The sequence below is a fragment of the Myotis yumanensis genome, unplaced genomic scaffold, assembly GCF_028538775.1.
Source record: "Myotis yumanensis isolate MYYU_CA2020_CCGP unplaced genomic scaffold, mMyoYum1.0.hap1 SCAF_22, whole genome shotgun sequence".
NCBI lineage: Eukaryota > Metazoa > Chordata > Mammalia > Chiroptera > Vespertilionidae > Myotis > Myotis yumanensis.
In genome coordinates this window covers 3,658,262-3,780,929 of record NW_027223773.1, presented here as the reverse complement: position 1 = coordinate 3,780,929, position 122,668 = coordinate 3,658,262, and the positions used below count along the sequence as shown (strand labels likewise).

General features: G+C 48.8%; 7 protein-coding genes, 1 long non-coding RNA gene and 1 other non-coding gene across 25 annotated transcripts in view; 4 read left to right on the top strand and 5 right to left on the bottom strand.

The window, feature by feature from the left end:
* Positions 1-9,829: 9,829 nt before the first annotated feature.
* Positions 9,830-22,544, bottom strand: TSNAX (translin associated factor X). Its single transcript, XM_070401480.1, has 6 exons — positions 22,414-22,544; positions 21,896-22,000; positions 20,106-20,220; positions 18,778-18,908; positions 14,445-14,572; positions 9,830-11,692 (listed from the first exon to the last, which is right to left on the bottom strand). The coding sequence occupies exons 1-6, from the start codon at positions 22,427-22,429 to the stop codon at positions 11,315-11,317; spliced, it is 873 nt and encodes a 290-aa protein (XP_070257581.1). The 5' UTR covers positions 22,430-22,544; the 3' UTR covers positions 9,830-11,314.
* Positions 21,902-24,374, top strand: LOC138999379 (uncharacterized). Of its 2 annotated transcripts, XR_011469375.1 has the most exons (4): positions 21,902-22,076; positions 22,157-22,234; positions 22,755-22,791; positions 24,089-24,374. It is a non-coding gene; the product is annotated as an uncharacterized lncRNA (long non-coding RNA). The 2 variants fall into 2 exon arrangements; XR_011469374.1 differs by having other exon boundaries at positions 22,157-22,791.
* Positions 24,375-36,628: 12,254 nt separating this feature from the next.
* EGLN1 (egl-9 family hypoxia inducible factor 1) lies at positions 36,629-63,618 on the top strand. 2 transcript variants are annotated; one of them, XM_070401478.1, is made up of 5 exons: positions 36,646-37,940; positions 55,729-55,848; positions 56,571-56,707; positions 60,055-60,122; positions 61,151-63,618. In XM_070401478.1, exons 1-5 carry the CDS (start codon positions 37,038-37,040, stop codon positions 61,213-61,215), a joined length of 1,293 nt encoding a protein of 430 aa, XP_070257579.1. In that variant the 5' UTR covers positions 36,646-37,037; the 3' UTR covers positions 61,216-63,618. The 2 variants fall into 2 exon arrangements, with proteins under 2 accessions (XP_070257580.1, XP_070257579.1); XM_070401479.1 differs by lacking the exon at positions 60,055-60,122 and having other exon boundaries at positions 36,629-37,940.
* Positions 63,619-64,961: 1,343 nt separating this feature from the next.
* On the bottom strand, positions 64,962-65,068 carry LOC138999388 (U6 spliceosomal RNA). Its single transcript, XR_011469382.1, has one exon. It is a non-coding gene; the product is annotated as a U6 spliceosomal RNA (small nuclear RNA).
* A 5,057-nt stretch (positions 65,069-70,125) lies between these two features.
* Positions 70,126-79,180, bottom strand: SPRTN (SprT-like N-terminal domain). Its single transcript, XM_070401477.1, has 5 exons — positions 78,606-79,180; positions 77,748-77,847; positions 76,018-76,146; positions 73,513-73,765; positions 70,126-72,360 (listed from the first exon to the last, which is right to left on the bottom strand). The coding sequence occupies exons 1-5, from the start codon at positions 78,821-78,823 to the stop codon at positions 71,630-71,632; spliced, it is 1,431 nt and encodes a 476-aa protein (XP_070257578.1). The 5' UTR covers positions 78,824-79,180; the 3' UTR covers positions 70,126-71,629.
* A 238-nt stretch (positions 79,181-79,418) lies between these two features.
* Positions 79,419-84,514, top strand: EXOC8 (exocyst complex component 8). The gene has a single exon (XM_070401118.1). The coding sequence runs from the start codon at positions 79,510-79,512 to the stop codon at positions 81,697-81,699; it is 2,190 nt and encodes a 729-aa protein (XP_070257219.1). The 5' UTR covers positions 79,419-79,509; the 3' UTR covers positions 81,700-84,514.
* A 2,585-nt stretch (positions 84,515-87,099) lies between these two features.
* Positions 87,100-106,373, bottom strand: GNPAT (glyceronephosphate O-acyltransferase). Its single transcript, XM_070401371.1, has 16 exons — positions 106,208-106,373; positions 101,703-101,885; positions 98,906-99,082; positions 96,842-96,971; positions 95,497-95,624; positions 95,127-95,202; positions 94,479-94,630; positions 94,229-94,359; positions 93,368-93,591; positions 92,963-93,205; positions 92,032-92,111; positions 91,193-91,333; positions 89,772-89,871; positions 89,601-89,694; positions 88,769-88,830; positions 87,100-87,390 (listed from the first exon to the last, which is right to left on the bottom strand). The coding sequence occupies exons 1-16, from the start codon at positions 106,283-106,285 to the stop codon at positions 87,347-87,349; spliced, it is 2,043 nt and encodes a 680-aa protein (XP_070257472.1). The 5' UTR covers positions 106,286-106,373; the 3' UTR covers positions 87,100-87,346.
* A 221-nt stretch (positions 106,374-106,594) lies between these two features.
* Positions 106,595-114,684, top strand: FSAF1 (40S small subunit processome assembly factor 1). The gene is made up of 7 exons (XM_070401372.1): positions 106,595-106,731; positions 107,866-108,209; positions 110,478-110,534; positions 111,265-111,360; positions 111,476-111,562; positions 112,831-112,883; positions 114,029-114,684. The coding sequence occupies exons 1-7, from the start codon at positions 106,635-106,637 to the stop codon at positions 114,165-114,167; spliced, it is 873 nt and encodes a 290-aa protein (XP_070257473.1). The 5' UTR covers positions 106,595-106,634; the 3' UTR covers positions 114,168-114,684.
* Positions 114,685-121,043: 6,359 nt separating this feature from the next.
* Positions 121,044-122,668, bottom strand: part of TRIM67 (tripartite motif containing 67) — a 12,173-nt gene continuing 10,548 nt past the window's right edge. For all 15 annotated transcript variants that reach the window (XM_070401073.1, XM_070401074.1, XM_070401078.1 and 12 more), the window contains 2 exons: positions 122,522-122,668; positions 121,044-122,228 (listed from right to left, as the gene is read on the bottom strand). The exon at positions 122,522-122,668 is cut by the window's right edge and continues 16 nt beyond it. In XM_070401073.1, the coding sequence (XP_070257174.1) occupies positions 122,163-122,228; positions 122,522-122,668 (213 nt within the window). In that variant the 3' untranslated portion in view covers positions 121,044-122,162. The remainder of the gene's footprint in view (positions 122,229-122,521) is intronic.

Below are 122,668 nucleotides of genomic sequence, written 5' to 3'. Positions count from 1 at the left end.
TGATCCCCAGTGCAGGAGGCAGCTGATCAATGATTTTTCTCTCATTGATGATATTTTTATCTCTCCCTCTCCTTTCCTCACTGAAATAAATAAAAATATTTTTTTGAAGAAAAAAAAATAGTGGGTAAGGGTGGGAGAGGGCAATGGAGGGAAAAATGGGGACATATGTAATATTTTCAACAATAAAGATCTATTTTTTTAAAAAAAGAAAGAGCCCTAACCGGTTTGGCAACGCCTAGCAACCCAGGATGTGGATAGAGCGTCAGCCTGCGGACTGAAGGGTCCCAGGTTTGATTCCGGTCAAGGCATGTACCTGGGTTGCAGGCACATCCCCAGTAGGAGATGTGCAGGAGGCAGCTGATGGATGTTTCTCTCTCATCGATGTTTCTAACTCTCTATCCCTCTCCCTTCCTCTCTGTAAAAAATCAATAAAATATATTTTTTAAAAAGCGCTTCTCCATAATGACCACTAGGTGGCAGACTTGCATAAGAAATGCTCTCTGTGCTGCCACCCTCCCAACCTCTCCCATGATCTTTTCCTTTTGCAGCGGTTCTCAACCTGTGGGTCGCGACCCCTTTGGGGGGTCGAACGACCCTTTCACAGGGGTCGCCTAAGACCATCGGAAAAACACATATATAATTACATATTGTTTTGTGATTAATCACTATGCTTTCATTATGTTCAATTTGTAACAATGAAATTGGGGGTCATGAGGAACTGTATTAAAGGGTTGCAGCATTAGGAAGGTTGAGAACCGCTGCTTTAGGGGGCGCTCCTGTGAGAAAGGGGGGTTTGCCTGGTCCTGTCCTGCTTCACCCGACACCCCTCCTGCCGCCCCTGGCTTAGGCTGCGCTTTGGTCGTTTGGGACTGAACACATGGAGATTCGGGGACCAGCATCTCACCTCACCTGCCAGCAGGACCAGCCATGAACCTGGCCGACCTCAGGGGCCGCTGAGTCCCCTTCGGCGTGTCCCCGGGGCTGCCTCCGACCCCGCTTTCCACCCTCCAGTCCCACCACTGGAAAGGTGCCACCTGTAAGACTAGCTTGACTTTCTTCTTTTTTTAAAATATATTTCTATGGATTTCAGAGAGGGAGAGAGAGAGAGAAACATCAATGAGAGAGAGAATCGTGGATCGGCTGCCTCCTGCACGCCCCACACTGGGGACAGAACCTGCAACCCAGGCATGTGCCCTGACCAGGAATCGAACCATGACCTCCTGGTTCATAGGTCGATGCTCAACCCACTGAGCCACACTGGCTGGGTGAAACTAGATCTTGATGAAGGCCACCTGAGGCTCGGGAAGGAGGAAATTTCTGAAAAAAACAAAAACAAAAAATAGCCTGGACTACTGGAGACAGTGAGTTAATTCAAGTCACAATTTCCAGAATCTCCATTGCACTTCAGTCTGTGCTCATCGTACACAGTAGGTGCTCAATAAAGACCTGTTGTTTTGACCTAATCTCAACACCACATTCCTCAGGCACTGAGGGAGCCACTTTCCATTCGTCAGTGGTTCCTGGAGCCAACACCAGGGCCTCGACAACAGGAAGAGAAAGGTCTTAAAGATAAATGGAATGAGAACATTCTCCACACTTTTCTCTATGACCAAACCGTTTCGTGACTTCTACGTTTTGAGAACAAAAACAGTCAAGCAAGAAAGGGGGGAGGGGTGTGTTCCAATCAGGAAAATAAATAACTATGAACCACCCTTTAACCCAAGAATTTTAGTCCTAGAAATGTATCCTAGGGAAATATTCAACGGAGGTAAAAAACAAACAAACAAACAAAAAAAAACTACAAGAGGAAAAGAAAGAAGTGAAAATACAAACTTAAACATGCAATGATGGATGGTAGTTCATTATATTAATTTACTAGATCACTGTAGTGAAAATTATTATTTTTTAATTGATTTCAGAGAGGAAGGGAGAGGGGAAGAGATAGAAACATCACTGATGAAAGAATCATGGATCGGCTGCCTCCTGTACGCCTCCTACTGGGGACGGAGCCTGCAACCCGGGCCTGGGCCCTTGACCGGGAATCGAACGTGACCTCCTGGTTCCTAGGTGGACGCTCACCACTGAGCCACACTGGCCGGGCTGTTGCCACACTTTGCTTCAGATTCGCAGTCTATAATGAAATGTCTGCATGTCCTTCCTAGACAGCGAGGAGCTGGGTTACCCACGCGGAGGCCCAGGCCCTGCCGGCAGCCACAGGCGACGGCGCGCTCCCCCGAGGAGCAGATAGGCGATTGATGCCAATATTTACATGGGAGAACGCGAGACACTCGAATTCATACTCTTTTTAAAAAAAAAAAAAAGGGAAATGATCCTCTTCTAGTTGTTATGCGCATGGACTTGGCAAGGAAACCGCTTCCTGGCCGGGCTCCCGGACCTGCAATCCCAGGCCCTCTGCGGAGTCCAGGGGGCAGCGGGGTTGATTAAGCCCAGCGGACAGCTCGGTTTCCTGGCGGTTCACAGACGCACAGCCTCCCAGTGAGAGAGGACGGGGAGGAGAAACCAGCACCAAGCCTAGGGCCTCAGCACTTTCCCATCATTAGATCAGGAGGCTAAACGGGCCACTGAGCCCCAGCTACGTCGACCTATGAACCCTGACCTATGGACCAGGAGGATTGCGGGCTCGATCCCCAGTGTGGGGCGTGCAGGAGGCAGCCGATCCATGATCCTCTCTCATCATTAATGTTTCTCTCTCTCTCCCTCTCTCCCTTCCTCTCTGAAATCAATACAAATACATATTTTTAAAAATACATATAATTATAACACATTTCCTCCTGACAATGCCTAGAAATGTAATAAAGGAAATATATATCAAATTTAAAATATTATGTATTACACAGGAAGTGTATACACAATTGAAAGAGAGATTTTGTACAGTATTTTCTTTCTTTTTTAATATATTTTTACTGATTTCAGAGAGGAAGGGAGAGGGAGAGAGAGAAACATCAATAATGAGAGAGAATTATTGACTGGCTGCCTCCTGCACGCCCCACGCTGGGGATCAAGCCCGCAACCGGGGCACGTGCCCTTGACCAGAACCGAACCTGGGACCCTTCAGTCCGCAGTCCGACGCTCTAGCCACTGAGCCAAACCAGCGAGGGCTGGACAGTGTTTTCAAAGCTTCTTGGAGACGGCAAATTCTTTGCAAATAGGAATCAGAAGCCAGGTGCCTATTCCAGGAAAGAGATTTCTGAATTCGAAAGAAAAACACAAAGGCCTTACAGGCAAATAAATAACCGCGCATGTTCAATGGAAGGGTCAAAGACCAGTTTGGCAGCTGGAACAAAGAAAAATTTGTCATCAAAACTCTTTGGCCCTTCTCGCCTAAAGTAAATTTGGAGCTAATTAGCTTTCAAGACTTTTCCGGGTTTTTTTTTTTTTTTCCACAGTGACAAGACAAAGAAGCACAGCTAAGAGGAAAACCAGATGTGGGAGCTTACTGGTCATTTGTTCGTGGACGTTATGTATTTACTTGTCAGCGTTAGAGCTGGGGTCTGGCCGAGGTCCAACCGCGTTGGGTGGAAGGGCCTGGGCGGGCGATGCTCTGGGGGGTCTGAGTTAGTGTGCAGGCCGCATGGCTGCATCCTTCCCGGGTGACCGACACCTCCCAGCTGTGTTAGAGGTTCCTGTGCCGTGGTCTTGGGGGCTCCGTGAAGGTTTCCAAAAATCACAGGGACCGGAGAAATGGCATCAGGCCTTTCACACTGGTGTGGGGCCTTCCCACATTCCTGGCACCATCTCTTCCCTGTCAATTCGTGAACTTGGGGTACTCCGTACTTGGCTATGAGAATCCAAGAAGAGAAAAAATAAGGCGGTTGTTTCTCCCATGGAGATGTCTGTGAAAACCCAGCCGAAGAAGAGATAAAAAGATGAGCAGGCCCTCGCCGGTTTGGCTCAGTGGATAGAGCGTCGGCCTGCAGACTGAAAGGTCCCGGGTTTGATTCCGGTCAAGGCCACACAGGTCGGTTGCAGGCTCCATCTCCAGTCCTGGGTGGGGCACGTGACAATCAATGTGTCTCTCTCACGTTGATGTTTCTCTGTGTCTCTTCCCCTCCCTTCCACTCTCTCTAAAAATCAATGGAAAAATATCCTCAGGTGAGAATTAACCAAAAAAAAAAGTGGGGGTGAATTAATTGATTGGTTGATTCATTGATTGCAGGGCATCAGGTTGGGGGAGCCTTTGAAAATAAGACAGAAAACCCACAGCCTGCAAGCATGCTGCCAAGTTTGCCACATAAAATGTTAAAGTTTCTGTGTCCCCAAAACCACACCAAAGCAAAACAAAGCAATAACTGAACACAGAGTTAAAACACAGGCGGCAAACTGGGGGAAACAGTTGCGAAACACAATGGTAGACAAAAAGCTAATTTCTTTTATTTATAAAACCCAGCCAAGTCATAAAGAAGGATGTGGAGGCCAGTGGGAACCTGAGCGTAGCAGAGGAATAAGCCAGTTGACGCATAAGAAGATCTTCAACTTCATTCACATTTTGGGGAAGGTACACATGTAGGCAACCTTTTCAAAGGGCAATTTGACAAAACGTACCAATATCTTTTTTTTATTTTTTTCATTGATTTTTAGAGAGAGAAGGAGAGGGAGAGAGTGAAGCATCAACATGTCAGCTACCAGGGATTGAGCCTGCAACCCAGGCATGTGCCCCAGCAAACAGTGCATAGAACGATGCTCAACCAGCTAGCCAGGGTGACCAATTCCTTTTTTTTTGTTTGTTTGTTTGCCAATATTTTTTTATAATTTTCTTTAAAAAAATTATATATATATATATATATATATATACATATATATATATATATATATATATATATATTGATTTCAGAGAGGAAGAGAGAGGGACAGAGGGATAGAAACATCGATGATGAGAGAGCATCATGGATCGGCTGCCTCCTGCACGCCCCACACTGGGGATCGAGCCCACAACCCAGACCTGTGCCCTAATCGGGAATCAAACCGTGACCTCCTGGTTCACAGGTCGATGCTCAACCATTGAGCCACGCTGGTGGGGCAGTGGCTGTAGTTTTTTTAGTGTCCACGGAGGTGTTAGCTAAGCTGGGGGATCCTGAATCACTTCTGTTTTCTTTCTTACGTTTCTGTATTTAAAAATAACTTGAGGGATTTGTTATTGAAATGGGTTATTATTTTCTGCTGACCTCCCGGCATGGACATGCCAGATGCGGTCAAAGAGGATTCCAGATGCGCCAGGGCTGCTGCCTCGGCACGTAGTGGGAGCCGCCGGAGCCGCCCCGCCCGCTCGCCAAGTCACCCCGGTCCAACCTCAGGGCTCGAGAGCCCCACGACCAAGGTCTGCGCTGAACTGACTGCAGGTGCGCGAGGCAGGAAAGCCTGGGGCTTGAAGGAGCAGCGTGTGGGGAGCGCTGGGTACACAGGTGGCAGGGCGGGCAGAGCCCTACCTGGTCCTTTACAAGCCCCTAGCCCAGTGGTTCTCAACCTTCTGGCCCTTTAAATACGGTTCCTCATGTGACCCAACCATAAAATTATTCTCGTTGCTACTTCATCACTGTAATGTTGCTACTGTGATGAATCGTCATGTAAATATCTGATATGCAGGATGGTCTTAGGCGACTCCTGTGAAAGGGTCGTTCGACCGCCAAAGGGGTCGCGACCCACAGGTTGAGAACCTCTGCCCTTGACCCTTTCTTCCAACCATTTGCCCTCCCGAGCGGATTTCTTCCCGAAACCAAGTCTCCGAAGGGCACCCCCAGCGTAAGCAACAACCCCAGGCAGGGATTTCGGGGCTTCTTTCTTTCTTTTTCTTAAATATATATTTTTATTGATGTCAGAGAGGCAGGGAGAGGGAAATAGAAACATCAGTGATGAGAGAATCATGGATCAGCTGCCTCCTGCACGCCCCACACTGGGGGCCGAGCCCACCACCCGGGCACGTGCCCTGACCGGGAATGGAACCCTGACCTCCTGGTTCCTAGGCTGATGCTCAACCCCTGAGCCTGGTTTTATAGTTTTCTCACAGAGTCCTAAGCACAACTTCACACAGGCAGCGAGGAGAGGGCTGACACCACTTCTCCTGCCAGCACTAGATGGCAGATGCTCCCAGAAATCCTGTCACACCCTCCCTCCTGCCCCCTGTCCTCCTCCCTCCTTCCTGCCTCCTCCCTCCTGCCCTCTGTCCTCCTCCCTCCTCTCTCCTGCCTCCCTCCTGCCCCGTCCTCCTCCCTCCTTCCTGCCTCCTCCCTCCTGCCCCCTATCCTCCTCCCTCCTCTCTCCTGCCTCCCTCCTGCCCCCTGTCCTCCTCCCTCCTCTCTCCTGCCTCCCTCCTGCCCCCTATCCTCCTTCTTCCTCCCTCTTGCTTCCTCCCTTCTCCCTTCTGCCCTCCTCCCTCTTCTCTCCTGTCTTCCCCCTCCTCCCTCCTGCCCTGCCTCCTGCCTCTGCCCCCCTGGGCCCTGGGAGTAGCATTTGCTCCTCCGGGATGAACAGGAAGAACGCTGTCACTTTAGCTGAGGACCACAGTTGACTCAGGATGGAGGGCGTGTCAAGGAGTGGGGCTGGGGCACAAAAAGAGGAAACGGGTCCCCATTCTTCAGCTGCTCCCCGACCCGCCTCCTTTTAACACAAAGGCCGGTGCTGCTGGCAGATGTCAGAGGGGGCGGAGGGGCGCACTGCGGCTGGACTTCCTGCATTCAGGGTGAACTCCGCGTCGCCTTTATCAGTGGCCACAGCACAACCTCCGGCGTTTGGCTCCCCTGTCCCACCCGCGGTGCCCCATCCTGGCTGAGCCACCCCCTGAGCCACCTCCTGGAGTCTCCCCTGTGGGCCACCAGGCATCCAGTGTCTGTCCTCGCCATATCGGTCCACACGTCAATTGTCACCTTCACAGCTGACCCCTTTTATTTTTATTCACTTCAGAGAGAGGAAGGGAGAGGGAGAGAGAGACATCAGTGATGAGAGAGAATCATGGATCGGCTGCCTCCTGCACGCCCCACACTGGGGATGGAGCCCACAACCCGGGCCTGTGGCCTGACCGGGAATCGAACCGAGTCCTCCTGGTTCCTAGGTCAACGCTCAACCACCGAGCCACGCCGGCCGGCCTGGAGGCTTCTTACAGAGCATCCTGCCACAGAAATGGCTTCAGAAGAGCGCAGTTAGACTGTAACCAGGAGCTGGAAGACCTGAGGAATGTTTCCCAGAGGTTTTAGTCCGCCCCATCCCTGTTCCCTGCCCCAGTTCCAGGAACGCCGGACCCCGACAGCAGGCTGATGGGGATTAAAGAAACAGCATCTGCTGGTCTCGTTAAGCTCCTGGAGGCAGGATGGGGCTGGGTGCTGGCAACCGAGGCGGATACATGTGAGGGACGGACACTTTCTTTTTCATGTTGAAAAGCAATCACAGGGCCCGTCCTCCCCGGGCGCACGTACCGCGGCTCGGGGCGCGTGTGACACGTGGAATTGCGATGAACTGCGGCGGGGTGGGGTGAGGTGGGGGAGCCAGGCCAGGGACCACCCCTCGGGGGCCCTGGAAGGAAATTGGCGTGTGAGGCCGACAGCTCAGCGGAGAGACGCAGAAATGTACGTCCATGTCATTTGGATCTTGGGAAACAGGACTTGAAGAAGGGAGTTTTCAGGCAATTGAGGACTGTTCTAGAAGAAAACAATTGAGCTTGTCAATAAATAAGAACATTCCTATTACCCAGCTATTCTATGTTCAGCAATTTATCCTAAAGAAATAAGCAGAGATATAGCTGGACATGCAGTTATTAGGCCAATTGTGACCGGTTTTTTGTTTGCTTGTTGTATGTTTATTGATTGCAGAGAGGAAGGGAGAGGGAGAGAGAGAGAAGCATCAATGAGAGAGAATCATGAATCGGCTGCCTCCTGCACGCCCCCTCCTGGGGACCGAGCCCTCAACCCGGGCATGTGCCCTGAACCAGGAATCAAACCATGACCTCCTGGTTCATAGGTCAACGCCCAGCCACTGAGCCACGCTGGCAGGGCCACTTTGTGTAAGTTTTGTTTGTAATCACAAGCATTCAAAAATAACCCTTAAACCATAAATAAATAAATTTAAAATAAAATAGAATTGTTGAATCCATTCATTATAGCATCAGGATGGGAAGCTCTGTAGCCATGAAAAAGTGCCTCGTAGGGAAATGTTGACCAAAGTGCTTTGAGAAGACAAGGCCTCAGTGAGCCCTGACATCTTGTTCGATTGATAAAGAAAAGATTAATAAAAATGCACAGACATGCTCGGGTTGTGGGCTCGATCCGCAGTGGGGGGCGTGCAGGAGGCAGCCAATCAATGATGCTCCCTCATCATTGATGTTTCTATCTCTCTTTCCCTCTCTGAAATCAATAAAAATATATTTTTTTAAAGTATTGGAAGGATTACATTCCTTCTGAAGGTTTAAAAAAATAAAAAACCACGTGCATTTCATATCTACCATTGGCTCTATTCACCGGCAGTCAGTCAGGAAAACAGAAAGCTCTCTGGGTAATCCACGCAGGAAAGATTTAATCCAGGTGCTTCCAAAACCTGGGAGAGGCCGGGAAAGCTGCCAGTGAATTCGGGGAGTCACGGAGTCACAGGAATGACAGGAAACCGCAGCTGCCGACGTGGGCTGCTCGCTGCCCTGAAGCAGGTGACGTGCCTGCAGAAGCTCACGTCTGCATCGAACAAGCCCTCACACCTGCCCTCGGAGGCCCCAGGAACAATAGCGGCCTCGGTTCTCTTTTGTTCTTCGAATAGTACCTGGGCCTCTCTCATTGGTGGATCGCCAGTGAAACCCATCTAGCAAGACAGTCAAGGAAGGCTGGCCTCCAACTTCCGACAATAGAGAGTTGAGAAGGCAGGTCTAGTCCGGAGCATCAACAGGCAACGCCCGGCCTCGTCCACGCCTTTGGGTACTGGGCGCTCGCTCACCCCCTTCCCGCTAAGCTTCCACTTCCAAACGACACCATGCCTTTACCTGATGTGATGCGACAACTGTCCTTCATGCAAGCAAGGCACTTCACACTCTTCCCACGGGGGAGGGACCACGTCCTGTCCGTCACTATCCATCTCTCATGTCCATTCCGCTTCCAGTTCCAAGCAACTTGCCTTTGCCACCCTGTAACTCGAAGACTAAATTAAAAGGTTACCCACCAACAACACACCCCGTAGGAACGAATCAAGGCCCGGCCGGCGTGGCTCAGCGGTTGAGCGTCGACCTATGAACCAGGAGGTCACAGTTTGATTCCTGATTCCCCGTCAGGGCACAAGCCCAGTTTTTGGGTTTGATCCCCAGTATGGGGTGTGCAGGAGGCAGCCAATCAATGATTCTCTCTCATCACTGATGCTTCTCTCTCTCTCCCTCCCCCTTCCTTTCTGAAATCAATAAAAGTCTATTTTTAAAAAGTGTATCAACCTAGATCGGGGACAGTTAACTACCTACTCAAAGGCAGCCTCCACCCTCCTAATCTTGTCTTCGCCCTCCTCCTCTCAATAAGGTGCACGTTGGCCAGTCCAGGTGAAGCAGTTCTCCTTTCCAAGGACGGGCTTAGAGGAATGAGAGTGTGACCGGGTCTGGGTGAATGAGATGGAAGATGTGTCTTTCCTGAAACTCGCCAACCTCTGGTCCTATTTTAAGAAATAATAAATCTCCCTATCAAGCTAGTCTATATTGGGTTTCCTGTTTGGGCCAAAAATTATATACAACAATGGACAACAGTGTGGTGATTGGGGGTGGGGAGGAGTGGAAGAGGGCATCGAGGGGATAAACGGTGATGGGGGAGGGGGGAATTATGTACAACAATTTGATTAAGTATTTCTCAACATAATAAAAAATAAGATTAACTTTATGTTTTAATATTTTATTCAAAGACTTCAGTTTTAAACATCTGTAAGGTATTTTGCTTTTAACATAAATTTAACTTCAAGTGGCAGAAGAAACAAAAATATGTAATGAGACTACATTTCAGCGATCTATCTTTGAACAGGGAGACAAAAAAGTCACTACCACCAAAACAAACTAACAAACCTAATTTATTCGGCATGCCTGTGTTTTTTTTTCCTCTAGGTAATTTGTTGGGGGTAAATTACACTTTCAAAGAATCAGCTCTTACAAACAGAGCAGCTAGTCTTTCAAAAAATAAAATCCGGTTTCTGATTTTTCAAAACTTACAAAACCCAGTGGAAATGTCTGGTTGTCACCAACAGCTCAGGTCATGCTCAGGTCAGTTTCACATCACAGGGGATCATCTACAACTAATTTCTGCAGGCAAATGCCAACGCTAAATGTAACTAGAAACTACCATTGTTGTTCCCAATGTGTTGACAATTGTCTTATTGCTGAATTGTACAGGATCAGTTTTCTTTGGCAACTTTTATACTATCGATGAACACAACTGGACAACTAGACAACTATAAAGGTTTGGGTTCACTTAGTATTTCCAAAATTTCAAAACTTCATTATAATTACTTAAATATAATTTCTTATAGATGCTAGAATTAGGAAAGTCTCCAAACATGCCTAATGTCAATATAACAGACAACAACAAAAATTGCCAACTACTCACCACTAAAAGTTTTACATTTGTATGTACAAGCATATAATTCAACTAAAACACCAGTAAAAATATTACAATATTAATTCCAAGTCTCTATCCGATTTTCTGTGATAAAGCACAAAAGTTAAAAGTAGAAACTGACATCTGGGTATCTGTCGATTTTTCTGGAAGGCTATTTCATCACAGGGATTCACAGTGGCCTAAATTAGCCAGAACATACTGGGAGTTCTTACCACGATGCCACATAAAATTAAAGTATATTGATAACTTTGTAATTTTAATTCTGTTCTATGGAGTAAGCCTATTTTGGAGGCTTGGCACAATACTACCAAGAAATTTAAACAAAAAGCTCAAGTCCAGGTGTATGACTAGAAAGTCTTTTCTATGTATTACAAAACCACCGACTTAAGTTATGATTGGCTTCCACTAATTACTAGCACTCAAAACCCACACAAAGTGAAGCGAAACAGGTGCAGAAAGCGCACGCAGGCACACTCACATGACAGAGACAAGTGATGGAATTTAGCCCACAAAAATTCAGACAGGCCTCTAGGCAAATACTTGTACGCAAGCTTTCATGAGTAAGACGTAGAAAATGCTTCATTTTGATAATTTTATGTACAGCTTGTCTATAATTCCAAACAAGTGAAACTGAAAATGTCCTATGTAAAAGCCACAGTAAAGTCAGATACAATACCCAGTAACAGTCTCACAAACGGGTCTCTCTTAGGAGTTCAAGAGAATAACAAGAGGGTGATGTTATTCTAAGAAATGCCCTCTTCTTGATCAATCATTTCAGTTTTAACTGAAAAGACATCTGCCAGCATGTGTTTGGGAATTTCTGAGCCTCTGACTTTCAAGGCGTAACAGGCATTCTCCACCTTGGCCAGGCTCTGCTTCAAGGTATAGAGCTTCTTAGACACCTCGTAAGGGCCGGTATTGCCAATGAATGAAAACCCATCATACACCTGGCGTAAGAACTGGCTCACTTCAAAGGGGGTGTCGATGTCCCCGTTGCCCACGCTGTTAATGCACATCCGCATCAACTCGCCAGTCAGATCGGCCACTCCCAGCAGGTAATCGACAGGGGTGATTCTCAGTCTCCAAGTACCAGACTCTTTATCGTGAGTGTCGGAGGAGGGCTGGTAGAAGAAAACACACACACACACACACACACACACACACACACACACACACAGAAAACACCGGTGAAAAAAGAGTGAATTTGCAGGTGTCACATGTATTATAAGGCACAAAACCAATAGCCCATCATCAGCCATGCTAATCCTCTCTAAATAAAATGATCTATTTTGTTTAAAGACTATTTGTGATGTTCCAAGAGGAATTCATGCCTTGGGAAGGGAGTTTAATGAAATTCGTTCAAGATAATTTTGAAATCTAATACTGTATCATTATAAAGTCAACTATTTCCAACTTCACTTGACACACAAAATAAAGTTAAAGCATTCTTAAGCAGGGCCCAATCACTTTACTGCATGACGAACGTCCTTATTTAAATAACACATCTCGAAGTCTCCATGTATGTGATTGGTTCTCCTCTTCCTAAGCCACTCAGCCCTTTCCGGCCTCTCTCTTATCCCTATCCAGCACTGACCATCCTCATTGATTACTCCCTTGCTACATCCTCCTCAGTTCCTTTAGGCTCCTATTTTTCTACTGCACCCAGAGAAAACACAGCCTGTATCGATGTTAAAACCTACTTTTGTTAGTACTTTATTCAAGAGGTCGAGTCCCACTGAGCTGAAAAATAATAATAATTACATCTGCATCTATAGTTTGTTCCACTACAAATGACTCACCACTCCTTTCACTTTATCTGAGATGATTCTCTCTCCAGTCTCCTTAGACATTATTCCAAACCGTCATCACTCTCCTCAGCCCCCTACTTAATCCCAAACCTACGGTCAATGGCCTGGTCATGTTGCCAGGTCACCTGGCACAGGCTCTCTCAATGGCCTTATGCCTATAAAAGAAAACTCAGGTCCACACCCGTCTTTACCTTCTATCCTCCAGTCTCAGGTGATGAGTTGTCCCTCCTCTTGTTTGAGGTTAACTCTTCAAATGACCTTGACCCATCTCCTCCCACCTCTTCCAGGACCTTGCTTCATAAGGTGTATGCCCTTGGGCAAGTTATTTCATCTCTCTAAACCTCAGTTTCCTCATCTGTAAAATGGGATAACAGTACCTACCTCAGAGGTTTTATTTCAAGGATGAAATCATATTTACCAAGTTCTTGGCATGGCGCCCAACACAAAGTAAATACTCAATAAATGTTAGCTGCTATCAATCACCGTCACCATTACCATGTAAATCTCCACATCCATTTCTCTCTACACACTGCATTCTTTCAGGAAGAGGCGATGCTTAAACTGTTACTAAGAGTCTGTATGAGACGTAGGGGAAGTAATTACAATGGAGGCCCCTTTAGAGAGGGGCTGGCTGCAAAGGCCTGTGGGTGACAACGGAGCTCACAGCTGAGAAACTAGAGGTTTTCTTCCAGGTCAGGGTTAAAGGAGAAGTAGTACAGGATGAATCTAAGGGTATAAGGCACATTTAGGAACTTGAACTTTATAGATAACAGAGTCGCTGAGAAGAAAGCAAGGAAATGGCAGTCAAATGGAATATTACTGAGATCGTTCAATGCTGTTGGACTCTCTTCTGAGACCAGCTGGTCCAATCCTCACAATGTCAAGTATGAGATGAGATGAGATCCAAGAAACACCAGAGGGAATACAGCTAGTTACTGACAGAAACGAGTAAGTATCCAAAGTCAGCTTCCAAATTATTCTGGTGCCTTTAAAACTACAGCATGACATAAAGTACCTGCTATGTTCCGTTTCTATTAACTGTTAGAGAAAAGGCATCTTTTTAGGAAGGACAGGGAAACTGTAGGAGTGGAAAGAGGGCTCCATTGCATAGGTCACTTATAAAAATAACTTTTGCTTAAGAAAATATTAACGTTCTTATTTCTATCATTAGACAGAAGGAGTTCCCTGGTTATAACTAAAAGTTGATTTCGGAGAAAAAAGCATGCTAAAATGAATTTCCTCTTTTATAAACATCATATAGTTTAAAAATTGAGAAAATGCGTACCTTCCTTAAAGTTTCTACCTGTCATATCAAAATTAAGTCCCCCACTTTCAATATAAACATTTTAGCTAATATTCAAGAAAACACTATTTCTGTAGCTTCTTACATTGTCTGACTCTGAGTAATTTTTAAATACTAAAACAGAAACAAAGATAAAAAAAGAAAAAAACTTTAATTTTACCTTTAAGTGTACTAGTATCTCAGGAAATATCACACATTTAAAATCTCACCTCACTGCTTGAATATTGTATCTTGAGACCCAGGGCACCTACTTTGGTTGCAGGCTCGATCCCCGGCCCTGGTCGGGGCGTGTGCGGGAGGCAACCGATCCATCATTGATGTTTCTCTCTGTCTCTCCTCCTCCCTTCCCCACTCTCTAAAAATCAATGGAACAATATCCTCAGGTGAGGATTAAAAAATAAAATAGATGTATCTTGAATTAAAGCCAATAAAGGCAACACATTTTTTAAAAAAGGATGAAATGAGATAGTGCTTATAAAGGGCACACAGTAAATACAGCGACACCGAAACTGAACTTACAGGAATGGCTCAATAGTGCTTCAGGTGGACAGGGAGATCTACTCTCCCTCAACACACCCACCGCTGTCCTCGTCCTAGCCACCAACTAAAATAGTCAAAAAGGCATTTCCCTGCATGGGAATCTACGAAACCACGCTGCCAGCTCCATATTCCTACCACCATCAGCCAGTATAAACCTCCTACAATCATTACACCGTTACATGAATGAGGTAATAAATGTGACATATGGCTTTAAATTCTTACCGTCTTGTTTTCTTTCCCACTGTCTTCCGTTGTAAATACCAATTGCTTATTGATTTCCTCCATACTGATCAGTGATCGTGTTCTGATGAAGTGTTGAAAAGAGACGGCCTCCACATATTCCTGGAGCCCTGAAAAACCAACCCGAAAATGACTAAGGAAAACCATTCCGTTAGTAAGAATGTCATAAAGTCGTCACGTGGAGCATCACCTGGCTAAACAAAAGCTCAGTGCACGCCTACGGAGCGCGAGCACTGGGTCTGGTATTTAGTGACATTTGCAACAGCATGGATGGGCCCTGAGAACACTATGCTAAGTGAAATGAGTCAGACAGAAAAAGCCGAGAACCATATGATTTCACTCCTAAAACTGAAACTTGTGAACACAAACAGAAGAGTGGTGGCTGCCAGAGGGAAGGGGGTGGGGGGAGAAGGGCGTTGTAATACGAGGTGACAGGAGATCTGACTTTGGGTGTGGGCACACGGTGAAACATACAGATCCTGCAACATAGAAACCCACACATGAAGCCTGTATGTTCATGGTGACCAATGTCACCCCAATCAATTTAATAAAAACTGTTTAAAAATTCATCTGTGGTGTCAATCTCTATTAATGTGGGTGGCTATCAGATACTACGTTTTCAAGCATATCTAGTCATTATTTAAGTTGTCTGTGGGGTGTGTTTGATTAAAGTTACTGCAGAGATGAGGTGGTCAATGCTACTCCATAGAAATTAAGTTTCGTGATATACCATGGAGAAAGTTCAAGGCCATCTGGCCCCCAACACTGAAAAGCAGTTTTGGGTCACATGTAGGTTAAAGGATGTTTAAACAAGTTATGTTTCAAGTTGATGAAAAGAACATCCGCTATTTTCAGTGCCTAATCCCCAAGGTGAAAAATTTCAACCTACTGCCATATCCCATCAAACAATGCCTTCCCCTTCTGCTTTTGCCTTGGACGAGATCCAATTAGAATTATTTACAGAAACAGCTGCCAGTAAGAGAGAAGCTTGTCGGCTGCTTTTCTGCAATTTGTTATTTTTCTCCTCATTCTTCCATTAGAACGTATACAAGGAAAACCAATTACAGGCTTCTGGGTATTTTTACTTATTCTTATGAAGGTGAACAGACAAGACAAGAGCTTTCATTATAAATTCCAATTTCATGCCTGCACTTTCTTTCCAGGTTTTCAGTTGTTCAAAAAATTGTTTGCCATCTGCCCCCAGCTCCTCCACTCCCGGGTGGGTACCCAAGAGAACTGAGGGTATATATTCACACAAAGACTTGCAGGTCAATGTTCATTCATAGCAGCAACTTCACTGAACTTCAATAGCCTCATTTGTTAAGTACAAACATCAATCTGCCCTGTAGGATTTACGTAGAATAATAGATCGGGGTCCCAGGGCCCTCCTCTGAGAATAATTAAAATAAGAATGACAGGTATTAATTTTTGTTAGAAATATTTTATAACTTAGAATGCAGTGGGGCTTTTTTGTTTTGTTTTGTTTCAATGTATTAACTCACAATTAAAAGAGCCTTTTATTATTCCAAAATGTTAGTCCAATATGCACTGTAACAGTAAAAAGTAATAGGTAAGTTATGCTAATGGATCCCTATTCTTTACCCTATTAAGGCACTGTAAACTAAGACAGTTTGTCAAGGAATAAGGACCTCTTTGACTTAGTGCATATGTTAAGTCCTATGGAAAAAAGAGCAACATCAGAGCTGTAATGTGGGTGGGTTTATAAGGAAAAGCTTAATATTGGGGGGAGGAGAGTTTAAGCAGGATAAAGCCTTTACCAGGGGTTAGGTTCTCAAGTCAACATGCAAACTCATGTGGCATGAAATCCATGGCAACACTTACTAGCTTATGACCTTGGGCAAGCTGCTTAACTCCTGGGAGTCTGAATCCCCCCTCTTAAGAAGTAAAAATTATACCTTCGTCTTAGGGATATAATAAAGGCCATGAATATACAGAACAGTAGCTAAGAATAGCTCTAACTGGCCCAAAACATCCACTTAAGCCATCATTCACATTCTCGGGTAAGAGAATGAAAATATCAGGTAGGGTATGAACTTAGCTTCGTACACCAAAATTAAATGACAATTTTTATCCTCAGAGTGACATGAACTAAATATATATATATATATGCAAATATACAGAATTTATTTTCTTTGACACAAAGGACATTTTCCTCCAACTGTTAATTTTTCAACAAGAGAGAAAAATAAAACAATAACATGACAGGGCACAAAAAATGGTTAAGTGACTTATTTCGAGCCACTAATGATCCGCTCATTTGTTTAACCACCCCTGGGGACAACCCGTAACCTCCTCTGATAAGAAGCGTGTAGAAAACAGACCAAACCTTTTGTTGTTGTTCAATTATGAGTAGGATGCTAAGTGCTGGAGCTCACACAAGGGTCCCGTAGGGACTGCTCTGCGTGCCATTAGCACTATTCTTAATGAGGAAAAGCACAGGACTCCTTTAGTTCAGTGCCAGGATTGTTTTATCTCCAAGTCAAAAGAACAACTATTTGGAGCAACACCAAAACAAGCATTGAACAATTACAAACAGCAAGCTATTCATAAGCATCATGTTGTTAATGCCACGCTAATGATAAGTAACCTGTGTTTTTATCAAATAAAATATGTCAGCAAATTTTTAAGTCCTAGATACCTCTTCATTTGACTGATTTATTACTTAACTTTAAGGGGAAAAAATTCTTATTGCTTCAACTTAAAAAACCTAGTTTTATTTTAAAGACTTGTTATGAGCCCTAGCTGGATTGGCTTAGTGGATAGAGTGTTGGCCTGCGGACTGAAGGGTCCCGGGTTGGATTCCAGTCAGGGCACATGCCCGGGTTGCAGGATTGGTCCCCAGTAGGGGGCGTGCACGAGGCAGCCGATCCATGATTCTCTCTCATCATTGATGTTTCTGTCTCTCTCTCCCTTCCTCTCTGAAATCAATATATATATATATATATATATATATATATATGTATAAAACATAACATATGTGTATATTTTTTGTTATGTTAAACTAACATAATATATATATGTATATGTGTGTATATATATATACACATACATATATACATATTTATTTATTTATTTATTTAAAAAGAGTATTATTATGGATGTAATCCCCCAATACAAAGAACTGCTCTGGAAAAGGAGCTAGGAACTCATTAGTCAATAGTGATTTTTCTATTTAAAAAAAAAAAATCAGTTACAGCCCTGGCTGGTTTTCTCAGTGGTTAGTTAGAGCGTTGGCTGATGAACCGAAGGGTCTCAGGTTCTCTCTCCCTCCCTTCCATTTTCTCTAGAAATTAGTGGAAAAAATATCCTCAGAGAAGGATGAAAAAAAAAAAAGCTATAAATCACAAACAGTAAAGTGTACAAATCTTAAATGTCAAACTCAATGAATTGTTACATATGTGCAGGATGATGTAGCTCTGTCCAGATAAACATGTAACACATCTCTGACGCTCCAGAAAGCTCCCTCGTGCCTCTGGCCAATCACCCTTTCCCAACTCCACCAGGTCACCCTAGCCTGCCTCTCTCCCTTGGTTAACGCTGCCTCTTTCTGAACTTCACGGAAATGGAATGACCAGCAGATACTCTTACGTCGGCTCATTTTGGCCAAGAGAATGCCTGTGAGATTCCTGTTTGCTGCTGTGTCTGTTCAGCAGTTTTTATCGCTATGTGCTACTACCTTGTACAGCGACACCACAATGTACGCATTCTCATGCTGATGGCACCGGGGACATTTTCCAGTTTTAGGGTATTATGACGATGGCTGTTAGGAGCTTTCTCACACACCTTTTGGCGGCATAAGCCTCCCTTCTCTTGGGTACATACCCGGAAGTGATCATAAAATAGACACATATTTTAGCTCGATACTACCAGTTTTTTAAAGTGGTGTTTATAACTGTCATGCTGGTGAATGGTATTTCACTGTGAATTACTCTAGCACAGTGGTCGGCAAACTCATTAGTCAACAGAGCCAAATATCCACAGTACAACGATTGAAATTTCTTTTGAGAGCCAAATTTTTTAAACTTAAACTACACAGGTAGGTACCTTGTTATTAACTTAGGGTCCTCCTAAGCTGGCCTTTGCTAAAAACGTCCTCAATCTGATTGAGGTACGTTCGCTGAGGTCAACCCCTTCCAACTCTCCCATCCACACTCGTCTTGTATACTTGTTTCGCCTATCTCCTTCCGTTCATCCAATAATATGTTACCAAGAACCCATTAAAATTCATGCAACTCACACATCAATCGTGTGACACGTTATTTTAAAAGTAAAGTTAGCGTTGAAGAGAACTCACCTGTCGTAATGGCTCTATGGAATTGATGCATCTCTTCTCCCAGGAGCTCCTGGGCCACCTGCAGGATCTTTTGTCTGACACCATCCAATTTAATTTCCGACTCAGTCAATATTTCCTCCATATCAGGAGTGCTAGAACCAAGATATTGGGAACTTTTAGAACATCAGCCAGATGCTTTATAGAGAAAAACTGAAATCATCTAATGATCACTTAACATAGGCCTAAATAAATATTGTATGTATTTAGATGCTAACTCAAAACTGCACCTGATTTTATTAAAACTATGTAAACACATGGAAAATACTGCAACATACTATTAAGTGAAAAAAAAAGTACACAAAGCTCTATGTGTGTTATAATCATAACTATAAGAAAAATCATAGGGGGGTGGGAGCAGCCGGGGAGAGGTCAATGGGGGGGAAAAAGAGACATATGTGATACTTTCAACAATACAGAATTTAAATTTAAAAAAAAAGAAAAATTATGTTCATAACAATATGACATCTGGATCTGTCTGCTTTCAGTCAGGATGGAGTAACGGGCAGACATTATCCTCCCACCAAAAACAACTAAAAAGAAAAAAAAAACATACAAACTATGGACAACACCGGACAACAGGCAGCACGGGACAGCGACCCAAGAGAGAAGTGAGGAAAAGGACAGGTGCCACGGACTGTCCTATCTGAGCACCTGGACACTTCCCAAGTGACAGCGCAGGAATGAGAACCCTACACGGAGTTGGGAAGCTCCCTGAGAAAGTATTCTGAATGGAATGAAAATGAGAACAGCCTATCCAAGCTCACGGAATGCAGGGAAAGCGTACTTAGAGACTCGCAAGGGAAAGTTACAGTACTAAATGTCTACGTTAGAAAGGAGCGTTCGTCTTTGATCTCAGCTTCTACCTCGAGAAACTAGAAAAAGAGGAGCAAAGGAATCCAAAGCAAGCATGCAAAGGGAAAATGGACGTAACGTAAGTAGGAAAATGGACAAAGTCATAAAACCAAGATCCTGTAAGATCAGTAACATGGAGCCAGGCAGATCAGGAAAAACAACACAAATACGAACATCAGGAACGAGAGGAGATGTCACTACAGAGCCTACAGAAATGAAAGGATAAAGAAAAAAATTCCTTGAGAGACACAGCGACCAAAGCTCACTGATAAAGGAAAAGACACCTACCTATATCTATTGAAGAAAATATTTATTCTTAAAATGTGCCTGCTGCCAACGTCCTCTGACCCAATGCTGACAAAAATAAGTCACGGAATATTCTAGCAGCTAGTTAGAATTGCATCCAACTGTCGTAAAAGTCAGAGGTATTTACTCACCTTGTAATCCTATGGAGCAGAAAGATTATCCTTTTACTTTCTACGGTTATATCCCGACTGAGTTTTACAAGTCTCTCATATTTGTCATGTCGCGCATCGAGTTCCTGCTGAAAGGCTAAGAATACATTATTTTGACCATCAGCATGATTATTCTATACGTAAAGCCTATCACACAGAATTGTTACTATTCCTGACAAAGCAACTCTTATTTACTCTATACAGAGCACAAAGTCATCGTATTTATTTTTAAAGTAGTTGGAAATTAAAGTCTCCGCTGGTAACTAAAATATCCTTTAAGTAGACGTAGGTCTTAACTGGGTTTTACCCCTCAGAGCCTTATCATGAAACGGTGCACACACATCTACCCATCCAAGACTTACTGAGGGACAGGCGTTCCCACTCTGGGCAAGGTGCTCCCGTCAAAGCAAAAATACAACCTGTCTTCAGAAGTCTAGTTGAGGAAACAGAACCAATGCACAAGGTGCCCTGGGACCAGCGGGTCTCGGGTTCAATTCCCTGTCAAGGGCACGTACCTCAGCTGCAGGTTTGATTCCCGGCCCTGGTTGGGGATCGTGTGGGAGGCAACCAATCCATGTTTTTCTCCACCCCCCCCCCTCCACTCTCTCTATAAAAAAATAAAAACTAAAAAAATTTAAAAAACCAATGGAAAAAATATTCTCAGGTGAGGATTAAAAAAAAGACACACTTAAAAGATTAATGAGATGTACATACACACCTAATGTGTGTACCTATGTGTGTGTGTGTGTGTCTCCCTGACACGCATACACACCTGATACACATAACGACATCCTGGTCACCAATGGCCCTCACAGACAAGGGAGGTCCTATCCTATATAATAAAAGCCTAATATGCTAAGCGTCCGACCGCTCGACCAGCCACTACGACGTGCCCTCGTGCCCAGGAACTGCCCTGGAGACACACATCCCCCCATTCCTCCCCAGCCTCTAAAATATTTCTTCTAATTGATTTCCTTTCGATGTGCACAAATCCGTGCACCGGGCCTCCAGTAAGATTATAATGGAGATGAAAAATCCCTCTTGCCTATTGACGCCATGGCCATGGTACTTAGTTACACAACCCAGGACCCAGCGTCTGTGGCCTGGATGTAACCACTCCGCCAGCACTGCGCCCAGCACATGCGATTACGGTGGATGCGAGCACCCATGCATGGCACCCCGGGACCACCCAGTGATGGAACCACCTGGTGACCCGCCTCTCCCATCACCAAGCAGCACAGGTGACTGTGCCTGTGCTGACATCTATGGACACGCGGTTATTTCTGGCCAGATGGCATTGTCTCATGTCCATTCACCAACGTTTACCTGGGGCGGGGGGGGGACACGTAATGGGGGGAGGAGGAGGAGGAGGAGGAGGAGAAAAACCAATATTTTTGTCCTCTTGACCTTCACAGCAGACCTCACGGCCACCCAACCCCAGGAAAATGAATCGACGCACTTAGGCGCATCTTAAACCGCTCGGAAGCCCTTTTCTTAGGCGCACAAATGGATAGAGCAGCGGTTCTCAACCTTCTGGCCCTTTCAATACAGTTCCTCATGTTGTGACCCAACCATCAAATTATTTTCGTTGCTACTTCGTAACTGTCATGTTGCTACTGTTCTGAATCGTCTTGTAAATATCTGATATGCAGGATGGTCTTAGGCGACCCCTGTGCAAGGGTCGTTCGACCGCCAAAGGGGTCGCGACCCACAGGTTGAGAACCGCTGCGGGGTTCCTGGCTCCGACCTCTCCCGCGCTCCGGGGAACTCACATTTGAAGGCCACCATCACGGGGGACGACGCGTTCACGTCCTTCCCGTCCCTCCGCGGGCCGTGGGGGAAGCTGTCGTGCTTCCTCTTCCGGAACCCGCCCGATCCTGCCGCGGACAAGGAGACGAGTCGGACAGGCCCGGCCACCACCCGGAGGGGACCCCTTCCTGCCCTGGGAGCCAGGTAGACGCCCGCGGGGCCCCACTCGGCTCTCTTCCCCCCCAAACCTTCCAACTCGCTCAGCCGGGCCACCCCCCCAACAGGCTCCCTCATCGAGCACGAGGCGGAGTATCACCCAACCACGTTGTTTAAAAACAGCGCGTGCATGGAAGGAGACGAAGGTGTTCAATGGGGCCAGTGTGCGTGGTGGTGGAGGATATGGGGGAGTCACCAGGACCGCCGCCCCCCGGCCTGGACGGGGCGAGGGCATCCCTCGGGAGGGGAGGGGGGAAATCCTACAAAAAGCCTGGCGATCCACCCGCTCTGGGTAAATAACGCCCCGGGCTGTGGGAGACGCCACCTTCTTTGTTGCTCATGTCGTCACGGCCGGAGGCGAGACGCGTAGAGACAGAGAGGGTCTCGGACCCGGCAGAGAGCGGGAGGCGGCGGGGGAAGAGCCTGCCAGGGTCCCTCTGACGTCGACGCACGAGCCGGAAGCGCGCGGCCGCAGACACTCAAGTCCCGCCTTCTCCTGTGCACACTTCCGGTCTGCGTCCCAGTCTCGCAGCCCCGACCTCCGCCCCGCGCCAGTCCCGGAGGACCTCGCCTCCGCGTGCCCTCTGACGTGCCTGACGACAGAAGCGACTCGACACGCTTCCCAGGGTGCGCTGCTAATAAATAAGACGATCTGTTCTCCTGTAGGTGAGGTCTGTGTGAAGGTGGAAAAGCAGGGGAAAAGGTGCGTGATTTTTTTTTTTTCTTGAGGTGCCTTTGGAACACCCTCGAGTTCCCTCAGCGAGGACCCAGCCTCCAGCGCGGTGCACAGTGGGAGTTGTAGTTCGCCAGCGCAGCCGGTCCTGATGGGCTCAAGCCAGACTGGGAGGAAGGAACGAACCCACTTGGGCCCCTATGGGAGGTCTTCTTAGGATGGGGGTGGAACCTTACCGAGTTACTTTTTATTTTGATTTTCTAAATAGATTTTTTATTGATATTAGAGATGAAGGGAGAGAGAGATAGAAACATCAGTGATGAGAAAGAATCCTTGATTGATTGCCTCCTGCAAAGCCACTATTGGGGATCAAGCCCGAAACCTGGGCTTGTGCCCTAACCGGAACTCGAACCACGAACCTTTTGGCTCATGGGACTATGTTCAACCAACTGAGCGACACCAGCCAGGGCAGATTAACTTAATTTTTTTTTTAAATATATTTTTTATTGATTTCAGAGAGGAAGGGAGAGGGAGACTGAGAGAAACATCAGTGAGAGGGAATCATTGATCAGCTGCCTCCTGCACGTCCCCAGTAGGGGGCAGAGCACCCAACCTGGGCATGTTCCCTGACCTGGAATCAACCTGTGGCTTTTTGGTGCATGGGATGATACTCCAACCAACTGATTCACACCGGCCAGGGCATGGGCTGCCCTCATATTGCCCTGAGACACCTGCCTATTGCTTCCATGGTGATCTGCCCAAGACGGTGTAGGGGAGAAGCCAAGTTAGAATGTAAAAGCTCTGGTCTTGCCCTAGCCGGTTTGGCTCAGTGGATAGAGCGTCGGCCTGAGGACCAAAGGGTCCCAGGTTCGATTCTGGTCAAGGGTACCTACCTCGGTTTCAGGCTCTTCCCCAGCCTGGGCCCTCGTCAGGGCTCCTGCAGGAGGCAACCAATCAATGCATTTCTCTTGCAGCGATGTTTCTCTTTCCCTCTCTTCCACTCTCTCTCTAAATCAATGGAAACATATCCTCGGGTGAGGCTTAAAAAATAAAAGCTCTGGTCTTGGCCCCAGGCTGAGGCCCCGCTGGCCATCCCCTCGGGTGGGTCCAGTCCTTCCCACACAGTATGAATCCTCCCGGCTACACCTGGGTTTCTCACAGCTTCAGGATGGTTCCTCTAATCCCTGCTTCCCTTTCACTTCTGACTTGGAGGGATCCATGGCTCGCAGCAGCCTGTCCTGGCTGCCTTCTTACAGGAGCCTGTCCACCTACATCTTCTAGGCCTTTCTAGACAAACTTGATTATCAAATATAGTGAATTTTTTCAGCGAACGGGACTTTGAAGGATGCTGTCATTTGGAAGCTCAGTCTGACTTGGACTCCTTGAAACAGGGCTCCGAGGAAAGATGACCACACACCGCCCCCACTCTTCACTCTGGAGGAGATATCTCATCTTTTTCTTTCGTTCCACTCCCCCTTTTTTTTTTCTCTTCAGTGCTTTGTCCATAAGAGACACTTGATAAATACATGGAGACTTGCTTCAGATATATATATATATATATATATCTAACTCTTGTTAGATGTTTTCCAATGAGCTGATTAAACTATCTGTAATGGAAAGTGCTGCCTTTCTTTTCTTAATTTTAAGTCTGAGTACCTAAAAGTTCTGAGGAAGGGTGTGTACCAGTGCAGAGCAAATTCCTGATGTGATTAGTCAAGCTACCTGACTTCTAACAAGTTTTATTTCTGTCTCTGTTCCTGACAAACTGCATGGCCTATTTCTGCTTGGCCCAGATCAGGTTTGATTGACATGTTTGGCCAGGGAAAATTGGTAAATCCCCAATTAAATCAACTTGTTTGGGCAAAACAAATGAATATATTATGACATGAGCCAAGCAGGAACTTCCCCTGCAACTTTCCTATGAACATGACACATGTTCAATGTCTAGAGGTTTCTCCCACGACGGCAGGGAGCCGAGTTGTACCTGCCTGGGTGCACGTCAAAGGGTTGCACAAGTTTAGGAGCCGGTGATATGCTGACTTGACTCGGAACTGAATGATGGACTGAGTCATGTTACCTGAAGAGCATCTGATGTTAATCTCCAGTCTGCCTCTGGTTCTGGTGAGAGTGCTTGGTGAAACTCTGAGATGGAAAACAGAAATGGTCTCTAATCAGGACCTTTTATTTTTAACGGCCCTCTTTTGAAAGTGCCTAGATTAGCCCATGAAAGTAGTCATTTCTGCCATATGCATCTGGCTTTCAAGTTTACTGAGAACCTACTTCCTCTCCCGTGGTATTTCATGAAGCATTGTTTTGGTTTTCAGTGATGAGTATGTACCTGGATAACAAGAATATTGTGGTTCTATATATTGATTTCAGACAGGAAGGGAGAGGGAGAAGGAGAGAGAGAAACATCAATGATGAGAGAGAAGCATTGATCAGCTGCCTCCTGCACGCCCCCTACTGGAGATCGAGCCTGCAACCCGGGCCTGTGCCCTGACCGGGAATCCAACCTTGACCTCCTGGTTCATAGGTTGATGTTCAACCACGGAGCCACACCAGCTGGGCAAAAATATTGTGGTTCTTGATGGTTCATAGATAGCCTCAGAAATCTATACCCAGTTATTGATATTTGAGAGGATCACTGACAGCCAGATAAATTCTTGGATTGCACTAGGGCTTATATTTAGAGACAGCACCGTGGAGCTAAGTAACACAGTTTGGGGAGTTAATTGGCCCATGCCCTCCCATATCTAGGTTATAATTCTGAAAATGCTGAGAGTTAGACAAAGCCAAGACTATGGTTTTATTCTGACACAAAGAAAAAATTTGTTTGTGGGGTGGATGAAGGGGGTAGGGAAAATGTCTGCCAACATTTCAACATCATATATTAACTATTTAATAGTAATTAAGTTTTCCATTCTTCAGTCACCAAATTTTTTTTTTTTTACCTTTTTTATTCCTTTTAAACTGAGCAACTCACTTGGTTGCTTTTTTCTGACCAAACATTTTTTTAAATTGTTGACATTATTACAGATGTTCCCCATTTGAACAAATATTTTTAAACATCTGTCATGTACTAAGTAAGCAAGAACACACATTCTGGTGGAAAAATTGAATTATAAACTAATACTTTTAGAAAGATTATTCTGGTAGAATGTATGACAGATGGGAAAACACATGTGCTCAAGACGGGTATTATAATAATCCAAGTCAGAAGCAATGAGAACTTAAACTGGAGCCCTAGGACGAATAACAGGGGAGAACTGATTGGAGAGAACTTTCTGGAGTTGACCAGAACTGGATTAAGATACAGACCAGCCCTAGCCAGTTTGGCTCAGTGGATAGAGTGTCGGCCCGAGGACTGAAAAGTCCCGGGTTTGATTCTGGTCAAGGGCATGGACCTCAGTTGCAGACTCAGTCTCCAGGTCCCCGGCCCAGTCTGGGCCGATGCGGGAGGCAACCAATCAATGTCTCTCTCTCACATAGATGTTTCTCTCTCTATATCTCTCCCGTTCCCTTCCACTCTCTCTCTAAAAATCAATGGGAAAATACCCTGAGGGGAGGATTAACCAAAAAAACAAACAAACATCACTATACAATGCATATGCACATTATGTATCTATACTTCATACACATGCATTATCTATATTATAAAAGGCCTGTGGCCATAATGACCAACGAGCAGCAGCTCTCCCAGCGGGTGGGGCGGGGCGGGGCGAGGTGTGAGAGCTATGAGCAGCGATGGGCAGGGCGGCCAGCTGAGGCAAGCAGAGGCAAGCTACTCGCGCACGATTTCGTGCACGCTGGGCCTCTAGTGTATATATAATATATATATCATATAGCCACACGTACTACTATAATGTGTATACATACATAGCACCCACTATGGTGATGTATACTGACCTCCAATGTAGATAAAATGCAAGCATGTCTGCTTGGTCTTACATCCGTCCATACAGCTATAGAAATCGTAACTAACGAGGAAGCAGTGCGTAGTGCGCTGAGGCTCCTGAACAAGTGGGTTATGATTAATTGTGAGGGGAATCTTAATCGCCCACGGCAACCACAACCACAACCACAACCACAGTGTTTTGGGGTGCAGACTGTGGCTGCCCTCAGGAGGTGACTTGCATTTTAACTCCCCACCCCCTGCCTCTACTGTCATCCACCATTTCAAGGAAACTCGGGGTCACTATTACACATCCTTTCTGTAAGGGTTCCCTAGATAATTCCTATTGGGGAACATGCTTTTTCTCCCATCTTTCAAAAATTGTCTTGCTTGACTCCACTACTCCCTTTAATCACTGCTCCATTTTTGTCCTCTTTGGAGCAAAAATCCTATACTTGTCTCCAGCCCCCTCATGGGTTCGTCACAATCTACTTAAGGAAGTTGTACATTCACATTTCATTAAAGTGTTCGTGCCAAACCGGTTTGGCTCAGTGGATAGAGCGTCGGCCTGTGGACTGAAAGGTCCCAGGTTCGATTCTGGTCAAGGGCATGTACCTTGGTTGCGGGCACATCCCCAGTGGGAGGTGTGCAGGAGGCGGCTGGTCGATGTTTCTGTCTCATCGATGTTTCTAACTCTCTATCCCTCTCCCTTCCTCTCTGTAAAAAATCAATGAACTATATTTTTTTTTAAAAAGTGTTCGTGAAACTTATCAAAGAGAACCTGATCACAGATCTCAATGACATACACATTCCTAAAGAGTTTTGAAAGATTTTGATTCTTTCGAAAATAGTTTTCGAAACCGAATTTAATATAAAATCAATTTTCTAAAATGTATGCAATGTAAATGCAAGGGAAAGGCTTTAGACATTTCATTCGAAACTTGTTCAGGAAGTAGGTCTTCTCTAACAGCAATGAATTTCTCATCATCTTCACACTGCATCACATTCAAGTGAGAAATGTTCATTTGCCTCTTCCTTTACTGTTTTGCATGTTCAATTTGAAATCTGATTGAAATTCATTCAGCACAGAAGACAATTTCATTTTCATGAAGGCTCTTTCAGACTCGGTACCGTTGCAAAAATATAAAAGAAATAACCCAGACCTCCAGCAACTGCCAAAGAAGGATTTTTGTTGGAAACATGAGAAAGAAAGCATCAAAATAAAATTAAATTTAAAAATTTTAAAACCCTGGGGAGCCAAAACCGGTTTGGTTCGGTGGATAGAGCGTCGGCCTGCGGACTGAAGGGTCCCAGGTTCAATTCCAGTCAAGGGTATATACCTCGGTTGCGGGCACATCCCCAGTAGGAGGTGTGCAGGGGGCAGCTGGTCGATGTTTCTCTCACATCGATGTTCTTAACTCTCTATCCCTCTCCCTTCCTCTCTGTAAAAAATCAATAAAAATATAAAAATTTAAAAAAATTTAAAAACCCTGGGGAAAATGCAGCAAGAATTGATCAAACTCAGAAAAGTAACTAGAAGCTGCCTCACACAGATTGTCAAACTGCAGCGGGAAGGCCGGGGAGGGTTGGGGGGCAGGAGGAAGCGGGGTAAGAGATCAACTGAAGGACTTGTATGCATGCATATGAGCATAAGCAATGGACATAAGACACTCGGGAGATAGGGAAGCCGGGGTATTGTCAAGGGCGGGGGAAAAAAAGGACACATATGTAATACCCTTTGTAATGCTTTAAGCAATAAAAATAAAAATAAAAAAAGAAAGAAAGAAAGAAAGAAAAAAAAGGAAAGAAAAGTAACTGGAGAAAAAAACATGGTTCTAAAAAGTGAAGAATAAACTGCAAGGTGCCCAAGGAAAAAGGAATTCAAATAAAAGTCTACTGAGAATCATGGAAGAAAGCTAGTAAAACAGCAAAAGAATGAAACCGAGATAAAGACATTTTAAAAGGGATCAGAGAGGATGTGATAGGAATAGAAAACAGACACGCACATAAATTAAACATACACATACTTGGAATTTTTGAAGAAGAGAAATAAAACAATGGAACAAAACTAGTGTTTAAGTTTTTTAAAGTAACTTTCCAGAAGCAAGAAAACTTAAGTATTACAGGAGCTCACCACATTTATGGAGAAAATGATCCATTATGAATTCTGAGACATATTTTGGAAAAATCACTAGATTCTAAAGACAAAAGAAAAAGCCTCAGAGTCTGCAGGCATGAAGATAAAATACTTACAAAATAGGCAAGAAAATTAAACTGGCATTAGACTTCTCAAGAGCAACATACAAAGCTTTTTTTTAATATATATTTTTTATTGATTTCAGAGAGGAAGGAAGAGGGAGAGAGATAGAAACATCAATGATGAGAGAGAATCATTGATGGGCTGCCTCCTGCATGCCCCCTATTAAGGGATAGAGCCCACAACCTGGGCATGTGCCCTTGACTGGAATCGAACCTGGGACCCTTCAGGCTGCAGGCTAAGGCTCTATCCATTGAGCCAAACCAGCTAGGGCAAAGTTTTCTAAATGTTTCAAAATGTATATAGCTTTATGCCAGAACATGTCCAGCCCTCTTTAAGAAAAGAAAACAAAATCTAGCACTCAACAGTAAGTTATTCACAATGTTCAAAATCCAATTAAAAATTACTACAGCCCTAGCCGGTTTGGCTCAGTGGATAGAGCGTCGGCCTGTGGACTGAAGGGTCCCAGGTTCGATTCCGGTCAAGGGCATGTATGTTGGTTGTGGACACATCCCCAGTAGGAGGTGTGCAGGAGGCAGCTGGTCGATGTTTCTCTCTCATCGATGTTTCTAACTCTCTATCCTTCTCCCTTCCTCTCTGTAAAAAATCAATAAAATATATTTTTTAAAAAATTACTAAACATGCCCCAAAGGGAATACATTTCCATAAGCAAAGAAAAACTGGTCCAGTTGAATCACACGCAGAAATAGTGTGGAATTAGCAGACAGATCCTTTAAAACACCTTTTATAAGTATGTTCAAGGATGTAAAGAAAAGTGTGGTGAATCTATATCAACACTCATCTCTACCTGCGGACTCATTGAGAACCCACCTTACACAAGTAATGCACCACCAGAGGCTCTTTTAGCAACTGAGCTGGCTGGTGGAGGCTGGTGGAGGCAGGTGGAGGCAGGTGGGGGCAGGTGGGGGCTGGTGGAGGCTGGTGGAGGCTGGTGGGGGCTGAGGTAGGTGGGGGTTGGTGGGGGCTGAAGCAGGTGGAGGCTGGTGGGGGCTGAGGTAGGTGGAGGCAGGTGGGGGCTGGTGGGGGCAGGTGGAGGCAGGTGGGGGCTGGTGGGGGCAGGTGGAGGCAGGTGGGGCAGGTGGAGGCAGGTGGGGGCAGGTGGGGGCAGGTGGAGGCAGGTGGAGGCAGGTGGGGGCAGGTGGAGGCAGGTGGGGCAGGTGGAGGCTGGTGGGTGCAGGTGGGGGCTGGTGGGGGCAGGTGGAGGCAGGTGGGGGCTGGTGGGGGCAGATGGGGGCAGGTGGAGGCTGGTGGAGGCAGGTGGAGGCCAGTGGACGCAGATATCAGGGTGTCTTGAGCCTTGGCTAACCTGCCTCCCGAGTTGGTGCCGGTGGAAGTCAACCTCGAGGGCATTATTATGCCAAGTGAAACAAGTCAGACAGCAGAAGACAAATACCATACGATCTCACATACATGTGAATCTAAAAAAAAAGAGAGAGAAACTGAACTCAGACACGGAGAACAAACTGGTAGTTGCCAGAGGCAGGGGTTGGAAGCGGGTAAAATGGATGAAGGTGGTCATGAGTCCTGGGATCTAATGCACCGAATGCTGACAACAGTTAATACTCTATTGTTATTTGAAAGTTGCTAAGAGAATAAATCTTCAAAGTTTTCAACACTCGGAAAAAAGTTGCAATACATGAGGGAACGGGTGCTCACGTATTTCAGTATTCACATATATCGAAGCATTGTGCTGCACACCTAAAACTAATACAATGTTATAGGTCAACTATATCTCAATAAAAATTAAATAAATAAAGACAAAATGGGAGGGGAGACAAGAATGCAAAAATGTTGATAATTGTTGAATGAATTCAGTTGAGGTTGATTATACTATTATCTCTATTTTTTGTGTATGTTTACGTTTTTCACCCCAGAAACTGTGACTGAAAAAATTACTTAACTGTCTCCAAATTGGATTGGTATATGTTACTGATTGCAACCACACTAAGAGTCTGTTCAACATCAAGGCAATGTTTGTTAGGAAAAAGAAAACCTCATCGCGTAATTACATTAACACATACTATGTAGTTTCCCATGTTTGTAATAAAAGACTCACTGTAGCCCGGCTGGTGTGGCTCAATGGTTGAACCAGGAGCTCACTGTTTGATTTCCCGTCCCTGCACATGCCTGGGTTGCAGGCTCGATCCCCAGTAGCAGGTGTGGGGGATGCAGCCCATCAATGATTCCCTTTCATCATTAATGTTTCTATGTCTCTTTCCCTCTCCCTTCCTCTCTGAAATCAATGCAAAAGTATTTTTTTAAATTTCACTGCAATGAGAAATGGTTGCAAAGTTTTATGTTATATTTCCTGAGATGAGATGATGTATTTTTTTCAAATATATTTTATTGATTTTTTACAGAGAGGAAAGGAGAGAGATAGAGAGTTAGAAACATCGATGAGAGAGAAACATCGATCAGCTGCCTCCTGCACATCTCCCACTGGGGATGTGCCCGCAACCCAGGTCCATGCCCCTGACCGGAATCGAACCTGGGACCTTTCAGTCCGCAGGCCGACGCTCTATCCACTGAGCCAAACCAGTTTTGGCGAGATGATGTATTTTTAACTGGACTGGTGGGTAATTTTTGAATTGCAAGCTCAAAAAGTTGGGCGATAAATTCCCTGAATACAGAGAAAGCCTATTTAATGATTCTTTAAAAAAAAAAATATTTTATTGATTTTTTTACAGAGAGGAAGGGAGAGGGAGAGAGAGAGAGAAACATCGGTGAGAGAGAAAAATGGATCAGCTGCCTCCTGCACACTCCCTATTGGGGATGTGCCTGCAACCAAGGTACATGCCCTTGACTGGAATCGAACCTGGGACCCTTCAGTCCACAGGCCAACGCTCTATCCACTGAGCCAAACTGGTCAGGGCCTATTTAATGATTCTGTGTGCATAGGGAAGCGAGCTTATCGGACAGGGAAGCTGGCTCCGTGCGCGGGGAGGCACACAGCTCATGTGTGCAGCTGGCAGAACCCCCAGTACAGAGAGGAGCAGGTGCTATTTCCCGACGACACCTACTTGTGCGTGTCCCAACACTATAGTTAGAAAATGGCTCGCATTTTTAGCTGCTTTTCCCAGAACTCAGAGTTCATCTTCCTGTTTATCTTGGTGGTATGCCTATACTTGTGCTTTTTCTGTTCCCTATGAACGTGTGAAGATGAGATTTCACAGGCGAGGAGACGAGGGGTCACTAATTAACACTCAGATGTTTGATTTCCTGAGCAGAACAGACACTCTCTTATGAGTTTTTAAAGTATTTTTCAAGGAGAAATCGGTCTAGTCCAGCGGTTCTCAACCTGTGGGTCGCGACCCCTTTGGGGGGTCGAACGACCCTTTCCCAGGGGTCGCCTAAGACCATCGGAAAACACATAGATAATTACATATTGTTTTTGTGATTCATCACTATGCTTTAATGATGTTCAATTTGTAACAATGAAATTGGGGGTCATCACAACATGAGGAACTGTATTAAAGGGTCGCGGCATTAGGAAGGTTGAGAACCACTGGTAGTCCCTTTAAGGTTAAGTTCTGTTCACTGGGTTTTCTTCAAGAGTCAACACGGTCATTCCTAACTTCATTTCCTCATTTTAACTCTGTTCTTTGCAATCAATCTCAGCTTTGCCTCCACTTTTTAGTAAATTTCCTATACGTCTGTAGTGGTTACTGCTTTATAGTTTAAACATAGCAGGAAAAGCAAAGGGAAGCCAAATACTGGTAGGTGCTCAATTAGCTTTGGCCCCAGTTGGTGTGATCTGGAGACGATAGCACTTAAATTTAACCCATCCTTTGGCTTCTAGAACAATTTGTTAGGTTGTTGGCAGGAAAAGTTTTGTAGTAATTCCTGGTTTGGGGAGACATAAGCCTTTGTTCTCCCCGGTGTATTAGGCAACAAACCTAGTGTTACTGATCGTATAACTGAAATGGGAGGGACACTCGCTGTCTTGCTCTTGCTTCATTTTCTGTAAATGGACTAATAGGAGTCTCAGCTCAGAGTGTTGTTATGAGGATGCAATGAGTTAATATTTGTAAAATGCTAGGAACAGAGACTGGGCCCGGCCGGTGTGGGCTCAGTGGTTGAGCGTCAACCTATGAACCAGGAGGTCACGGTTTGATTCCCGGTCAGGACATACGCCCAGGTTGTGGGTTCCATCCGCAGTGTGGGGCATGCAGGAGGCAGCTGATCCACGATTCTCTCTCATGATTGATGTTTCTATCTCTCTCTCCCTCTCTGAAATCAATAGACATATATATATATATTTTTTAAAAAGAACAGAGATTGGAACACAACCCTAAGCACGAAGTAAGTGAATCCTGTGTAACTCTTGCAGAAGTGACATCTGCTATAATACTGGTAAGAGCTCAGAATCTTGTTGGTGAAGGTCATCGGCTGTTGCATTGTCAACAGATAGTTTGGTGAAACCTCACTCATTTCGAATTAGTTCACAGATTATTAAGCCTGAATCGGCTAAAATTCTGAAATCATCAATCTTTGTCGTTATTTGAAATGGTATTTTATATTTGACTGTTCTATTCATGAACCGTTGTGTCATATTGGACTGTTTTCAAGACACACACGTTCTGTCTGTGATTTTGTATAGTTAATTGGGACAAAATAAAAACTAATAAAAGTTTTGATATGAGCCTTGGCCAGTGTGGCTCAGCTGGTTGAGTGTCGTCTCGTCACATGCACCAAAATGTTGCCGGTTCCAATCCCAGTCAGGGCACACGCCTGGGTTGCAGGCTGGGGCGTGGCCAATGGATGTTTCTCTCTCTCTCTCTCTCTCTCTCCCCCTTTTCCTCTCTCTTTGAAACCAACAAAAACATATATTTTTAAAAATCTTTAAAACAAAAGGTTTTGATATAGACATTTATTCTTTTAAGTAGCTATCCATGAAGATATATGAAAAGAACAAAGGGATGTAAATACACTTGTTTGCACATCTTAGACTTCAGTACTAATTTTTAAAGAAATCCTTGGGCTACTTTTAATATCTACAATGACTAAACTTAGAAAAGTCAAGTGTTTGTGAATGAGTATTCCCTAGTAAATTCCTGCCCTTGAGAATAGTTGAGAATCATTTATAATTACTATAAAAAGGAGGCCTAAGTAGTGTTAGATATTACTTATATTGGCATTATACTCTATATAATTAATGTATATCAAAAATGTTTTAAAAGTTGACTTTCCTTAAGCAACTTTCAATCATGTCTAGATTAATTTTCTTGGAATCTTGATTAGTACAAAGGGCAGAGCTAGCAATTCCTTTTTCTTTGTTACCAATCCCTCTCTTAGGGCACTTCCTCCAAACTCTAGGTTGTCATTTTTTTAAAAATATATTTTATTTTTTACAGAGAGGAAGGGAGAGAGATAGAGAGTTAGAAACATCGATGAGAGAGAAACATCGATCAGCTGCCTCCTGCACACCCCCTACTGGGGATGTGCCCACAACTAAGGTACATGCCCTTGACCGGAATCGCACCTGGGACCCTTCAGTCCGCAGACCGACGCTCTATCCACCGAGCCAAACCGGTCAGGGCTAGGATGTCATTCTTTGTTTACATGTCCACACTGGACTGGATGCCTCCTGGGTGCCTGTAGTGTAACCACTTCATTTGTGTGACAAGGACAGTGTGGCATGTATTAAATAAACCTCTGGGTAAGTTGGATACACATCTGAGGTGGATCCAGGTCTTGATTCTTTACAAAAAGTTGGATTTCAGTTTGGTCTGGAATTTGAAGCTGTGAGTATCTTACTTATCTCAGTCTCCCAAGGACTAAGCTCATTGGAATTGCTATCCTCTTCCACCAGGTAGCATCCCTAGAATACTGTTTATTTATACAGCAGATTTTTTTTAAAGTGAGGCTCTTTTTAAAAAATATATTACTGCTGTCAGAGAGGAAGGGGGAGGGGGGAGGGAGAGAGAGAGAGAGAGAGAGAGAGAGAGAGAAAGGTCAAGGATGACAGACAATTACTGATTGGCTGCCTCCTGCATACCCCCTACTGGGGATCTAGCCCTCAACCTGGGCACCTGCCCTTGACCAGAATCGAACCCGGGATCCTTCGGTTCCCAGGCTAACGCTCTATCCACTGAGCCAAACCGGGTTATACAGCAGATTTTAATGACGGTTTGCAATTCTGTATTGTTGATGAAGAGCTTTTATGTTTTTGGATACAGGCTATTTTTTTTAAAAAAATATTCTACAAAGTGGTTTAAAATAATTTCTTTTTTGTTTTTAATTGATGTCAGAGAGGAAGGGACAGGGAGAGATAGAAATATCAATGATGAGAGAGAATCATTGATTGGCTACCTTCTGCACACCCCACCCTGGGGATCGAGCTTGCAACCAGGGCATGTACCCTGATCAGAATTGAACCGAGACTTCCGGGTTCATAGATCAATACTCAATCACCGAGACACGCCAATCGGGCTATAATAATTTCTTATATTCTTCAGGCTTTGCGCTACACCTTTCAGCTCTTGTGTTTTAAGTGTGGCAGGATCTCATCTCATATGGGCCATTTAAGTTATTTGTGGTCTATTTACATGATACACAAGGCTAGCACAGCACTGCCCACATTAGCTGGTTTTCAGTCAAGTTTTGAAAAATCGAAAATCATGGCCCTTTTTATTCTTAAAGTAAATGGCAGGCGGAAAAAAAACACCCTTGTTTTATGTTGGTAAGGTTTGCGTGTCCTGTACAACAAAAAATTACACTCATCAACATAGCACAGATTCTATTAAGTGATTAAAAAATTTTTTTAATCGTGAATGTAGTGATGCTTGCTCATTTATCACCCGAATCCAACCCGCAGGCGTGATTCCATCAGATAGAATTTAAGTGCCTGAACGTGGATATTGGAATGAGCATGGATTACTTTTTTTTTGCGTATTTTTTTAAATTTCATTTTGTTTTATTTCTTAAAGTATTACAAAGAGTATTACACATGTCTCCTCCCCCCCCCACCCTTGACATTCCCCCCGGCCTCCCCCACCCCCCAGTGTCTTGTGTCCATTGATTATTCTTATAGAGCATTGATTACTTTTAAGTCGGTAAAATATTTAAGCTAAATATTTTTTCTCGAGGTTTCAAACTTGGCAGGATTTTACAGGGTTTGAAAATGGTAAAAAAAAAAAAAAAAAAAAAAAAATCAAATGTCAATACCTTCAAATGACCAAACCCGGCACGAGGGCTTGGGTGAACACCGCAGCAATACTCATTTTTGTCTGCTGTCATTTCAGACCTTGTTGAGACAGGGGCTGCGCTGGTGTCATGGAAAAAAACAGCTTTGGAATCTGACAGTTGATTGCCTGGAGCCGGTCCCAGTCCTGCGCGACAGCGGCCGAGTGAGTTACTTGACTTCTCTGGATTTCCGTTTCCTCCGATGCACAACGAGGGCTGCGGCAGACACGGTGCAACCGCGTCCGGAGAGCGCCTACAACACACCGGAGGGTTAAACAAACAGCAGCCATACGGCGACCGGCCCTCCCGGCCAGCGCTGGCCCAGCAGGTGGACCGTCCGGGTCGTGGGCCCCGCAGCTGCGCAGTGGCCCCGCCCTCCCACGCCCCGCCCCCTCGGTGTCTGTGCGCATGCCCGGGGCGTAGCCGGCGAGGGGCGGGGCCCGCACGCAAGCCCAGCGCGTGTGCGCGACCCCGCCCCTAGCCCCGCCCCCGACCCGCCCCGACCCCGCCCTCGCGCGCCGCCCGCCAGGGTCTCGGCGGGGCCGTGGTGTACGTGCCGAGCGCGCAGAGCGAGTGGCGCCCGCACGCCCTGCGCTCCTCCACAGGCCGGCCGGGCGCCCGGGAGACGGAGGCGGCGGCGGCCAAGGAGGCCGGTCTCGCGCGCCCGAGCGGAGGTCGCGTTCCCTCCGCCCACCGGCCCGCGGGGCGATGCGGCGCTGAGACGCCGCAGCCGGCGCTCCGAGGTTCCGACCCGAGGACGAGGAAGCGGCCGGGACGAGGGCGGGGAGCCGGCCTGCCCGAGGCGAGGGGCGGCGGGTGCATGGCGCAGTGACGGGCCCTGCCGCTCCGTCCGCTCTCCGGCCTCGGGTGAGGCCGTCCGGCCGCCACCCCTCCAGCTCGGCCGCCGCCGCCGCCGCCGCCATGGCCAATGACAGCGGCGGGCCCGGCGGGCTGAGCCAGAGCGAGCGAGACCAGCAGTACTGCGAGCTGTGCGGGAAGATGGAGAACCTGCTGCGCTGCAGCCGCTGCCGCAGCTCCTTCTACTGCAGCAAAGAGCACCAGCGCCAGGACTGGAAGAAGCACAAGCTCGTGTGCCAGAGCGGCGAGGGCGCCCCGGGCCCCGGCCCCGCGGCCGCCCCGCTCCCGCCCCCCGGCCCCGCGCCGGCCCCCGCCGCGCCGCCGCCCAGGGCCGCTGGGGCCCGGCGGGCCAGGAAGACGGCGCCGCGCAGGAACAGCGCCGCCGCCGCCGCCGCCGGGGACGCGGCCAAGGCGAAGGCCCAGCCCGCGGCGGCCGCGTCCCCGCCTCGCGTGGTGCCCGGCGGCCAGGGCCAGGGCCGGGCGGCGGCGGCGGCCGAGGCGGAGTCCGCGAAAGAGGAGCCGCTGGTCCGCGCGTCGCTGCTGCAGGAGAAGGCGAACCTGTACCCGCCGAGCAACACGCCGGGCGAGGGGCTGAGCCAGGCGGGCGGCCTGCGGCCCAACGGGCAGACGAAGCCGCTGCCCGCGCTGAAGCTGGCGCTCGAGTACATCGTGCCCTGCATGAACAAGCACGGCATCTGCGTGGTGGACGACTTCCTGGGCAAGGAGACCGGGCAGCAGGTGGGCGAGGAGGTGCGCGCCCTGCACGACACGGGCAAGTTCACGGACGGCCAGCTGGTCAGCCAGAAGAGCGACTCGTCCAAGGACATCCGGGGCGACCAGATCACCTGGATCGAGGGCAAGGAGCCCGGCTGCGAGACCATCGGGCTGCTCATGAGCCGCATGGACGACCTGATCCGCCACTGTAACGGGAAGCTGGGCAACTACAAAATCAATGGCCGGACGAAAGTAAGTGTGCGGGGGCTTCGCCCCTGGCCCGCGCGCGCGGCAGGGGCCGCGTCCGCGAGGGGCATGGAGTCTCTCCACCGGAAAGGATCTCCTGGGGGCAGAACCCCGATAAGAGGAAGGCTGGGGCCCGTCTGTAGGTGTTGACCTAGGGAGCCCCTTTCTCTCGTGTCGTGTCCCCCCGCCCCCGGTTTTCCACCTCCTGCCCGTTGGCGAACTTCCGTCCAGTTGCATAGTTTTCTGGCTGAAGGTAGGCTCGCCCTTTTAACTTGTGCCTTCTCTCTCTTTCTTGCATCGCAATGCACGGTTAGTTCCAACCTCATTGGAGTGTTAGCCGCCCATTGGGGTGGGGTGGGTGGGGGGGGATTAAAGCACTGCTCCGAGCAAGTGCATGCATTCGCTCCTCCATTCTCGGTTTTGGAACCAACCACTGGTCAGATACCGACGTGCAGGGTCGAATGCGGTGCTGAGTGAGGAATCTGCACAAAAAGATAAGTGTAAAATGAGCGTGCCGTCAGACGCCTCACTCAGGAAGAGTTAGGGTGCTCCCCTCCTTCTCCTCCTCCCCCTCCCCGTGTCCCTCCTGTTTTGACTCCCACGACATAAGCGGGGAACGCAGTGTTTCCGTTTCCAGACCTCTCGGTGTAGGTAGGTTACATTTTTAGCACAGGTTTCCTTTATTTGCTTTGTTGATCCCTTGGTTGAAAAAGAACTGTTGTGTAGCTTCCTGGGGGAAAAAACAAACAAACAAACAAAAAACCAGGCCACATATGGAATTGGAGCAGGAGTGAGGGCCCATCCTAACATCTCAGTTTGGTGACATTTGTTTGTTTGCTCTTTACTATTGTAGTTTTCCCCCCACAGATTCCTCAGTTCCTCCCTACTGACCCCGCCTGCCTCCTCCTCCTCGTATGGTAAACAATGGAGCCATCCCTCCTTAAGAACCTCTTGCAGTCCTTTTGCATTTTCCTTCCCAGGTCTTAATATTTCCTTTGTATCCAGGTTCACTCCAGGCCACCCTGCTCCACCCTCCTTCATCCATCTCTGTCTGATTTTGTAAGTTCCAAGGGCTTATCTTAGGAGATCATCACACCGGTAGGTGTTTGTAGGAACACACTGACTCTTCCTGGTCGTTCTTTGTGTGGGTCAGACCATCTATTTTGATAATCCATGTGGATGACTCTCAGATGGAGCACAGGCAGCTAAGGAAGTTCTAAACCTGGGGATTTTACTGAGGGAAATACGGTGGGAAGTGATTTACGTATTGGGGCTTCATTGCTGGGTGAAGGCACGTCTCAATATGTTGTCTCAAAAAAATGAACAGTTGCTTAATATTAAGCTGCAAGAAAAAAAAGGGGGCTTGATTCAACCTTCACGTTGGTTGTTAATCAGATTTTCATTGATATATTTTTAAATGACTTTGTCATGGATTAAATGTGAGCGTAGTCATGAACCCTAGAGCAGGAAAGGAACTAGCTTGAGGGAATATTAATACAGCTCTGTGAAGACTGATCAAGTATATTTATTGTTGAGGCATAAGCCTCAGGTGAAGTCATGACGAAGAGGATGTCTAAGACCTTCTGCGGTTAATTTAGGCTCAGCCCTCTCCTCTCCTCTCCACTGTTCACCGTCTCCTCCTGGAGGGAGAGCAGCAGCCCCTCAGGGCAGTTGCTGCTTCTGCAGAGGCGGTTAGCAAATAGCCATCTCCTTCCCACATGTCCCGGTGTGAAGGTAGCTTCGGCTTTAAATTATTTGACTACACGTGTGTGAGAAAGGACTAACCGAAGGCAGGATGGACTTTAAACTCTTTAGATTTGATCTTACGCTCAGGATCTAGAAATGATTTTAGGGAATCCCTTTCATTGTACTTCTTGGCTGAGAGACGTTTTGCTAAACACCCATATTTAATGATGTGATTTAACTATTCCTAAAAAATCGAAAGATATTAGAGAATGGGAAGGCAGTCAGATTACCAGCCGTCATACTATCGTGAGCAACCATGGTGTGCTAGGCACCAGATTAATTTTAGTGCAGGCATGATTATGATCATCTTAATCCTAATTTACATCTGAGGATATGTCAGCTCAGACTTGCCCAAAGCCTACACTTAGGATAACCTGCAGGATTCACACTTGGGTCCTTCAAATATCAAGCTACATGCTTTTTTAAAAAAACTACACTGCACATAGATAGGGTATTAGATGGAAAAAATGTAGATTATTAGCATACCACTGAAACTAAAATTTTATACACATTTTGTTGATAGTGAATGAATAGCATTAGCCTTGTATGTGAATAATTGTATGTTACCATTGGGCTATATAAACTTTTGATTAGGTGAATATACAATGTTTATTTTGGATAGTGGCTAAAAAACCACTGTATAGTTACCCACCTCTATCATGTTCATTTCAGTATAGTAACTTGAGAGAGGCAGAATTTATTTTATCTACAACATTTTAGTGATTTGAAAAGTTACTTGCCCCAATGTATAGTATTTTTCTGAGATAATTTTCACAGCAACTATAAAATAGGCGGATCATTGTGGTATTATTTCTGTTCATAGATAAAAAAAAGTGAGCCCCAGGAAAATTAGGTCATGTGTTACAAGAAATTCATGCAGCATACCAGGCCTTAAACTCAGATTTCTGAACAAGAAGCTGATGTTTTTTCTCATTTACATTATTCTGTATGGCCTTTGTGTGTGTCAGGGCCTGATAATCACGTGATGTGTGATTGGCTGTGGCTCGTTCAGTGAAGGCTTTGATTTCCCCCAAGTTTCTACTTCGACATGCTTATCTGGCCACAGTTTGTCCAACTACTTTGAAAGAGGAACTACAAGGGAAGGATGAAGTCATACAGAAGAAAAACGGGAACCCAGATGTAACAGCTCCTATACCAGGGGTCCTCAAACTTTTTAAACAGGGGGCCAGTTCACTGTCCCTCAGACCGTTGGAGGGCCGGACTATAATTTAAAAAAAAAAACTACGAACAAATTCCTATGCACACTGCACATATCTTATTTTGAAGTAAAAAAACAAAACGGGAACAAATACAATATTTGTATTTGCATGTGGCCCGCAGGCCGTAGTTTGAGGACCCCTGTCCTATACTATATACTTTCTGTGGTCCTTTTTGGGGGATTTCACACACACCCCCCCCTCTTGCCCTTAAATTGCCCTGTGATCCTTGATCCTGTCTTGCACCCTTTCTTCCATCAAGGAGACTTGTAACGATGTCCAGTAGGGTGTAGTCGTGGTCTGCTCATTTGGGAAGAGGAGTGTCCCTCAGAAATCATAGGTGCCTTTACCTGGGGGCGCAGGAAGAAGAGGAATGCTGAGGACTAAGGATCATGGGAAAGTGTCAAACTATTATTCAGTTGGAGAGTCTTAGCCACTCTAAAGGGGAAAAAATTGTTAAGATAAAAATGCTAAAATCATATACATATTGTTAGAATTTTATCCAAAACTTACTCTGTTCAGTTCAAATGTACATTAAGAAAAGGAGTGAATTTTTTAAAAAAGGAGTAGGTTAGGTTGAGACCAACAAGTAGCAGATGATATTCCTGAGATTTTTTTCACTTAGTACTGCAGTCAATTACTTAGCTTCGGCTGATTATAGCTTTTAGAGCGAAGAACAGGATGAGAAAAATTCTGTTACTTTATCACTACTGTAGGGGTGGTGGTGACAGCCCTCAGATGTCACAAACAAAACTCGGTCTACTCCTGCCGCGTTTTCAATACTCTTGGCATCCAGCACTTACAAATTGAAGCAGTTTTTTAATGTTTTGATAGCTGTCTCATAATTCAAGATCCAAGTCCGTTATTCTGAATGCAGAAAGGCTGAAAATATTGATACTTCAATGATTTTTATTTAGCGCTTTAAAATGGAAGACATACACGTGGACTGAAAGAGTAGCCTGAATAGTAGGCTGTGAATGAGCCAAGTTCAACTTTAAAGGAAAACATTTTGTGTAGTGAATTGGCTTACATGTAGTTTATGTATATATAAGGTAACACCTTTCATCCTAAAGGATTTTATTTTAGATTGAAAGGGTGTTTTGTGTGTGGTGTGTTTTGGGGGCATGTTTATAACTCTGGACTTACCTGTTACCTAATATGCCACAAAAATACCCTGCAAAACCTTAGTCACAGGAGGGCATCGAAACGCAGCTGGGCAGTGGACTTTGTGCTGCTGTCAGATCCGGGTGGAATCCTGGACCTGCCGCCGCTTCTGTGTCCTTGAGCCAGTTGCTTCATCCTCCCGGGCCGCAGGTCCCCCCTTTCTGGGATGGTAGTGAGTGACCCCTGCCTCTGCTCTCGGCTTGCTGTGAGTGCCTAGATGGAAAAGCACGTTTAAATCGTAAGGACTAATGCAAAACGGTTAGCTCTGACTCTTTCCATTTAAATTTTTTTTATTTTTCTGATTCTTTTAAGAGTTCTGTGCTTTTCCTATCTTTCTCCCTCTTATAAACTGGAGGGAAAAGACTTAGAATTATTACCCATTTTTGACCTAACCACTTCATACACACACACACACACACACACACACTTTTTTTAAACAGGCAATAATTCCCAGAGGGGTTAAGTGACTGACTTGTTCAAGGTCACGGAGCTGGTTAGTGACAAAACTGACTGATGTTCGATTTAGTTCATTCTCATATTTAACTTTATGCCGCAGCTCATGTAAAAATTACTCATTTCCACTTCACTAATTTGGATGTGTTTTATGCCGTTTTTTTGAGGATTCTTGAACATTTACGACTTCCTTTTCCTGCTTCCATTTACCCTTGTCATTCTACACTTTGGTTTATTTGACATTCTTTCTAGGTTAAATATTCTTCCTGTAGATAATTCCTCCCCAATTTCCCTAGATGTTCTTTACTCACTCTCTTTCCCTTCCTTCAACGTAAAAGCCATTTTCCCTGAAACAGGCCTGGCCTCTGTGTTTCCTGCGCCTTTCTGCTGTGTTTCTGATTTCCATGTTTGTCCTCTGCTCTCCTTCCCCTGTGTTCCTCTGTCAGCCTTGACCTCTAGGGCTGTTCACCTCCACCATGTTTTCCGATGCCCGCTCCTTTCTGCATGCCTTCGGACGGATGGTATCAGCTTAGTTGTTTTTAATGTTTTGCTTGAGGCCTTTCACATGCCACCGAATGTTCCAGGCTCCCTTTCATTGGAGCACATGCTCACACAGTTTTCCTGGGTGCATTTTTCTACCTGCTTGCATTCTACCTCCTTTTCCACTCTGCCCTTGTTTCTGCACTGGAAACATTGTTCACTCTTGGATGACATTCAGATCATTTCTTGAGCCATATTCATAGCTTATCTTTGACTCTGATTCCAGCCAAAATCTTTCTGTTCTAAAAAAAATGAAAGAAACAAAAAACCGATAGATGGTTAACCAAAGTCTTCCCTTACAATACTTGACTTCACGCCTGTGTTTTCTAGTCCAAACTCTGAACTATTCTGCCACCTTTATTGGAATATTTGATACTTCATTATCACATCTTTCCAGAACAAGTCGAAGCTTTATTTCTGAACTACTTGGATAGTATCTGTAGTCCCTGTTTGCTTGTTAAAAATTTTCAAGTGTTTGGAATTCCTATTTTCCTTATTCATTGTCCCAAATTCTATTTCTTTACCAAAGGAAAATACTTATCTTTTTGGTTGCTGCTTATTCTATTCTCTGAGTCCTGTTTGGTAAGCTTTTCATTCATTTGTTCATTCAACAAATATGAAGTGAATACCTTCTATGTATAAACATTGTTTTAGGAGCTAGGAATAACTGAACTACGGGAACAAAACGCTCCTGTTCTCAAGGAACTTAAATTCTACTGGAGGTAGGTGAGGGGGTCAGTAACATATGTTTAAGTAAATACAGGACAGATTAGGTGGTTAATGTTAAGACAAAAATAAACAAGTTAAGGACCGGTACTCCGAGCAGTACCTGCGTGTGTGTGGACAATTAGTTGGATTCTGGATGTATTTTGAAAGTGGAGTCTGTGAGCTTTGCTGACGGACTGTATGTGAGGAAGGAGAGAGAGAGAGGAGTCAGGAACGACACCAGGGCGTGTGGCTTGGGCAGCTGGAAGGAAACAGTTATTCCTTTATCTTGCCCTGACTCTTCTGTCTTCTTCTTTCGCCCCACTTCTTCAGTTTCCATTTATAGCGGCCTCTCGATACTTATTCTCCGCCAAAGCCTGAACAGAACAGTTCTGTGCTCTCTTTTCCACATTCCTTCACGTGGGCTGTGCTTGCTGCTGCTGCTGTTGACCTTCCAGCCCCATCCTTTCTCCTCCAAAGGCATATGGCTTCTTGGCACAGCGTGCCTTCGTCAGCTCTGCCACCGGGGCTGCCTGGGGATGACTGCAGGGAATCTTAGCACTCCTGGTGTTGACAACAAGAACATTTTCCCTCCCTCCCTCCCTCCCTCCCTCCCTCCCTCTCTTCTTAATGTATTTTTATTGATTTCAGAGAGGCAAGGAGAGGGAGAGAGAGAGAGAGAGAGAAACATCAATGATGAGAGAGAATCACTGACAGGCCGCCTCCTGCAGGCCTCCACATTGCTGGTTTTCTGTGCTAATTGTGAGCCACTTGAGGGTAGGACCCTGGTCCAATTCTGAATCTTTCCTCCTCACATAGGGGCCTGCCTCCTCTATTGTCTATTTTCAGTTTGTTACGTCTCACCATTCTCCTTTCAAGCCCCAGCTACCTCTCCTAGCTCATATCTACCTAGCTGCCTATTCTAACAGTTTGATTCCTATGTATTTATACTCTCAGCTGCTTAGGCCCACTCTGACCTGTTACTTATCTTTGAAATACAACTGCTAGTTCAGCCAGACTAAGTTCTTCCCGATTGCTCCCCTTCTCACTCCTGCCCACACCTCTGTGAATTGTTTGACTCCCAGCCACTCAAACCTCATACGTTCTTTAGGATCGAGCTTGAGTCCCATTCCCAACTCTCTCCCTCAACTTTGACCTCCACTGAGCTCTCTTTTCTTGAGACTTTATATACCTTTTCCTCCGGAAGTAACTCCTGGAGCTGTTTGATGCGATTCTGTCTCATCATGTCAAACACCTTTGGTGGTTCTTGTGCCTTGTTACTTGTGTTCACACTAGTGAGTGCCTCAGCCAACCTGCCCTGCACCTCACCTCTGCTTCCCCTGCTTTCAGTCCAGTTTCTAAAACTACGGCGAGACCTTTTGAAAGTCTATGAGGGTTTTTGTCCTATTGTGGTCAACTCCACGATGCTGTTTCTAGTCCCTGTTTTCCTGATAAAAATAACCCAGGCCAACACGGCCTACACTATTTTTAACTCCAGATACTGGGAGAAAGGTCTGCTCTGAAGGTGAAATGAAGTTTTACACCATTGCCTGGGCCCGGTCTCAGTTGGTCAGGTTACAGCTGGTGGTAGAATTCTGCCTGTCCGTGAACCTTGAAGGGATAGGACCTGCGTGTCTTACCGCCCTCACCCCCCACCAGTGGTGTGGGCACGCGTCACTTCAAAACAAAGAAACACAATGGATGACCCGCAGGGAGAAGCCTGAGCTCAGTATCGCTGCACGTGATCGAGGTGCAGAGGAAAACATTTCAAGAGCAAAATTTTAAGCTCCTAAAATTATCATAGAATCATCATAGTTTTGATTTGGCTTTAGAACAAGAATTTCTTCAAATTTTCAAATAATATTAAAGGAGGTTTAAGAGTTATGTTTAACAAAAGAGCACATGGGTTAATCAAGACCAGAACTATTTCTTCTTTGTTTGTTTGTTTGTTTTGTTTTGTTGTTGTTTTTTAAGCCAGTCAAGCAGTGGGGGGTTCGTGATACTAACTTTAGGTAAGTTCTGGTAACCCACTGCCATCGGACCAGCCCAGAACTATTTCTTAGGATCAGGAAAACCTTTGGCTTTAACCACATTCATTCTTATGATCAGGAAATCTTTGGCTTTAACCACATTCAAGCATTTAATCAACTTCATGGAAACAGTTGACTTAACTGTTTAAAGAGGGCACTGGTGGTGCTGATCATGGAAACTGGCCAGCATAGAGGTCATTTGAAATTGGTCTTGAAATACATACATACATACATACATACATACATACATATTTATGCTTATAAAGGATTTCTCATGCCAATTTTGCTTAATTTTTATATTTAAAATGTTTTCATTCTCTTAATACAGTTTTTTAGTTGGTAAAGGAAGTAGCCTGAGATTTAGTGTTTACCACAAATTATTTATGTACAAAGAATGGTTGTAGTTTATAGTGGTTACAACCTAGAGTATTTTGGAATCAAATTTCTTGAATAAAGAAAATTTGGCTGAAAATTATGTGACAATAGATAGCATCCCTTCCCAAAAGCTTACAAGTTTTTCCAAGGTAATTATGGTAGTGTTGTTTGTTTTGCTCTGGGCCCATTTAGAAATCTGATGGAAGCTATATACCTTCTCACCCTAAAAATGAACATACAGGCAAAGTTTTGCTTATAATTAAACCCATCCATAGTCCCTATATTAAGAACCCCTGTTCTAAGAAGAGTTCTAAAGAACAAACAAAACAAAAAACATTTGTAAGCATTTCATGCCTGGCTATGGGAGAGCGAGGGCCTGTGTTTACTCAGTTGCTTGCCCCCTGTCTATGGAATTATGCTTTGCCTCTCCCTCCCCCACCTTTATAGTTGTCAACTGAAGTCATAGCCTAGTGGTGTACATGCACACACTCTGAAAGATGTTTGCCCTGTACGGTCTGCTGTAAAATGAAACAAAGTTAAGTGGTAAGTACCAGGATGGAAACCATGACCTCAGTGAGAAGGTCTTCCCTGGGAGCATATGGTTCCAGGCACATCTGCTGTGTTTGTGCAATTTTCTTTTTTTTTATATTTTATTGATTTTTTTTTTACAGAGAGGAAGGGAGAGGGATAGAGAGTTAGAAACATCGATGAGAGAGAAACATCGATCAGCTGCCTCCCGCACATCTCCCGCTGGGGATGTGCCCTCAACCCAGGTACATGCCCTTGACCAGAATCGAACCTGGGACCTTTCAGTCTGCAGGCCGACGCTCTATCCACTGAGCCAAACCGGTTTTGGCTGTGCAATTTTCTTATAAAAGACTTTATCTCCAGTGGTTAATACAGGATTGGAATTCTTTCCCTCTTCCCTCTACCCCAGTGGTTCTCAACCTTCCTAATGCCGCGACCCTTTAATACAGTTCCTCATGCTGTGGTGACCCCCAACCATAAAATTATTTTCGTGGCTACTTCATAACTGTAATGTTGCTACTGTTATGAATCGCCATGTAAATATCTGATATGCAGGATGTATTTTCATTGTGACACATTGAACATAATTAAAGCATAGTGATTATTCACAAAAACAATATGTAATTATATCTGTGTTTTCCGATGGTCTTAAGTGACCCCTGTGAAAGGGTCGTTCGACCCTCAAAGGGGTCGCGACCCACAGGTTGAGAACCACTTCTCTACCCCTTCACAATGTCCTGTTCCCTGCTCCTGTTCATGTGTCTTATCTTGTTTTTGTACTTGTTACTGGCAGTAAGATTAATCTGAGTTTTTATTTTTATTTATTTATTTATTTTTTTTTTAAAAGATATTTCTTTTTTTTTTTTTTTTTTAATATATTTTATTGATTTTTCACAGCGAGGAAGGGAGAGAGATAGAGAGAGTTAGAAACATCGATGAGAGAGAAGCATCGATCAGCCGCCTCCTGCACATCCCCACTGGGGATGTGCCCGCAACCCAGATACATGCCCCTGACCGGAATCGAACCTGGGACCTTTCAGTCCGCAGGCCGGCGCTCTATCCACTGAGCCAAACCGGTCTCGGCAAATCTGAGTTTTTAAAAAATGAAAACTTTATAGTACACGAGGGCTGGGGTGGAGGAGTACTTTCAACAAAAGTGAAACTAGAGTTCATATCGGTTGGTTTTGTTTATATTATTAATAATTTCTGTAATTGTTAGATCGGAGGCATCTCTTGGTAGTGCAGGTAGGAAGTGTCTCTAAAATATGGAAGAGCAATTTGTTCCTGTGGCTAGTTCTCAGGAACGGCCTGGTGTTGCATAGTAACTGTAAGGTTTTCTCTCATGCACATTTCCTCTAAAGATTCTTGCAGGTGTTCTTTATCCTGGAAATCTCTCGGGAAGGGAGAGCAGTAAGGGGGCAGGTGACTGGACAGGAATGGGAGCAGGGCCTGCTGACACTGCTCTGAATTCTAGTTACCTGGGAAGTCACTCAGCACCTCTCCTGTCTCTCCAGCTATGACATTGGAATAATGCTGACCTAATTCATAGAAGAAATGTTGAGTAATTGATTATTATAAGAAGCTTTTAAAGAAGTGATTATATTTTTTGCTCTCAGCAGTGCCTTTTCAAAGTATTCAGACGTGACCTCAGCTGCCTTAATTCTAAACCTTTGCTCGCATTCATTGTGTTGGTTAAAGTTCAGCTTAGATTCAGAATTCTTGACTTGTTTTTAATGAACCTTATTTTTAATGAAAACGCATCTGGTTTTGCTTGGGCAATTGGCACATGGCCTTGGCTCTGTGAACACAGAAACTGGTCAGTTTATAAGGGTCATGGATAATGAAGTGATTCAAACTGAGGGAACCCCTCCATCAAAAGATCTTTCTCCCTTCACACCTTCCCCTTAGCAGAGTGAAGTCAAATGGCAATAAATATTTTATTAATAATCATTAATTTAATTATTTAAGGTACATTTTAAGAATCAAAACTCTTAGATGTTAATTTTGTTTATTTTTAAAAATTTTAAAGAGTATATTTGAGCTAAACCGATGACAAATGCCAGGAAGCAACATCTCAAATGCTCCTAGATGTTAATTTTAAAAGCTAGTCATGTGTACAAATAAGTTAGTATCTATGTGAAAGATTGGATCAAATCACATACAAATGAGCTTATACTTACAGTTTTTATTGATGTAAACATAGATTAGATTGTTTTGTAACTTGTTGCTATTATTTTTAAAAAATATATAGGAAGGAAGAGGGAGAGAGAGATGGAAACATCAGTGATGAGAGAGAATCATCGATTGGCTGCCTCCTGCACCTTCCCTCCCTACTGGGGGTTGAACCTGCAACCTGGGCATGTGCCCTGACCAGGAATTGAACTGTGACCTGGTTCATAGGTTGATGCTAAACCACTGAGCCATGCTGGTCGGGCGCTATTACTTATTTGGTATTTCTTTTATCTACCATATAGTCTATAATAGGAGGCTTTTAAAACAAAATCCTAAAAGTTAATTCTTTCTTTCCTAAAACAATATGGGATGTTTGGGGGCTAGCTATCTTTCATTCATGCTTTGTAGCTTCTTTAACAATATCATCTTGTGGATATTATCAACTCATAGAATTACTTTAGTGTCATCACTATTGAATTTGATTCATTTAATAATCCTATATAATAAAAGGCTAATATGCAAATAGACCAAACGGTGGAATGACCGGAGCTGCCTATTGGTGGTCAGTGCACTCCCACAGGGGGAGCACTGCTCAGCCAGAAGCCGGGTTCACGGCTGGCAAGCGCAGCGGAGGTGGCGGGAGCCTCTCCTGCTTCTGGGGCAGCGCTAAGGACCTCTCAGGGGATGTCCACCTGCCGGCTTAGGCCCGCTCCCTGGACCTAAGCCAGCAGGCGGACATCCCCGAGGGGTCCCTGACTGTGAGAGGATGCAGGATGGGCTGAGGGACCCCCCAACCCCCAGTGCACTAATGTTGTGCACCGGGCCTCTAGTAAGCTAATATAACCAGAGAAAATTTTGGCAATAAATACTTTTCAACCTCATAATTTCACTCCTAGGAATTTGATTTTAGGCATCAAGGATATATGTACAATGATAGAGCTTTAAAACTATTTTACAATATTATTTATAATAGCAAAAAGTTTTAAAAAACATTTTTAGGAGAAATCCGAAAAATGCTTGATAAGTTCTGTTTTATATGTTTATCATTTACAATTAGTCAAAAATCACTTACAATGAGACAACTATTGACCAGTTGTCTGACCGTTTTCCTGTGACCAGGAAAGCAACAAAGCTAATGAGCTCTTATTCTCCATGACTTATTCCATGCGAATCTGTCCTTTGTTCTGTTCTTCTCTCCCCACTCTCTGCCTTGGCAATCTCTGGCAGCCCATGCTTCAGCCATCCCCTATGAAGATGGTTCCTAAATCTGCATCTCCAGCCATGGCCTCTTTTTGGAGTTCCAGACTCACATTATCAGCTGCGTTTTGAACATCTCCACCGGGATGGCCCACCAGCCTGGCAAACTCAGTATGTCCGAAAACTAAACTCCTCCCCCAAACCCGCCTTCCCGACCTCCAGACACAGACCCTCTCAGCCGCCTTTGATGCAGCCTGTCCCTTGCTCTGTCTGTGAAAGTGCTTGCCAAGTCCTTTCACTTCTCTCCTCCCCCTTCCACTCTGCCCAAGGCCCCCACTTGTATCAGAACGTCATTGCTTGGTCTGCTGAAGTGCTGTTCTCACTCGTCTTCTCCGTGGCATGTTTTTCCTGCCCCTTCCCAAATCCATTGCCTTCTTCTTGTCATGCTCTGAAGCAGTTGTGATCATGTCGCTCCCTGCCCAGAAAGCAATGGCTCCCCTCTGCCTGCAGCATCACGGCCGTTCTCCGTAACGTGGCCCCTCTTGGCTTTTCCCACTTCCCCCCTTTTCTCAAGAGCTCTGTGCGTTAGCAAACCCGAATCTTCCTCCTCACCAGGTATGTTCTGTATTTGCATTTAAAACTTCCTTATGTGACCCACTCTGTTGGAAATGTCCTCTTTGCCAACTTTTATCTTCTTTTAAGCGTAGCTCAGACACTGCTTCCTCCATAAAGTCAGCCCTGAGCTGTCGCAATGCTCGTGAAGGGCTTCCTTTGACGGTGCTGTTTCCTGCTTGGAGTTGGTGGAGCAGGTCTGACTCCTGCTCTTCCGAGTGGCCCTGCTGGCCCTGCGCGCACTAGCGGCCGGCAGGAGAACTGCCCTTTTCTTATCGCTGGGTCTCCTTTCAGTGCTGGTTTCTTTTTGGCCAGGATACAGGCTTGACATTTTTACTTCTCAAAACATAGTCTGAGTTTATTTATGGTGAGATATGTTATTTATAACATGAGATTTAAGTATACAAAGATTGCCCTTCCCCCCATGCAATATGCTAATTAATGCAATGAACAAAATGTATAACTCTTTTTTTTTAAATATATTTTATTGATTTTTTACAGAGAGGAAGGGAGAGAGATAGAGCGTCAGAAACATCGATGAGAGAGAATCATCGATCAGCTGCCTCCTGCACATCTACTGGGGATGTGCCCGCAACCCAGGTACATGCCCTTGACCGGAATCGAACCTGGGACCCTTCAGTCCACAGGCCGACGCTCTATCCACTGAGCCAAACCAGTTTCGGCAAATGTATAACTTTTTATAAAGTTTTTAATTGTACCTTTAGGAAGTGAGATTTACATAAACTACACAGGTATAATTGAAATCTGAAGTTTAAAAATTTTCTTCCAGTAAGTACCTACTTGCTCTCAGTCCAGTTCTTTCCATGACCAGTTTCCCCCCTTTTGAGCTAGATTTATATAAACCACAGGTAGGCATGGGGGTGGGGGGCGGTGCTTTGGGAGTGAATGACGACAGGTGTGAGTAGAGTTGGGAAAGACCTTACGCAGTACATCCGTACGTGGGAGAACTGAGCATCACGCGTGACGTGTGTATCACTTAGGAGTCACTTAGGACCCTGTGTTGCCAATTTCATCTGCACTCTTGGGTCAGACTAAACACAGCCTCACTGAGCCAGGAACTGAGCCAGAATCCAGGAGGCGATTCCACTCTGGATATCTCACCTCTGCCCCTCGTCTCTGTGACCTTGACAAGGCGTTTATTCTCCTTGCAGTTCACTTTTCTACTGTCTCAAATGGAGAGACTGTGTCTGTCTGCCTCCTAGATTTGTTGTGAAGAACTTCTTACTAAATGTCAGCTCTCAACACTACAAAGGGCAGAGTGTAAGCCCAAGGCAATGTATTTTCATAGAATTTTCAGCTAGGAAACCATTTCCTCTTGTTCAGGGCAAACATAGTACAGTGACAGCTCATAAAATGTTAGTTCTCTTAGCTTTGAATCAGTGCTTTAAAATAATTTAGTTCAAAAGGGAAATTTTTTTTTAAAAAGTTTCCTGGTTCAACTTCATATTGAATGCACGCCTTCCAAGGCCAGAAACACATGTCTTCAGGTTCCAGAGAGGCATCCCAAGCCTCTTCCTTCCTTTCATTCTCAGAGTAAGACAAATTTAGGGTTTTTTTTAATCTTAAGAATGTCCTCAATCATGTATATTTTCGTATCAACAAGGGGAAAATAGTATTTAATGGTTTTGCTCATGTTTAAATAGCCTTTTCCCAATGGGAAACAGGAACATTTAAAGTTGGTGTCTCAAAGGGATGGCAGACAGGAACCTCCCTCAGGATTCCGTAGTGGGCGGCTGCGTTGTTTCCCTAACAAAGGTCTAGAGCAGGGGTCCTCAAACTTTTTAAACAGGGGGCCAGTTCACTGTCCCTCAGACCGTTGGAGGGCCGGACTATAGTTTAAAAAAAAACTATGAACAGATTCCTATGCACACTGCACATATCTTATTTTGAAGTAAAAACACAAAACGGGAACAAATACAGTATTTGTATTTGCATGTGGCCTGCGGGCCGTAGTTTGAGGACCCCTGGTCTAGACTCTAGACCAACCGTGGGCAAACTACGGCCCGCGGGCCGGATCCGGCCCGTTTGAAATGAATAAAACTAAAAACAAAAAAGACCGTACCCTTTTACGTAATGATGTTTACTTTGAATTTATATTAGTTCACACAAACACTCCATCCATGCTTTTGTTCCGGCCTCCGGTCCAGTTTAAGAACCCACTGTGGCCCTCGAGTCAAAAGGTTTGCCCACCCCTGGTCTAGACCCTTCGTGGCCTCCACCCCAGGCCCCGAGTGTGTGGTCCTGCTCGGGGAGGACCCAGGATAACTGGGCGTCTCCCGGGCCCTAGCACATCTGGGGGGCGTGGGGGGAGCCTTTCCTTTTTCTTGATGGACTGGGATCCATTTCCGTATCCTGAGGATGAGGCATCTGATGGACATCTCTTGGAATAATTGTATCCTTTACAGGTGTGTCCTGGTAGTCCTTTCGGGCTAAAATACTGCAGGCCGGGAAACCTATAAACAGCAGAAATGTGTTACTGCTCCCAGTCCTGGAGGCTGGGGAGTCCGAGATCAGGGCAGCCTGCTGGTCTCCGGTGAGGGCTGCCTTCCTGGTGAGGGAGCTCTGCTGTGTCCAGGAGGATGGGGCAGGGGTCCCTCCAGAGCGTACAAGACACGCATCCCCCTGAGCGCTTCCCAGAGGCCCTCCCGTAAATTCTTGGATCTGTGGGCCTCAGGGCTGCCTCACAGGAGCCTGAGGTGGGGGAGGGGACACCACAGACCACAGCAGTACACTTACCTATAAGAATAGTCTTTTATACAAATCGTAGGATAAGGCAGCTGCCTTCTTAAAACTTCTCATTGTGACTGTCCCCACTCAAGGACCAGGGAGCTCACTGTTGGTTACCTTTTACATCCTGTTTCCTCTGCTTAATTTCCAAGGTTTTATCCTAAGTCTATCAAATTCTTTTTACCTATGAAAACACCTCACTGCCATTTAACTGCTTCCTGTCTTTGTTCTGCTCAGACTGTTTGCTTTTCTTCCCTTCAGTTTTTCAAATCTCATCTGTCCTTTAAAGATAAGCTTAGGTGTGTAGCTCCAAGCCTCGTGCTATTGCTTTGTCCCACACGAGTAGTTCCTCCCCCCCCCCCCCCCCCCCGAATTCTTTTTCTCTCTGTGATTTGCTGAGCATTTGTATTGTGTGTGCCGGTGTTTTCTTTCTTTTCAGCAAAGTCCTTTCAGACGGACACCATGCTGACGCTTTTTGTCGTGTGTCCGTAAATATCTTTAATGCTACTAATGACTTTAGGTGCCTAAGCAGGTGAAATCACGTTTAGAAGGAGTTATTAGTCACTTTACCAAGAGATTAAGAGAAAAGAAATGGAATTTACTAAAAATACTGTGAATAAGAGTATGTGAGGGTCTTCTGCATACGCAATACAAACTAAGCAAAAACATAGATTGCAACATCAGAGTCTTTTTCACCCGTGTGTATGAAGTCCACCAGCACAACCAAATTACCAGTTAAGAAGTCGAGCATGAATATGACTTCAAAACTGGAAAAGCTATGCTACATTTAAGGAACTTTACATTTTGACTATCCAACCACAGCTCAGGATAACTTTGTTAACATACGGATCCTCGTTTAAACATACACAGTAGCCACCAGATCTCATGCGGCTTCCAGAAGGACCTTTAAAGCCGCTAGAACCCCAGTGGGGACGTCCCAGCACGTGCAGGATCACTCCATGAAGTCTCTCCAGGTCATTCCCTGGCCACACGGTCATTGGAAGGAGTTCATGACCCTTCCACATTTTTGCAGGTTTCCTACAAAATTCCTCTTCCCTCGATCCTCCAGGAGCTTGGCTCTTTTCCATCTCCAGTTTTTCTTGACAGTCTGGTTTTTCCGGGTGAGCGTGGCTCTCCCTGTCCTCAGGCTCCCAGTCTGGGGCCTGGGGGCTGGTCCAGGGCCTGGGGACTGAGGGCCTGAGGGCTCCTCTGTGTCTGGGACTCTTCTTCCTGCTGGAGCAGGACTGCATGCTTCTCAGTGAAGAAGAGGAAGGGCTCCTGTTGGCAGTCGCCAGCACAGAGCCCAGGCACTGATGGGCTTCCTGGCTGGCCGGTGCGCTGGAGGTTTTCCGTCTCATCCCTGGTCTGTCTAGTGCTGCTGCCCTTCCCAGAGCGGCACTGACAGGAGATGCAGCTTAAATGCAGGCCCTGGGAGCACTCGCCCCCTTCTCCTTCCTTCCTCCTCCTCTGGCAGAGTCCCTATCACCAGAGCAGAACTAAGGGGACCAGGGACACCAGATCAGGCTGCAGTGGTAATGGCCACCTCAGATAACACATTCAGATGGAGGTCACTGAGCTATCACAGGGATTATAAGATTTAGTTAACAATTGTTTAGAACTTCTCTTTTATGGCTCTTTTATTGCTTTATTTTTTAAAAGTCTCAGTTGGCATTTAAATAAAGGAAACAGATAAATGCAGCCCCTAGTTGAAGGTCATTTCACTGCATGGCCCACCAGTCGCCCCATGTACCTCCATGTAGTACTCGGGCTCTAGAGAAGGCAGTTCAGGAGTGAGTAATATTTCTGTTTTAGTAAACAGTTAACTCCATTCATTCAGGTACATAGCCTGGTGCTGAGAAGCAGGAGCCACAGACCACCATTGCTCACCAGCAGACATGGTGTTCTCTAAAATAGTATCAACACAGTATCTTTGCCTCTTCTGGCCTACAAAATGTGATATTTTTATTAAAGAGAAGGGTCTATATATATTATATAAAAGCCTAAGCGACTGTTAGGACCGGTCAACCGAACGACTGGTAGACTGGTCGCTATGACATGTACTGACCTCCAAGGGGCAGATGCTCAATGCAGGAGCTGCCCTCTGGTGGTCAGTGTGCTCCCACAGCCAGCCAACCTCCCGCGGTCCCTCCCCCTCCCCCGACCGGCCTTGATTGGGACTGGGCTAGACAGCCCGAGGGATCCCAGTTTAAGTATAAGAGTGGTAAAAAACCAGAGATCTCTTTCATAAGCTGTTTTCTCCTTTGATTCATGCATGGACTTACAAAACCATCTTTATTACTGCTGCAGGCCATGGTTGCTTGTTACCCAGGCAATGGGACGGGATATGTGCGTCATGTTGATAATCCCAATGGAGATGGAAGATGTGTGACATGTATATATTATCTTAATAAAGACTGGGACGCCAAGGTATGCAACTTCATTGAACATTCTTCTTTCTCACAGGCATTTACGCTCCCCGTAGGTAGGACTGTCTTTAACACATGTAACAGTCAAACATTTCTTAGATTTGTTTCAGTCTTAGGTATTAGGCGCAGATCTTTGTAAAATGAAACAAATACTAATAATACATCTCAAAAAGTGGGTTCCTTTATTTCAGATATTGAAGTGTTCACCTAAAATTTAACTTTTATATAAGTGTTTTATTAAAATACTGGAGGCCCGATGCACGAAATTCGTGCAAGGGGCTCAGTCCTCATAGCCGCAGCGGCTGCCTTGGCCCTCACAGCCCCAGCTTCTTGTCCAGAAGGTCGTTCGGCTGTCCAGTCTAATTAGCATATTACGCTTTTATTATTATAGATTTTCCATATGGACAACTGTAAACCTAGTTGTGCCCCGCCCTATAAATAAGAAATGTTTACTAATTTAAAACTTCATTTTAAGACTTTTGGATTCAGATAATACTCATCTGTTTTAGCCAGTACTCTCAAAAACCCAGGAAATGATTTTTTTCTTGTATCAGTGCATTTACTTAGAATTTCAACTCACCTTCAAACCTTGTTAATTGAGATATATCTGTGAAGAATCCAGTTAAGAATTTTGAGTCGCTGTAATGAACTCCCCTCTCCCCTTAAAGTTAATTTTATAGCATTCTTGGTTGTTCACACTTAGATATTTGACTCTTTTCCTAGGTAAGTGGAGGTATACTTCGAATTTTTCCAGAAGGCAAAGCCCAGTTTGCTGACATTGAACCCAAATTTGATAGACTGCTGTTTTTCTGGTCTGACCGCCGCAACCCTCATGAAGTACAACCAGCATATGCTACAAGGTAGTATTCCTTTAAGAAACAATTGTTAAGATGATGGCAGGACGGAGGGGGTAGATAAGATAAACTGGAGTTTTCTAATGAGTATTTTCGTGTTCTTCAGTGACTTGTATTGTAATGCTTCGGTCATAACTTTGAATGTGAGTAATTTTATAAGATCTGTTCACAGTTAGTACTGCATGTGACTCTGCACAGCCGCTCCTTGTTTGGGGTAAAAGTGGACGCACGGGCCCTGTCCTCTTTCCAGCTCCATCTCCTTGTTTGTCCATCTCTTATCTACTCACCCTCCTGTGATCTCGTGAGAGTAGAGTTGGCCCTTGACCAGTGTGTGGATAAAGGGGTACAGACTCCCAGGCAGTCACAAATCCCTGTGTAAGAAAAAGAAAAAAGAAAGAAAAAACAAACAAAACAAAACAACAAAAAAATCCGTGTGTGACTTTTGACCCCCAAAACCCGTAACTGCTAATAGCTTAGTGTTAACCAGAAGCCTTAGTGATAACAGAGTTGATTAGCACATATTTTGTATGTTACATGTATCGTATACTGTATTCTTACAATAAAGTAAGCCAGAGGAAAGAAAATGTTAAGAAAAATCACAAGGAAGATAAATATATTACAGTACATTTTGAAAAAAACCTGCGTGTAGGTAGACCCATGCCCTTCAAACCCGTGTTGTTCAGGGTCAACTGCATTCACTTGGAATAGAAAGAAGAGATAGAGAAGGAAAAAGGAGCTTTTCAAAAGGTGGGGTTGGGGGAAGAGAGAAATGATGTAGGAGAATATACCAAGGAGAGAAACCAGAGAGCAGGGAGCAGAAGTGAAGAGAAAAACGAATAGAGGAGAGAAAGGCTGTCATGTGTGGGAGTTAAGGTTAGAAAAATAACCGTTAGCTTTAATAATAGCACCTCTTTCCACATTATAAATGTATTTTTAAACAAGGTTTAATATTCTATAACTAGTATGCTGTTTAATGTATTTCTTAAATTCTTTTTTTTGCATTTATTGTGGCTCAATTGTTTTTTTTTTTTAAATATATATTTTATTGATTTTTTACAGAGAGGAAGAGAGAGGGATAGAGAGTTAGAAACATCGATGAGAGAGAAACATCAATCAGCTGCCTCCTGCACATCTCCTACTGGGGATGTGCCCGCAACCCAGGTACATGCCCTTGGCCGGAATCGAACCTGGGACCTTTCAGTCCGCAGGCTGATGCTCTATCCACTGAGCCAGACCAGCTAGGGCGGCTCAATTGTTAAGACTTAAAGTGGAAGATGATACAGACATTGTAAAAATAATATTTGTAGAAAAATAGCACAATGTATTAAATACCTATTTTTTATTATCAAAAGGACTTTGAACATCATGATAGTGGATTACTGTCATGCAGTTGCTTGATATGCTGACAAGAGGCATACTCTCATACACCGGAGAAGAGCAGGCTTTTTAAAAAATACATATTTTTACTGATTTCAGAGAGGGAGAGAGAGAAACATCAATGGTGAGAGAATCATTGATCGGCTGCCTCGTGCATGCCTCCTACTGGGGATCAAGCCTGCAACCCAGGCATGTGTCCTGACCGGGAATTGAACCGTGACCTCCTGGTTCATAGGTCGACGCTCAACCACTGAGCCACACCAGCCAGGCCCAGCTGCTTCTTTAGAACTTTTCTGACCTAGAAACTGCTTCACAGACCTTCCTTTTCATGGAGTCCTGAGTGTGGTCTGTTTGTATCCTTTCCAGAGGAAGAGGTAACAGACATTTTTAGGTAGTAAAGGAAGTAATTGCCAGGCGATACGGAGGGTAAGGGCCACAGGCGTTTGGAGGGGGGACAGTGTGTGAGTTGGTGAGAAAGGTCCGTGTCCAGCAGAAAGAAGAGCTCAGCTGGCCTGGGATGTCAGGAAGCAAGGACAGTGGTGTCCCTCGGGCCTAGGGGGGAGGGACAGGCCGCCCAGCTCCAGTGCAGAGGTTCCTGTGAGGGGTTCTTACGGAGGCCGGGGAGATGAGGGAGAAACAGATCCATGTGGTGGCTTACCAGTGTGTAGGTCAGGACTGAGGGCCAGAGAGGGGAGGTGATCCAGTATCTAGAACTGTGATGACTAAGAAACTCCAAGTTTGGGGCATGGGCGAAAGAGAGAAACCACATACCTGTGCCCCATTCCTCTTACCAAGGCCTCGGAAAAATAGAAGAGTCTAGATGTTAAGAAAGGTGTGGGGAAGAGCAGAGGCTGGACTGCAACTTCGGGTCTGTCCCTCACCGTCTGAGAGGTCCACGGGCCTCTGTTTCCCCAGTTGTCCAAACTCTCAGACTCTGCTCTGCCTTTGACTCTTCACTTCAAATATTTTACACGATTTAGCTCTGTCCCATGTACTGGCTCTTCATGCGATCGGGATTGCTTTCCCCCAATGAATCCTGGCAGAATCTGCAAGGTGCTTTACCCGCCTGCTGTGTTCTCTTTTACAGAGAGGAAGGGAGAGAGATAGAGAGTTAGAAACATCGATGAGAGAGAAACATCGATCAGCTGCCTCCTGCACACCTCCTACTGGGGATGTGCCTGCAACCAAGGTACATGCCCTTGACCGGAATCGAACCTGGGACCTTTCAGTCCGCAGACTGAGACGCTCTATCCACTGAGCCAAACCGGTTAGGGCTGCTGTGTTCTCTTAAGGAGGTGACTGCAGCACGCGGTCAGGAAGTGTGTGTACATTTCCCCCATTTTTGGTACCAAAAGGGGTAATGTTCTGGATAGTATCTAATAAACCAGAGGTTCCTCATTTATTTGTGGAATATATTCCCAATAAGTGAAAAAATCTCAGAAAGATGAAGTTTAGCTAAGCTGTATGTCTAAAGACAGTATAACTGTTACGATAAAAGTCCTAAAAAATTCCTGGCATCATTGAAATCTCTCTTGGTGACTCGAGGTTATAAAATGGTGGGCATCCATCCTGACTCTCCACGGTCATGCAGTGCTGTCCTTCCTGCCCCTGCAGAGCCGCAGCCCTGGGTCCTCGGCTGTCCTCTGCCCCCGGAGCCCCTGCTCGGGAAGGTGCCGCGGCCGTCTTTACCCCTCAGTGCCTGTGTGTCGGCTGTGGGCTGGCCGACCATCATCATGCAGCTCAGGCGGCATCCAGCAGCCATAAAACTCCTCCCTGGGCCCCCCCTTCAGCTGCCCCTGCTTCCCAGCTGAGCTTTTGAGCGTCATGGAGGCTGGCTGAGTGGGGGGTTCTCCGCTCATTATCCCGGTACTTTCCGACGGAGACGTTGTGTTGCCATGACACGTTCTATAGACCATTGCAACAGCATGCACCTTCCCAGTGTGATCATTCTTACCCTATTCTAAATTTTCTTTTAGGTACGCAATAACTGTTTGGTATTTTGATGCAGATGAGAGAGCCCGAGCTAAAGTAAAATATCAAACAGGTAAACAGCATTTGGGGCCAGGGTGCACTGGAAGGACATGCCCACGGTCCTTGTTTGGTCAGAGTCCTTGATTCCCTGATTTCAGAGAGGACTTCTCCAAAGTCAGCCTCAGTGTTATCTTTAACCAAAAACATGGTCCAAAGAATAGGAACGTTTGAGGCACAGAAGCCTGAGAAAATCACAACCCAAGCTGAGTTTTGTGTGATTATCCTGCTCAGTCACAAGCTGCTGAGCTCCGGCAACTGCCATTGGGCTTCCTCTCCCGGTGCCCATAGAAGGAAGTTAACGTCTTTTCCTTTTTAAACGTAATGCTCTACCGAGTACTCCAGGCCTTCCGTGGCTAACGTGGCCGTGAAGAAAAATGACACAAAGGAGAGGAGTGGACATGCCGGCATCAGTAACACAGGCAGGCGTGTGGCGTTGGCATCTGCCACGGTGGCCGTAGGTCAGCACCCTTGTGCTAAGCCTGAGGGTCCTCAGAATGCCGGCCCTCCCCCCCTTGGGGCCTGTCTCCCAGAGCTGCCGGTTAGTTCCCATCTGACGGACCCCTCACCTGTCCTTTCTCTAACCTTATATCTCCACAAGTCTGCTCAGTCTTCACGCTGCTGATGAACTAGCTGTGTTTTCATGAGCCTTGATAATCCCAGATCCTCCTTTTATGAAACTGTAAAGATTGGATGTTCATAGGTTTTAAAGTCATCATTTTTGGCAGAGCCAGTAGTGTGTGTGCTTTCAGTGATGGGGAACACACTACTCTTTTATAACAAGTTAATTACTTTTTAAATCAAAAGACAAAGCTCTGTGTAGAGAATGTCTTTTCCCCTCGAAGGTTTGCTAGCTCAGAGTAACGCATTCATCACAGGACAGTGCCCAGCGTAGCTTTTGGAAGTGAAGGTGTGAGTTTTCAGATGACGTATGTTTGCAAAGTTGAGACCTGTGCATGCCGTTAGGAACTCGGTGGGAAGCAGTGACAGCAGCTGGCTGGTGCTTGATGAATGAATTTTTGTTGTTTTTTGTTTTACCTGCAGGTGAAAAAGGTGTGAGGGTTGAACTAAATAAACCTTCTGATTCGATAAGTAAAGACGTCTTATAGAGAGACTGATCCAGCAATACCCTCCTTCACCTCCAGTGACTGTTGGCGCTGTTTGTTAACTTGTGACTACAAATGAATGGGATAAAGAAAAATAGACAACCAGTTGGCATCTTAATAAGGAAACGGAAACAACCTTTTGGTGTTGCATCAGGAAGAAGATTTGACCGTGTGGCTTTGTACTGCATGACTGACTCCAAACCTGTGATTGCTGATGGAAGAATATAAGCTACCAGCTGAGAATGGTCTCTACCCCTGGACATGATAAGTGCCCTCGGTAGCATTGTTTCATTCTTACATTTTGTCAGATCTGCCATCTAGCCGAGTTCATTTCATCTCTCCCTTTTTTATATAGTCAAGTTCGAATTTGGAGTAATTTTTGTATGATCAGGTACAATTTATCAAAACTGAATTGAGAAAAAATTACAGCATTGTCCCCCAAAATAGCATCAATCTATTTTTGTAAACCTCTTCGTACTATTAAATTTTGCCCTAAAAGACCTCTTATAATGATTGCTGCCAGTGACTGACAATTTTCTTTTTACTTACAAGAAGGAGCACTTTAATTACCAGCTGAAAAATCGGATTTTTTGTAGTCCTGTCTTACACTAATTTGAACTCTTAAACGTGGCTTCTGTTGTTTTTGTTGACATTGTTAATAATGAAACATAACAGTAAAACCATCACCATTTACTACCAATAACTTTTAGTTCCGAATGTTTTCTAAGAAAAAACACACAGCAAGAAAAATACAGGTTTATATTTTAAGTTAAATTTTTTTAAGAAAGCTACAGTGACTGGCACTACGTGAACTTGAGGGTATCTTCAGCCTCAAGTTCCCGGGATAAAGGGCTTTCCTAAGCTCTCAGGTGTGTCCTATGGAGCAGTGGTCACCAGCCTTTCAGACCTCAAGGACCACCAGGGTCCGAGGACCACCCGTTGGCCACGCTGCTATAGATAGAAGAGCCCCTTCTAAGGCTTTTCCTTGGGCTTCCCATTGGTTGGTTGCATGTTGAGCTTTGCTATTACGTTTTCCTGTTCCTACGACCCCCCCACACCCCGACCTGCAGGTCAGAACCTGGTTCCTGTTGGGTAGCCTCTAGGGGAGGCTGTGCTTCGAAACTGACCTGTCACAGACGGGATGTTGGTGACACCTCAGTCTGCTGCTGAGGGGGTCCCCACCCGTGAGGCTGGCCTCTTGATCAGCACCCAAAGGTGTGTGGTTTGCGTGGAAAATCAAAAGATCATTTCACGTGTGAGTTTTCCTTTTTACTTTTCAGAAAAAGAGGGAATGTTCCGAAATCACACAAGGCCTCCCAGACTTGGCCACATAATGTATGAACCAGAACGGGTGTCCTAGGCAAAGCGCACAGGGTGGCACCCGTATCCTGCATGCATTCTGGGTGGAAGGCCCACTTCGGTTTCCTATCTCTGTCCTTGATCTTCTTGGCCAAAACAATGTGAGTGTACAGAAATACTTCTGGATATTTCCACTGACAACAGTTTTAAGCATTTGTATCGTTTGTATTCACGTAGAGACTTTTTCTATGGAAAGCTCAGTAATTTTTATTAAAAGATCAATATTGTTCATGTAAGACATGAAAAAAAAATGTAGTGAAACCAACAGTGTGGATCTAGGGGGGGACTGAGACTCAGTGTCGCGGCCTCACTGCGGAGAACTGCAGGACAAAGCTGCAGTTTATGTCTTTTTCATAGCCCGTCTTCAGTCTTGTCCCACTTCCTCTCCTCATCCCGATCATGCAGTGTAACATCTCCACAGCTAGTGCCTCTGCAGCCTGGCCTGGGGGCGTCCCAGCCAGCTCGTCTCCGCAAGCGCTGCCTCGTTAGGTGTCGAGCAGGTTGTGCTGTGTGGATGGGAGGTCTGTCTGACTGTCAGGTGCTCAGCAACAGCCTCCAAGCCTGGGAGTCCCGTGTCACGCTCCGATGCCCACCTGCAGCTCTGCTGGGTGGGCTGTGCTGCCAGGCAGGGCTGACCTTTTGTAGTTTGGGGGAGGAGTTTATGTAATCCCTTGGAGGTCATTGTGAAAGGATCAAGAACCAGAATAGCCATTTCTTTAATGTCCATTTAAAATCTGCTCATTTCTTGTTAGTGGGGTCGTTACGTTGTCACCAAGCAAGACTCTTGTTCAAAACAAAATTTAAAATTATTTGTGGCCTCTATGTGTTTAATCCTGGTTAAAGACAAAGCTTCTAATACTGTTTTTCTTCAACACATTAACCAGCTGTAAAACACAGACCTTTATAAACAGGCAAAGAATCTCAGGATTCATACATAGACCGTGCAGTCATGTTATTTGAAAAGCAGTGTTGCATTATGAAAGAGCGCCCAAGCTGCTTGTAAAGCTAAGCTAATTAAAGTGACGTATAAACGTTCCTGGAAAAAAAGTATGCTTGTTATTTCCACCTGTCTTTTCCTGTTTTTTTAATCCTTTCTCAGAGACCGACTTTCTCTGTATCCGATACTGTGCTTTACTATCCCACACCTCTGGCGTGGGCCAGAACGTCGGCTGTCACTTTCTGTAAATGGTCAGGGAAAGAGGGAACCCAGTGAACACGGGGCCCCATGTGAGAGGCATCCTGGGGGTCATTGCGCTGCCCCTGGGGCCCCTGAGCTCTGTGCTGAGATTCTCAACGTTTGGGTTCTGCCCCTTTGAATAGGATTTTTAGAACGACTCTTAACACTGATGCTCTGGAGCACACCGGTGTCGCCCTGTGCTGCAAAAGGACGGGGCATTGGCCCTTTGTCCCTAATTGTCAGAGGTGTCCTGTTGGGTGGGAGTAGTTATGAGTTTGTGTGTCATAGACTAAACTGTCTGAGCTCTTATAAAATGAGATCAGTGGACATGTTCACTTACCTCTCCTTTAAATATCTTTAGTGTGAGTTTTCCCTACCCAGCCCATATGAGGGCGTTTGGAAAATTGTACTGAAATGCAGCTGGGTGAATTCAGGGAGAGGACAAATGAGTTTGAGATGAAGACTAATTAAATCAGGCAGTGTAGTAAAAAGAGCAGACAGAATTGACCAATCTGTTTAGTTCTGGCTCAGCCACTTAATTGTGTGACCCTTAGAGCCATTTTAAGCACAATAGCTACAGACTTAGCCGTGTAAGACCTAATGAAATACAGATTGCCCAAGGGGCACCTGGGCCAAGGGTGAGAACTGAGTACCGTATGTTTAATAACATAATTGTACATCAGCTTGTTTTCAGTTGTTTAAAAACATTCAGTTGTTTAGAAACACCGTCTCATTGCTTCAAGGATGGTTTTGGGGACATCTGAGGTCAGGGGTACACCCCCCAGATTCCGATTTTGGTTTTAATGCAGATTCTTTTCACCATCGCCAGAAAGTCAGTTTCACCTGAAACACGGCCATGTTCAAGGATCTGCCATGGGGTCAGTGATGAACATGAAGGGCAGGGCCTCGTGAGCTGGAAGACTTGTAAGTAGAGGACACAGGCCACTTCCCAAGACAGGGAGCACGCACACAGCTACAGGCAGCTAACGCTCCTTTCATCAAATGGATTGAGCTCTGAACAAGGTGTCAGAGGTTATTGGGTGTAAGGTCTCCTTTGCATCGAGATGAAGTCTTTTCCTGCCCAAATCACTCTATTTCTTTGGTGTTCTATAAAATACCCTTACAATTTTTTCCCAGAACACACAAAGCAAGCAGAGCAATCTTGATCTCCACTTACAAATAAAACAGGACCAGAGAAGTGACTTTTATTAAAAAAAAGGGGGAACGCTTCATGAATTCGCATGTCATGCGTGAGCAGGGGCCGTGCTAACCTTCTCTGCATCGTTCCCGTTTCAGCGTCGGGGCTGCTGAAGTGATCCCTGGGCGTTTGCCTGGCTCTGAGTTCCGTTGCGACATCGCTGCGCCTCAATTTTGCAGCCCGAGGCGTGATCTCTAACTTCCAACGTGGGAGACACGCACAGGCCTCTGCAGCCCCAGCTGCTTGTCGAGCTCCTGCCACATCCCCCCTCTTCCTCATGTAATCGCGCTGTAACTTGGGTTCACGCCAGGTTAATAGACTGCGAGCTCACTTAAAGCTGAGACGCGTGCTAGTAACCAGGGTGACTTGTCTTCCACGGTGGACTGTTCTCCGTCCTGCCTCGGTTCCTCCCTCTTTTCCCTGCGGCCTCCGACCTGGGGCAGGGCTCGTGGAGCCATTGCCCTTTATGGGGGCTGAGCGCCGTCTTCCTCAGGCGCCTCTCCCCATTGTTCCGGGGGCCCCTTCCCCGCTCGGTTGGATCTTGGGTTTCCTGGACCCCACGCTTCCTCTTTCTGGGTTTACTTCCTCGATCTGGCGCGGGTGCCCTCAGCGCTTCCTGTGGAGCCACGTGGGTGGCGAGTTTTCCCAGGCCAGTGTCTGTTGTCCCCTTCGTGGCTCATTTGAGTTCCCATTTCCAACTTGGCCTTGGGTTTCCTTCAGGATTCGGAAGGCATCGCCTCCCTGCTTCTAGGTGGCGGGTGGGCGCTGGGCCGGCTGCAGCCCTGGCCGGCTGTGTGTGTGTAACCTGCCTTTTCTCTGCGGTCGGACGCCCATGGCATTGCCCTTGGTCCCAGGGCGCTGTAGGCTTCCCGTGTGCTTTGACGTGGGCCTGTGTGTGTGCCCTACATTTGGGGACATTTTATTTTTTTTTAATTTAAATTCTTTATCGTTCAAAGTATTACATAAGTCTCCCCTTTCCCCCATTGACCTCTCCCTGGCCACCGCCCCCCCCCCCCCCACTCCCCCCACCCCCACCCCCCACCAACATTTTCTTAAATGATGACATTTCTCTCCTGCATCCTTGGCTCGTTGTGGAGCACCTGCCGGTGGGCCTGCCACTTCTCCTAGTCGCTGTGTATCTGTCCTTTATTTCGGAGACTCCTATCCCCGTTTTCCCAGCAGGAGTTTCATGTCTGTTGTTGGGTTTTAATCCAGGGCTTTCTTTTGTTCTCTCCATTTTTTAAAAAAATACATAAGGTGTTCCATTTAATGGATAGTCTTCAACCTTCCTGTTGGTTTTCGGTTTTGCCCTTCCTGTTGGACGCTCTTCTCACCCGTCTGGTTATTCTTGCTGTGTGTTCATGTTTAAGGGAAGGTACTTGGGCTTGTGGGTTTTCAATAAATATTGGCCGCTGCCTAAATTCGAATCTTGCGTAATCCTCCCGACACCATCCAGACCGGGGAACAACGTCACCTTTCCCTTGTCCCTGCAGCACCACTGAGACACGGGAAACAGTTCCATGACAGCAGAGAACACGCATCTGAAGAGCCAGCACCAGGACCCACGGGAGAGTGGAGTCAGGTGGAAGCTCTGGTGGAGGGGTGAGGGCCATGGGGCCAGCGCGGCCGTTCACGGGGACAGCAGGGACCCCACCGCGAGGGAAGGAAGCGCTGATGAATCCGACACCAGCTGCACGAGAAGCGGATGTTGGGAAGTTCCTGAGATCGCAGCTCGCCTGTTGGGGAGCCTCCCGTTTCTGGGAGAGGGGAAGGTACCTCCTAGAGGGAAAGTGAAAGAAGCAGCGAAAACTAAAATAAAGGCCTCAGAGGAGACTCCAAACCCTCCCACCTCACAAAGAAATGCTGTGTTGCACCGTCCCAACAGACGAGAGAAGCCACACACCCTGTCCTTGCTACCGAGAACCAACTGCAGTGCCTTTCAAACAGGAAGAGGAAGGCAGGTGGTGTGAACACTGTGAGAAGAAGAGACAGGATCCACACAGCACAGGGACATGTCTCGCCAGCCACCGGCAGAAGAGAACTGGAACCACCCCGGGTCTGAAGGAAATACCTCACCTCCCACAGGACTGCAGAAATCGAACTGAAAATGAAAAAGCTCCACCAAAAATGGACCCAAAGAGGAAACAGAGAAACCTCAGGGAGCGTTGAAACAAGGCTTGATGTAACTCGGCAAAAAAAATAGAAAAAGACAAAATTATCTCAAATTAACGTGAAGTTATAAAGGACCCAACAAAGAATAGCGGCACCTGAAAACACAGTGAAATATAATAAAGAGGAGAGCGGCCAAGAGTTCAAAACAGAAGGGATGGACACAGGTGCACTGTGGAGGGTCACCCCGCGCAGCCCTGCCCAGCACTGAGGAGCAGCGGTCTGCAGACGCACAGCCTGCGGGTGAGTCACAGGCCTGCTCGGAAGCGCATTTATATGTATCTATTGAATTGTTATAAATGTATGCAAATACGTAAGCGAGTCCTCTGAGGAGTCTCTTGTAGAAGAACAAATACCCTCTCGGTTTTTTTAACGCTGATGCGGATTTTCATACGCTGTTGGCCCATGAACAGTGCAGGGGGCAGGGGCGCCAATCCCCAGTCAGAAATGACAGGTAATGACTCCCCCAAAACTTGCCAATAACGAACAGTTGATTGACATATATTTTGTATGCGTATTATAGACTGTATACTCACAATAAAGTTAGCTAGAGAAAAAAAATTAAAATCATCAGGAAAATACAGTATTTATTGAAAAAAGAAATCCATGTGTAAGTTGACCCGCACTGTTCAAACCCATGTTCAGGGGTCAACTGTATGTAGTTGGCGAGGAATGCTGACAACTGGGAGGGTTTGTGTCTTGCGAGGAATCTAGGTTGGAAGTAGGCAAACCTTGATTTTTCGGAGAACTATGGAGAAGAGCCGGTGCTCCTTAAGGTGTTTGTGAAAAGCAGATAATCATGGAATTTGAGCAATGCCCAGCCATCACACTTGCTCACACCAAGAATCTAAGAGGCTCCTCTTTGTTCTCTTAGCCTGGAATGCAGGGGCAAAGGACATACCGTGGAAACTTCCAGACTAGTTGAGATGACACAGAGCCGTGACGGACATGCTAAAGGAGGGGAGTGTGATCTCAGAAACAGTGGGAAAGCCTGGCTTTCCGTGTCCGGCAGACTTCCTGTTGGGCACTGCCATGTGCTTTGTTTTTTTAAACATTTTTATTTTCACATGATTACCTTGACTCAGTTTTCATTTTTGTATCTATTTTTAAAATATTTTATACTTTTAAATGTTTTTATTGATTTCAGAGAGGAAGGGAGAGAGAGATAAAAACACCAATGATGAGAATCATTGATCGGCTGCCTCCTGCACACCCCACACTGGGGATCGAGCCCACAACCCAGGCATGTGCGCTGACGGGGAATTGAACTGTGTGACTTCCTGGTTCATGGGTTGGCGCTAAGCCATTGAGCCACACCGGCCAGGCATTACCATTTTGCTGTATGTGAGTCCTGGTTTCTTTCTTGCATAAGACTCTTGTGTTGAGTGGAAGGTGAAACAAGTTTGGGGAGATGAAGGTGCCCTGTAGATGAGTCCTTGGTTTGCTGTGTCCCTCTCCCTGGACGTGAGATCATGAGCTATCCTTTCCTTTCTGTGAATCAGAACTGGCAGTTACTGTTACCCCTGTTGGCAAGTTTCTCTCTGATCCTTTGGGTTTACTTTGCCCTGGGGTATTTCCAAGCAATTGCACTTACCAAGAGCGCCACCTGGTGTTCAGTAAACAAGAGGGTAAATCTTGCAGGTTTATCGCCAGCAGGTTTCTGCATCACAGTACACAGGTTGTAAAGAAAGTCTTTTACTCTTTATTTCATGTGATGATGAAGTATGTGGTCATACAACTTATAATATTCTAGTGGAATGTCAGGAAAAATAAAAGCAAGCCAGAGCTAATCTGTTCATTTCCACTCCCGAGGCAATCTGACCTGTAATGATTGTACATTAGAGTTTCTCATGTGGTGGCTCTGCTGCTAGTCAGCCACAACAGATTGCTAGAAAGGCAACGACTGCCTCAGTAAAGATGATCAAATCACAGTGTTTAGCTTTGTCCTCCCGCAGCCCAATGAGATGCGATGCTGGGTGGGCCTTGGGCTCACAGTTGGGCACCACGTTTGCCAAGACCCAGCGGCTGTTTCACGTTGACTTTCTAATTTACTTTTTTAAAAAACCCTATCAGCTTCTGGGAAAAAGTAGTCTCAGAGCTTTGGAACCGTCAGAGAAGTTTTTGTCATCAAGACAAAACACTAACTTTAGAGTTAGTTTTGCTAGGTAGCGTATAACCTTGACTTCAGAAATCCCAAATGAAGTGTACTCCCCATCTACCTAAACGAGGGAGATAGTGTTTAGAGGTGGACCCAGAATCACCAGCTCCGGATTAGGGTGGGAAGTTTGCTGTAAAGGGGAAGAACCTCAATCAATAGAACAGAAAACGATTTCTTTGATAGAGTAAACGACTCAGATTTGGGAGTAACAGAATTCTTAAAAAGTATTTAGCAGGTTAAAGTGAAGACTTAGTTACAAATTTAATTTCAGTATTCTCTATAGCTAACCGTATTTCTTCCATCATTGCTTGAAACTGACCAACTCTTGATTTTACACCTAAATATTTCTCCATTCCATCCTCCATCCCACTGCCTTCTTCCTCCCGTCTGTGTTGCCCACAGAGAATCCATCAGACACTTCTCAGACGTTGACTGGCTTACAAGCTGGAGTCCCGGGCAAGCCACCCCACCTGAACCAACAGGTGTGTTTTCAGGGACCACACGGACAACGTAAGATAGGGTCGCTGCCCTCAAAATTCTCGCTATGTCCCTCACATTCACTCTATTCCTGTGGAGCAGCGTAGTTCTTCTGGTAGAATGGGCTGCTCTATTTCCTGGCATTTTCTGTGTTCCTTCTCTTTTCAACACTTTCCATCCTCTTACCAGGCCAACTTGTCTCGCCCTAGAGCAACTCGGACGTCATCTCCAAGGACCCTCCCCTGAAGCCCCGGGCTGTCCCCCGATGTCCTAAGTCCCACGGCACCTGGTAGGAACCTTGGCAGCACTTACCATATGGAAATTAACCTGCCTTTGTCTCCTGTGTAACCACATATATTCAACATAATACACACATTTCAAGTAATCTGTATTTATTAAATACTACTTTTCAACTTCACATTTGAGAAATATCAAAACTTGTGAACTGTCAACCAGATAGGCTAAAATGACAAGGACTGATAATAGTGTTAACTGGACAACTGAAACCCTCACACATTGCTGGTAGGAGCATCAACTGGCAACATTCACTATAGCTAACCATAAATACACCCTGTGAGCCCGCAAGCCAATCCTGGGTACATGCCCAAGAAAACGACAATGTTCTTAGCAGCATTATTCGTCATCGCCAGCTCCGACTGGAAGTAATTCAAACGTCCATTAATTTAGAATGGATGTATACATGTTGGCATATTCACATACATACTACAGAGCAATTTTTAAGAAAAGAATGAACTTATGCTACACAAATCAACAAAGGTTACTTTATGAAGTTCAGAAACGAGCTAAACCAACCTGTGGTGAGAGAAGAAAACAGTGGTCACGTTCAGGGAGTGTGGGTGTTAGCTGGGTAGAGGCACCGCGAGGACCCCAGCTGCACCCCGAGGATCTCTGCGCCTCATGTACATACAAGTCATGTTGCACCCAAGTTCAGAAGAAAGAAAACTTGGGGAACTCACGTCTTAGGAATATGCCAATATGCTGGAGGAATAGCCAGGAGACAGAAGTAAACTGATAAAAGTAGGTTCCTTCACTAAAATATTCCTTTGCTAAAATATTTCTATTATTAGAATGGTTTCAACTTTGGCTTATAGCATCATACTACTACTTTCAGACAATGGTTCACTGTTGCATAAACTAGGCAACTAACTCTGCTACGTTAAATATATTAATTACTTAGCACCAAGTTTTAGCCACACATTTTGCCACACATTTTGCTAAATTTTGAAAAAACTAAACTCTGGCCTAGAAAATTATAGTGGCTATTTGACTAGTAATACTCCAAAAGAAATCTACTTTCACCTAAAATCAGTTACCACCAAAGTCAAACAAATAAAATTCAAGTATATAAAATGTATTTCCTGTTAAGATTTGGGAGGAAAAAAATCTAAAAAGTTTTTTAAATAACCTTGAGTACCCTAACACAGCTAACTTTGTATTCTAGATTGTGTTTTGGTCAATATGCTTGACACTATACACATGAACAGTACTAGGAATGAGTTTTAATATTAATAAATACTCAATTTAACCAAATATTTAATTCCTCACTAAATATTTTGAGGGAAGTACACAAAAAGATTAAAATATTTAAAACCTTTAAGAGCAAGAAAGAAGAGTATCTGAAAACTATGCATGTAAACACGCAGAGCTGGGCTGCAGTATACGTAAGGCACGAGTGAATATAAATATAGCACCTTGGACAAATAGTTTACATTACAGTGTCGTAGGTGTATGTAAAATAGAACATCTGCTGGGGACTACAGCTAGACTATAACCTACACATCTTAGTATTTCCCAGAACTTCCTGAGTGACTGACACGAATGGTGAGGTCACACTGGTGGTGTATGAGACCCATTCTTTTTAAAGATTTCTTCTTCTTTTGACTTTGCTGCTCTCGCCTTCAAGGCACACATCTAAGTGCTCGTTAATCTGAGCCTCCAGCACCTCACTCTGACACACAGGACAAGCCACTGTTGTGCTCTGGCTGGTGGAGCTGCCGGAACTCTGCGTTGCAGCCGCAGGGCGTGAGCTGCACTGGGGATCACCGCTTAGCGTTTTCTCTTTCTTGATGAAAAAATTGTCAAAAACCGTCTTGTCTTCCTGCTGGCGCTGTTTCCTGGGGGGTTCGGCTTTGGCCCGGCTCCTGTCCTGGGCCGCAGTCGCGGACGTCGCCTCCACCGCTTTGAGCGAGTTCCTGAGGGCGGCCTTGGAGGAGGAAGTCCTTCTCTGAGAAGCGGCCGAGGCAGAGCTCTTCCCCGTGTCGCCCACCGCGGCGCCCTTCGTGGGGGACCCGCTCACGCTCCTGAACGCCTTCTGGTTGGCCACTGACGCTCGGGGGAAGTAGTTGCTCACCACGCTCTGGCGACTGGTGGTAAGCACAGGGGAGGCCGTTTTTTTCCTGGAACCGTTCTGTTCAAATTTCGCCTCCGTTTTCACATTCCATCTCTCAGCACTGGCTGAGTGGTCTGGACCTGAAGGGTCCTGGGTTTTATTAGCACGTGAAGTGGTGAACCTCCCCGAGGACAGGAGATTGTTTGTTTCTCCCAGGACGTGGCCTCTCCCGCTAAACGGCACCACTCCATTCGTTTTATCTGCAACAGAGGCAAGTGAGACTTTTCCTTCACCCCAATAACCCAGTAACAAACACTAAAGGATTTCATTCTAACTTAGATCCATATAATTACCTATTAATGAAAGAAAGACCATCTTCAGCAGCGCGTACTCAGAGAACATAAAGGATAAAAAACATGCTCTCATTTTATCATGCAAAGACCTGCAGCGACATAACTTTACCCTGAATGTTGCTTAGCATCTGAAAGCTTTGTTCCAGGAGGGGAAAGCCCACCACATGCCACAGCCTCCTCCTAACACCCAGGTGTGATCTCCCCTAAATCCCTCTACAGCTCCTCAACCGAGCGTTGCGGATTGGGGAAGTGCAGCTTACATGCCCGGTCCCCCATCAAACCAACAACTTCCCGGGGAGGAAGCATGAACTCTAGTAACCTGTTCCCTCTTCAAAAGGCAGGGACTGGACTTGTCAGGAAAGGGAGAAACCTGACGACGAGTCCTTGCAGGCACATGTCACATCCTGTCCCCGTTCTCCTCCCAATGGAAGGACACACATCAATAGGAGAGTCAGCTGGACAGAATCCAGCTGATAGGAAGGGATGTAGGAACGGCTCACGTTCCGGGCATTGTTGCTGGAATTAGTGTTTTTGTTCTGACAATCTTTTTGCCTTCTGTTTCCTAATGACTCACTGAGTCATAGGGAAGGGGGACCCTCAGATATTTACCCGTGGAAACGATTTCGACTTTTACTTCCATCTACACGTGTGTTTTTCTACCATCATTCATGGGCTATAAGAGTTTTATAAGCTGCCGAAACCGGTTTGGCTCGGTGGATAGAGCGTCGGCCTGCGGACTGAAAGGTCCCGGGTTCGATTCCGGTCAAGGGCATGTACCTGGGTTGTGGGCACATCCCCAGTGGGAGATGTGCAGGAGGCAGCTGATCGATGTTTCTCTCTCATCGATGTTTCTAACTCTCTATCTCTCTCCCTTCCTCTCTGTAAAAAATCAATAAAATGCATTAAAAAAAAAAAAAAGAGTTGTATAAGCCCACACTGGAAAACTTCGAGAAACAATCCTTAAGATTCTCTTAATATTGTGTGCCAGCTTTCTAAAAGATGGTACTGTCTTTACGCTGTAGCTACCGTTGTGGAAAAGCTGGCATGTAACAGAGTTACCTTTATTCTCCGCTGCTGCGAGCTTTGTCTTTCCTTTGCCTTTCTTGGAGTAGTTCTCCGGTTCCTTGATTTTGACGTAAGTGCCCCCACAGGTGCTCTGGTGCTCGGCCCACCAGTAGTCGTGCGCGGAGGGAGCCCTGTTGGTCGCGCGCTTCACGTAGCCATAGTAGGGTTTTTGGAACTGGCACGGCCCATCGCAGCGCCACCAATGGCGCCGGTACTCGTCCACCTCGTCGTGGAAGGTGTGGTATATCTGGTTTGAAAGAGAGGGTTTAGCACTGAGTAGGCAACTTAACAATTTAAGGGCTGAGGGCTCCTTTCCATGCTGAGCTCCCTGAACACAAGCCCCTCGCCGGTGCAGCCTCCGCGGAAGCCTGCTCTCCGCTCGTGTCTCTGAAGAAGCCTGTGGGTTCATTTGTCTGCTGGAGGGGGAAACTGTCCAGAATTCTAATGTTTTCACCTCTGCGTCCTCGGTGGCTAATGTACGTGTGGCCCATGAAGGGCCAGGATTGGCTGCCTGCCTGAGGAGCTTCATTCAATGAGTCCAGGTTCCCTGTAAACGCGCTTTTCACTCCTTACCCAGGATCACTGTTTCGCCCTGAGATGAGATCCTATTTAGAGCCTAAGCAGAGGCAGATGCAGACTTGGGACTGAAGGAAGGCCAGCCCTCCCGCCTTGGTGGCAATGAGGGTGGCAGGGCACCATTTAAAGACGGATTCTCCTAAATGACTACGAGTCCCTTTTCTTCTGTCTCCTCAGGGGAACACGACTATCTGTCCAAGATAAGGAGCATCTGTATATGAGATTTTTTACTTTTTTTATAAGACTTTTTTTTTTAATACATTCCCCATGTGGGAAAGAATGCTAAGCTTCCTGTAACTCTAAAGATCGTTTTATACTTCCCATCTCTCCATCATAAGCAAGAAAAACCCTATTGCTCGGCCAGCATGCAGACAAGGCGCACTATACTAGGTGCGGAAGAGACGGGCGACAGAGGCTCGGGGCAGAGGCATGGATGTAAGACCTGCCTTCCCTCCTGTTGAGAATTCTGCTTACTAATTGGCCACAAAATCTGGGAATTGGATCTGTTTTGCTTCCACCTCCTGTAACTCCTACAGCCCGGGAATGTCACTTTTAACAATGTGGTCACTAAAAGAACATGGTTCCGCAGTGTGAAACTGGAGGCCTGTGGAGTTTGTTATAACAGGATGTAACCTGAAAAAGCAAGGGTGTCCACTCGATCAAACCTCTCCGACCTAACAACACACAGGCCTCCAAGATAAAAGAATATATCCTCTTCCCGCTGAGCTGAAAGTGCAAATCCTAATGAGACCAGAAGCCTTTTATACTGGCAGCTCCACGATGCTTTTGCTAATCTGGGCTCTCTGTGATTGTTCTTTAAGGAAAGCCACTTTCTTGATGTTGAAGTAACTCTATACTAATTAATGAGCGCTCTAGAAAGTTAGCACTGACAGCTAGAAAAAATACATCAAGGGGAGCACTTTGTTTTTCATCACACTGGCATCTACTACCTATTAAAGGAAGGCGATACCCCAAATACCAAAGAATTTATGCAGGAATGTCCTATTTGGTTCACTTCCGTTCAAAGTCTGTTCAGTCCTTCCAGAGGTGCTCACTCCATTAAGCGTCATACACAGAGGGCTAGGAAGAGGGAGAGCGCCCTGGGTTGAGAAGATAGAATCCTGCAGAAGGTTCAATGTCTGTTGAGACTTAGGACAGAGAAGTCAGAGCCCACTGGGCAGATGAACATGCTGACAGCAAACAAAAGCGGCACAGTTTAGGGGGGTTTGAGGAGGGGATGGAGGTGGAAAGCTCAGTTAGCAGCACAAGACCTATCTAAGCAGGGGAATGTGGGAGGTAAGAAAAAAAGGAACAGAAAGGTTATCTGCTAAGACCAATTGATAACAATAAAAACAAGTAATATTTAATTAGTACCCAAACGGGGCTAAAAGGTTCTGCATGTATTTTCTCCTTCCACCCTCATAAGGATCCAAGTTATTGGGCTCATCCCCACTTTCCATGTGAGTAAGATGAGGCGGAGAGGAGTTAAGTGGGCCCACAGTTCAGACCAGCACCTGAACCCACGCAGTCTGACCCTCATGCTCTTCGGGCCCCAGGCTCTGCCACCTCCTACAATATTACGTCGAGATAGAAATGGAAGACGACTTGGGAAAGGGAAGGCCGTGAAGCGGCACAGAATACAGGGTGCACTGAAGGAGGAGACTACACTAAGGAAGCACGTGGGGGACCGCCGTCAACAGCCCAGAAGAGGGACTGCAGGCCTGATGCGACCACACGAAAGGTGCCTTCAGGAAGGCCGGCTCCGCTGCCCCTCCCAAGTCAGCGTCTCCAGGCCTCTCGCTTCTGGGCAAAATCCTCCAAGAAAGTATTTGTTTCTCCCCAGTTCTCTATCTTTCACTAAATCTCAGCAACTACTGGATGAATGAACTACTGACTATCAGCCATGTGTGTGGCTTCACATACCGTGATGTTGGCTCCAGTCAGGCCATTGATGCGATGCATGTGCTTACAAAACTCGGGGCCGTGCCCTTCCCGGTCTTTATCGTTATTAGTGACAAATAAGTAGGCGTGGATCATCTCATGCAAGAGGGTCTGAAACAGAAAACAATCATATTAGTTTCTGGTGCTGTTGAAATAAACATGCATTTTCTTACTCTACCTGGGGCCTTAACCTTTGGCTCACAGGCTCCTCTCAGATGCTGATAAAAGTCATGAGGCATCTTTCTAGAAAAACACAAGCACACGTGCACAGAACTGCACAGAATGTCTGAAGCTCTATAGGTCCTGCGTTAGCAACTCCCTGTTCCTGGAAAGCCTTTTTATCTCTTAATTAAAATCCAGAAGATCAATGAAATCACTACATAAAAAATTAAAAATTTCTGTATGGAGGGTGGGGGGAGACACCATAAGTTAAGTGAACAAACTCAAAAATATATATGCAACTCGCTGGCTATTCATTCCTAAAATATAACTAGTCAACAGGAAAATGACCAATAACCCAACTTTAAAATGTGCCAAGGTCACAGACAGTTCACAGAAAAAGACATAAGTAACCCATATGAGAAAGAAACACACTGATTTGTTGTGCTTTCATTGATGATTCTTGTATGTCCCCTAACCGGGGCTCAAACCCAAAACCTTGGTGTATGGGGATGACGCTCTAACCAGCTGAGCTACCCGGCCAGAGCTAAGGTAAGAGTCTTTAATGTGTCTCTTTTAATCTAGTTTGTTATTCCATGTCTTTAACTATAGTGTTTAGTCTTTGTGTCATATAGTGACTGGTATTGTGTTTATGCCTACCTTTCTCTTTCTCTGGCCTTTGTTTCTTTATTCCTTTCTTTGTTTTTTATTAATCAAGTATTTCTGTTATACCATTTTACATTAGCAGCTGTTTACTTTTTTTTAAAATTGTGGTAAAAAGTCAGTAACATAAAATTTACCATCTTCACTATTTTTAAATGTTTAGTTGAGCGTTAAGTATCATCTTTGTTGGGACACTCGTTACCTTTTATTTATCCTTAAAAACAGCATCCCTCGCATTTCCCAGCAGGTTTTACCACATCTGCCACCCCCTCCACCCCCCACGCTCTTTGGGGCTTAGTCTCAAGTGATCTAACTGGAGCAAGACAAGTCACCCGCTGAGCATCCTGGGGAATTCAGGCCTCTACCAGACTCCACCAAAGACCATCGAGGAGCTTCTGCCGCCCACTCTGCCCGCAGGAGAGCCATCGCCCCTGGCAGGGAGGGCACCCGCACACCGGTGGGCGCTGCCAGCTCCGCTCCACGTCCGGGGAGGGCGGCACCACGGGTGGTTGAACAGAAGAGAATCAAAATTTGTGTCTTGATAGGAAGAGATGGATCCTAAGTTTTTCTCCGTTTTCTAAATATGCAGCTTAAAGCAGTTATTTAACCTCTCTGAACCTTAATTTCCTCATTTACGAAAACAAGGCTAACACGCATTGAAATCTGTCCATTACTGGTATAAACACCAAATTCGATGCCATACCTGAAAGCCGGTAACCCTGAGGCACTGGAAAAATAGGTCATCATTACTATTTGCTCCACAATTAGTCTGCAACGAGGAACAACTGATACATATGTTTTTTTTTACATTCGCGGTTCGCAGACGCCTACATCGGTAAGACCGTCTCCGTTAGGGAGCCCGGCACTGGGTTTATGCGGAGAAGAAATACCTCCACGAGGTCCTTCCTGGGTCGCAGCTTCAGGAGCGGCTCGCTGAGCCGGATGGAGCACATGCCGCCCTTCCCTTCGTACGAGCAGATCCCCGCGCACCTGGAAGAATCACCGGGAGAGCGTCACCGACACGCACCGGGGACCCGTGACCAGCCAAGCCCCGCACAGCCGGGGCCGCTCCCACCGGAGGGCTGGGGCGGACGGCGTCCCGGGAGGTGGACCCCCCTGTGCCTCGGGCAGCCGAGAGGAGCGTCCCGGCCCCGCCCCGGCGGCCCCGCTCCCTCCCCTCCGGCCGCCCCACCCTCCCCGCAGCCCGGCCTCCCTCCGCAGTCTCCAAAGCCATCGCGGGCTCCGTGGAGCTGTGCGCACCCCCTACGCCAGGCGGGGCCACCGGCCTCGGGGGCTGGTCACTGACCCCGACCGCGCCCGGGGCGGGACTCCTGGCTCCGCGCGCAGGGAAGGGGGCCTTTCCCAGGCGCCGCGGGGCCCAACGGTCACTCCGCACCCTCCCGCCGCGCTCACGGCCGAGTGGGGGTCCCCGGCGGCGCGGGGGGAAGAGGAGCACACGGCCCGGGCCCTCGGGCACCCCCTCCTAGGACCGGCCAGAAACGGGTTCGTTTCTTCTCACGGGAGGTGCCATGCCGACAAGCAGCCTCTGCTCTCGGGGTGACCGGAGCGGGCGGGCACGCAGCTTTCTGAGCGCTGTTTGGGCGGAGGAGGGAGGGATCCGCCAGAGGGGCCGCCGCCGGGCCCTCGGTAACGGCCCCCGAGTCCATTGCGTGGGGAGGGGGGGAGGGGCGGGGACAACCGCCCGCCGGCCCGGCCCTCCCGTCCCGTCCCGGCGGCGCGGGGCTCACAGGGTCATCCTCTTGCTCCACTTGACCTCCACGGCCTCCAGCTGGCCCCAGAAGAACCGGTCGTTGAACTGCACGAACAGGGCCTGCAGGTCCGGCGTGGGGTCCACCAATTCCCACGACGCGTCCACCAGCGACAGGGGCGCCTGGTCCCGCTCGCGCTCCGACATCAGGTTCCACTCGTCCTGGAGCCGGATTGCCAGCACCAGGTCCTCGTCCATCGCTGCCAGGGTCCCTCCCGGGCGGTCTCCGCGGGCGTCGGGCTCGCTCGCGGGTGCGGCCGCCGCTGCGGGCGGATCCCAGGCTCCGGGGGCCGGTGAGCGAGCTCCTCGGAGCAACCGGCTGTTGGGCTGCTCTCGGCTCCGCCCGCAGGTCTCGCGAGAACTCGGAGCAAGACGGCTCGAGGACGAGGAAAAGTTGAGTTTGCCCGGCCTCCCCCGCCCCCCCGCCAAGGCCGAAGCCAAGTTCTGGGGCTTAAGAAAAAGAACTCGGCATGACACCTCCAAGGGGGCTCAAAACGGGTCCCCAGAATTCGGGCCCCAGGAGCTTCAGGAAACTGCTACCGCCGTCATGATACACCTACAACGTCAAACAGAACGTCACGCTGGGCGCAAGCGCACTGCTTATTTCCCGCTCGGTCTCACCCCCCCACTCACTTCCGCGATAGCTCCTCCGGCGCAGGCGCTGTAGGGCACCGGCGTTGCTGCGCAGGCGCGCTGTGTGCGGGCGGTCCCCTCGCGCAGGCGCACTATCTGACGCCCAGCCCAAGGCGCAGGCGCACTCGCCTGTCTTCCATTCTGCTTCCTCCGCCCTGGAGCTCCGCGGGGCTCGGGTGGGCCCCCTGCCGCGGAGGCACCGGCAGCGGCGGCGGCGAGAGTGACAGCGACCGGGCGAGGCCGGGGCGGAAATGGTGATGGCGATGTCGGACAGCGGGGCGAGCCGCCTGCGAAGGCAGCTGGAATCGGGCAGCTTCGAGGCGCGGCTGTACGTGAAGCAGCTCTCGCAGCAGTCGGACGGGGACCGGGACCTCCAGGAGCACCGGCAGCGCATCCAGGCGCTGGCGGAGGAGACGGCGCAGAACCTGAAGCGCAACGTCTACCAGAACTACCGGCAGTTCATCGAGACGGCGCGCGAGATCTCCTACCTGGAGAGCGAGATGTACCAGCTCAGCCACCTGCTGACGGAGCAGAAGAGCAGCCTGGAGACCATCCCGCTGACCCTGCTGCCGGCCGCCGCCGCCGCCGCCGGAGCCGCCGCGGCCTCGGGAGGGGAGGAGGGGGGCGGGGGCGCGGGGGGCCGAGACCACCTGCGGGGCCCAGCTGGCCTGTTCCCCGGCCCCGGGGGCGCCCCCCGCGACGGCGCGGGCCCGGGCGAGGAGGGGAAGCAGCGCACGCTCACCACGCTGCTGGAGAAGGTGGAAGGCTGCCGGCACCTGCTGGAGACGCCCGGCCAGTACCTGGTGTACAACGGCGACCTGGTGGAGTACGAGGCGGACCACATGGCCCAGCTGCAGCGGGTGCACGGCTTCCTGATGAACGACTGCCTGCTGGTGGCCACCTGGCTGCCCCAGCGGCGGGGCATGTACCGCTACAACGCCCTCTACCCCCTGGACGGGCTGGCCGTGGTCAACGTCAAGGACAACCCGCCCATGAAGGACATGTTCAAGCTGCTCATGTTCCCCGAGAGCCGCATCTTCCAGGCGGAAAACGCCAAAATCAAACGCGAGTGGCTGGAGGTGCTGGAGGCCACCAAGAGGGCCCTGGGCGAGAAGCGGCGGCGCGAGCAGGAGGAGGCCGCCGCCCCGCGCGGGCTGCCCCCGGCGGCCGCCAAGGCCGCCAACCCGTTCGAAGAGGAGGAGGAGGAGGACGACGACCAGCCGGCCTCCCCCGAGGTGGAGGAAGAGCGGGTGGACCTCTCCATGGAGTGGATCCAGGAGCTGCCCGAGGACCTGGACGTCTGCATCGCCCAGAGGGACTTTGAAGGGGCCGTGGACCTGCTGGATAAGTTGAACCGTTACCTGGAGGGTAAGCCCAGCCCACCCCCCGTGAAGGAGCTCAGGGCCAAGGTGGAGGAGCGCGTCCGCCAGCTGACCGAGGTGCTGGTGTTCGAACTGTCCCCGGGCCGGTCCCTGCGCGGCGGCCCCAAGGCCACTCGCCGGGCGGTGTCCCAGCTCATCCGGCTGGGCCAGGGCACCAAGGCCTGCGAGCTGTTCCTGCGGAACCGGGCCGCCGCGGTGCACACGGCCATCCGCCAGCTGCGCATCGAAGGGGCCACGCTGCTCTACATCCACAAGCTGTGCCACGTCTTCTTCACCAGCCTGCTGGAGACGGCGCGCGAGTTCGAGACGGACTTCGCCGGCACGGACAGCGGCTGCTACTCGGCCTTCGTGGTCTGGGCGCGGTCGGCCATGGGCATGTTCGTGGACGCCTTCAGCAAGCAGGTGTTCGACAGCAAGGAGAGCCTGTCGACGGCCGCCGAGTGCGTGCAGGTGGCCAAGGAGCACTGCCGGCAGCTGGGGGACATCGGCCTGGACCTCACCTTCGTGGTCCACGCCCTGCTGGTGAAAGACATCCAGGGCGCCTTGCACAGCTACAAGGACATCATCATCGAGGCCACCAAGCACCGCAACTCGGAGGAGATGTGGAGGAGGATGAACCTGATGACGCCGGAGGCCCTGGGCAAGCTCAAGGAGGAGATGAAGGGCTGCGGGGTGAGTGACTTCGAGCAGTACACGGGCGACGACTGCTGGGTGAACCTGAGCTACACGGTGGTCGCCTTCACCAAGCAGACCATGGGCTTCCTGGAGGAGGCCCTGAAGCTGTATTTCCCGGAGCTGCACATGGTGCTTCTGGAGAGCCTGGTGGAAATCATCCTGGTGGCTGTCCAGCACGTGGACTACAGTCTTCGCTGTGAGCAGGACCCGGAGAAGAAGGCCTTTATCCGGCAGAATGCGTCCTTCCTCTACGAAACCGTCCTCCCCGTGGTGGAGAAAAGGTTCGAGGAGGGTGTGGGGAAGCCCGCCAAGCAGCTCCAGGACCTGAGGAACGCGTCTAGGCTGATCCGCGTGAACCCCGAGAGCACGACCTCCGTGGTCTGATGCTGGAATCTGTTTCTGTGTATACGTATATATTGCTTCTATGTTATTTATATTTATGTTAAACGGCATTAGCATTTTCCCTGTAGTCTCAAACACAGCTGAACCATAAAAGACGCCCTCTCAGATAGAAACCCAAAAGGAGAAAGAGAAATGTCCAATTAAGCCCACATAACAAAAACATTGCAATTAATAAAATATATAACATGCTTTTCCTTTTCCTTTTAAATTATGCTAACTCTCTAATGAATATATTATCACACTGTTATCATTTCAGTTCATCCTTTGAGTCAAAACATACCTTCTCATAGTATATATTATGCAGCAACAGGGAAGTAATATCTGTAAGTATTTTATGGAAAGTTTTCCAGTTCACCAAAATGTTAGGTTTCTAGAAAGGTATAGTGCCACATAAACAACCTGCTTCATAGACTTCCCCACATTAAAATGTGATTGAACAATCTGGGGGAAAGAAAGGAGTTGAGAAAATTGGTTTTAGGGTAAATTTTGTTCCAAAGAATTCTTCCGTGAAAATAGCTAGTTTGTGCAAATATTCTGATCCTTACACAAGAGGAAGCTTTCATAAACCAGTTCAGCAGCCATTTCCAATGTGATTCAAATGGCTAATTATTTTCAGCTGCTAATTAGTAGCTTTATAATTGGTTTGGGAGCATCTACTTGAAAATCTCAAGGGCTATGATAAATTATTTTTTCAACATATTCCTGAACGGTGTGAATGCCCAGCTGGAGCGTTTGTCTTTATCATTCAAAAAAATAACAAGAATCAGGACACATTGAGGAACTGGCAGTACCAGTGAGTTTTAGCTGCCCCGCCCCCCTCCTAGAGTGGCTCAGACTTCATGCAAATAGGAGAAAAGTTTTCATTGAGATACTTGTTCAGATTTCAGGATCTGGTGGATGGGAAATTAGAAAAAAGTCATATGCAAACCCCATAGTGTTCTCAAGTATAACTGCTTTTTTTTTTTATTGTTTAAAGTATTATAAATGTCTCCTTTTTCCCCGATTGATAACTGCTTTTTAAAAAAACATGTTTTTATTGATTTTAGAGAGAAAGGAAGGGAGAGGGGTAGAAAAAAACATCATGAGAGAGAGATACCCATCAGCTGCCTCCTGCACACCCCCTAGTAGGGATCGAGCCTGCAACCCAGGCATGTGCCCTGACGGGGAATCGAACCGTCGCCTCTTGGTCCATGAGTCAACATTCAACCACTGACCACACCAGGTAGGCTCCAGTATAACTGCTTTGGGTAGAGAACTGTTTTTGCTTTTTTTTGGAACAAAGTGGAGAACAGAAAGATGAGACGAAATGTACCCAAAAGGAAGAAAGGAAAAGAAACGTTTGGTGATTCCTACAATGCTGCAGGCTGCGTTTTTTGTTGGAGTTTTATCTTTTGTTTTACCTGCTTTGTTTTTTAAAGCGAACAGAATGCTTACTTCAGGTTCTTTCCTAAAACAAAAATAACTGAAGAAGTTTTCATTTCCCCAGGTTTCTAATCTGTCGCTTCTGTTGAATGTTGATTGTATAAAACGCTTCAGACTTTCAGAGAAATTGTGCCAGCTGAGACCCATGTTCCCTAGTTTGTAGTTGTGATTCTTGCCCCATAGGTGCCATTTCTAATGCCAGTTACTTCCAAAGGTCATTTCTTTTATCTAAATAAAAATAGTGGTATGAAGACTGTGGAAATTATGTAAAACCACAAATAGGTGCCAGAACACTGGCTTAGAGCTGTACAGTTTGAGTTAATTTGACTCATGCCAGAGGACCCTTTTATTTCTAGTGAGGCCTATTGAAAAGGTTGCAAGTAATCAAAGTTACAGATTTTTTTTGACTTTGTAATTCTTTTTTTTTTTTTAACGTAACTAGGATTTCCTAGATAATAACCACACTGGATATTTCAGCTGAACACAGAGTTATAATTTGTCTTTTAAGATCACTGGAAACTTGAATTTGATTAAAAAAAAATTTTGTAATCATTCTGTGCCACTTACAGTTTCTAAATGGTATTGTCTGCGACACATCCTGTGTGGCTATTTGACGCTGGGTACATAAAATGACCCTCCTGAAGTCAAAACTCCTTTTCAGGCATGACGCTGTCAAAACTGAAATGTGTGCGCTCCGATATTTAGATGGCCGCTTCTTCATGGAACGGTCTGCTCTTTAGAGCCGGGAGTCAGAATTTTCTTCTGTTGAAATGAATGTGCTCCTTCATCAAAGCTGTAGCTGAAGGACGTGTGCTCCTGGCCGTCAGTTCGTGGGGGGTTGGGCTGAGGACCACCGAGGTGAAGAGTGTATGCACCATTGTGCCGCGAGAGCCATTACATGGCCGCTTTTCAAAGGGGGGTTAGAGCTCTTCTCTCCAATTCTTGTCTCATTGGACTCCGAGTTCTAAAACTTGAACGCGCTTAGAGTGTCCAGAATGTAGCACGTGCTGCAATATACCACTGACGGGTTGATGGCCTCCTTTGCTGGCCTCACAGGGAATACTGTCACTTGTGCTTGCAATCACAGGCTTGATTGACCTCATTCCTGTTGAAAAAAGCCATCCTGTGGAATTAAGTCTCTTTTTTTTTTTATTAAAGCCTCATCTCACGTAAGTGCTGAAAACTCGCTTATTTTTGTTTAAAATACTACCTAGAGCTACATGATCCGCATTTGTATTTTGCAACTTGCTTACCTGGGAGTGGGAGTTGGGACTGGACATGCAGTATGAAGTCGCCCATGTACATTTTGCCTATTGGTATGCTGTGATGAGGAAGTCTGAAATGTTTATCAAAATAAAGCTGACAGTTTTTCTTACACTGGATAAAACTGGTTGGTATTCCCATGTTCTGCTATATCTCTTCTTTCATCACGATTTATGTTCTTGTTATTGAAATAGAGTTTTAAAAAACATTTTTAAAATATGGTTTATTGATTTCAGAGAGAGGAAGGGAGAGGGAGAGATAGAAACATTGATGAGAGAGGATCGAGCCCGCCCGGACTGGGACCTCTTGGTGCACAGGACTACGCTCAATCTACTGAACTGCGGGAGATTTTTTTTTTAAGGAAATAAAAATTGGCCCTGGCCAGTTTGGCTCTGTGGATACAGCGTCAGACTGCGGACTGAAGGGTCCCAGGTTCAGGGGCATATGCCTGGGTTGTGGACTCGATCCCCAGTAGGGGGTGTGCAGGAGGCAGGCAGTCAATGATTCTCTCATCGATGTTTCTGTCGCTCCCTATCCTTCTGTGAAATTAAAAAAAAAAAAATTGGACTTTATAGTCTTGTTAGCCTGCGATTCTTTCACAAAAAGCATTTGTGAAATGAAAACAGAAAGCAATTGACTTTATCGTGTCACCGAGCCCGTGCAGCCCACCTTGCTTGTCGCTGGAGGGCCATCCCTGAGGTCGCCGCGCAGGCCTCTGAGCACCAGGTGCGCCAGTATTTGTACAGCACTTGGCAGAGCGCTGGGCACACAGGAAGCGCTCAAGTGGCCCTCAAACAGAACAAGCATGGCATGGGTTTTCCTCTGTGAGGGCCCTGGGGACTGAGCGAGGCAGAAGCCGGGGTGAGGTCCCCGCCCCCGCCCCCGCCCCCAGGTGGAGCTCTTCAGTTCAGAGGCTGGTGCACCCGACTCAGTCCCGGGGTTAAAGTAAGCTGCTATCTTCCTTCCTTCCTCCCTTCCTTCCCCTCACCTGAGGATATTTTCCCATTGATTTTTAGAGAGGGTGGAAGGAAGGTGGGAAGAGAGAGAAACATTCATGTGAGAGACACATAGATGATTGCCTCCCACCGGCACTCCAACAGGGGCCGGGGATCAAGCCTGTAACCGAGGTACGTGCCCTTCACCGGGAATCGAACCAGAGACCCTTCAGTCCACGGGCCAACGCTTCACCCTCTGAGCCAACCCAGCTGGGCGCTGCCACCTGTCAGCACAACACGCCCTCCACTTTACTCACACATTCTGCACTCACTGCGGCGGGCGATCCGTGAAGCCAGGGATAGTGAGGCAGCGGAGATTCCACCTGTTTCCTAAAAACGACGTTTCCCCTGCTTCCCAGCGTGACGCTCTGCTCTCTGCTCACCATCGGCTGAGGTGCCCGCAAGGAGCTCTCTGCCCCTCCGAGCCCAGCGAGCCTCTGCAGGTGCCCAGATGTGTGAGGGCAGACAGACCTTTGTGCCAGTGTTGACTTGTGTAACGTGTCTGCTCTATGGAAGGCTTCCTGTGGGTTCGTGCACTTGAACCTCACCCTCCTAATGAAACAGATGCTCGTTATCCGCACTCAACAGATGGCCAACTGCGGCCTTGGCCAACAGGAACCTGCCTGAGGAGGCACAGCTCCGAAGTGGCAGACTCGGCCTGGTGTTCTCAACTGGAGCTCACACTCCGCTGTGCCCGTGGTTCAATGATGAGGCGGGAGGGGCAAATCCAGACACAGGCCAGCAGCTCTGCACCCGGGCACAGCTCTTATCCCTACAGCCTTTTGGACACCCAGAAGCAGGGGACAGCAGTCAGAACCGTGGCCCTGTCTGGACCCGTCCCCAGGTTCCTCCCAGCCCCTCTGAGTCCTAGCGGGAGAAAGGCCAAGGGCTCAGCGGTCCCTCCCCCAGCCTCACCTCCCTTCCTCGGGGCCCAGGAAACTGCGGGAGAGCGTGCGGCCCTTTTTCCTCCTGGGAGTCACTGGTGAGGATCTTTCCAACATTTCCCATGGCACTTCCATTCCAATTCGAGGGCCTGACAATCTCTTAGCCACTGCATCTGTGACCCCTGCTGCTATGGCCTGGATCGTGGCCCCCAGGTTAGGTGATGAAACCCTGACCTGAGTGGCTGTATCTAGAGATGCAGCCTGTGGGAAGTACTTAGGCTGGCTGGGGCAGGAGGGTGGGGCCCTGGCCCGATGATTTCAGAGAGGACGGGAGAGGGAAAGACAGTAATATTGATGAGAGAGAATCACGGATCAGCTGCCTCCTGCACGCTCCCCACTGGGGATCAAGCCCGCAACCCAGGCATGTGCCCTGAGGAATCAAACGGTGACCTCCTGGTTCACAGGTCGGTGCTCAACCACTGACCCTTGCTGGCTGGGCTGGGTTTTTACTTGGAAGTTTGGTGATGTTCACGTGACCAGAAATATGCTACAGGAACTTAACGCTTGTTTGCATCAACTAGCCTGTGGTGACACTGGTTTCATTAACTGTTTCACTTGAAGTCGCCATTTCCAAGAACCTCCCAACTACGTCCGGTGGGGACTCACCGTATCTCTGTGGACCGAGTCCTTGTTTGAGGTGAGAAATGCCAGTGACACGCGTCCGTGGCTCTCCCAGTCACAGCCTCCAGTGCGATGTCGCGCTAAGTCAGAAGTCTGTAGAAGTTAGCACGGGTGTGGGTGAGTGACAGGCACTGGGCTTTGTTTTCCAACATGTCTCCAAAAGGTTATTTTATTTTAAAACACACAGAGTTGATACAAATGCCTTTTAAGTCCTGTGGTGGGCGGAGACGCCGCCCGAGGCTGTAGGCGGTGCCCTTCCTCCCCGCGGAGCCTCGGTCTGGGTCCCGGGAGGAGGAGAAAGGCTCTTGCTTCACGCCATTGGCTGTAAGAGTCCTTGGATGACAGTAATTGTACGGCCACAGTCCCACAGCTGCTTGGCAGTCATTAAAGTTTTGCAGTTACTGGTTTTCCTACTGGCGTCTTACCATCTGCGGAAGAAAGAGACAGCTCATGACGTGACACTGAGTTGACGCTCATGTGATGTTTCAGCCACAGGCAGAGAGAAACAGCTGCCACTGTGCAGTTTACAGGCGGGCTAGCCCCGGCAGGGTGGGGCCCTGGCCTGAGGGGATTAGTGCCCTCATGAGGAGAGACACCGGAGAGCTTGCTCTTCCATGCGCAGAAGAGGCCTTGTGAGCACACAGGCCCGTGCAGAAGCAGCGTCATCGCAGAGAGGGGTGGGCACGGCCAGCGCCCTGGGCCAGGGCAGAGGCAGGAGGTGAACCCGGTCACGTTTCCTGAACTTCCAGTCCACTACGGCCTCACCCACAGGACACTGGCTTCCGTCATAAGAAATCAACCCCATCGCCTCGCAACACGAGGTCTGTGTCAGTTATCTGCCCCTCTACCAAATTCCAAACCGAGTTTCAAGGTTCCATATCTCGAGATTCTCCTCTGCCCTCTGCCTTCTGCTGCCCCCTCTCCTTTCACCACATGCCCATCCTGCCTTCCCCTCATCCCAACAGACACCACGAAAGCTCCTCCACTCGAGTTTGACTAAGGTACCAAATAGGCTCGGGTGCAAAACGACAACTGGAAGAATCCTACTCCGTGACCAGAGCGTTGGTCAATGTCAGTTTTTCCAATGCTGACATCGCCCCTCCTCACACTACCCGTCACTCCTATGAGCAGTGTCCTCTCCCTGCTCCTGCCTTGATCTCTGCTTACGTCCCTCTAGACCAGGGGTGGGCAAACTTTTTGACTCGAGGGCCACAATGGGTTCTTAAACTGGACAGGAGGGCCGGAACAAAAGCATGGATGGAGTATTTGTGTGAACTAATATAAATTCAAAGTAAACATCATTACATAAAAGGGTACGGTCTTTTTTTTTTTTTTTTAGTTTTATTCATTTCAAACGGGCTGGATCCGGCCCGCGGGCCGTAGTTTGCCCACGGCTGCTCTAGACTCTTCCTGGCGCCCCTACACGCCCTGCCTTCCTGGCGGAACCACTTCTCTGTGAGCTGATAGGACCTGCTGAAGGGTAAGGGTTGGGTGACTCTCCCAGGATCAGAGAGGTGCGTGCTCGACGCCCAATGCCAGCTGCAAAGGGTCCAGATCCCGGACCGAGCGAGCAGGCGGGGGCTGACCACCCTTCTGCGTCTGAGCTGCCTCGTTCACGCTTGTGGTGTTTTCTCCGGTCATTTCCCTCGCACTTTCTCCTTAGTCTCCATGAGAAAATTCTAGATGACATAATGGTTCTCTGTTCATATTAAGACTCAACTGTCCACTTTGATAAGTGTCTGTGCCGTAGCACACTTCCTTGTGTCACTCTATGTTGACAAACACCACTTCATTGAATGTACTTACCAAGCATTTCTTCTAGCTTCGCTGCGGCGGGTTCGTTCACATTAAATACACAGTCGTTATTTCTAAGAGAAAAAGGAACAGCTTTCTTACTGCATAGACTGGGGGGAACTGCAACCTTCACTAGTCACACAGTAGGACTATCTTCTCTATTTACATAGTAGGACTATCTCTTTGTTAAAATACATTTTTTATTGTGGCTAGTGTTACAGGTAGCTCCCATTTCCTCCTTTTCCCCCCTGCAACCAGCCCCCAGGTCTTCACCACCCTACGCCTGTGTCCATGGCTGTGCATGTAAGTATATAAGGTCTTTGGTTTATCGCCTCTCGTCCAGCAAGGCTGCCTTTAAACAGTTTCCTGAAGGTCAATGTTAAGCAGCTGGAAGGCTCCCTGCTCCTTCCTGTCCTCCTCCCTGGCTTCTGCTTCCTCCTCCGGCCACTTGAGAGACACGCTGGGAGAGCTGACCCCTAAGCATTATCATTCTTACATTCATTCACTCAGAGAGTCCGTATCTACCTCCCTACACACTCGTGTGTGCTGATGTACTGTACATGTATTGCATGTAAATGTACACACACCACACGACACTCCCCCAATCTTTCCTGTAAGTTATGTGTTTCAGTGGTGGGCCAACGCCAAACGCTGGCCGGCAGCACCTTCTCCTTTGCTGCACATCCTTCCATCTGCCCCGAGGTGTGTGCAGGGTCCCCATCCTGACGTGCTAATGGGGAGGGGATGAGGGAGCACCGCGAGTGCGACTCCACCGGACACTCCTGCGTGGCTCTGGACTCTGCTCATCGGTTACCCGCCAGCACCCGCGGGAGCCCAGACTTACACCTTCTTCCTCTCCACCACGCCCAGCCGCACCAGGGCTGCCAAGGCATTTTTCTGTACGTCCGAGGACAGCACGTCGTAACACTGCGAGGCGCCTGCAACAGAGGGGAGGCGTGAGGGGCCGCTCTGTTCCCAGCGGAGGAGGCGGCCAGCAGCCACAGGCGGGACTGACCTTCATCGAGAAGCTGGCTGGTGAACGTCCTGACCCGAGCCAGGTACTCCTTCTCCGTGAAGCAGTCTTTCTCCTCCTTCAGGAGGTGTTTGCAGATGATCTGAGCGGAAGAGGACGAGCGGCTCAGGAAGAGGCAAAGGGCAGTCAACACGCAGCGCAGTGGACAGTCCCACGCCTCCTTCGGAGCCCGAGGCGGCACCCCGAGCCGGGCCGCCGCACGGAGAGGCCTGCGCACACGCAGGCTGCGGGTGCTTTTTCTCCTTTTTTGTTTATTTTTTTCTTTTTAGGCTACGGGATTCTCAGGAGCGCTACTGAGCTCCTATCACTGCTCACAGTTAGGAAACAGGTTGCAGTAGTGTGCACACTGATTAAAATAGGCTTTTTCACTTTCATGGTGAAGTTAAGTGAGTTACTAGCAGCTTCATTTACCTTGTGCTGCTTAGGAAAAGAGGGGCCAGGCTTTTTGTAATTTTTTTTTCTCTAAAAAGACCTAAAACCTGCTAGACCCTAAGATACTTGATTATTTCTACCAGGAAAGGTAGAGACGATATTTATCCAGTAGCTAAAGGCAGGGCTTTTATTTTTTTATTTTATTTTTTAAAAAATATATTTATTGATTTTTTACAGAGAGGAAGGGAGAGGGAGAGGGATACAGAGTTAGAAACATCGATGAGAGAGAAACATCGATTCAGCTGCCTCTTGTACGCCCCCTACTGGGAATGTGCCCGCAACCCAGGTACATGCCCTTGACCAGAATCGAACCTGGGACCCTTCAGTCCGCAGGCCGACACTCTATCCGCTGAGCCAAACCGGTTAGGGAAGGGCAGGGCTTTTATGCACGGAGGCCGGCGAGGGCCACCTCCCTGACCGCAGCAGCCTCGCCGGGAAGGCGGCCCGTGCCCCTCAGCAGAGCCGAGCTCAGAGCCACAGACAGGCAGGGGCCCTCTGATGTTTCCATCTCCAACAACCTGCCTCCCTGCATGTGGGCGCTCCCCCTGCTGACGTGCACAGCAGCCCCTCCTGACTCGCTCCTGAGAGCTCCGACTTCCAGCTACTTGCACTTGAACTTCTCCTTTCCCTTCCAACGGACTGCATCTGGCAGATCTTGCGTTTACTAAGTGCCGACTGTGTGTCAAACACCGTGCTACAGACTCTGAACCAACACTGTGGGGCAAGGACAGCAATGCCTGGGCGAAGCCGTGGTCACAGGAAGGCTGTGCCACTCAGCGGTCCTCCGGGTCTGATGGGACCGAGCCGCCGCCTGTTCACAGGGAACAGGGTCTCACCTGGCGGGTGAAGCCCCTCATCTCACGATCAGTCTCCCTGGTCTACCTGCACCTGGGGAAGACCCTTGCCCTTCAGGCCAGAAATAAGTAGCGGGCGGGGAATCTTAGACGCGAGCTTCTGACAGACTTCCATACCTGGTAGCACTCCACAAAGGGCCTGAAGAGGCCTATTAAGAACTCGATCACAGGCTTTCCCTCCTCTGTCACTAGGATGCCCTTCGTTGTCACCTGAATGGTCTCGCTTTTACAAAGCAGGTAGCAGCCTTCTTCAAAGTCCTGGGAGGGGGCGGAGAAGACAGAAGGACCCACTGAGCGAGGATGCGGCCGCCGTGTGCGTGCAGCCAGGGGTGCAGAGCACGAGACGCCAGCTCAGCCCTTCCCGAGGCTCTGGTTGTTATGCGGTGGCCACGGAAGCATTGGTTCCAAGACTCAGCGCTGACTTCGCCCTCAGCCCGAGGAGGCACCACCTGGGTGATGGCTTCCCTTCCCTTTGCAGACACGCTCCTCAGAGAGGAGGGCACAGCAAGTCCTAGAACCTCAGACCTATGCGCCAAAGGCCCCGCCCCCTCTCCTGAGCAGTGCCCAGAAAGCCCACCCCTCTATCCCGGCTCCCCACCCCGCACCCAGCTCCAGCCTGGTCCTTCACCAGCTGCTGCCCTGCCAGGCAGGACCACACTCTCTGCTCTTAAAGCAAAAGGCCCCCTCATGCCAACAGCTGTTACCAGGAACATGAGTGCGGGTTGGTAAACTTTTAGCAAGCTCGAGTTGATTGATTTGCTGTAGCTGCACTAACCCTTCAAAGAATGACCCTCTTCTTACCAAATAATCCCTAAGTTATTGATAAATTTAACCCAGAATCAAACTGGAGTTGGCTGACTTTAAGCCGAAGGGAGGGAAGACCCATCTGTGACGGTGCCCGGCCTCCCCAGGACTCCCACTGTGCACGCGCTCGATCCTTGGCGGCAAAGATGTACCTTCACTGAGTTTCCCGGAAGGAAGATGAACTCGTCCGACAGGACATCACGCAGGAAGCGGAAGCGGCAGTACACGTCCTCTGGAAAGGGATTCGTTGCAGAAAGTCACCCCCGGGAGTGGCGAGGAGTCCAGGACACTCCGAACGCAGCTTCAGAGGCAGGTTCCCGCCTCTCGGGGATGAGCGGTGAGGCCCCAACGAAAGCGACCACCAACCCCACGGTGCCCGAGCGCCAGCTGCCGTCCCGCCCTTTCACGGTGACTCTAAACGGCACCAAGCCTCTCATCCAGGGCGGGGGCACCTCTTCCTGCCGAGGGCCATGTGGAGATCAGCAACATCATTCTCAGGCCCCACAAACTCATCCGCTGAAGTCAGCCCGCCGTTTGGTCAGTCGTGTCATCATCTCGCCCGTGCGGCCTTGGCAGGGCCAGACCAGAGGATCTCACAGGCCCTGCCCAGCCCCCAGCTGGACGTCCCCCCTGCTCCAGGCAGTCAGTCTGGGCTGAGCAAGAAGCCCCACTGCATAGACACGAGGGACCTTCCCTTTACCGACCCCAGCTCCCGGCAGAGGAGAGAGACGGTTTCTTCATCCCTCTCGCCCCTGGTTCCACACCCTTCGCACAGGCGTGCACGCGCACACACTAACAGAGGACTCTCTCTTGTTCTCCTGACACGTAGCCCCACCTGCCCGCCACCCAGAGACGTCCTGTCTGCTGTGCCGTGAGCGCGCTCAGGTCCCTTCCAAGTCCCCAGGTCCAGGCAGACGGGCGTGTATTTAGGGACAAACCTAACTTCCGCGTGCACGGGCCCCGCTCCGGACTGGGGTGTGGGCTGCACGGGTGGGAGGAGGGGTATGAGGCCCAGTGCTGCTCCCTACACAGCACTGAAGCGCCAGGCCTCCTCCCCGGTTCCAGACCACGTGCCCGAGTTACCTTTCTTGCCCCCGCCAGCCGCCTGCAGCGCCAGAGCCACCAAGGAGGGCCGGACGAAGACGTTGAGCAGCTGGTTCCTGTAGGCCGAGCACGTGAGGAGCGTGATGTGCTGGTAGATGAGGCCGTCCACCACCTCCGAGTCCCTGGCGTCCACTTTCAGAACCACGCGGTCCCTGTTGAGGCTGGCGATGTTGGAGTGCAGGAGGAGGCTGGACTGGATCACCTCGTCAGCGGGTTCATTGTCTACACACAGGACAGTTCGTTCAGGCCAACGGCAAGACACAGGCAGGGTCCCTGCCGGGAGCCTCAGGCCTGCGACGCAGCGGTGCTGGGGACCTGGCTGGGGATTCAAAGGCCAGGTGCTGGCGTGAGGTTCTAGCAGCTGAGCAATGAGCCCCTACGTACCGGGCCACATGAGGAAGCCCCCAAAGGCCAGGGTTAAGCCCTTCAGCCACAGCGTCTTCTCCATCAGGGCGTCGAAGTCCATGGCCGGCCGGTGCTGCAGCAGGACGGTGGCCACCAGGACCCATGGGCTCAGCACCAGGTTCTGGATCTGCAGGAGCTGCATCCTGTAGGCGACCTCAGTGACAAAGGCTTGCGTGTCCTCTGACTGCTTCTGAGGGATGTACCTACAAGGCAGAGACAGAAGCAGTTACAGACAGAAACTCACCCCCATTCGTGACACACAATCCTTTCTGGGCTCCACCATCACACTCAGCACACCCTGGGCGGGCCCACCGGGTCCTCCATTCGCTGGCTGGCACCGCTGTAGCTCTCCCCACTTTTAAGTTAGTCGGGTGCTGGCTCCCCTGAGAAGAGCGAACAGTCTGCCTGCGTATTTGACATATACATCCTACAGCTAATCGTTTCTGCCAAGCATATAATTCTTCTTTAATTGAGGCTTCCCACTTCCCCGACGTGTGACCTCAAATAACCACGTTCCAGTCCTAGAAGTAGTCGAGAACCACCATTCAGCCTGGCCGGTGTGGCTCAGCGGCTGAATGTTGGCCCAGGAACCAAGAGGTCACCAGTTCAATTCCCTGTCAGGGCACATGCCCAGGTTGCCGGCTCCATCCCCAGGAGGGGCATGCAGGAGGCAGCCGATCCATGATGTTCCTCTCTTAGTGACATTTTTCTCTCTCTCCCTCTCCCTTCCTCTCTCTCTCTAAAAAATCAATAAAAAGATATTTTTTTAAAAGTCACAATTCACACTTCCAGATTTTCACCCCTGTTTCTAACTCGGTTATGAAAACACCAGTCTTGCACCTTGGGACCAGGTTATACGGGCTTCGGCTCAACCTCCCAGCTGCCAGAGATCGAAGCGACACAGGGTCTCCGAAGTATACGTGGATGCTGCCAAAGTTTTCCGAGAGAATCTTCCTGGCTTTCAGCAATCCCTAACAGCATTGCAACAGGGAGAAGAAAACAAAAGAAGCAAATGAGGAAATGGGTTGAGCTGTAAATGAGCATTTCCCCTAACTCCCAATAAACGCAGGCGTGGCCATCCTTTACGTACGGTCGTAGATTCCTTTGGCTTGGGCACCCCTAAAAGCTCATATACATAAAGGGTTTCTTCCAGTATCTTATCATAACTGATGCTAATTGGAACAAGGTAGGTGTCAAAAACTTCTCTTTTGAAAAAAGGTTCCATCACAATATTCAGAAGACCTGCAAAGGGAGAAATGGCTTTCAGGTATATATGTCCCAGTCTGCAAACACGGCACATACACAGGAAGACACCAAGTGTGCAGGACACACTAAGCCCGTAAATACAAGCAGTTACGCTTAAAGAGTTCCGCTCATAAAGAAAACAGTATCTTGCAAAAAAAGCGCCAAGGCCCGGCCGGCGTGGCTCAGTGGCTGAGCATCGACCTATGAACCAGGTCACGGTTCAGTTTCTGGTCAGGGCCCATGCCCAGGTTGTGGGCTCGATCTCCAGTGTGGGGCGTGCAAGAGGCAGCCGATCCATGATTCTCTCTCATCACTGATGTTTCTCTCTCTCTCTCTCTCTCTCTCTCTCCCCCTTCCTCTCTGAAATAAACAACAATTTTTAAAAAGTGTCAAGTTCTACTTTGCAGTTGCACTGACACCCACCCCCCCCCACCCCCGCCCCCCCACCTCTGGCTCTGGGTGTGTCTTCCTCCTCCGCCTGCGAGGGACCTACCAAATTTAGGAGTCAGAGTCTTGGCGGAGCGGCTTCTTGTCCCTTCGAGGAAAAATTCAACAGGAGCATAACCATTCTTTAAAGAGAAAACACAAACAAACAAAACAAAACACAAAGCCCATTGCCTACGCTCAAAGGATCAAGGCTTCTTTGCTTCCTCCCCAGCTCCCGCCCCGGCCGCTGCACACACTGCTCACAGGGAAGCTCCAACACAGCCACGGGGAGCGGCCAGGCTGCCGAGCTCCGCGCACTCCTCCGGGAGGAACACGGCTCAGCGGCCCATTCGGGCGTCAGGGACTTAAATGAGAGCTCGCAGGGAACTTCAGCGAGAAGGAAACAGCTGGAGGGCCTGGTGATTGTCTGCATTTACCCGTAACATGGTTTTGACATATTCGGAGAACACAGCCCAGTAGAGTCTGTTGCCGCCGAAGGTGCGCCGCATGAAGAAGGCGCCCGACATGCGCAGCAGCTCCCCGATCATCTTCATCCCCAGGAAGTCTAGAGGGGGAGGGGTCAGCATTGACTGCAGAGCCTGGGACGGTCCATAAAGACCTAACTCGTGCTCTGCTAAGGAGGATCTCGTGGATGTAAGACACTCCTGTGACCTTCAGGATTATAGCTTCTGAGATCAAAGTCCCCAAGAAGAGACATCTCATGGAATGATGGGAAGGAGGGGCTGTGTGGGCAGGTGCCTGCTGGGAGGGAACCCTGCACCCTCCATGCACCTTGGGGTTCACAATCAGACCAGCTGGAGCGGGGGAGGGAGGGGTGGCGGTGGGGGGGACGTTTTTCCTGCCAAGGGCCATGTGGCTATTTATAACATCATTCGCAGGCCATACACAATTATCCACTTAAACAGCCTGCTGCCCGGCCAGCGTGGCTCAGTGGTTGAGCGTCGACCTATGAACCAGGAGGTCACAGCTCAATTTCTGCTCAGGGCACATGCCTGGGTTGTGGGCTAGATTCCCAGTGTGAGGCCGATCAATGATTCTCTCTCATCATTGACGTTTCTCTCTCTCTCTCCCTTCCTCTCTGAAATCAATAAAATATTTTTAAAAATTACCTTGCTATATTTGGTCAAACATTTAATTACCTCCCCATGATGCATTGGCAGGGCCAGACCAAATGATTTCTCGGGCCTTACACAGCCCACGAGCCGGACGTCCTCCACCCAAGCTAGAGGCAGAGGGAACGGCAGGCCATGTGCCAACCGCAGCAACGTCATCAGGCCGACTTCTTCAGTCAGCACTGCTGCTGACCTTGACAGGCCAGCATGTGTCCACAGGCCCTGGACAGCCAGGCCAACAAGCTCCCCCTCCCCAGTGGACCATCCGGTAACTCACCGACCGTCTTTAATAAAGAAGCCGGGCTAAGGGGAGAGTTCTAGCATCAGTTTACAGGAGCCCTTTTCATTTTCCCTGATTTTCAAATAACTTCCTCACAAGTCCATAGACGAAAATTCGTTTAAAGTGCTTAAGTCCCAGCTGCATCTCACGCCACTGTTTACCGCCTTTATTACCAGCCGTATATGTTTAAACCCCAGTTTCCCTGGCTACCCTAGAGAGGATAAACACATAACTTATTTGCCTTAGCAATGCTACTTTTGGGAACCCATCCTCCAGGAATGAAAGCACTGGTATAAAAATCTGTGGTTGCGATCATTCCAGCGCACGTTTTAATCTTTACAATCGAAGAAAGGAGAGAAGCGCACGCACCCATCCCCGCCGCGATGACCGGGACCGGCAGGTCATAGTTGTACAGAAGGAAAGACAACATCAGGAAGTCGATGTAGCTTCGGTGGCTGGGCAGCAGGACAACCGGGTGCTCCTGGATGGCTCGCTGTAGCTTTAAAATACATAAAGGAGACGCTTTGAATCATTTCAGTGTTCACGTTATTAAAGTCGCACCTCACGTCAGAACACGGGAGGATGTGCACATGGATGGAAGGGAGACTGATACTGCGTCTGCCTCCCCTCCCACACACACGACACGTGTTTGAGTTCTAGGTAACCTCACCCAATGCAAGGATATGGGGAAGGTAAATTTTGATGGATCATAACAAGAACACTGATGATCGCTCACTTATATTAGGTGGGCACCGTATTAAGCATTGTACGTAGTAAGCATGTTACACACACTGTTTAATGCCAGGTATTTGTGAAGAGCCTTAGCTTCCTTGTGTGTGGCATGGCCACGCATTTAATAAATGGCAGAGCTGGGAACAGAACTGAGGTCAGTCGGAATGAGAAAGTCAGCTGTGCCCGGCTGGCGTTGCTCAGTGGTTAGAGCATCGAGGTCACAAGTTCAATTCCCGGTCTAGGGCACATGCCTGGGTTGCAGGTTCAATCCCAGGCCCGGTCGGGGTTTGTGTGGGAGGCAACCAACCGATGTGTCTCTCTTACATTGATGTTTCTCTCTCTCTCTCTCTCTCCCTTTCACTCTCTCTAAAAGGCCATGGAAAAATACCCTCAGGTGAGGATTTAAAAGAAGTCAGCTGTGCGCTCTGCTCCAAACTGGTGTCCACAGCGAGAGAACGCGCTTCTCTCGGGAGATTAAAAACAAAACCTACGAATTTTTAGGACACGGGAAAGGAACAATACTGCCAGGGACAGTGGGTGCCATGGAGCTGGGAGGCATGCATGGGAGCTCCCAGATGTACCCCTGAGGCTGTCAACCTCACCCGTGTTCACTGGTATCGATGTGTTGTCTGTTTCTCTGAACCCTAAGTAGGACCGACGGAGGGAAGGAGATTTGAGATCAGGGAAGGCATGGCCAGCCAGCTGCCCTGGCCCAGGCACAGTGCCAGCCGTTCCCGGGCAGAGACCTGGCAGTGAGTGAGCGATCTGAAGAGTCACAGGAGGAAACACTTGAGTGAAAAGAATCTTCAGAGGCAGCCAATGGATGCTTCTCTCTCATCAATGTTCCTCTCTCCCTCTCTCTCTCAAACCAATAAAAACATATTTAAAAAACAAATTAAAAAATATAATCTTCCAGAAACACCAATCAGAAAGGATATATGCACCCATATGTTCATAGCAGCACAATTCACCATAGCTAAGATCTGGAAACAGCCTAAGTGCCCATCAGTAGATGAATGGATTAGAAAACTGTGGTACATCTACACAATGGAATACTATGCTGCTGTAAAAAAGAAGGAACTCTTACCATTTGCAATGGCATGGATGGAGCTGGAGAGCATTATGCTAAGTGAAATAAGCCAGTCAATGAAGGAAAAATACCACATGATCTCACTCATTCATGGATAATAGAGACCATTATAAACTTTTGAACAATAATAGATACAGAGGCAGAGCTGCCTCACACAGATTGTCAAACTGCAGCAGGAAGGCCAGGGAGGGTTAGGGGGCAGGAGAGAGGGGGGTAAGAGATCAACCGAAGGACTTGTATGCATGCATATGAGCATAACCAATGGACATAAGACACTGGGGGGAAGGGGAAGCCAGGGGATTGTCAAGGGCGTAATACCCTTTGTAATACTTTAAGCAATAAATATATATATATATATATATATATATATATATATATATATATAATCTTTATAGGAAAGTGTTTCCTTACAGGAAAAAGCAAACTATTAAGTAACAGAAATGACGGAATTAGAAAACTCACCATCTGGCAATCATCACACACCACCGTGTGGAGAGCCGAGCCCTGTGCCAGGGGACGCCTGCTGGCCAGGCCTGCCCACTGAGTGCAGGTGAGAAACCCAAACAGGGAGGGGCGAAGGAGAGGGGGCTGTTTCAACCAGAAATACTCACTTTCTGAATACCTTCTTCATTGACACACACTTTGGAGTAAATCTGTTTAAATATTTTGCTCAGGGCAAAGGCAAAAAACCGGATGGCTCCCAGACGCAGCTTGTGGCTCATTTCATCCAAGATCTGGCACGCTTCCTCGCGGAGGGCATCCTGGGACTGGACGGACTCCTTGGAGAGCTGGAGGGGAGAGAAGCGCGGATGCGTTTCTGGAAAAAGGAGCCACAGCTCTTTCATTCAAACCAGGTCCACACGGCTGATACTGAGAACTCAAAATTAATACGTTTCTCCTTCACGTAGGTGGACGTTGTATATTTTCCAACGAAACACAAGTGGACGAATGATCCTCTTTAGACAACTTCAAAGACTAGGAACTCACAGGGAATCGGCTTTCCAGGATGGCATGTGAGACAGGAGACCAGCCCCCTCTCTATCACATGTGTTACCAGCTTCCACCAGGAGCCACGGCCCTAATCACACGGCATGGCGCCTTTCAGTGACTGCTCGATGCCATGACCAGGTCATGACCAAGGTAGAGACAAGACTACACTGAAGCCCCATTCACACCACCTCACATACACGGGACCTGCTACAAATCCCCAGACTATCAAAGAGATCAGTGAGCTCCACGCGCTCACAAGGAAACGCCTTCACTCCCACGGCAGAGCAATCTCCTGATACCGAGAACAAAATGCTGGCTGTGTGCGAGCCCTGGCCAGGGCCTGGAGACGAGCGAGTCCGTTTCTGTCCTCAGGGAAGCCAAACTGAATCCTTTGAACCAACCCCACACAGGCACTTTGAAAAGGAGGAAAGTCTGTGTGTTAGCTGATGGTTACCCAGTCAGGGCACAGGCCCAGGTTGCGGGCTCCATCCCCAGTGTGGGGCGTGCAGGAGGCAGCCGATCAATGATTCTCTCATCATTGATGTTTCTATCTCTCTTTCCCTCTCCCTTTCTCTCTGAAATCAATAAAATAATGAAAAGAAGAAGAAAAAGAGGGAAGAAGAGAGAGGAAAAATGCTCTTCCAAGTTGGAAAGCCTTCAACTTGTTTTTTTTTTAACAATCATCCCATTTTTAAAAATTATGATACAAATATACATAATATAAAATTTGCCATTGTAGTCACTTTCAAGTGTACAGTTCAGTGGCCCTGGACCTGTCTATAGACTGAAGGGAAGGAGCTGATGAGAACAAAAGGCTGCAGAGAGAGGACAGGGAGCGGCCGAGGTCAGTCTGTCCCAAACAGAACTCAGCTCCTCTCCACTCCCGCCCCCTCCCTCCCCTGGCTGTGAAGGCTTCTTCCCTTCCCTTAATAACGTCTACTTTACCTCTCAAATGTCTTTGTTGTCTAAAAGCCTTTGTACATTTCTGATCAGGGAAAGGGAAATCTCAATGTCAACTTGTCACCTAATCATAAACTTGAACTTACAGGACTCGCTTCCCTACAGATCCTGCGCCTACTGACTTTGACGACATAACTTAAAATGCAAACAGCCCTTCCGTTCCCTAGGATTATGTGTTTAAAGAATAAACAGAATCCCTTGCAATAGCCAACACTGGTACTTGGCGAGGACAGGAGCAAAACAAGGTCAAGAGCATTGCAACGTAGTAGCCCAGCAACTCAGTAGCCCAAACTTCATTGCAACCAAGTTGCAGGCACCAAATAAAAAATGGCAGGTGCATCGGCTTAAGGTGTCTACACTTTAAGCAACATGAGCAGATTTCTTATCTCTATTTTTAGCCAGACATGTTTCTAAAATATAAACGAATTGCACCAACTCCAAAAGGAAATCCTTCAATGGCTTTGCACGACTTCTAATTCCGCTACGAGGTTTGCAACGCCCTCCACGCCAGAGGCCCTGCCTCCCTCTCCAGCCTCAATTCTTACCATGACCCCTTCTCTGCTTCTGTGGTCTGGTCATGTTAAACCACCTTCAGTGCTGCAAATACGCGTGTTCTCTGGTCCTTAAAACAAGCGGGTGGTTCCCAAACTGCCATCCTTTGGAATGGACCGGGCTTCCTTAAAGACTACGGATGGCTGGCTTCTTCCCAACCTCCTGGTGTAGTTGGTACGGGGTGGGGCTGACGCACAGGGATTCTTAGAGCTCCCGAGTGAGGTTTGAAAACCACGGGGAAAGTTATTTGCTCTGTTAGAAATACTCCTTTCACCCAGTTCACCTGGAAAACTCCTAATCCTCTTTCAGGGCTCATTTTAAAAAATCTCTCTCTAACTCCCTACACACAACTAGCTTCCCCTCTAACAGGTGGCCGGCCCTGCAGTGCGCCCACTAGCGTATCTTGTATCAAAGCTGATGATACAACTGTCCTCAAGCCCATCAGACTGCACACTGAAGAGGCAGGAACCCTGCTCCGGTCGCTCACTGCTCGACCCCGTGTCTAGGACAGAGGCTCACACATGTTCTGGCTACGGTATACATTTGATGAATGTGCTGAATGGAGCTAAACCTAAAAAGATACATTAAGCCCAGCCCAACCAGCGTGGCTCAGTGGCTGAGTGTGGCCCTAGGAACCAGGAGGTTGTGGTTAGATTCCAGGTCAGGGCACGTGCCCGGGTGCGGGCTCCATGCCCAGTCTGGGGGCGTGCAGGAGGCAACTGATCCGTGATTCTCTCTCGTCACTGATGTTTCTCTCTCTCTCCCTCTCCCTTCCTCTCTGAAATCGATAAAATATATTTTTTAAAAAGATACATTAAAGATAGCCAAATAAATTCATAGCATCAAGAAGAGAAAGAACTTGTTGACCAGGAGCAAACCGGGCTGCGTTGAAGAGGACTCACTTACCTGCTTAATGACATAGTAAACCTCTTCGGAGTTGAGAACACTAGACTTAATATCGTTTGGCGTGCACGGAATGAGCCCCTTATACAGGAGAGGGGCGTAGCACTTCATGGCAAACTTCAGGTCACTGACATGCCTCCTTTCCTCTAACATATCTTCAAAGTCATCCCACTTTTTGAGCTCCTTCTGTGGACAAGGCAAAGGAAAGAAAGTCATGTACATCCTGTATAATAAGTCAGGACAGATTAGGGACTGTACTTGTAAAGCTTCATTTCTGCCCAATTTGTATTCCGTGACATGTGACAAGAGCAGAGTGACCGAGTGTTAGATTTTCATATTCCAAGAAAAAATGTAAATAGGATCAATAAATTGATATTGAATTATCATGTTTTATTTTATCTTATAAATGTTTTTTTTTAATTGATTTTAGAGAGAATGGAGGGGGATAGAGAGAGAGAAACAAAAATATCAGAGAGAAACATCCATCGGCTGCCTCCTGCATGCTCCCCGCTGGGGATCGAGCCTACAACCCGGGCATGAGCCCTGATGGGAATCCAACTGTGACCTCCTGGTTCATAGGTTGACACTCCACTGAGCCACGCTGGCCGGGCTATTTTTTAACAGGATTTATTTAATTGTAAATATATAACTTAATCTTTAATATTTTTTGAATCCTCACCCGAGGATATGTTTATTGATTTTTATAGAGAGAGTAAGCAGAAGAAGGGGGCGGGGGGGGGCAGGGGAGTGGGGGAGAGACAAGCCTCAATCGGTCGCCTCTCATACATGCCCGACGAAGGATCGAACCTTCCAACCAGGTATGTATCCTGATGGGAAGCAAGCCCGCAGCCTTTCGGTGCACGGGACGATGCTCCGGCTGACTACCCGGCCAGGGCTTACGCTTTAATTTTTAATAATGGCTGCGTTTTAACATTGGGCTTGCAAGCTTCGTGAAAATTTAACGATCAGCTCTGACAGCGAGTACAAGACTACAGACTGGCTGCCAGCACTGGAAACGAAATCCTCTAAGGACAGCGGGATAGAGTGACTAATGAAGAGGGTGGGAGTGCTCTCGAGAGTGAGTGGCGGGGAAGCCCTCTCTGGGGAGGAGAGCTTTGTGCTGGGGCCTCAATCATAAAAGCAGCAGCGGCTGCCCGCCTGGCGATGTGGTGCCCGCCTGGCGATGTGGTGTCCGCCTGGCGATGTGGTGCCCGCCTGGCGATGTGGTGTCCGCCTGGCGATGTGGTGTCTGGTAGCACGTTGTAAGGAGCCGAGATTTCTCATTCAGAGTCTAACAGGAAGCCATAGTCTGGGTGACGGGTGCGCCAGCGATCCCCCACCCCCAGCCTCCTCTGCATTCTGTGGTCTCACTGCAAGACTTCCCCAGGCCAGTGGCTTAGGATACAACCTACGTGTGATGGTTGCCAAGCCTACATGTTTAGACCAGCCCTTCCTCTTTGCTCGGCTCCCATATTTCTAACTCTATTCGGATGTCTCCCAAGCCCCTTGTGATGGATCTGGTCCATAACATAATAATCCACAAATTAAAAATCATTAACTTTGCCCCGGCCGGTTTGGCGCAGCGGACAGAGCATCGGCCTGCGGACTGAAGGGTCTCAGGTTTAATTCCAGTCAAGGGCACATGCCTGGGTTGCAGGCTCGATCCCCAGTAGGGGGTGTGCAGGAGGCAGCCGATCGATGATTCTCTCTTATCATTGATGTTTCTCTCTCGCGCTTCCTCTCTGAAATCAATAAAAAAAATTTTTTTTTTAAATCATTAATTTTGCCTCCCCCATCTCAAACTGAACACAACCCCAATTACACCCTGACCAAACCTGCTCTGTCCGCATCTCCTATCTGCGAAAGGCATCTCATCCACCCAGTTGCCCAATCACAGAAACCAGGAGTCAACCTGAGTCTGCCTCCTCTTCCTTAGCCACCCCTTCAGCTGCCCTCCACACCCCACAGGCGGCCCATCGCTCCCTCCCCACACTCACTGCCACTGCCGGCTCGGGCTGTCTTCCCTTCTCTGTCCTGACCCATGTCCAGGATCCTGGCATCAAATTCCCTCCCCAGCCAGACTCTCTGTCTACAGTCTCCGCTGAAGTGAAGAAGGAGAGGTTATTCATCCAGATAATCATGGCAGAAACCAAGCAGTTCTCTTAGACCTTCAACGTACTAATGCGATCCCCTTAAATGGTGCCCAGTGAAGTTCAGATTTTAGCCGTAAGGGTGGGTAAACACGACACATGAAATCCCTTTGGGAAATGTAGCCTGCCCCCTCTATTCTAGCCTTCCCTGAGCCCTTGGTTCCCGACGTGTGGTGTTCTTACATGGATGCCTAGAGCAGGCTTCCTCTCCCTCATCTCCCTTCACATCTCAAAAACTCAGCGCAGGCGTCACCTTCTCTGGTCCCGACAGGTCAGGGGCTCCTTCTCTCACTCCCACAAGGCAGTGCGCATGTTTCCACACTGCCCTCGTTCCACTTCATTGCAACTATTTGTTTACTTTCATGACTTCCTTTGAAGTCCTGAAAGGCGAAGGCTAGCTCTTTAACCTCTGTGTCTTGAACACTGAGAAGAATGACTAAGGACTGTTTGTTGCAATCAGCAATATCTCAAGTATCTCGAATACCACTCTCAGATTAGATAGCACATTGCACAAGCACAGGACAGGCCTGAAATAGTAATAGTAAGGAAAAGCTCAGGACATCATGAGAGGAAGACTATGTAATCACAAGACATGTGCAGCGTCCGTCTGAGGAGAAAGCTCATATACAACTGCCTAGTCCTTCACAGGAAAAGTTGAGAAAAGTCTTATCAGTAAAGAACCATTGGTGAATGGGGAAGTAAAGGACCAACTCTCTCCTGTAATATAGGAAACCAGAGGCCCAGTGCACCAATTTGTGCACGGGTTGGGTCCGAGGGGGTGGAGGGGCCGATCAAGGGCAGGGCCAGCCGGGGGCAGGGGCTGCGGGCAGTTGGCCGGCTGAACACCCGGTTGAACTACTGGTTGAGGGGACAATTTGCATATTAGGCTTTTATTATATAGGAGGATTGTACTCAAGTCACAAGCCAGTTAGGACTAAAAAAGGGACCTACGCCTGTCAGAGCCACACCGAAACCCTCCTTCTACATTCCTTATGGACTCCCACAGGAGCAGCAGTTAGAGGTCAAATATTCCCACCATACACCCGTTGGGTGGGGAGGCCATGAGGAGGGTCTTTACTGTGACGAGCCTGGGAGAAGTGGACCGCTACCAGCAACGAAGAGCTCCTAGCTCCGCCACAAAATGGGCATTTCCTCTCGTTCCAAAGAATACTGATCTCCCAACCGGAAGGCAGCCACGTACACATACAAACCCTCTTTTGAAGCTGTGGATTTTTGTTTGTTTGTTTGTTTATCTTGCTTTTTTTCTGCTTTCCCTGTTTGACCTTCTCAAACAAATTAATGGTATATTTAAGTCGGACTGACACTAACTGCTAGGACAAGCATGGTGGCAAACCTTTTAAATGCCCTCTTTTATTTCCTCCTAAAGTAGATAAAAATTAATCTACTGTTTAAAATAAAAAACAATCCGTTACACCAGTATTATGCAACCCCGAGCGCTCCAGAGCTCTCGTGACAATGGTGAGTGACCAGTAAACGTTTTGTTGGCATAAAAAGACCTGTTAAAATCAGGAGACAAAGAAAGGCAGTCGGGGGAGAAGAGGCAAGTTGGAGAGAGGCTGGGTGGCAAAGGGACTTTCGGGAAAAAGTACAATGACAAAAACAGGCAATTAAAACCTCCAGAAGTTCCAAATCTCCCTAGATTTGTTCTAATCAACAGAATGAATTCACTGACAAAATAAGACCCGAAGCAGGGAAGACATGGGACCGACTGACATACCTCGATGTGGGGTTGGGGGGACGAGAAGAGATAAACCAGAGGACTTTATATACTTATGGGCACAGCCCATGGATCCGGGCAAGAAATAGGGTGGTGAAGACTTAAATCGTAAAAACTCTCTGCCCACTGATGAGCCCAACACGCTCCCGCCGGGAGCGCAGGCCGAGCAGAAGGGCGGGGTGGGGGCCCGGGGCCTGCGGCTCAGGCTGGGTGGGCCCGCAGCTTCCTCGGCTTCGCCCAACAGGGCGCCCGCCGCGCCCTCGCCGCAGCTCCCTCCCACGCCTCCAGCCCGGGCCAGGCGGGGGCTTTCGGGCGGCCCCGCACCCGGCAGAGGGAAAGGGAAGGCGCGAGGGGAAAGGAGTCGGGGGAACCGTCGCGGGGAGAAAGTTGGAAAAGCGCGCGCGCGCGCGCGCGCACACACACACACACACACACACACACACGGACACAGTGATGCTCCGTTGCCTTGGAAACCAAGGGAACCAACCAGCCCCTCCTCGGGGAAGTCGGGGCCCAGGCTCTACAGGGCCCGGAGCGACCGCCCCGAGGAAAATGAGACAGGGTGGAGAGGGTCCTCTCTCGGGCCCGCCCGGGGCCGCCGCCTTTCCCTGGGCGCCTACCGAGTACAGGAGCACGACAGCGCCGGGACTACGGGAGCCGACGGCAAAGCTGGAGCTGGACGAGCTGGAAGAATCCATGGCGCGGCTGCCGTCCGTCCCGGGCGGGGCCTGGGATGCTGTGCTAGGCGGTGGCGGTGCTGGTGTGGCGGCTGGGGGCGGTTCTTCCGCGCGGGGCGGCCCGACCTCGCCGAGGGCGGTGGCACCCTCTGCGACCGCTGCTCGGGACCCCGGGCGCCGCCATCTTGGCCAGGACGGAAGCCGCGCGGGGCCCTGCGGCGGCGGCGCGCGCGCGCGCTCAGTGGAACCCGGAAGTGAGGGTGCGCGCACGCGCGCGGCCGGCGGAACCCGGAAGTGAGGGCGCCGCGCGCGCGCGCGCAACCCGCACCCGCGGGCTCCCGGGGTCGGTCGCTCGGAACCTGACCCCGCGATGGCGCACGAGCAGGGGCAGGGGCCCTCCCCGTCTCCCTCCCCGCCTCCCTCCCGCCAACTGCTGGACGCGGTGCTCCAGAACCTCTACGACTTTGGTGAGCGGGGGCCTCGGGACCCACGTGGGGAGCGAGGGGCTGGGGGCGCCGCCGGCGGGGCGGGCTTCTGCTTTCGGGGTCAAAGGTTCCCGGGAGCCGGCACCCCTCGGCGGCGCCGCAGCCTTTTCACTTTTTTCTTTTCACTGTTCCGGGCCCCTGGGCACCCTCGCCCCGGACTCCCCGGGCCCAGCTGACCCTCCCGCGCGTTAGTACCGCCTGGTCCCGCGGGGACCTCGTTCTTCCGGGCGTCCCCTCGCCGGGGGTGGGGTGGGGGTGGGGGAATGTTTTCCCAACCTTTTCTCCCCTAAGTTGGCCGACCTGCGCTCTCCTTCGTTTATCTCGATGGGAGGGAAGGGAAATAAAACTCCCGTTTTAATGTGGCAACCGCCTGGACGTCGCTGGGCAGCTCCCCACACTCTGCAGAGCTTGCCCCAGGGGAGGAGGGTGGCATCTCTCCCGCCTGCGCCAAAGAGAATCTTCAGTCATTAGTGTATTTTTAAAAATATATACACGTTTGCATTGATTTCAGTTAGGACGGGAGAGGGAGAGAGAACATCAATGATGAGAGGGAATCATGGATCTGCTGCCTCCTGCACGCCCCACACTGGGGATCGAGCCCGGAACCCGGGCATGTGCCCCGACCGGGAATCGAACCTCCTGGTTCACAGGTCGATGCTCGACCACTGAGCCACCCCAGCCAGGCAGGTTCATCTTAATTCATAGCTGAAAGAAGATAGAAAAACTACTCTAATGCTCACTCGTAACCCTAGAAAGTGTGAAAAAGAAACACAGGCTGCCATTTTGAGTTACAAAGCATGAGCCAGCGTGGGTCCGAGTCCGGGACTGTTGCCGTGATGGCCTAGGCACAGCCAAGGTGAAGACTAAACTGACTCCGCTAATGAGAGTCAGTCACACATACAGTTACCCAGGTTGAGCATCGTCCCCTGTGGCGTGTCGGGTTCTCTAAACTGTGCAAATGCAACCCCCTTTGAAGAAAAACAAGTTTGTTTTTTTCTTTGTAGGTAGATCCACGTGTTTGTGGCGATGTATATCTATACGTGCATTCACATGATTTGATATGGGTAGTAGCTAAAAATAAAAATATCTTTTTCCTTCTTGTGGTTGAGCAAACAGGAGAGACAGGAGATGAAGCGGAACAGAAAAGGATCCGAAAGAAAAAGGAAAACAAGAAGAGAGGTGCGGGGACCCCCGTGGTCTTGGGGGCTGAGCCCGCTCCCCGACCTGGTTCTCCTGTAAGAGGCCCGAGGAAGAAGGCTTCGAGCTTCTTCTCCGAGCTCCGGGAAGAGCTGCAGCGTGCCCCCTCCGTGACCCCCCCGGAAGCTCCCGCAGGCCCACAAGCCCCTCGGGCGGCCACATCGCCCTCTCCCCTGAACAGGAGGGAGCCGGTGGAAGTGGTGGAATTCCACAGCAGGAGTAAGAAAAGGAAACAGAAGCCGGATCAAGATGAGAACGCCAAGGTAATGAGCTGGTTAGTTTATGTGTCTGGGATGGAAACCCTGATATTGTGGAACGAGGTGAATATCTTTATAGGCGATGTCAGGGGCCCCCCAAACCACACCCTAACCTGGGGGACTTGCTGAAAGCACTCACAGGACTCAGCGTGCAGTCACTATCACGGTTACATTTTTACTGATTTTTTTTTTTTTAGAGAAAGAGGAAGGGAGAGAAAGAGAAATATCGATGAGATAGAAACATTGATCAGCTGCCTCCTGCACGCCCCACACTGGGGATCAAGCCCACAACCTGGGCACGTCCCCTGACTGGGAATCGAACCAGCAACCTCTTGGTTCATGGGACGACACTCAATCCACTGAGCCACACTAGCCGGGCATATCACAGTTATGATTTATTGCAGCAAAAGGATACAGAGTAAAATGGGCCAGGGGAACAGGTACCTGGGCAGACGAGGAACCCAGGCTCGGTGCCCAGGGGTCCCCTTCCCAGGGAGCTGCCTGGGATGTGCTGACTGTCCCCAGCAGTGAAAACCAGCTTGAGTTTACTGAGCGGCCAGTGGGTGAACAGTAACGGCGCTTCTCAGGAAGTGTCATTCATAGTTCAGATGGTCTGAGTGTTGTTTGGCCCTTACGGCCATGTCTTCGTGCCATTTCTCCACCCCTCACATCCGCCCATCACTGCCCCGTTCATGAACCTTAGCCTCTTCTGTGGCCTACGTAGAAAGGGGTAAGAAAAACATAAGAGAAATAATCGCCTGGCTGGTGTGGCTCAGTTGAACATCGTCCATTGTGACTCAGGGGGTCATTGGTTTGATTCCTGGTCAGGGCACGTGCCTGGGTTGTGGGCTCGATCCCCAGTAGGGGGCATGCAGGAGGCAGCCGATCAATGTTTCTCTCTCTCAAGTCAATAAAATCATATAAGAAAAAAATGTACTAGAACAGTGCACTGAGATCGGAAGGGATCTTGGCTCCTATGGCCTGGACTGAGGTGCAGGTAGACTGCTTTTGAGCATATGATGGACTGCTCATGTTTACTGGGTGCTTACTATTTACTAAAAGTGATTATTATATTCATTAGCTAATGCATTATCTCACAGTTCATGGCACCTGTCTGCCTTTTAAATCGTCGGCCTGCATTCAGACAGTAACCCCACAGTCTCAAATCTGTCGTTCCAAAACCCCAGAACGTTCGACATCACAAGTTAGTGGGGCGTTTTTTAAGTTTGGTACAAAATTATTTGGCAGCAAAAACTGACCTGAACTGATATGAGGCTTAAGAATTAGTTTTGTGTATTCATTTGGCATGAATGTTCATAGATGCTACAGAAATACGAACAAATGTGCCTAATTATGGGTTGTTGTCTGGGATCCCACTGCACGTGGTGTATAATCTGCAGAACCCTCACAGCACTACCTCTTGGAGACGTAAAAGCCTGTGAATTTTCTGTGGATGTGAGGTCCGTGCCAGAGCTCATGTTCAGGCCTAAGGCCTCCTGGCATGAAAGCTGTGTTCCCAGCTACTGCACTAGAGAGACGGACTGTAGGCTAGCCGGGGCTCTCTGTCCTTGGAATAACTCGAGTGCGTTTTCCAGCAGCTTCACTGGCAGAACGTTTTCCCAAGTTATTGCCCCAGGTTCTCCGTGCCCTCATGATCTCCACTTTTTCCAAATCACTCCCCCAGCCCTGACCCTGAAACTCTTCGTGGTCTACACCCTGTTTTGTTGTTGTTGTTGTTGTTTTTAAACTCTTATTTTTTTAAAAATAAATTTTTATTGATTTTTTAGAGAGGAAGGGAGAGGGATAGAGAGTAAGAAACATCGATGAGAGAGAAACATCGATCAGCTGCCTCCTGCACACCTCCTACTGGGGATGTGCCCACAACCAAGGTACATGCCCTCGACCGGAATCGAACCCGGGACCCTTCAGTCCGCAGGCTGACGCTCTATCCACTGAGCCACACTGGTTAGGGCTTCACCCTGTTCTTTAGTAGGTCCCACGTCAGCTGCCTGTTGTGAAGAAAGTCATCTAGTTGAAGTGATTTATACTCAAGAAGACATGCCAAGTCTATCAAAACGCGTAAAACCACTGCGTCACTGAAGTATAAGTAGATGTTAATCAGGATCCTGTGCAACATGCCTGTGTCATCATTTGGCATTTAGGCACCTGGGCCCAGTTTCAAGGCCTTTTAAAACATGTCCACTCCGTCGGTGCTAGAGACTATAATGATGCGGTAACAGATGATCTTAATAAGAATTGTTTTTCCCTTTTCAGACCAAAACTAATATCCTTGAGAAAGATGTGAATATACAAGAATTTAACTTAGAAAAGGTATGTGTTTTGAAATTGCTAATTTTTCCATCTTTATGCTGCCAAAAACGATGGCTGTTAACACGTCCAGGGGTTGGGGAAATGGTTCAGCACATCACTACACCCACTCGCTTGAAAACCGCCTGTTCATCTGAAACAAGATGGTTTTCTGTCGCAACACGAGTGCTCCAGTGGAGAGCAGGAAAAGCAGGGATGCGCGAGTTCTGTGATTATAAACCGGGCTTCAAACGCGCATGAGAAAAAAGGCGCAAGTAATTCAACTGCTAAGAGTAGGTATGGGTGACTTTCCCTCTTCTTTCTACATTATCTTTTAAAGAAAAACACACGGATCTGTGTTTAAAGCTGCTGTTAGTGGTTTCTAAGTGTAAGTAGGGATGCTTGGGGAGGGATCTTTAAGTGGAAATCGCTGCCTCTGAAGGTGGCGGGGAGTTACAGACCCTCAGAGTGCTGCAGGCTCTGTGTTCACTGCTCCTGTCCCTCCTTCGAGCAGAGAGCACACTTTGCCACCACTGTCCTCATTAAACCCAGGACGGTGTCGGGAGGGGGCGGTCACACTGCAGGCGACCCACGCAGCTCAGCGGCTCGCGGGCTGTCATCGCCGCAGGTCATGAGGATGAGCACGAGTATCTGGCGCCCAGCTCGTGGTCTCCAAAACGCATCCCTGAAGGGCGTGGCTTTCTCCTGGGGAGTCTGGGGCGAGCACTTGGGTCTGATTCTGCTTTGTCTCCAGGCTCGGCTGGAGGTGCACCGGTTTGGGATCACGGGCTACGGCAAAGGGAAGGAGAGAGTCCTGGAACGGGAGCGTGCGGTCATGCTGGGCGCACAGGTGAGGGACTGCTCGGCCTCCTGTCACCAGGCAGGACGCGGCCAGCCAGGGCAAGAGATGCTGGGAAATGGGTGCAGAGTACAAAGTGATGAGGTGTCCCTTTCTTCCATTGCAGCCTCCCAAGAAGAGTTACGTGAATTACAAGGTTTTGCAGGAGCAGATCAAAGAGAAAAAGGCAGCCAAAGAAGAGGAAAAGAGAATGGTAGGTGTCAGGGCCTTTCCTTCATTAAAGCCAGAACAGAAAGGTGGTTGCTGTTTGTCACAGTGGTTGCTGGGTCCGGCTGCTTGGAAAGGTCTAGATCAGTGATGGTGAACCTATGACACGTGTGTCAGAGGTGACACGCAAACTCATTATTTTGGTTGATTTTTCTTTTTCTTTTTTCTTAAATATATTGATTTTTTACAGAGAGGAAAGGAGAGGGATAGAGAGTTAGAAACATCGATGAGAGAGAAAAATCAATCAGCTGCCTCCTGCACACCCCCTACTGGGTATGTGCCCGCAACCAAGGTACATGGCCTTGACCGGAATCGAACCCGGGACGCTTGAGTCCACAGCCCAACGCTCTATCCACTGAGCCAAACCAGTTAGGGCGGTTGATTTTTCTTTGTTAAATGGCATTTAAATATATAAAATAAATATCCAAAACATAAGTCTTTGTTTTACTATGGTTGCAAATATCAAAAAATTTCTATATGTGACACGGCACCAGAGTTAAGTTAGGGTTTTTCAAAATGCTGACACGCCGAGCTCAAAAGGTTCGCCATCACTGGTCTAGACTCTACAGTTAAGGGACCAAAATCCACTTCCTCAGGTCAGCAGCGTTTTGAAATGCCAGCCAAGTGATCTGGTGCATTTGCATGGCGGTTTGCTTGAAGTCACAAACTCCTGTTCAGATCATGTCAGCTGCGTGCATCGCTTTGCTGTACTCGGTGGTTCTTTTTGTATTTGGTGTTGTTCAGTGCACAGGGTCTTTGAAACCGCCCAGGGGATAGGTGTTCTATTCCCTTTCATCTGAAAGGGAGAGTGGACTTTTTTTTTAATAGCTTTTGCATTTACTCTCTTTTTTAAAAATATTTTTTTATTGATTTCAGAGAGAAAGGGAGAGGGAGAAAAAGAGGTAGAAAATCAATGATGAGAGAGAATCATTGACTGGCTGCCTCCTCCACTCCCCACACTGGGGATCAAGCCTGCAACCTGGGCATGCGCCCCAACAGGAATCGAACCTTCAGTCCGCAGGCAGACGCTCTCTCCACTGAGCCGCACCAGCGAGGGCGGAAGAGTGGACATTTGTGTCGTCAGTCTTCTCTGGAATGGCCTTCCATAGCCTCAAAAGTGTTTTAGGAAGAAACTTTGAGTCTGTTTTTTTTAATGTGTCTACTCAAAAAGCATTAAGATAATAGCATCTCGGCTGTTGATCACGCTCCTCTTGCTATGTCTGATACATAATTTGTCTCAAATTCTGAAACCAGGCCCAGGACACAGACATTTTCAAGAAAAAGAAGAGGAAAGGGCAGGAGGACAGGTGAGTGACACCACACGGTGTGAGGGCAGACGGCATGGGGAAGCTGTGGCTGAGTTTTGGGGATAAGGCCAGGTGTCACTGGGTGTCTAGCCTGTCCCAGGGCTTCCCTGTGAGGGGAAGGCAGGACTGAGTCAACTGCCCACCTCGAGCAGCGACCTCAGGACTGGATCGGGAACCTTCTCCAGTCTCCTGTTTCCAAAGATCCGCATCTGCAAGCGACCAGTGGAAACGCTGAGGTTGACATTTCCAACAGAGACTTCTGTCCCCGTCCCCTGTCCCCTGCGGGTGTGACCGCCATCCCAGTCCCGTGGAGAGTGGCTGGCCTCCAGGCAGAGCGCCGTGATCTCATAACTGATATTGATGGTGTTGCTTATGGGTGTTTCTTAGCTTTTGTTCTAGTGCCTCTTCTCCCCCCCTCCCCGCCCCCCTTTCTGTTTCAAAATTGGCTCCTGTTACCTCAACCTCTTTCTTGGACTCCAGCGAACTTGCCCTCGCCTTCAGCTGGCACATGTCCTGGCCGTGCCAGGCATGTAGGTGGCTTAGGTGTGCAGCCATGAGCACCTGGAGGGCATCCCTGCCCTCGAGGCCCTGACACTGTGGTGAGGGAAACACACCAAAACATACAACAGACAGTGCAGGGTGCCAAGCTGGCATCTCCGCTCCACTTCACCCCGTGAGAGGTTGAGAGGCAGCGTTGTGAAAGGAGATGCCGGGGGGCAGGCCGGATGTTGTCCAGGGAGGTGACAGGGAGGTGACACCTGGGCGAAGAGGAGGGACAGCTGGAAAGCTCAAGTGGAAGGAACCAGTACAGAGACCCTGAGGCAGTTGGCGTGTCTGAGGGACCAGGGAAGACCATGGAGGGCGAGGCTTTGAGGGAGCCATCATGTGGTCTGGCCAGTGGTGCTGCGGCCCTCTGAGCCTAGCTCTAAACCAGCGGTTCTCAACCTGTGGGTTGCTGCCCCTTTGAGGGTCGAACGACCCTTTCACAGGGGTTGCCTAAGACCATCGGAAAACACGTATATAATTACATCTTGTTTTTGTGATGAATCACTATGCTTTCATTATGTTCAATTTGTAACAATGATATTGGGGGTCACCACAACATGAGGAACTGTACTAAAGGGTCGCTCTCTCTTTAAACATAGGAAATCCAAGAAGAAGAAAGCAGCTCCCAGTATTTTGTCAAGTGGACGGATTGGCCAGGTTGGAAAATTCAAAAATGGGACATTGATTCTGAGCCACGTCGACATCAGGAAGATAAACTCCTCCCGCGTGGCTAAGTGAACTGCTGCCGAGCGAGAGGGGTGGGGAAGCCCTTGTGCTGAGACTGGGCTGGCCAGACTCCAGACTGTTATTTATTTCCTGTTTTGTGACTGTTCTTTGAGGGAAAATCAGAAGGACCAGTAAAGCTTCTGGGGCTCATGTGTCTGAGGGGCCACGTTGGGCCAACCACGCGCCGTGTGCGTGTAAAGTGAACCTGGTGGAAGACGTTTAATTTTCCCAGCGAGTCACTCGAGTGTCACTTTCACTGGTGTTTTGTGCATTTGCTCATAAGGAGATTTCTCAGGAACGTACTGATTTACAAGGGCTAATAATTAGCTTTCAATCGCCATTTAATTTTCTATAAACGATTCGATGTCACTATATCGTGAAAGAGCTACCAAGGTGGTCATTTGTCAAGTTATTTTGTGGGAAAAGCAGCTTCCATGTTCAGTCTCAAGTATATAAAGTCTACTTCACAGGAAGGGACGTAAATAAAACTCACCCTTTGGGGCGTGTGTGGCCGTGACTGTGAAATAGGTGCATTCGACTCTTTTCCTAGAACCTATGTGTAAGCGACCACCAGTCCCTTAAGGCAACCCCTGGGCAGCTAGCATGTTTCTTAGTGCTCTCGCCCTGGCTGAGAGCGTCTGGGGCTTCTCACAGCTTGCGGCACATTTAAGAAAAGTCCTCAGCCCAGCCAGCGTGGCTCATTGGCCAAGCATCCACCTGTGAATCAGAAGGTCACGGTTCGATTCCCGGTCAGGGCGCAGGCCCCGGTTACAGTCTGGATCCCCAGTGGAGGGCGTGCAGGAGGCAGCCTATCCATGATTCTCTCACACCATTGATGTTTCTCTCTCTCCCTCTCCCTCCCTCTCTGAAATCAATTATTTTTATATATTTGGGGAAGGGCAGACCTGCGCCCAGCAGTCATCATAGACCACACCTCATCTTTCAGTTGCTGGCAGTGTCAAAAGAATTTATTTCAAATCTGCTTGAGACCGTGGTAAAACTCAGGTTTTCCAAAAGGCAGTACACAAAGTTCCACCAACCCCCAAAGACCAGAAAACACAGTGTCTGCAATCCAAAAAATACAAAGGCTGTGGGCACCGATACAAAAATTAGAAAAAGCCCTCCCTCCCCCCTCCGGGCTTCCTGTGGAACTCGAACACCTAAGGGACCAAGGGCTGCCACCAAACACCACCAACCAGTGACAACGTGGATGCGAGGGATGGGGAGAAGGGGAGGGAGGGACCGGGTGAAGAGAGGCAGGAAAATGGACGTTCTGCCGGCAGCCAAAACAAGGACACGAAGCGCTTCTTACTCTTTAAATTCCTCTGCCAACGGTCAACAAACATCTCTCATGCTTAATACAACAGTTTAGTGCGAAAGCAGCAATCCTGGGTCATGCATCGAACGTTTTCTGCTCTGCTCAGCCTGCCCTCCTCTGGGTACTGAGATGGTCTGGGCCGGGGGTGGTCCCCGGGAGTAGGAGGACCCCAGGCAGAACTCCCGGGGCAGCAGCCGCTGTGTTTCTGCTCGCAGGGCCCCAGCCGTCACTGTCCCAAACCTGACGCACACGGTGGACTCTCAGAGCCTTCCCGAGGGCCTGGCCTGGTGAGGCTTCCCAGGAGCCCCCAGGGCCCTCCCCAGGACCAGCGCCCTCAATGAGCAGTGCCCTTGGAGAGAGGACCAGTGCCACCAGGTCTCCACTCCCACCTCCTCCTCCTGACTGTAGTCAATGGCGCTCATTGAAAAAGCCGGGGAGTGTTTTCATCTTGAAGGGTGCCTGCTGGTTTCCGGCCTGAAAGGGCCACGTTTCATACCAGTCTCTGCAGGGGACGCTCGTCACGGTCTCCGCTACTCCAGTTGGCGATCCCTGGGCCTGGTTGCGAAGAATGACGCAGAGAGGACATTCGTGCAGAACCTGCAGGCGTCTTGTGCTGATTTCCGGTGTTACGCGTCTCCTCCTTCAGAACCCCATGGCCATTTAGGACAGAGACTGGGAGTCACAGGCAATGGCCACGATCCAGCTGGAGTGACCGAGGTGCTTCATGAACAAGGATCCAGTAGATGCCTCGCCAAAGGAGAGGCCGACGGACGCCACCTCAGGACGATCTTAAATTCAACCTGGACGCCTTTGGGCCTTTTTAAGTCTCTTGAGCATTTTTATATAGAAATAAACTCAGGCTTCACAGAAAAAAGAAAAAGGGAAAAGCCGGGACCCACTTCGTGACGGAAGTCCCAGCACTGTACCCCTCGCTCTGAGACCCCGGTTTCAAATGTCCCCCCGCCGAGATCTTTGGAGACAAAGGAGCCAGACGATGGGCGGGGACCCCTCAGATACCAGATCTTAAGGCAACCAAGGAGTCAGAAAGGGGGGTGCACCTCTCTCTGTATCTGAAGGGAACTTCCGCCCACGATGCCTTTGGGACGAATAGCAGGAGTGCTGGCGTGGGGCTGTGCCCAGGGTCTCAGGAAGAGCGCAGAGGCCTCGTGGTGATGGGGACATTCGGGGGGCTGCTTCCTAGCCTCAGAGGAAGGCTGCTGTAAATGTCAGCGTTGCCCCAAGAGGCCAGGCAGCTGTGCAATATATACGGTCCTCAGAGCCCTCGCCGGTGTGGCTCAGTGGATAGAGCGCCAGCCTGCAGACTGAAGGGTCCCAGGTTCGATTCCAGTCAAGGGCATGTACCTTGGTTGCAGGCTCCTCCCTGGCCCGGGCCCTGGTCGAGGCAAGTGGAGGAGGCAACCAATCCCTGTGTTTCTCTCCCATCCATGTTTCTCTCTGTCTTTCCCTCTCGGTTCCACTCTCTCTAAAAATCCATGGAAAAATGTCCTCGGGTGAGGATTAACAACAAAAGTACTATCATCAGAGGCTCAGATGGAAGATGCGATGGTCGGAGAACATTCTGGAGAGTCAACACCTGGGCTCGATTTACTGAAGGCGACCCGTTAGCCTAGAGCAGCGGTTCTCAACCTTCCCAATGCCGCGACCCTTTCATACAGTTCCTCACGTTGTGGTGACCCCCAATGTCATTGTTACAAATTGAACATCATTAAAGCATCGTGATTCATCACAAAAACAATATGTCATTATAGTTGTGTTTTCCGATGGTCTTAGGCGACCCCTGTGAAAGGGTCGTTCGACCCCCAAAGGGGTCGCGACCCACAGGTTGAGAACCGCTGGCCTGGAGTCAACAGATGACAGACCGTCCTGTTTTGATGGAAAACGCGTTCTTGTCTAGGCCTCAAAGTAGAGCAGAGGAGGTAGGTGAGGGGGACGGGTCCCTTCTTCAGGTGGGGATACCGAGGCACCGGAGGATTGAGGAGACCGGGCCCCACCCGGACCTGAACCAGGTCAGAGCCAGGTTCCGATGAGCCCCCGAGGCCTGAACATGGCGTCTGGCCCACACATCCTGCCCCCACGGGCTCCTGGCTACTTTCCAGTCCACGGACGTCAAGCTGCCAGGATCCCTTCTCTCCGAAGAGGACCTGCAGGGAGGAATGGAGACAGCCACAGGCGGGATTTCTGTGCCCAGGAGCCCCGAGGTGCCCCAGGATCAGCGAGGACTTAAATACCGTCGAATGGAACCTGACGGAACTTCGGAAGCTGCCAGGACAATGAAAGAGTTTTGTTTCCAGGAATGGGGGTAGGGGCGGGGGCATCTTCGGGGAATCGGAGCTGAGGCCTAACGTGTTGGCGTCCATCCATCCGTCTGTCCGTCCCAGTTGCCCCCAGCCGGCAGGACGGGGCAGACCCGCAGAGAGCCTGGTCTCAGGTATGAAAACCCAGGCCCACAGCCTGTGATGTAGGTTTTCCGAGTAACACTGGAGGGGGCGCCCCCCATCCTGACAAACCACTAGCACAGCCTGGGGTTCCCAGCCAGGGGCGCCCGGCAAGGTCTGTAGACGCGTCCAGTTGTCACAACTCACTTGGGGGTTGCTCCTGGCATTAGAGGGAGGAGGCCAGGGCTGCTGTAAACATCTCCCTGCACAGGACGTCCCACACCCGAGCACTAACACCCCCGACCCCCAAATGTCAGCGGTGCTGAGGCTGAGAAACCCAGCACCTGCCCGGGGCCCTGAAAGAGCACCTTTCAGCATTCACAGGTGAGTTGTCCCGGGACATGGCCCCCTCAGGTGGCCGTGGGCCAGAGTGGCTTCATCCACAAGCCATGGGCTCACCTGGGCCCGAACAGGCCTCCACAGGGGACCACACCCTACACTGGCAATCAGAATGAAGGCAGAAAAGCAAACATGTCTGGGAGCCCTGGCTCATCTCACTCCTAGCCTCCTAGCCCTTTGGGCTCAACGGGTAGACCGTTGGCATGCAGAATGAAGCGTCCTGGGTTCAGGTACGGTCAAGGGCATGGTCAAGGGCACATGCCTTGGTTGCAGGCTCCTCCCCAGCCCGGGCCCTGGTTGGGTGCACGCAAGAGGCAACCAATCGATGTGTCTCTCTCCCATCGATGTTTCTGTCTTTCCGTCTCTCTCCCACTCTCCCTAAAAATGAATGGAATCATATCCTCGGGTGAGGGCTAAAAAATAATTAAAAATATACTCCCGGGAAAAGTGCACACTGGTCCTGCATTCCGCTGCCTTCCCGAAAGAGAGCCCTGGACGGTGGGAGGCAGGGCACCAGGAGCCCGGATGGACAGGCCTGTGCCCGCTGCCCGCAGTGAGAGCCACAGGCTGCACACAGGGCTGGAGAGGCCGCCTGGAAGCGTCTCCCATGACTAGGTCATTCCCTCGCGGGTCAGATCGCTTTCATTGGGGGTGTTACCCTGGTTAGAAAGGGGACAGGCAGGGCTGTGGAGCAGCGGTTCTCAACCTGTGGGTCGCGACCCCTTTGGCGGTCGAACGACCCTTTCACAGGGTTCGCCTAAGACCATCCTGCATATCAGATATTTACATGACGATTCATAACAGTAGCAACATGACAGTGATGAAGTAGCCACGAAAATAATTTTATGGTTGGGTCACCACATGAGGAACTGTATTTAAAGGGCCAGAGGTTGAGAACCACTGGAAGGTCTTAGCTTGCTATGAATTAGCAGCTAGGTGGCTAGAAGTGAGATGCGATTGGGAACTTTTTAAAGAGATTCATTCTACAAGGAAAGCCCGAGCTTGCTCGCCAGCAAAGGACAAACTGCGGGGGAACTACATACGAAACCGAGGCATCATCGACAAGGCGGGGAGCCTGACCTTGGACGCGACTCTGAATTCCCTTCTCACAGAAACTGCTGAGTAGATGGACCAGGCTACTCCTCCTCCAGCCCAACAGAGCATCCTCTTGGTATAATTTTCCGTATGAGAATGTCACCGCGGTGTAAAGGTCAGGGGATTCGGTGGCTGATGAGATGCCCCCGGCCCATGGCTACTCTGATGGCCAGGGCCTCCTGGGAGGGTGACGCACGGTCATGGGCTGCTGAGTCCTTGCTCCGAGCTGCCGACCCTCAAACACACTGTGTGTGGCATGAACCTGGCTTCCCTCCCAGGTCCATTCTTGTCCCTGAAAGGTGTCCTGTGCTGAGACAGGAGAGGTGGCCATGGGACGGCCGGGCGCGGTCCCTGGCGTCAGCCGTATGGCTCTGCACTCCCTGCAGAGTCGGGGAAGGGAGGACCATCCCATGTTGGTGCCCACGGGACCTCCCGGACTGCTGGCCGCGGTGGGAGGGGGCAGGGTGTTTTGGTGGCTTCTCCCTGAATTTCAGGACATTTTCTTCCCAAAGAGGCACCTGAAACTGTGGGAACGTCCCTTCTCCCTGGGACCTCGGTGCTGGCGCTCCCAGGTGACACCAAATCTGGGCTGAGCTTGAGCATCTTCTCTCCAAAGACGCAGAGCTTCGATGATGCGGGGAGCTCCCCGCCTCGCATCTGGGTTCCACTGTAAAAAGCCCCCTCCACCAGGCAGCCCTGCCTGATTTCTCAGCTGCACTCCTATTCCCGGGGCACTGGCTTCTTCGTTTCCAGGAGACGTTTCCCAAAGCCTGTGCAGCTCGCCCTCCCAGCCATGGCTCTGCGGGCCCAAGAAGCCATGGGGCCTCTGTGTCCCCCGTCTTCAGGAATTCCCCCCCCGCCCCCCCCCCCCCCCCCCCCCCCGCCGCCGCAGGCTGAGTCCACCCAGAGCAGCGGTGAAGGAGAGAAACTGAGGACCGTGGGTGCCGAGCAGAGAGGTGGCTGCACAGATGAGGACCTTGGTGGGCGAGGCTTGGACACAGCACCAGACAGCTCCTGAGGCCACCGGGCAGCTGGGCAAGCTGGCCACCCTGTGGCTGCAGCAGGAGCGGGGGCTCGAGGTAGGATCGTAGTCGTCGGATCTGCTGACCAGAGGCAGGGTCTGCAGGGCGCTAGCGTCACTCGGAAAGCAAGGGCGGTGTCTGACAAGCGGCCGGAGCCAAGTGGACACCTTTGGTGCCGGTGTCGGGGCTGAGTTACAGAAAAATCCAATCCAGCAAAGAGACTAGTCGCTCCCCGGCCTCAGAAAGAAAATGCTTGTAAAACATATTCCTGCAAAAAGGAGGGAGGTGTATGTCCACCTGCAGAGGGAGGTGCGGGGGACAGGAAGGGGGTGAGGGAGGAGTGAGCTCTTCTTCTGAGAGATGGACCTGACTCCAATGGGTCTCCAGGCAGAAGGTGGGTGCTCCCAGCAGGGAGGGGAGGGAGGGGGTGGGTGCTCCCAGCAGGGAGGGGAGGGAGGAGGTGGGTGCTCCCAGCAGGGAGGGGAGGGAAGGGGTGGGTGCTCCCAGCAGGGAGGGGAGGGAGGAGGTGGGTGCTCCCAGCAGGGAGGGGAGGGAAGGGGTGGGTGCTCCCAGCAGGGAGGGGAGGGAGGAGGTGGGTGCTCCCAGCAGGGAGGGGAGGGAGGGGGTGGGTGCTCCCAGCAGGGAGGGGAGGGAGGGGGTGGGTGCTCCCAGCAGGGAGGGGAGGGAGGAGGTGGGTGCTCCCAGCAGGGAGGGGAGGGAGGAGGTGGGTGCTCCCTGTGGCCTCAGCACACCAGGCTTGTCCAGGAAGCTGGGGGACAAGGAACAGTATTGCTGCCTCTTCAGGGGGGTCCCGTCTGCCCGGTTGCCATTGCGGCCGCTGCTTGCTCATGATGCTTTCATGATGGCAGACAGCTGGGTCTCAGTGCAGAAGTGGCCGGCTCTCAGGGGCTCCCGGGGTCTTCATCTTCTGCGGGTGAGTCTGAGTGGGCACAGCTCGGGGGAGCAGCTGGGACAGCTTACAGGTCACTGGGGAGCCCGTTCCAGAGAAGCCACCCCCAGGTGGAGGTGCGTCACCTGGTCACTCCAATTCCCGTTCCAGGGTTTAGGAACTAAGGACTGAGTGGGTTAACTTCAGCAGACGATTGTGTGTATGAGAGAGAGAAAGAGAGAGAGAGAGAGAGAGAGAGAGAGAGAGAGAGAGAGAGGCTGGTTGATGGGGGACCTAAGGAAACCATTTAGAAGGCGTTTGACAGCTCAGCGAGAGGCTGAGGATCGCATGACTGCGTAGCGCCCTTTCCTACGGATCCTGGGTTCGTCTGCAAGTGGCAGAACTCACTGAAGCTCCAGGACCCAAAAGCTCAAGACCTTCTCCTGCCAAAGATGGGAACCTGGCAACGGGCGGGCCCTGGGGACACGGGGCCACAGGGTCTCCTGCTCCTGCTCTCAGGACCACAGTCACCGAGTTTGCCTTTCTCTCTGCCTCCACCCTCCTCCCCACAAGACAAGCTTTGGGAACAGACGGCAGGAAACCATACACCCCGGTCCCTTCTTCACTCCCAGGAGCAAGGTCCTCTGTGAGTAATGAACCGTCCAGGGGGGACCGAGGGGAGCTCACCCCCGCGTCCCCCACCCACAGCGGCCTCGGCAGGCCCAGCCTGCGACCCATCCTCCGTCCCCCAAAGCAAACACGTCTCTAAGATACTCAGGGGCCTCCGGGCACCGCAACGTGGTCATCCATCGGCCCGCGTGGTTCTTGATCTCAGCGAGGGGTGGCCGGCTCCTCCCAGACGCCCTTGTGGGGCGGGAGTGGGGGGGGCTAGTTGGCGGCCAGCTTGGGCCGCCCCAGGTGGGTTGGCACGTCCAGTCCTGTGTGCAGGGTGACCTGGAAAGGAACGCAGGGCGGGTGAGGAGGCAAGGCTGCCCCTGCGAGCCCTGAGCGCCCAGGGCACACGGCCACGTGCGACCCTCTGCTGCCGGTGCCCACAGGCAGCCGTGTCTCCGCATCGTGGGGCTGTGGGCTCAGGTCGCTCAGGCGCGGCCCACGCGTGGGCCCCCAGCAGCGGGTCTGCGCCTCTCTCCTCGGAATGAGAACCACCCGGCCGCCCAGATGCCCCTTGGACGTCCCCTGAGCACCAGGGGGCCGCAGCCAATGGTCCCGGGGGACGGGCGAGGTACCTGCACGTTGCGGTTGAGGCTGAGGGCCGGCATGAAGACCCCGTCCACGTGGCTGAAGGCCGTGGGGCCCTGCTGCTGCCCGTTGATGAAGAAGGTCAGGGTGTGCTGGGTCAGGTCCAGCAGCACGCCCACGGTGGCCCCCTTGCA

Bases quoted from the DNA above. Each gene is read 5' to 3' on its own strand.
- EGLN1 (XM_070401478.1), top strand. From the start codon at position 37,038: ATGGCCAATGACAGCGGCGGGCCCGGCGGGCTGAGCCAGAGCGAGCGA. The intron at 37,941-55,728 runs GTAAGTGTGCGG...TTACTGCTGCAG, and splicing joins AAATCAATGGCCGGACGAAA to GCCATGGTTGCTTGTTACCC. The intron at 55,849-56,570 runs GTATGCAACTTC...CTCTTTTCCTAG, and splicing joins ATAAAGACTGGGACGCCAAG to GTAAGTGGAGGTATACTTCG.
- TSNAX (XM_070401480.1), bottom strand. The intron at 20,221-21,895 runs GTGAGTTCCCCG...ATGTATTCTTAG, and splicing joins CGTGATGGTGGCCTTCAAAT to CCTTTCAGCAGGAACTCGAT. The intron at 18,909-20,105 runs GTGAGTAAATAC...TCTTGGTTCTAG, and splicing joins CTGCTCCATAGGATTACAAG to CACTCCTGATATGGAGGAAA.
- SPRTN (XM_070401477.1), bottom strand. From the start codon at position 78,823: ATGGACGAGGACCTGGTGCTGGCAATCCGGCTCCAGGACGAGTGGAAC. The intron at 76,147-77,747 runs GTATTTCTTCTC...TTTCTGTTTCAG, and splicing joins CCAGGAAGGACCTCGTGGAG to ACCCTCTTGCATGAGATGAT. The intron at 73,766-76,017 runs GTATGTGAAGCC...CTTTCAAACCAG, and splicing joins TGACTGGAGCCAACATCACG to ATATACCACACCTTCCACGA.
- FSAF1 (XM_070401372.1), top strand. From the start codon at position 106,635: ATGGCGCACGAGCAGGGGCAGGGGCCCTCCCCGTCTCCCTCCCCGCCT. The intron at 110,535-111,264 runs GTATGTGTTTTG...CTTTGTCTCCAG, and splicing joins AAGAATTTAACTTAGAAAAG to GCTCGGCTGGAGGTGCACCG. The intron at 111,361-111,475 runs GTGAGGGACTGC...CTTCCATTGCAG, and splicing joins CGGTCATGCTGGGCGCACAG to CCTCCCAAGAAGAGTTACGT.
- GNPAT (XM_070401371.1), bottom strand. From the start codon at position 106,285: ATGGATTCTTCCAGCTCGTCCAGCTCCAGCTTTGCCGTCGGCTCCCGT. The intron at 96,972-98,905 runs GTGAGTATTTCT...TGTATTTTAAAG, and splicing joins ATGAAGAAGGTATTCAGAAA to CTACAGCGAGCCATCCAGGA. The intron at 94,360-94,478 runs GTACGTAAAGGA...CAATGCTGTTAG, and splicing joins AGCCAAAGGAATCTACGACC to GGATTGCTGAAAGCCAGGAA.
- EXOC8 (XM_070401118.1), top strand. From the start codon at position 79,510: ATGGTGATGGCGATGTCGGACAGCGGGGCGAGCCGCCTGCGAAGGCAG.